This window comes from Alnus glutinosa, chromosome 9 (genome assembly GCF_958979055.1).
Source record: "Alnus glutinosa chromosome 9, dhAlnGlut1.1, whole genome shotgun sequence".
Taxonomy (NCBI): Eukaryota; Viridiplantae; Streptophyta; class Magnoliopsida; order Fagales; family Betulaceae; genus Alnus; species Alnus glutinosa.
In genome coordinates, this window is record NC_084894.1 from 10,068,221 (window position 1) to 10,187,024 (window position 118,804).

Consider the following 118,804-nt stretch of genomic DNA (forward strand, 5'->3'; position numbering starts at 1 on the left):
TGCTTCAATTGCGACGAAAAGTTTACCTCGGGCCATTGTTGTCAAACACTTCAAGCTTTCTTTATAGAAGCCTTTTCCCAAGAAGGGGTTTTGGAGGGTCACAACGGGCTAGACGACAAGAGTAAAGAGGAGCAGAATTTTCAAACAGATGAGGAACTATTAATATCATTCCATGCCATAGCAGGATGCATAGGACCAAGAACAATGCGGGTAAAAGCCAAGGTAGGGAAACGAGACTTGATAATCCTCATCGACAGTGGGTCTACCCACAATTTTGTGGATCAAGATCTTGACCAAACTCTTCACTTGGCAGTGACACCTATTGATGAATTCATGGTTAAAGTGGCTAATGGTGAAAGGTTGATTTGCAGAGATCGAAAGGTATGATAACGTGACTGTTTCAATCCAAGATTTTCAGTTCACTACTACATTATTTGCCTTGCCATTAAATGGATTAGATGTAGTCTTGGGCATTCAATGGCTTGAGAAGCTAGGCCATGTGATGTGTGATTGGAAGAATATGTCCATGGCTTTCCAATGGAACAACTGCAAGTCTGTAATCACAGCAAATTCAGTAGTTCCAACTAGCGAAGTTAGTGTCTAAGGGCTGGAACGTGAGATGCATGGCGGGGCGAATTGTTTGCAGTACTGGCAGTAAGGATCAACTTGACTGAAAAGAGTTTCCAACCTAAAGGAACTTCAAAATCTGTTGCAAGAATTCCATCATGTGTTGGAGGAACCAGAGGAAATTCCACCCACTAAAGAGTTCGACCACCGAATCCCATTGAAGGAGGATACTATGTCGGTGAATGTGAGGCCTTAACGATATGCTCATTTTCAAAAAAATGAAATCGAGAGACAAGTGACTGAGATGCTAGCATCCGGCCTTGTATGACCAAGTACAAGTCCCTTTTCATCCCCAATATTATTAATCAAGAAGAAAGATGGCTCGTGGCGGTTTTGCACATACTACCGAGCCTTGAATGCGGTAACTATTAAGGATCGATTTCCGATACCCACTGTAGATGACATGCTCAATGAATGGCATGGGGCAATGTATTTTACCAAACTCAACCTACGAGCAGGCTACCACCAAATTCGGGTCCACCCCGAAGATATTCACAAGACCGCATTTCGGCTATGCAATGCACCATCTATATTTCAAGCTGCAATGAACGACAATTTTAGGCCATATCTACGGAAGTTTCTCTTTTCTTTTTTATCTTTTTTTAATGATTTCTTGGTCTATAGCAAGTTGTGGGAAGAACGCATGGGTCATCTCAAGTTGGTATTTGAAGTTTTAAGCACCCAAAGGTTTTTTGTGAAACCTTATAAATGTATGTTTGGGGCACGAGAAGTGGACTACTTGGGACATATTATCGCTCATGAAGGAGTATGGGTGGATAATCGGAAAATAGAGGGAATGCAATCGTGGTCCAAACCAAAAACCATCACGGAGTTGAGAGGGTTTTTGGGCCTCACAAGATATTACCCCAAGTTTGTGCGGAACTATGGAATCATATCAATGCCATTAACCGATCTCCTAAAAAAATGCAATTTTGGGTGGAATCCAGAAGTGGAGACAGCATTTGTAAACTTAAAAAGAGCTATGGTGACCACACTAGTGCTAGCCCTACCGGACTTCTCAGAAATTTTCATTGTCGAAACGGATGCCTCGGATTATGGAATTGGCGCGGCGTTAGGCCAAAAAAGGAGACCCATTGCATTTATCAGTAAATCTTTGGGACCTTCCAAGAAGAATTGGTCCATATACGCCAAAGAAATGTTGGCTATCATGGAAGCAATCAAGACGTGGAGACCATATCTCTTGGGTCAAAAATTTCAAATCCAAACAGACCAAAAAAGTTTGAAGTTTTTACTAGAGCAACGGGTGGTTACTCCAGAACAACAAAAGTGGGTGTCAAAATTGGTGGGCTTTGAATATGAAATAGTCTACCGGACAGGGAAGACAAATGCAGCAGCTGACTCCCTTTCACGTCGCATGGACAGCCCGGCCAGTGTTGCATACAATAAGAGAGGCATCTGTAGATGGCATCTCACTACCCCAATTTAGCATATGGGACGACTTAAAAAGGGAAAATTCCAATGAGCCATCTACGGTGGAACGGCATAGGAGGGTGAAAGAGCAGCCCAATAACTACAAGCAATTTTCTACACGTGAAGAGCTACTACTCTTCAAGGGCAGAGTAGTGATAGCACCCAACTCCCCTCTCAAGCAACTATTATTGAAGGAATTTCATGATTCCAAACTAGCTGGGCATTCGGAAGTATTTCTCACCATTAAGAGATTGTCCCAAAATTTCTACTGGGAATCCATGAAGAAGGACGTACATGACTATGTGGCAAAGTGTGACGTATGCCAACGAAACAAATATGATGCAAAATCTCTGGCATTAGCTTGGATTTTATTGATGGATTGCCTATGTCCGCAGGGAAAAAAAATTCTATCTTGGTGGTAGTTGACCGTTTAACAAAGTATGCACATTTTTTTTTGCATTGAGTCATCCATACTCAGCTAAAAAAATTGCAGAAGCCTTTGTCACTGGTATTATGAAGCTCCATGGAGTTCCTCAGTCCACTGTCAGTGATAGGGACCCGATTTTCATAACTTCTTTTTGGCGAGAATTTTTTAAATTACAGGGAACGGATTTGAAAACTAGCTTAGCCTATCACCCTCAAACAGACGGTCAAACAGAAGTAATAAACCGTTGCATGGAACAATACCTTGGGTGTTTCACAAATCAGCATCCTAAACAGTGGGAGTCATTTTTAGCATGGGCAGAGTATTGGTATAACACCACATACCGTCGAACCACAAGAACCACTCCATTTCAGGCACTTTATGGAGGATCGCCGCCGCGTTTGGTACATTATTTGAGTGAGGCATCTCCTAACAGCGAGGTGGATCCGACCTTACATGCCCGTGACAACGTTCTGCACAACCTCAAGCTTCACCTACATCATGCAAATAATCGAATGAAACAATATGCGGATGCTAAGCGTAGGGAGTTGCAATACCAGCAGAGTCAAGAGTCCATCCAGTTTTTCATGTGTCATTGCTAAAGAGAAATATAAAGGTGATTCTGTTACTGCTTCGCCAGTACTACCACCTTTCTTAGAGAATAACAGTCCTCTTATTGAGCCCTTACATCTCTTAGATTTCCGATGGACTAAGCGTGGTACCAAGTTTGCTTCTGAAGCATTGGTGTAGTGGAAATTCCTGCCTCCTGAGGAAGTTACATGGGAAGAGACAGAACAACTTCAACAACAATTTCCATTCATCAACCTTGCGGACAAGGTTCATCTTCAGGGAGGGGTGAATGATGACACACCAATGCCACATAGGTCTACAAGGCCACCACAACCCAATCCTAAATACTTGACCATTGAAGCTATAGATGTGGAGGAAGAATTGAAGAAGGATTCTATATATGATCCAAAGAAGTGGCTAAGAAGTCATCATGGCTGGTAGGGAAGTCCATTTACGTCTTGGAGTCCTAGTCAGAGCCCTAATAATAATTGGGGTCAAGTTGTCTTTCTATTTTAAGTATTCTTAAGTCCTTTTACATGTTATAATTGAGTATTCTTAAGTACTGTAAGTCGGTCCTCTCTAAGTCAGTATTTCTGTTACGTTTGGCAATAATAAACCAAGCATTATAAATAGGTGTTATGTGTAAGGAACAAAATACCCCTCAACATAAAGGACTGGCTCCTCTCCAGTTGAAGTACAACTGGAGTGGATCCTAATTCAACAAGTAAAGCCCAGCACGTGAAACATTCAACGAAATGAAGAGTAAACTGTAAAAGTCAGGGTTGAAACTCCAAACCTCTATTCTGGTACAACATTAAATCATAATTTATCCCAAAAGTGTAAACTGATAAAGAAAAAATTGAATTTAATCGTTTAATTCATACATTTTAACGAGGTAACATGAAGAGTTGAGAGTCATTTATGCATACTGCAAGGCAATTTTTGATTGGGGGTGATCTGAAGAGTTGAGAGCCACTTGGGTATACTGCGGAGTGAATAATTGTTTTCAAAATGATGGCAAAAATGGGGTCTCGATCACTAACCATGACGAGAGGCATTCCACGCAGTTTGAATACCTTTCAATCAAATCTAGACTGAGAATTAAACTATTCATAAAAGTTGAGTACTGTAAATCCAATAATAATGCGGAATTTCTTTCATGGGCATCACCTCAAGAACAGTTGGAATCTTCAATAAGCAAAGGAGTGAGGGGAAGAAATCTGAGAATGACATTAAGAAAGCCAACTTCTCTAAACGTAGTATGTTTGAAAATAAATACCGCATGATTACATGAATTGATAACAATACACCTGAATGATTACAACAACAGTGACAAATATCAAACCCGCTAATCTTATTCCCCCTCTGACAATCCAAAACCCAATCTCCTTTACAATCCACCTCAGACTTTCAATGACAAGAACTGAAGCGTGGCGGTTGCGTGCCCTATCCACGTGGCAACATATATGTACAGCCTGAAACAGCAGCGCGCCTAAACCGAGAGTAGCCTGAGTAGGGTGGATATCTTTCGTGGGATTTTCAAGGCTACAGATCAATGGCCTGCTGCTGCGGGACAGATTTTGTAGAGTTGGAGTCCCCTCTTCCATTAAACTTAGATTTATCCTTGATGGCCTTTTGATTGCTGGGTGCCCCCTTCACAACACTTCTATTAGGATGCCTCGCTGATTGAGAGGGAAAACACAAAACCAAATAAATAAACTGCAGAAAAAGTGCTGGGAGAAAGAAAGCATGGCCCCAATCCAGTCTGGAATATTATCATCTTTATTTCATCATTTGAGTATCAATTTCATGATTAGGATTTAAAGTCGATGTTGACTCGTCTTTTAATTATTTTAAATAATGTGAAATCATATACACCATTAAAGGCACTAACTTTAGATCTGACTATGAAATGAATACTATTCATTTTATTTGAAATTGAGAGAATTTTTGTCATTCCAGTCTAGGCTACAGGTTTTTCAAAGGAGGGAAGCACCGGGATTTAGGAGGAGAATGGCTACATGCACGTGAACGGGAAGAGAGAGAGAGAGAGAGAGAGAGAGACTCACCGTTGTTAGGTAGAGACATTCGCTTCTTTGCCTGTTTATCTGATTGTGTGGATCTCTCTTTTGGATTGCTGTGGGATCTCAAACCAATTCCAGGCCTTAAGCTAGCTTCATCAACTGGATCATCATCCTTGGGTTTGGGTTTGGGTTTGGGTTTGGGAAGCAGCGTATTGGATGCCTCTTGCATCCCTGCTGACTTACTGGGTGAAGAACCACAGCCATCAGAATGAGAGGGCCCCATTTTCTGACTTGAAAGGTTCGGCTGAAGATTTGATGCAATTGTTTTCTTGCCAGCAGATTTTAAGTGAGGTTTGGTTTCATTCTTGCCCTCATCTGATCCATTTTCGTGTACCATCACTCCATCCCTGAGATTAATGTCAAGCAAGCGGTTCTCCCAAGGACGGACAGCCATCCATCTTTCCAACCAGTTCCAACCCCAGCTGCTTTTATCTGGTTCAAACCCAGAGGGAGCAGCCTGTTGCCTTGATCCAGCCTGCCACTGCAGGAATAGAAATAGATCTTATATGTACGCCTCTAAGGTCAACTAACATCTCGAAAAGAAAGGATTATAGTACACAAATTCACTGGAGGGGATGTCTATTTGTATTGTTAAATTATCACTTGTCCCAAAAGTTTAAGTATTAAGAAAGAGATGAATTTAATCATTTATATTCTAACACTCTCCCTCACGTGTGGGCTCAAACTCCCCCTTAATAGGTGAGGCTCAACACGTGGGATATTTTAATTGAAATGAGAAGTGAATGATGGAGACAAGGTTCGAACTCAGAACCTCTACTCTGATACCATATTAAATTATCACTTATCCCAAAAGCTAAAGTTTATAAGAAGAGATGAATTTAATCAATTATATTCTAATATGTATATCAAATTGACAACTACCCCAGTCAAACAAGCATTCCTAATTTAGACATCAGGAAAGAAGGTATAATCTATAACAAATCGATCAATAAATATGTCCTAAACCTTATGTTTTTCCTTAGAATTCTAATTCTTTAAACTAGAAAGGCAAATTCTAATTTCTATCCCTGAGGAGTGTCCACGAAGTATTGGATATGTCCTCTCTAAAATAAAATAAAAAATAAAAATCTATTAAAAATTGGAAATCAAATTTCTAAGGTGTAATGTCCAAGAAGTGCCTATTTCCAAGCACAAAAATGGCTCCCTTCTACTTGGTAGGTACTTAGTAGGACACCTATAACACCAGCTAGCACACAAATCCCTGATGAAGATTGAATACATATAAAAATAAGAAGAAAGGAGGGGGGGAGGGTACCAGCAAGGTTATTGAACAATAGCTGTGCTTTTGCTTTTTCTCTTTTTTAGTTCCTTGTTTTGCTGGGATGAATAAGAGCTTGCTTTAACAGTAGTATACATGTATAACACTCAAGACGATCAATGGCAATGAAAATAGTAATTGAATGTGCAGAGGTATAAGTATGGAAGGGCAGTGAGCCAGTGACACCTCTATTTGCCCTTATTTTGCAAGGACCGCATAGCATTCAACCAAATAAGATTTATCCATACAGCAAGAATGAAATGTTATAAAAGCCTGGAACAACATATACACAGATGTGACAATCAACTTTGGGGGTTTATGGCTAGGAAATCAAGTGTACACCACAGTACAACATATGGCCAAACTTGCAAACCTCAAACAGCTTCAAATTTGGAGAAAGTAACTTGAAATTTTGGTTAAATTTGAACTAATAAAAGCTCAGGGTCATGAAAATGCCACAACTTCAGGTGATATTAAGGACATTTTAACAGTATAAGACTCTAATATCAAGTTCCAGATCAAAATCCTAAGTTGACACCCACAGTCAGTAGAAGACATTATAGGCCAAGTTCAGAAGTGTATGCCCTGACATGCAAGTTTCATCCTGGCTTTTCATTTTGAGTTCCTCTTTCTCACTATGGACCATGCTTCCGATATCTAAGTTCCTTTTATGGAAGTAAATTAAACTTCTAAGTAGAACTTGCGGCTTTGTAATCCAACAAAAGGTTATAATACTTTACCTGATGAGATAACGCATATGCCATGGCTCTCTCACGCTTAGCTGCAGCCTCCTGCCTCTTTAACAATTTGGCTTGAATTTGTTCTACAGATCCCGCACTATCACACCACCCATCCTGCATCACAGTCAGAAGTGTCGTGTAACGCTCTAGATGGGCTAAACAAAATCTGAGCTTCTATTGGAAAATAAGTTCGGAAATTAAGCATATACAATGTTTCAATAACAAGTAGTTAAATGAAAGTGATGTAAAACAATGAATACAATGTCAGTGGTATAATATGTTTCAGATCATTTTTTTTTATAAGTAAATAAGGTTTTATTGAAAGCGTAAGGCGCCCCTAAGTACACTGAAAGTATACACAAGGAAACGCCTAAGAAGGCAAAGAAAAACGAATGTTTCAGATCATTACAGTATATAAAGTTAATTACATGTCAAAACACCATCCCAGTTACTATAGCAGGGGTCCCATAATTGAAAGTGTTATGTGGGAACAATTGGGATTTCTATGCAACTAGGTCCACAACAGAGTAGACTGACATATCAAGTGGGCCCCAAAAACATCACAGAAATGTAGGAATGCTGTATGCAGCAGAAAGAATCGTGTCCATAGCCTCCATCCTTGAAGCTGAATGCCTCATTGTGCCCAACCTAGAAAGACCATCTACTGAAGCCAGGAGAATCTTGAAAAGCCAAACCAGAAGCAAAGAAGAGTATGAAGTGGGAGGGAATGAAGTGACAATGCACGAAAAGCAGTGAATCAACTCCCAACATCGTCAAAATCATGCCAACCTAATTTAGGTTCATCCACAATAAGAACTAAATCCAAAATAGCCACCGTGACATAGTGTCAGTAGATGGAATTTTGAAGAAATGAAAATCTAAGCCTGGGCAAGAACTAAAAATAGAAATTATCTAACGAAAAAAAAAAAAAACATAAAAGAGATGGAAACCATAGATATTGACTGTCACCAAAGCCTCACCACCTGATAGAAAACAGGAGTCCATGGAACAGCTCCAAACATCCAAAAATTCTGAATCACTCTAATTTATCTGAATTATGTTTGGGTAAAACCCATATCTTGAAGAATGCAACATGCTAACGAAATGCTATTATCCAAAACAGCAAACAATTATGAAGAATGCACAGATACAAAATGTGACACATGACACATTCGATACAATACGGATATACTTTTTTTTTTGATAAGTAAGAAGAAAATTTTATTAGAAAAACGAAAAGCGCAATCAAGTTACAGGGGGTATACAAGAGAGACAATTAAGAAGAAGAAGAAGAAAGCAATACAAGGAAATCGTTATAACTAATCTCTAGAGGTGCTAAATACGCAGCCGTCCAGGAGTACAAAGAATGAAGAAAAAAGGAAGTGAGCTCCTCTATGGTTCTTTCTCTGTCCTCAAACTGTCTATCGTTGCGTTCCGTCCACAAGCACCACATAAGACAACAAGGAGCCATCTTCCATACGACCGCACTACAGGACCGTCCCCCCGACCACCAACATGCAAATAAGTCTATCACCCGAGAAGGCATCACCCAATACAGACCGAACCGGCTAAGGATGACATACCAAAGAGCGCGTGCAACCTCGCAATGAAGAAGAAGATGATCCACAGTCTCCCCGGTCGTTTTACACATGCAGCATCTATCAATCACAATGACACGCTTCTTTCTGAGATTGTCCAAGGTGAGGATTTTCCCTAACGCTGCCGTCCAAGCGAAGAAGGCCACTTTCAATGGGGCCTTGGTCCGCCAAATACTTTTCCAGGGGAAAAAAGAAGCTTCTTTGCAGGCAAGAGCCTTATAGAATGATCTAACATCAAAAAACCCTTTGCGAGAGAGGGTCCACCAAAGCCTGTCCCCCCCATCTTGAGTCACCTTGGATGCATACAGTAAGGAGAAAAAGGAAGCCATAACGTCCACCTCCCAATCGTGAACATCACGGAAAAATCTGACATCCCACTGATAGGAGCCACTTACCACTACCAAATGGTCTTCTACCAAAGAATCCTTGACACAAGCTATATCATATAGAACTGGAAAAGCTTCCTTGAGGGACATCTCTCCACACCAAACATCATCCCAAAAACGAATTCTCGACCCATTACCCAAGATAAGTCTGGTATATCTACAAAACAAGCTCCACCCCTTCCTAATGTTCTTCCAACTCCCCACACCGTGAGACCCAAGGGGATCTAAGGAACACCAACCAGCCCTAGTAGAGCCGTACTTCGCATCCACCACGGATCTCCACAGAGCTTCTCTCTCATAAGCATAACGCCACAACCACTTCCCTAACAGCGCCTTGTTGAAAATTCTCAAGTTTCTTATGCCCAAACCACCTTCAGAAATAGGATGACAAACCTTGGACCAACTGACCAAGTGGTATTTGAATTCGTCGCCTATGCCACCCCACAAAAAGTCACGATGCAGCTTCTCAATGCGACTAGCAACACTGGAGGGAATAGGGAATAGAGAGAGAAAATATGTAGGAAGGTTGGAGAGAGTACTCTTTATAAGGGTAACCCTACCCCCCTTCGACAAATACAACCGCTTCCAGCTTGCCAACCGCCTCTCAATCTTCCCTACAACTTCATCCCAACAAGACTTAGCCTTGAAAGGAGCTCCCAACGGAAGACCAAGATACTTTATAGGAAGAGAGGACACTCCACAACCCAATATGTTAGCCAGACCGTCCATATTATCCACCTCACCCACAGGAACCATCACAGATTTGGCCAGATTAATCTTCAATCCTGACACAGCTTCAAAAGAAATAAGTAGCATACGAAGATAATGAAGATGATCAGACTTAGCCCCACAAAAGACTAAAGTATCGTCTGCGAACAATAGGTGAGAAATGTTAATAGCTTCGCTGTTGCCAGAACCCACAGAGAACCCTGAAAGGTAGCCCTTTTGAACAGTAGCGACGAAGAACTTACTAAGAGCCTCCATCACAATGACGAACAATAGTGGTGACAGAGGATCACCCTGTTTAAGTCCACGAGAGCTACTGAAAAAACCGGTTGGGGAGCCATTCACCAGCACAGAGAATCGCACCGTAGATATGCAGTGCGCTATCCAAGAGCACCATCTCTCCCCAAAGCCACATCTTCTCAACATATACAGTAAGAAATCCCAGTTAACGTGGTCGTAGGCCTTCTCAACATCCAACTTACAAAGTAACCCTGGTTCGCCGGATTTGATTCGACTATCCAAGCACTCATTGGCAATAAGAACTGAATCAAGAATTTGCCTGCCTTTCACAAAAGCATTTTGAGGGGATGATATAATCTTCTCCACCACCTTTTTGAGTCTATTTGCAAGGACTTTTGCAATGATCTTGTACACACCACTAACAAGACTGATAGGACGAAAGTCCTTTAGATCCACAGCCCCAGACTTCTTCGGAATTAAGGCAATAAAAGTGGCGTTAACACTTTTAACAAACTTGCTTTGAGAGTGAAAGTCCCAGAAAACCCTCATAAGATCTGTCTTGATCACATCCCAGCAGTCTTGGAAAAACGCAAGAGAAAACCCATCTGGACCAGGTGCCTTGTCTCGATTCATGCTTTTCACCACCTCTAAGACCTCCACCTCCTCGAAAGGAAGTTCTAAAGAAGAGGCCTCAGCTGCATCCAAGGTGTCGAAAGCAATATTATCCATTCTAGGTCTCCATGGGAAGGGTTCTGTAAAGAGAGACTCATAGAATTGAGCCACATGTTCTCTGATAACCTGCTGGTCGGATGAAACAGAGCCATTGATGGAGAGCGACTCTATGGAATTAGACCTCCTGTTCGAGTTAGCAATCCAGTGGAAGAATTTAGTGCATTTATCACCCTCTTTCAGCCACAGAACCCTAGACTTCTGTCTCCAACTAATCTCTTCCTGCAAGGTAGAGTTCTCCAGATCTCTGATGACCGCACATTTCCTCTCCTTTTCTTCAGAAGATAAACCTTGTTGTTCCTCCAACCTATCAAGAGTACATAACTCTTCCATGTGCAATTTTCTGCGAAACTCCACATTGCCAAACTCCTGTTCATTCCATCTCTTGAGATCAACCTTTAAGGCCTTAAGCTTTTGAGTGAAGATGAAGCTAGGAGAACCCTGGAAGCGATAAGATTCCCACCAAAGCCGAATCCTATCCATAAACCCTTCAGCCTTCAACCACATATTCTCAAACTTGAACGGTCTGGAACCCCATTGAATGCCACTACAATCCAGAAGGATAGGGAAATGATCAGAACACAATCTAGGAAGCCTTTTCTGAATAGACCCTGGAAACTTGACCTCCCAATCTGGAGAGACAAGAAATCTGTCAATACGAGACCAGGAGGGGTTCTCCTGATTATTGGACCACGTGAAAGTCCCTCCAGCGAGAGGAAAGTCCATGAGGCCCTGCTCGAAAATAAAGTCTGAGAACTCCATCATAGCAGCGTTAAGGCGACCTTCCCTAGACCTTTCAGCAGGAAAACGAATGACATTGAAATCACCCCCAATGCACCAAGGCATCTCCCACCAAGAAGCAAGGCCAGCCAGCTCGTCCCAGAGCAATCTTCTAACAGAGTCAAGGTTAGGACCGTATACCCCCGCGAAAGCCCAAGCAAAGTCATCGGCAACGCTCCTAAAAGAACAAGCGACAACAAACTCCCCCACATACACATCTAATTTCTCAACAACCCTTCTATCCCACATGATAAGAATACCACCAGAGGCCCCGCATGAGGGTAAGTAACACCAATCAACGAAGTGACATCCCCAAAGGCGCCTCACTAAGCTGTTGGAGATGAACTCCAATTTGGTTTCTTGCAAGCAAATAATGTCTGCCTTCCATTGTCCAATTAGGTTTTTAACTTTCAACCGCTTGCTACCCTCATTTAAGCCCCTGACATTCCACGAGAGAATTTTTGGCTTCATAAAATACCTCCAGTCACCCTCCCTTTACACCTACTCTGAGAGCTGCTTCCGCTTCTCGCATCATAATTAATAGAACAAGATAATCTATTAAGTTCTCTATTGAACTTATTGCCCGCTTTCAGAGAAGAACCCGTCTCCTTCTTGTCATTTTCAGCAAGGATAGCCTCGAACACGGCTGAAAGCTGACCTTCATAGCCATCACACGTGACCCCCACCGACTGGCTATACTCCATAATCGCCTTCAAGAAGTCCATTGAAGATATTTTACCGGATAAACCCCTGAAATTATCACCCGGACAGCAGCACAAAGGAGCCGGCTCTTCCTCCGGGGGCACAATAAGCTTCATTCCCTTCGTGGGCCCCAAACCGGAAGGGGAGAAGAGAGTAATAGAGGCATCTTCAGCTTCTAACTCCGAGGGATAAAAGCCCGAAGGCATCAAAGGATCCAACGAACTCCGACCAGCCCAGACAACCATCACTGAGTCTGAACCCATCCGAACTGTGGCAGGGACTTCCGGAATTTTAGGTACAACCTCCAACCTAGAACCGGGAAGCTTAGACCCAATATTAAGAACCGGCTGGGAGGTTAAACTTTCCAAGGCAGGGACAACAGTCAGCCCTCCAGCGCAGAGCTGAGGTGGGCATATGCCGGTGTCCACCACGTTGAAGAGTTGCCCGGGACCTAACTCCAACAGCTTGGAGTAGCATGCTGGAGTTTGGATATCGAGAGGAGCAGAACCACCACCGTCAGTCTCTGTGCATCCCGCAGACTGCATCGCACTCCTGGCTATACCCTTTTCTTCCTTTTCTTCCCTTGTATCCGCATCTATGATAACAGGACGAGACCCCCGCTCTGGCCTGGAAGCAGACTCGACGCATGTGATCTCCAAAGACGTGATCGTCGTAGGAGGAAGACAGAACCCGCCAGAAGTCGACGCTCCCTCCGGAACACTCCCACCGAAACCCGACACTGCCAGCGGTTCTGTTACTGTAGGCGTTACTATAGGCGTAGCCCGATCAGCTGTAGAAACACTTGGGTTGGGCTTAGATTTCGGAACCCAGCAAGTCCTCTGCTTTTTCTTCTTTCTGTTCTTTTTTCTCTTCCGCCTGTCACCATTGGGCTTGAAGCCCGGCCCAACCAACAGCAGCCCTTCACGCACACAACTCAGTGCTCGGTCCACCTCATTTTTCAACTTCTCCAGCTGGCTCTGCCAGAGCAGCAGGGAAGGTAGCGTGTCTTTCCCTCCAAACTTCTGAAAACCGTCGCTTTTTTCACCAAAGGAGTAGTCTGACTTGCCTCGGAAAACAGCATGGGACTTTGCTTCCGAAATAGGAAAACTCCTGTCCCCCTGCACCGTGTTGAAGGCATAACGGTCATGATGGTCTTTACCCAAGAGTTGCTCCGGCTGAACCTTCTTCAACCCTTCCTCCTCCGGTCGGCGAGGACCTGTGCATAGCACTTCAGCGTAAGATGGTGCTTTGTCTGTGGTTGAACCAGTAGCAGCGTCAGTGCCGGCTCCATTATCTTGAACCCGCTCCATCGCAGGCGGAGGTCCAGTCCGTACCAGAACTTTCCCTGCTGAGTCTGAGAGGAAGTCCCTGGTCTACCCAGCTCAGCCAAGAAACTGCTCCATCCCCACCCATTCCGTCCTTCAGGAATGTAAATAATCCCTTTCAAACCTCCCAAGGCATAGGCTGCTACTTCGATAAAACTTCCAGCTGTGTTGCCTCCTCGCCTAACAATGAAGACCTTGGACCTCTCCCTGAAAGACCTTACAAAATCCTTCCCTGTAAACCTCAGTACACTCTCCAGGGTCGAGAGCAACCATCCACAGCTCTGGGCACCAAGCAGTACGAGCCCTGAAAATCTCCTCCTCCTTTCCTCCACTCTTACCACCGAAGCACCTTCTATCACCGAGAAGACAAACGTCTTGGATTCCACACAGCACCACCTCTCCATTCCTAATCTACTCTAAAGATCCTCAATTAAAATTAAAGATGGATAATTAACTCTAGCTTTCTATCTGTGTCATTCAAGAGAAACTATCATCTTCTTATGCGAAAACCCCAGCAATTCCAAAAACTCCATATTTGAGCACCGGAAGAAACATTGCAAAAATCCCAATCCTAATACGGATATACTGATATGGAAAATTTCGAAAAGCAATAGAATTACACGTCAGGGACACATTAGTGAGTAAATATTATTTACAATCTGCACATTTCTATGGCACAACAAGGTTAACAATATTATCTTTTACAAAACAATAATGAAGTTTTAGCATTCGCATCTTCAAATACTTATGCTACATATTCCCCTTTCACATATTTGCGTGCTTACTACATACTTCTTGCATGTCTAACTCAAAAAAAAAACAAAAACAAAACAAAAAACCAAACCAAAAAAAGAAAGAAAGAAAAATTGACAATTTTTTTTTTTAATTTTCTTTTATAAGTAATTCATTATCGTAAATAAAGAGCAAAGATGCGCAATTCTTGCACACATGGAGTATACAAAGAGAACCCCTAATCTAAAGAAAAAGAACACAAACTCAAAAAACCTGCAAAACTAGAAACAATTAAACTATGATGTGCAGATATTCAAGTATAGAGAGTGTTGAACATTATCTTCCTCAACGCTATCACCAAAGTCTCTGTATCTTCAAAGCTCCAAGCATTCCTCTCTTGCAAAGACACTACATTAAGCATAACGCAACCAACCTCCAAACTTCCATAGTTGTACCACGCCCAACCTGTCCTCCCCAATTGACTACCAAGTCGATCACCCTTCTAGGCATAACCCACTCTACACCAAACATATTAAGAATGGAGTTCCATAATTCCCTTGTTACTTCACAAAGAATCAATAATGATCAATAGACTCTTCACTCTTCTTACACATGCAACACCATCAACCACCACAACATTCCTATTTCTCAAATGAGAAGTGATTGATGCACAACTGTTGTGCAAGAATATTTTCCCTTCTTAAATTATCAAACGTCAAATTTTTCCCCAATGCTGATATCCACAAAAAAAAAAAAAAAAAAAAAAAAAAAAAAAAAAAAAACCCACCCGCGAGGAAGTCTTGACTATCCATATACTCTTCCAAGGAAAAGAGGATCCATTCTGGCTAGTTAACACTTGATAAAACGAATTCACTTCAAACTTGCTCCTTTTGGAAGGACTTCGTCCTATTCTATCCTCCTCTCCTTATCTTAATTTTTTTTGATAAGTAATAAACTGACTTTATTAAAAGCGTCAGGCGCCCCTTAGTACACCGGCAGTATACAAGAGAAAACGCAATGCTTGAAAAAAAAAAAAAAAAGAAAAAAAAAAGAAAGAAAGAAAGAAAGAAAGAAACCCACCAACACCATCCCACGAGAGCCAGAGCTTACAAGAACAAAAACACCCCAACCCAAACCCTCAAAGAACACACAACAAACCCATCCAAGAACCCTCAGAACCCAACACCCTAAAACACGACACCCGTACCCCAAAGCATACAACCTCAAAGTACACCCGTACCCCAAAAACACCTCCTTATCTTAATTTGAAAGCATACAACCTCTCAAAGAAAGATACTACCACCTCCACCTCTCAATCCTGAACTGATCTAATAAAACTTACATTCCAATTAATAATCTCTTCTCGAACCTACATGTTATCCGCCACCCACGCATCTTTTCTCTGAGCAATACTAAACAAATCCGAATAAGAGATCTTCAACAGACTATCCACACACCACACATTATGTCAAAAAATAACCATTGACCAATTCCCCACCTCAAATCTAACAAATTTGGAATACATATCCCACCCCCTTCTTATATGTTTCCAAACTCCCACTCCAAATGTCCCCATAACCTCCTTAGAGCACCAACCTCCTCCTATACTATCATATTTGGTCTCTATCACCAATCTCCATAACAGCATCTCTATAAATAGCATATCGCTACAACCACTTTCCCGAAAGGGCTTGATTGAACTGAATCAGATTTCTAACTCCTAACCCACCTGATTTTATTGGAGTGCAAATTCTTGTCCAATTCACAAAATGGAATTGAAACACCCTCAATACCACCCCATTAAAAAATCCCTCTGCAGTCTCTCAAGCATAGTGGCCACTCCCACTGGGATAGGGAAAAGAGGCAAGTAATACGTGAGTAAGTAATCTTAACTAGAATCAATTTACCACCCTTAGATAAATAAAGTTTTTTTCATCCAGCCAACTGACATTCCATCTTTTTAATAATGCCATTCCAAATAGAAGTGGCCTTAGAAGAAGCACCCAATGGCAAACCCAAATACTTCATTGGCAACGAAGAGACTCTACAACCAAGAATACTCGCCAGTTCTTCTACATCTTCCACTTTGCCTACAGGAACAATTTCTCATTTTGCTAAATTGATTCTCTTTCTCATTTTGCTAAATTGATTCTCAATACCAGAGCTACTTCAAAATATAAGAAAATACACTGCAAATGTCGAATTTGTTCAGAATTAGCATCACAAAAGATCATCGTATCATTAGCAAACAGTAAATGAGGCACTACAAACTCTACATTATTCTTTGACCCCACTGAAAAACTTGTCAAAAGACCTCTATTCATTGTTGAAGTCATCATCCGCTTCAACGCTTCCATAACCACCACAAACAATGGCGGCAATAAAAGATCCCCCTATCTCAACCCACGAGAGTTAGAAAAAAATCCGGATGGTGTTCCATTTACAAGAATGGAAAATCGCATTGTATATCTACAATGCAAGAACTCCCAATTTACATGATCATACTCCTTCTCCAAAACCTTAAAAAAAATTTATACATGCCCAATTGTGTTCCAGCCATGTCCCCAATACATACAACACATGCCAGGTGTGTGTCGAGTATGTGTCAATGTCCCCGTTATCCACAACTCCAACCCCACCTCTAGAGTAGTGCCAATTCTTCATGGATGAGGAGTTCAATCTAAGCTACTAACACCAAAATTAAAATTTGTAACACAGTCCCGTTGCACACGAGAACCACACCATTAAAAGAATGGTGTTAAGGCCGAAAGAAGTACATCCCTTACCCAGGACACACTCACCTGAATCTTAATCTTAGTGAGGTGTTTGAATCCTTCTCACCCCTCCAGCTTCCCGGTTTTTTTTTCTCTCCTTTAAAATGATGCATCTTTTTTAGCCCTTTTTTAGGAACACAAATCATGACAGAGGTAGCTTCCATGAAGAGTCAATAGAATACTTCTGATCAAGGAAACATCAAAGCCCTGCAAGAGAGCATTTTTCAATTTACCACGAAGTTTGACATGGTTTCCATCATTAAACCCCAAACGCATTAAGTACAAGGCTACAAGCCACACCCAGTATGACAGCCTACGTAGATGGAAAAGGTTCATAACTGAACTACTAGAACACAGATGCCAGTTACTTTTCGCTAAACTTAGGGGAAGTTTAAAGGTTGTACTGTTCCCATGACACTACAGCCTGTTTACCTAAAATCTGAAGGAGATAAAGGTTGTATTGTTCCTATGCCAGTCTTGAAAATCTTCAAGGAAATGGAAAGGAAGAATGAATCTCCCTGCATTGAACCTTCAAGGGCTTTCATAGAGCCACTAAAAACTACTCCCAAGGAAACTACATTGTTAGATTTTTTGGTTGGCTCATTCGGTGTCCAAAACTTGTTTTTTATGTTTATTGGGACATCGGTAGTTGTTGTACTCAGGTCTAGTGTAAAGATGGTGAAGATCTCCTCTTTAAGAAGACAAGTAATGCAGCTAGCGTCCGGACATGGAGGACACTTGTCCAGATATGATGGAGATCCTAGAAGCATATGTTTTGTCATGTTCCCCGAGTGTTCGAACATGCTCCAAATACTGGCATTGATGTCCAGACATGGACATTGTTGTTTGGACGTGGCTACTGAATAGGTCAGAGAGTACATGTTCCCTAACATATCTAGACATGCTAGAGAGCATGGATAGGTCAGAGAGCATCACTAGCAATGATGTTCAGAGATAGAGGTCACATGTCCAGACATGTGGAGATCCAACAGTGCATGTTCCCTACCATGTGCGCTGATGTCCAGACATGAAGGCTGATTAGGCATGAAACCCTAATCATGTCCGGACACAAACTTCTCTCAACATTTTGATTCTGTTTTTCCTTTTTTAATAAGTAAATATGCAGGTCAAACATTTCATCAACCCATAAGAAGGGCCCAACTCATAGGTCAAACAGTTTAACCCAGAGGCATAACTGAATTAATTGTCCTGGTGAAGATGTGAACCTCACAACCTCTGTTACTGAGATGTAGATTTCATTATTAATTAAAATTCAAAGTAAGATGACATCTGAATGAAAGTATCTGAAGTTGCTTACTTCTATTTCTCGAACACGAGCCTCATTTGCAAGTTGTTGCTGAAGTTTCTGTTGTTCTGTTTGACTTTCCAATGCTATACGAACACGCCTGGCTCGGACACGAGCTTGAACTCTCACCAAAGCTTGCATACAGCGGAGAGTTATTGCAGCTTGTTTTCTCACAGCATGGCCCCTGACAAGGGCTTGAAGTCTTACCAATCCTTTCAAAGCTCGTAAAGCTCTCCTAGCCTGATACGTATCAGAAAACATTTTCAAATTGATCACAATAGTTAGGCTGAAAGTGCTTCTAAAAGATAATTTAAAAAAAAAAAAAAAAAAATCAATTTAACAGACTAAATGGAGGTCAATAATGTATGTTCTCCATGATAAATACAAACTGCATCATGAAGGTAAACAAGATGTTAGAATATTAATTAAATGATTATATCAACCATTTCCTACCAGTTAAAGTTTTTGGGATAAGTAGTACTTTAACATGGTGTCAGAGCAAATATCCTAAAGCCTCGTTTGGTTTGCGGAATGAGTATTCCATTAGGAAAGGAAATATTTATTACAGAGAATAAAAGAGAGTCGAATGGAATAGGTATTCCTACTCCTTAGTTTGGTGACAATACATATACTTTAGTTGGAATCGAATTAAAATTACTAAAAAAACCCCACATTATTTTTTTTTTAAAAAAAAAAAAAAACTAAAATAATAATAATAATAAACAAATAAATAAATTGAATAAAAACCAGCTGATAATTGCATAACAAATAATCAAACCATATTTCTCTCTTCATTTATTCTGCCTCAAGTCATTACAGCAGTCCTACATTCCAAATATTGTCCTACATAAAATAGAGTGATATCAAGAAGGAAATGCATTGAGCTGCTTCATGGTCAAAACAAGATGAAGCTCTAGGTAGGGAAGTAGTTGTCAAATTACAAAACCAGTTACCACACATTTTAATTTCTTTTCACTATTTCAAATAGAAAATGACGAAGCCATATTAATCTTGAAGGGGAAGTGCCCTATGACAGATTATCCCTGTAATTGTTGCTTTTTTCACAAAAGTGGGCCTTTGTGTATAAAATTAGTGTGAAAAAATCGTGCACATAAGTCAAGGTTCCTATTTCTCCCAGACTAGCCGACCTACCTTGTGTATCTCTATATTTATATATATATATATAAAGAACAAGTAGTAAATTCTACCTCATCAATTCAACTTAGTAAGACAAGATTTATGCGATAGCAGGGGACCCCGTAATTTAAGACAACTACACAAATGAAGTTCAACAAAACAATTGCAACAGAATGATGCTAAGAAACAGGATCCTGGATCTAGAGTATATATATATATATATATATATATATGGAAATACCAGAAATCCACGAAAAGCAGTTTGGATACGTGTTGCAGCCCATTCTTCTCTCACAATTTGCTGATCATAAGCTGCATCCTGTGCTTGAAGTGAATTGGAATTGGAGCCGGCAGTGTCGGGGTTTGATTGAATACTGGAATCTCCAACTGGTGGGGCAGTATCATGATCGAACTCATATTGAATTTTATCATCAATCTCAATGGAATGTTTTCTCTGGTGCCTAAACTTGCTAGCAGCTGTTCTCTGTCATGTGTAAAAAACAAAAAAGAAACATGTCAATAAGATTAACTCTGAACCATTTTACTTCACTCTGTATGCTTTGTAGGTTTCCTAGTTGTTTATGCACCAACTGAAGAAATCCCTAAAGGATTGAAATCACATGATATCAGAACATAAACCATTTTAGAATACAACAGCAAAATTCCAACAATTTTTCTATACTAGCAAGCATGATATAGGCTAGCTATGCAGACAAGGCCCTATTCTGCAATGACCAGCAAGATTGGTAAGTCACACTTGCAACTGGTGGTCTTCAACCCACAACCTCACTCTTTACCTAATTCTTATGCAGGGAAGAGGTGCTATTGAGCAACAGCTTATTGGCAAATCATTGCCAATTATTTCATATATGCCATAAAAATGTCAAGGATATTCATCCCCCTAACCACAAGATTTGGTGATGACCAAGTAATACCAAATCAAATAAAGCTAAAAAATGTCAAATACTTCAAGGTAACCACAGAATAGAAGATTTGCAGCAAAACACTTAAAATGAAATAATCATTACGCAGATGGATTTATATAATCCATGTAATTAAAAAAATACAAAATAAATATAAAAAAATAAATAATAAATAAAGAGTAAAAAAATAAAAAATAAAAGAATACTCAGCTACATGTTTCTCTGACTGCTCTGGTTTGTTAACTTCACATTTGATCTAACATAAATACTATAGGAATATGTAATAAAAAAGGATTGCTTAAGATGGACTATAAAAGTTGTTTCCACAAATTTCCAGGCTTTATATTTGTAGATATTCGAACAATTGTTTTCCGCTCCAGCACTCAATAATTCTTAGTCGTGTAGTTAACTAACAAGAAATGAGCTAAATTTCCAAAAACAAATAAAATAAGCACCAAGCAATTCATCTGGTATTTATGGACAAGATAAGACCACTCTAGCAAATTTTATAAGGGAAAGAAGATAGAGAATAATTGGGGTCAGGTCAGGAGCACTAATCTGCTGCTATGAATTAGCACAGAATTTGCTGCCAGACATAAGATAAAATATTTTATCTGAAGCAAGCAAGATAGCAGAGTAACTTGTAACAACAAATGCAACTTCAACAACAGGCTCACATGTAATTACCAAATTTTCAACCAGAACTAAGCATTGAGAATATAGAAAATTGAATAACAAAAAGCTTTAAAAAATGCACACATTTTCGTCCTTCTCTGAAGACTGTGACTTTTCTGATTTCTTCAAACCAACCAATGCTTTAATCCATTTTCCAGCTACACCCATGGTGTCGGTTACTTTAACTCAACCAAATATGGACCTGCAAGAGGAAATTGTTAGCCACCAGTACGTAGTTAACTTACAGCAAATGAAAAACAAAAAAAACAAAAAGATAGAAAAAATGTTTAGAAAGAGGACAGACAATTTAACTTCTTAATAGCATCACATTCATTTGATGAAACATGCCACTGAGATTAAGATTCTGCACATGCATTCCTTGCCATAAATACTATCAAATAAATATAATGTGAAATACAGCTAAAGTTTATCCATACGAGGTATGAAGCCTTGGTATTTTTATTTAAGACATTTGAGATTTATACTTGGTAATTAACCCAACAGCCTGAGTGATTCACTCACGCATGGTTGTGATTTCATAAATTAAGAATTAAACAGCACAGAAATTGGGATCATAAAATCAAACAGTATCCCGTGCATTGCATCGGCATGACAACCCATATAAAATACTCTCTATATTTGAACAGCAATATGACAAAAGAAGGGTCAACTTAGTATGAGCACAGCAGGTTCAACATCACCATCTTCTGAACAAAAGGAACATCATTCCCAAGAAGAATAACTTCTTGCAATATAGGCAGCATGTCCCATCTTGGATATAGTTGAGCTTTTTCCATTGGAGTATTCAGTAGATCACATGCTTTGAAGCAATTACTTAGCTCAAAGACGGGGAACCATCCCTTCGTATATAAATTTTCAGTAAAGTTCCGAATAAACAAAATGATTATTTAAGATTCAAAAACATTGGTTTAGACAGCATCTCGGGCATCCAAATACCCCACCCCCCAAGAAGACCACGTAAGGTCAAGAAATCAATCTATTATCCATTGAGTTAAGGATTGGCTACAAGTAACCTGGAATAAGACTCGGCAGTACGGCTGAAGTATGGAGGAACATGGATTGGCTTTCCAAAGAAAAAAAAAAAAAAAAAAACCAAAAGAAATGAACATGGAAAATGATAGCCCAACCAACACCATAGTAAGAAATCTTATGGTCGACAATGCGCTGACATAAAACCTTAAACTTGCAAAACTGAAAAGACACGGAATTCATCATTTCCATATCACCAACCTCTCGATGTTAACCTACAAATCAAAGCCCTTTGCAACTTCACTTCAACAAATAAAGTTGTGTCATAACCGCCAACCTCTCGATGTTAACCTACAAATCAAAGCCCTTTGCAACTTCACTTCAACAAATAAGGTTGTGTCGTAACCGCCAACCTCTCCAAGTTCCAAATGACCTCCTCATATCTTAACCCCTGGAAAAAGATTAAAAATAAATAAATAAACAAAAACCTAAAATACGCATTCTTCAAAACACACCAGAATTGATGAGCAACAAAAATTACGTTTCATTAACTTGAATCAATTCTTAAGACAATGCAGATCTTGTAAGCAATTAAAGTTGCAATTGTGAAAGAGGAGAGTAAGGCTCGAAAGTACCAAATTCCGAGAATTTTGAATTTGAGGAGTTAAACAAATCCAAAAATGCAGCAGAGATAGGATAAGATCACGGGAGAAAGAAGGCCATTGGCCAATAATATGTAACAACGTAGATCCGCAGATCACGAGCTCAATTTACACGAAGGACGTGAATGAGAAACAATGGGAGGTACCTTTTAGGCCGTTGATCTATCTCTGAATCAGTCAAACTAGGTCAAACGTCCGCCTCTCCATCTCTTTCGATCTTTCAATCGCTCAGATTTCCGATTTTCGAAGTTTCATCCTCTCTCTGGAGCTCTGATTGAGGTGGCTTCTGATAATTGAAGATAAATGCCGGCAGAGAGAGAGAGAGAGAGAAAGAGTGAGCGAGTGAGTGAGGGGGACCGGTGTCGGCTAAAGTACGCCGGGAGGGGGTTGGGACACTGAGAGGGACGACGTCGTATGGGGAGGATCGACCTCAGGTCGTTGTCAGACACAAGGGGACAAAAGGAGTCAATCACGGGACATGTCAACCCCACCCAATCAATTGGGTGGCGCCACGTAAGCATTGACCGGGTCGGTTTGATAAAAGAAACAAAACAAACAAATAATATCCTGAAGCAGTTGGAGGGAATATAACTTAAACTTCTGCCTCCTTTATATTGAACCGGTTTTTTTTTTTTTCCTATTAATTTATATTGAACCGTTTTTTTATGAACCGTTGTTTGTTCGTGTGGCGTGCTCCCATCTAAGCACTAATTTATGATTTTGATGCCAACTTTTGTAGATCAATTGGCTACACATGCAGATCAGTAGGGTCTCCTAATAGTGTGTAATCTTGATCCTTTTACGAGTCATGATTGCATCTCACATCATGGAGAACACTTTCTAAGTGTTACGTCTGTTTTGGATAAGTAAATTTTTTATACGACTAGCAAACTCAATACGAAATTAATGAGTTAAAGTTGAAGGATTTGATTCGTTTAATTAAATTAATCGAATTAGGATCGATTGACCTGTATAGTCTTGTATTCATACTTCGATACGGCCCGAACACGACACGCGATTTAATGACAGATAATTTTTTACAAAACTCGCAAACCCAATACAAAATTTTTTTTGTAAAACACGACCCCGAACCTTAATACACAAACGCAAGATACACCCCTATATCTACTTTGTCCATTGTATAGAATCTCATTTCTATCGCACTCAATATGATAGCTTCAGAACCGAAAGCTTCGACACTATGTTTAATGAACACAGTTAAAAATAAATTATTTGAGCCGTTTGGGGAATAATCATCCCCAAGGCCCAAATGAATCCAAGAGGAGAGTTGGGCCTTCTTAGGCTCGACTGGTAATGTGGGCCATCTGACTAAATGTTACCCAGGAGGCTTGGCTACGCTCAGTTGGAGGGACGACTCTCTCGGGGGAAGGACGCAGCTAGGCAACTGAATTTGATTTTAACTCTCGGAATCGATGAGGCTATACCAAAGGCATCTCGGTACAAAAAGGAGGTAAGGTGCACTTGCCTCCGATAGGAGCGAGAAGCCCAAGGCAGAGGACTTCCGGCATTTATTGAAGTATTTAGCATTTATTAATATTTTCAGCATTTAATAAAATCGCATACTCAAAACATCAAATCGAATTAAATGCCTGACATGCCATCAAGGCTAGGCAGCTCGCCTAACTTAAGATGCCATCCTAAGTATCTTCGTATCATATCCAGTTACTATGTGCATCATTAGCTATGATGAATGGTCATTAATGTAATGATTTTAGTATATCTTCACAACACAAGTGAATAAGAGAAGAACTATAAATAAGAATAAAGATAGGTATACCTAACAATAATGACATTGACTCACTCTCTTCAATTCTCCAATTGACTTAGGCATTAGAAGAAGTCCTGCCGGCCAACTCCTAGTGTGCCTTAACTGTTTTGCAGGTCCCAATTTTGTGGATCAGTCGAGAGTGAGTCGTTGCTTCTAATTGAGGAGGTCCAACCATGAGCTGACGTGTCACCATACCGGAAACTGAATCAACACTCTTCATACCATGTAAACCCAACTGGCAAGCCCGTATCTAATGGGCAATTATATATATATATATATATAACTCATGGCTTACGTTTCATCTTCCTCAACCTTCACTATTGCCACTCAACCCACCCATCCAACTTCAACCCCACTTACTCTAACACTACTATTTAAATACGCGGCATTTAAATTTAGAATTTGTAGTTTAATGGATAAGGGAAAGAGAATTAAGATAAGTGAGTATAATTAAGCTAATGATTGGCATGAGGGGGATTAAGCAAAGGGTTAGTGAAACAAAGAAGGGCACCTAACACTTAGAAAAATTAATTAAGAATATATAATAAAGGTGTCGCTCGACCGGGAGATGCTGAGAATACCACGTGTTCTCAAGTTTTAAGTAGTGAACTCCGAATGGGGATACAGTTGTTCACACAGAACTGTTTGTATGTGCATGCGAAATAAATACATTCAAACGCAAACATTTTGGGGGGAAGGGCTTAAAATGCCCTAGCCGACCCTTCCACCCCATTTCCACTCATCCCACGTCTCCGATGCGAGAAAATAGAGAGTGAAAGATGAGAGAAATTAGGGAAAAAGAGGGAAGAAAAGGATGAGCTTTGAGTACTTTAGAGTTAATTAGGAGGCGGAGATTCAAGTACAATGGTAAGATGCTAAACTCTCCCTTTATTTTCGTGAAGATCTTGTAGTATATGCATATAGATATGGAATTTTCGAAGTATTATGTGTGTATGTGTGAACCGAGGTGCTTTGTATTGTATTGGATTGGATGGTAAGGGATGGACCAGAGGTAGTCTCTATGGAAATACTTGAGCTTTCTTAAAGAAAGCTCGAGTTTATATGTAGTATGGGTGTGTAATAGACTTGTAGAAGGGTAAAAAACGTGATGGATGAGTTGTATATATATATATATTGTATGAAGGATAGGTTTGAAAGAAATGGAAGAGGAAGAAGGAAAGGTTTGATTTTTAGGTTTGAAGTGTAAAGATCGTGGTTTTAGGTGTTAATGAAGGGTTAGAGAGGAAAAATGAGACATATTTGAGGTTATGGAGTGTTTGGGATGTGAGAAAACTAGGTAAAATTGAAGCTTAGGCGATGTGAATATATGCTCGCAAGCCACCCCCTTTCTTTTCTTTTTCTTTTTCTTTTTCTTTTTTTTTTTTTTTCTTTTTTTTGTTTAATTTTGAAGGTATCATATGTAAATTTTGATTATAGAATTAAGGTATTTGAGTCATTTCCAATTTTTTAACGAGATTAACCAACAAAAGAAGGTTTTTGGTAAAACAATATGTTTTATAGTATAACCTACCCAAGGAGTTGAGTAGAGGACCTTGAGGTAGATGCAATAGCATGAATTTGATATCATTGATATTGTTTCTTTAAGGACTTAGGAAGTTAATATGAACCAATTAAAAAATAATACTAAAAAAAAAAAAAAAAAAAAAAGGGACTTGGTATGAAACTTCATAAACCATGCTCAGCACTTTGTGCCTTCTTTCGGTAGTTGGTAAGGGTGCGGTGCTTCTTCTCCAACCACCAACAATCAAGGTGGCTCACCCAACCTGTATGTCAGGTTTGCAACAAGCCTGAACATACGACTTTATGTGGCTTTATCCTTTATCTTCCAAGTTTGATCCTGTTAATGTGTTTTTGCAATATCAATCTCATGTGGAATGAATTTTTTAAAGAAAAATTAAAGTACTTCAATCAGATTGGGGTGATGAGTTTCTGGCCATAAATCTAATTCTAACTACGTGGCATAGCCCATAGCGTTTCTTTCTCATATAAACATCAACAAAATGGTTTAGTGGAAAGGAAAGACAGACATCTTGTAAAAACCAGTTTATCGCTTCTAGTTCTTAGAAATTCATCCCCTCATCTAACTGTTTTCTTTGACACTGATTAGGTTGGTTGCCCTAATGCTTGACATTCAATATTTTTTTTTTTTTTTTTTTAATGTCCAAATTGATTTCATGGAGTTCTTGCTAGCAACCCACGGTGTTGGTGTCTCGTTCAAGCACCAAAGCGGAATATAGATCATTTGCAAACACCGCAACTAAGTTCACGTGACTTTAATCCCTTCTTTGGAATTTGGTATTTTTCCTTAAGGAGCCTTCTACTTTTGTGGTATGATAATATTGGTACAACCTATCTCACTGCCAATCCCATTTTTCATGCACAAATTCTCTCTCTTAAATTTCTTTCTATCGAAGATCAAATTGCTCTTCGGGACAATTTCAACGTCCATGTATTACCGTTGCAATTAAAAGGGTCTATTGAGACTTATTTGTTGGGAAAAAGTTTGAGCTTACACGTGAGAGAGAGTATCAAAATATTAATTGATAATTAAATTTACAATTTTCTATCAACTTAAGCTTTTAAAATAAACAGTAATTTAACGCCAGAGATGAGCAAAGCCAGAGATGAGCAAAGATTGATTATTTCATCATGTTTATTTGTCTTGGAATGTCTAACCATCTCAAACTAAAAAAGGCTAACACCATAACATGAATGCTTATAATGGGCAAGGACAAGTAGATGATGTTAGGAAAATGAGAACTGAATACCTTAGGTCTGTTTGGTTCAAAACTTTTTCAATATTCTAATCGAATTTTTGAATAAAACCCAGATTTAAATATTCAAATGTCAATATTCAAATGCCATGATTATTTCAATCATTATCAACATTAATTTTCATAACACCAATCATTATACACAACATTTCATACAATCCAATCATTTCCTATCATTAAAAAACATTTTTTTTTTCAATCTCAAAAATTTAACACCAATCATTATATACAACTTTTCATACAATTCAATCATTTCCAATCACTTCCTACCATTGAAAAACATTTTTTTCAATATCAAAAATTCAACACCCAAATACAAATTCAAAAAGAATCTGAATTCTATTCAACATCCAAACACATTTTCATTGCCTCAAAATCTGCAAACAAATTCAGAATATTATTCTTATTAAAAAAATTCAACACCCAAACGGATCATTAAGTTAGCAGCTTTTGCAAGCTAACTGCCCTAAACTCATCTGCCTTTCAAATTTTGTCCACCATGGCATTTTAAAGTAATGGAAGGCAAATTTTCAACACTTGAGCAAAACTCCCTTGAGCAATTTTACATAAATGTAAGCAAAATAGGTATCAGAAGTATTTCCCCATCATTCCACTGAAACTAGGTCTCCAACTATTACTGTAACAGCCAAAAATACAGTTCATATTGTAAAATTGCCCTATCTGAGCTTAATGCCTGATTCTAGATTTGAAAAGGGCACCTCACAAGGGAAAGAAAACCACTTACAATAATATATATGGCTAAAATACAAAAAAAAATGTTACAAATTCCATTTGCAACAATTGATTATGAACCTCCTTCAGAAGTAGTTACCATTGATGTCAGGTCCAATTCTTCATCCGAGTCTAACACATCTTCATAGTTATAATAGGCATTCACCTGCATTAGATTATATCACCACCAATTAAGGCGCGTTTGAAAAATACTGAATCAAAATAAAAAATAATAATAATAAAAGCAATAAATATTACTAGAAATTAGTACTGGAAATAACATAATTATTTTTATTCATTTGTTTGGTAGCAACAGTGGGATATTACTTAAAAAGAGTATATTATATTTTATACTATCCATACATAATTTTTCTATTTAATTAAATTTTTATAAAAAAAATCTTATTGATATTTTCATTTTGTTTTTTGTTTAATTATAAAATTAAATAATAATTAATTTAAATATAACATTATAAAATATTCATGTAATTAGATAATATAGATTATAGGAAAAATTGCACCGTTGGACCCTGTGGTATACCATAATTATTTTTCCCTCCCTGTGGTTTAAAAAGTTCATGGGAGGTCCTCGTGATATGCAATAATTACAAATCGATCCCTAGCGTCAAATTCTGTTAAAATTTTTAACAGATTCCGTCAAATGCCATGTCAGCGCCACGTGTCGCCAATAAGATGGCGACACGTGTCCACCGTAATAAAAAAAATATAAATTTATTAAAAAATAAATAAAAATACTTATTTTTTTATAAAAAAATTCAAAAAAAAAAAACAAAAAAAAAAAAAAGCTGAAGGGGTGGCCGCGCGCCACCCCCAGTGGCTGTAGGGGGTGGTGCGCGGCCACCCCCAATGGCCTTGGGGTGGCCGCGCGCCACCCCGGGCGGCCTCTGGGGGTGGCGCGCGGCCACCCCCTTTCCCCATTTTTGTTTTTTCTTTTTTTCTTTTTTTTTTTCTTTTTTTTGTTTTTTTTTAAAATAAGTATTTTTATTTATTTTTTAATAAATTTATATTATTTTATTAAGATTGGACATGTCAGCGCCGCGTGTCGCCAATAAGATGACGACACGTGGCGCTGACGTGGCATTTGACGGAATCTGTTAAAAATTTTAACAGAATTTGACGCCAGTCACGCCAGGGATCGATTTGTAATTATTGCATATCAGAAGGACCTCCCATGAACTTTTTAAACCATAGGGAGTGAAAAATAATTATGGTATACCACAGGAACCAACGGTGCAATTTTCCCTAGATTATATAATATACAAAAATACAGTAGATAAGAATAAGTGACATATAGAATAATAATCCACTTTTATATTTGCACTTCTATTTTTTTTTAGTCTCATTTATTTTGATTCATAATTCATCCATATTAGTTTACAAGATTTATAAATTTAAAACTTTTTTACTTCGCCTAAATAAGCTAATCCTGAGACCAAGGAATGATAACTATACCCACCTCTCAGATAAGAAATCCTTATTCATTCCACAAATCACATGAATAGCTATTCTTGCCCGACCAAGCATCCAAATGACTGAATAACTACTATGAAGGAGCAGCATTTTACTCAAGATCCTATTTTGCATAATAAAACAAAGAGAAACTATATTTACTCCCTCTACCTACCACCCTATTTGCAATGCCCCTCAATCTACTAGTGGGATTGCAATGTCCTCCCAACCTATCATTCGGATTGCAATGTTCCCTTTCTGCACTCAAAATAACAAAAATACATTTTTTTAGCTTTTTTCAGAATTTTGATTTTTTGTTTTTTCAGAACTTTTCGCTTTTATTTTTCTAAACTTTTTCCTTTTTTTTTTTGGCTTTTTTTTTAATGTCTTTAAAAAAAAAAAATTGCTTTTGCTTTTTCCAGAATTTTTTTTATCTTATGCAGAATTTATGCAGAATACTTTAGTCTTTTTTTTTGTGGCACAAGGAGGAACTACAACCCCAATGGTAGATAAAAAGACAACGCAAAAATTGAAACATTTGGAAGATATTGCAAATAGGGTGGGTGGTAGAGGAGAATAAATGTAGTTTTCCCTAAAACAAACAATTATGTCATAGACTAGCAAAAGCACCCACTTATGATGGAGCCTCCCTACTTCGATTCTCCTCCAATGTTTAGAATAATTTTGCTAAACCCAAAAATTATCTATATTTTTTCCAATCTATAAATGAGTAATACCCAATACCTGTGGTCTTGGAGCAATCCCTTCAAAGCTATGAAATTTTGGATGATCAAAATTAGGGGGTTCCAGAACAATGTACGCCCCCTTATTTTTGTACCTTTCTTCTGTTGCCTGAATTGGAATACAAGACAATCATTGAAACAGATTACCGATGATGTAGAAATTAGTATGAAAATACTTAAATTCAATATGAAAACATTCTATAACAATGTCATAAATCCATGCTTCCTTATTAGGATTCCAATCAACCCAAATGTAAAACTGGTATGAATAGGAATTGGCACCTACAACAAAAGTAATAACTTTAGAGTACGTTCAAGAAAATTAACCAATCTTAACTGATCTAACAGGCATAAGACCCAGAATTGTTCTTACCGACCCTTTTACAAATAAAAAAATTTAGAAAAATTATGTCACGACCCCCCTCGTGCTTTCGCGTTTTTTGATATTAAGACCCTAGTTTTCAATTTGATGAAATCAAAACCCGTGCTTTGAATATTTGTAAATCAAGACCTCCGTTAGTATTATTAGCACCCTGCCATGGCCGTGGCTAGGATGTGCCCAACCATGGCTAGGCTGGGTGACAATACCCAACCCCGATCACCTTTTATTTTTGTTGCTTCTTTTCTTTCTTTCTTTTTTTCTTTTTTTTTTTAAAGAAAAAGAAAAAAGAAGATGAAGAAGAAAGAAAAATTAACTGGGGCATAATTGTATTTTTCATATTTTTATGTTATCTATTTGATGGAAAATACTAATTGAGGTCTTGATTTACAAATATTCAAGATTTCATCAAATTGGAAACTGGTCTCAATGTCAAAAGGCTCGAAAGCACGAGAGAGTCGTGATATAATTTCCCAAAAATTTAATCATTCTTTCACTTATCCATTAATGAAGATAGTATACACTAAGCAGTACCAGAATCTTTCTTTTGCCATTTTGTGTGCTGTCTAGATGACAATTGTGCATACTAAGAGTGGGATATTTCCTGTCTGGCAAAGAGTTTGAGAATGGTATCTATAGCTTAGGCCAACAGTTGTGAACCTGTTATTAGACAAAGAAGTCCTCAATTACAATGATCCACTAACAATACAATACAAATTACTGCTACATACTTGTTCTGCCATTGCCTGTTTAGGGAATATAGCTATCCAAAAGAACAAAAATTCAACAAGCGTTCAGTGTTTAAACTTTTAAGAGGGAATAATAAGAACAAAAATTTAACTCAGGTCAAAATGATCCAGATGAATAGTATCTAAATCAAATATATGTGTGTGCTTGTGTATAAGAGCTCATCAAAATAAGACCATAGAACTTAAGAATGTTCAGAGTTCTGAATTTTCATTAGATTGAGCCAATCAGTGAAACTTTGAAGGTACATTCCATCATTTATGCAATAGCTGGAACAAGGTTGACTGTTCACCAAAAGTAATTATTATCATTTCTAAATAAACATGAAATCATACTATAAAGTAGTTTCCAATGCATTAAGAAAGGAATCATCCTAACTGTGTTTATAATGCATTCAAATGTTTTCATTATGAACGAGATGTTCGAGGATGCCATAACATGTGAGTGGTCAAATGCCCAGTCTAGGAAGGAGAACATCAAGAAATAACAAAAATCTGCCATTTTTTTACCAGTTAGACAACACACACCATAGCATGCAGATATTTTTGTATATATGTTCACAATGATTAATGTCTATCTTCGGTTACATTTCTGATCCTACCAAAAAATGGATATGATTGGGGAACATGAAGATAATGTTTTATTCTCTACACGTAAGCTCAACTAAGGTGTTTACAAATCCTAATCCCCTCAAAACATTTTGATGATTACACAGGAAAGATTCCTACATGGAAAACAGCAGGTATTGTACAACATATAAAATGTGTTAAGCAAATGAACATAAAAGGTTTGCTCTTTCATGAGAAGTTAAAAGATGTTAACCATATTCAAGTTATTAACGCACATGACTTATCATCAAAGGACTCAATCACTCAAGCCACCTCTCATCCTATACATGAGTCTAGTGATAAAGAGATAAGAGATGAGGAAAAACCTGGAAGGATGCCGTTCTTGTATAAAGCTAAGGCAGTCTGAATATGAACAGGGATCTTTAACTCTCTCTCTCTCTCTCTCTACCAAAATTTTCGTGCATTTTCCAGGAAAATTTGGGACCAGAAGAAGATGGAGAGGTGGTGTCATGTGGAAGCAAAGAAGTTTTTGTTCACGGTGGTCGAAGGTGCTTCAGTGGTGAGATTAGAAGAAAGGAGGAGAAATTTCTCCGGTCGGGTTTTGTTGGGTATCCAGAGCCTAGGTTGATTGATATCGACAGTGGAGTGCTTGCTGTGATTTCCAGGGGAGGACTTTGTTAGGTCTTTCAGAGAGGGGTCCAAAGTCCTCATTGTGAGAGGAAGTGGTAATGTGGCTGGTAGGTTTATTGAAGTGGCAGTTTATGCTGCAGGAGATTGCAAAGGGATCATCTGCATTCCTGAAGGTCGAGATGGGTGGGGTTGGAGTAGGTTCGTCATGGAATTGGATAAGGTCAGAGATTTCTTCAAAGCCTCAGCTAGGCAAGGAATGGCACATCCAACGCCATTTACAGAGAAGTCCCGGATTGTTGGTGATGGAGTTAACACTGGTGTTTGTACCGGTTCTCATGGCAAAGAAGATGAACCGTCATATGCGGAAGTTCTGCGCAAAGGCCTCAATTGCTTGGAGAAGGAGAGTCAGCTCCCCCAACCAGTGGTTTCTCTGAGTAAGGACCACTGTGTTCGTCCGAAGAAAGGGAAGAAACGGTTTTGACCGGTCCATTCACTGGGCAAGGACCTTAGTGAACGTTGGGGCTTAGATAAAGTGATGGGTGTCAGTCGGTTGCTTGATATGGCTGCTAAATCCCATCCTGAGACACGAGGTAAACCGGAATGTTCCAAAGTCTATGCCCATGCCTTTGCTCAGTCCAATATCTTTGCAGGATTTCAGCTGACAAGTGAAGAGGACACGTTCTCCCTCCTATCGCTCTGGCGTAGCCAGCTGGAGAAGTTGAAGGCTGACGTGGACCGAGCCCTTTGTCGTGTAAGTGAAGGGCTCCTTCTATTTGGGCCGGGCTCCAAGCCCAACAGTATTAGACGGAAGAGGAAGGATACAAAGAAGAAAATGGGAAGGCTTTGTTGGGTACCGAAAATTTCAAAGCCCAACACTAGTGTTTCGACTTCTGAGTTGGCAGTGTTTCTAGAGACGGGGTCGACGTCGGAGAAGGCTTCCGGCAATTCAGAGAGGTCTCCGGCAACCTCAGAGACAACCGATGGGGTGAGCTCCTTGGGGGGTTTCGGGAAACTAGACGCCGAAGTGATACTGGAGGTTGGAAAGGGTCCGCCTGAGTTGACGGGTTGCATTCCGGCGGTTTCAGAGATCACCGGTGGGTCGCCTTCCTCCCTTGTAGTCCCTGCACCGGTAAGCATGGTCTCCCAACCGGAACAAAGTTCTGGGGCAGACTCTTCCTTCCCTAATCCTGAGGCCAAAATCTTAGCATCAGGCGTTTTGGTCGATTTTCCAACAGACATAGATGGTGCGATGCTCTGGGTCGGGTCCTTCTGGTTCTTTGGTTGAGTCAGATCCTACTGCCTCTATCTCTTCGTTGGTGTCCGGCCCATTTATCCACAACCTTTTTTCTGGTTTGGGGTTAAGGAACGGGCTGGAATTAGTTTCGATCCTTGAGGCAGAGCCAACTCCTCCGTCCTGCTGTCCTAGTGACAAGGTCAGGGGATTTTCTGGCAAGGGGTTTCCGGAATTGCTATTGAAGATGGCTCTAGAGTACTGTCATCCCTTGGGAATTACGTCTGATGGCTCCGAAGGTCAGATTTTGACCTTGTTTGAGAATCTCATCGCCAGTCATGATAAGAAGGTACCGGGTTTCAATCCGAAATCGGGTAACAAAGGTACAAGGGAACTAAACGGATTATTCTGTTCTGTTAACTATGATGCACATAGTGGAAGCTCTTTTAGTGGTAGGTGCAAAGGGAGGGTGCACAACAGTTTATTATGAAGCCCAAAATCCTTTCTTGGAATGCTAGAAGGTCAAATGAGGGTGATAAGCGGTTAAGAGTCAAAAACTTATTGAGGTAATGGAAGACAAATATTATTTGTTTGCAATAAACTAAATTAGAGATTATTTCAACCAACACAGTGAGCAGTCTTTGGGGTTGTCCCTTTGTTGATTGGTGTCACTTAGCCTCTTGTGGTGCCTCTGGTGGTATGTTGATCATGTGGGACAAAAGGATTGTCAAGAAGATAGACGTGTTCGTGGGTGAGTTTGTTCTTGCCTGCTCCTTTAGAAGTGTTGTTGATGACTTTTCTTGGGCCTTTGCTGGGGTCTACAGTCCTAACATTGACGCCCTCAGAAGTTCTCTTTGGGATGAGTTGGTTGGCCTTTCATCTTGGTGGGAGTTGCCTTGGTGTATTGGGGGCGACTTCAATGTCACTCGCTTTCCTGCCGAAAGATCGAGAGATGTTCGCCTGATCGCCGTCATGATGGAGTTTTCAGATTTATTTTTTAGCAGGGTCTTATGGATCTTCCACTTGCAGGAAGGTCGTTTACGTGGTCTAATAATCATGAGAATCCCTCTTGGTTTCACCTTGATAGATTTCTTGTATCTCCTGATTGGGAAGTCAAGTTTCCAGGTACTTTGCATAAAAGGCTTTCTAGATTGTGTTATGATCATTTTCCGATTTTTCTTGATTGTGGAGGCATTCACTAGGGTCCCAGACCGTTCAAGTTTGAGAATATGTGGTTGAAGGCTAAAGGGTTTGTGGAAAGGGTGCGACTTTGGTGGACGTCTTACCATTTTCAAGGCTCTCCTAGTTTTATCTTCTCTCAAAAGCTTAAGGCTTTAAGAATTGATCTTAAGAGATGGAACGAACAAGAGTTTGGCAATGTGGAGGTTCGCCAAAATATGCTTATGGAAGATTTATGTGCTCTTGATAGGTTGGATGAACAACATGGTTTAGCTCCCGAAGAGAAGATTAGGAAATATGAGGCCAGAGATCTGGAGAACTCTATTCTGCAGGAAGAGATTAGTTGGAGACAGAAGTCAAGGGTTTTTTGGCTTAAAGAGGGGGATAAATGCACTAAATTTTTTCATCGAATAGCTAACTCGAACAGGAGGTCCAATGCCATAGAGTCTCTCTCAGTCAATGACTCTATTTCTTCCGATCAGCAACTTATTAGGGATCATGTTACTCATTTTTATGAGTCCCTTTTTACAGAACCTTACACTTGGAGGCCTAGGTTGGACAACCTTGCTTTCGACTCGTTGGATGCGGTTGAGGCCTCTTCCTTGGAACTTCCTTTTGAGGAAAATGAAGTCTTAGAGGTGGTTAAAGGCATGAATTGTGATAAGACCCCAGGTCCTGATGGGTTCACCTTAGCGTTCTTCCAAGATTGTTGAGATGTGATTAAGTCAGACCTCATGGGAGTATTCCAGGACTTCTATACTCCTAGCAAGTTTGTCAAAAGTCTTAACGCCACTTTTCTTGCTCTAATTCCGAAGAAGTCTAGGGCTGTGGATCATAAAGATTTTCGGCCTATTAGTCTTGTGAGTGGGGTTCACAAGATCATTGCAAAAGTTTTTGCTAATAGACTAAGAAAGGTTGTGGAAAAGATATTCTCGAAACCTCAAAATGCCTTTGTGAAAGGTAGGCAAATTCTTGATTATGTTCTTATTGCTAATGAGTGTTTAGATAGTAATATTAAATTAGGTGAACCATGGTTTATTTGCAAGCTGGATATTGAGAAGGCTTATGATCATGTTAACTGGAACTTATTATTGAATATGATGAAAAGATGTGGTTTTGGAGAGAGATGGTGTTCGTGGATAGCGCATTGTATTTTCTCGGCACGTTTCTCTATCTTGATGAATGGCACCCCTTCCAGTTTTTTCAGCAGTTCTCATGGACTTAGATAGGGTGATCCTCTGTCGCCTCTCTTGTTTGTCATTGTGATGGAAGCCCTTAGTAAGATGTTCACTGTTTCTATTCACAGGGGCTTTCTATCAGGTTTCTCAAAGGGTTTTGGTAGCAACGGGGTGTTTAATATTTCTCATCTGTTATTTGCAGACGATACTTTAGTCTTTTGCGGGGCTAATCCTGATCATCTCCGTTTTCTTCGGGTTTTATTTTTGTCTTTTGAAGCTGTTTCAAGTTTAAAGATCAATCTGGCCAAGTTAGTACTAGCCAAGTTTAAAGATAATATGGATGAATTGGCTGGCATCATGGGTTGTGGTGTTTCCTATCTACCTTTAAAGTATCTCGGTCTTCAATTGGAGGCCCCTTTTAAGGTTAAATCCATTTGGGATGATGTAGTTGGTAAGATTGAAAGACGGCTGGCTAATTGGCAGCGGATGTATCTGTCTATGGGTGGTAGAGTTACCCTTACAAAGAATACTTTATCTAATCTACCCACGTAATTCCTTTCTTTGTTACCTATTCCATCCAGTGTTGCTAGTCGTATGGAGAAGCTTCATCAAGATTTCTTGCGGGGAGGTCTAGGTGAAGAATTCAAATATCACCTGATTAGCTGGTCCACAGTTTGTTCCCCTATTTCAGAAGGTGGCTTGAGTATCAAGAATTTGAGGATCTTCAATCAGACTTTGTTAAGTGGTTGTGGCGTTATGCGCATGAGAGAGAGGCTTTGTGGAGATCAGTTATGGATGCAAAGTATGGTTATTCATGGGCTGGTTGGTGTTCCTTAGACCCCCATGGGTCTCACGGAGTAGGGCTATGGAAGAACATTAGGAAGGGGTGAAGTCCGTTTAGTAGCCATACCAGATTTATTTTGGGAAATGGATCCAGAATCAGATTCTGGGATGATGTGTAGTGCAGAGAGATGCCCCTCAAGGAAGCTTTCCCAGGATTTTATGACATAGCTTGCGACAAAAATTTGTTCGTAGCAGCTCATTTGATTCTGGAGAGCGGATCTTTTTAATGGGATGTCAGATTTATTCAAGTGGCACACGATTGGGAGGTGGACGTCTTGGCTTCTTTCTTTACCTTATTGTATTCCATCAGTCTAAATCGTGATGGGAAAGATAAGCTTTGGTGGTTTCCTTCTCGTAAAGGGAAGTTTGATGTTAGATCTTTCTATAAGACTCTTGCCTATAAGGAGACAATTCATTTCCCCTAGAAAAGTATTTGGCGTACCAAGGTTCCTTTGAAAGTGGCTTTTTTCGCTTGGGCGGCAACGATAAGAAAGATCCTACTTTGGACAATCTCAGAAAGAGGCGTGTCATTGTGATTGATAGATGTTGTATGTGCAAAAAGAATGGGGAGTCTGTGGATCTTCTTCTCCATTGTGATGTCGCTTGCGTTCTATGGAATGTCATCTTTAGCCGCTTCAGTCTATCTTGGGTTATGCCTCGTCAGGTGGTTGATCTTTTCACTTGCTGGTGAACGGATGTTCGCTCTCGAAGTGCGGTTGTGTGGAAGATGGTTCCTTGTTGCCTCTTATGGTGCTTATGGAGGGAACACAACGATAGACAGTTTGAGGACAAAAAAAGAACCATTAAGGAGCTCATTTCTTTTTTCTTTTACTCTTTGTACTCTTGGATGGCTGCATTCCTTGCCCCTTTAGTGATTAGCTTTAATGATTTTCTTGTATTGTTTTCTTCTTCTTCTTAGTTGTTGTTCTTGTATACTATCTGTGTACTTGATCGCTTTTTGTGCTTTTAATGAAATTTCTCTTACTTATCAACAAAAAAAAAAAAAAAAAAAAAAAAAAAAAAAAAAGAAAGAGATAAGAGCATGAAGAGATAGAGATAGGAAGACATTGTAATCTAACTCAAACTCAATGTATAGATGAGGAAGAGTTATGTTTCCATATGAAGACATAGAAGAGGTAGAGTTGTAGTTAATCTTATATGTTGTAAATGCTATACATATCAATCAAAGCTCACTGAGATGAGCACTGTGAATATATTATACAGCAAGGATTATTAGGTTCTTTTACAAGTAAAAGCATACAAGAAATTTATCTAGCTATAAGCATGAATTGGCAACAACAAATCCAAGATTAGAAGATCCTATAGAAACCTGAAATTGAGGGTAGTCTGGAGCGCTAAACAGAGTAATCAGCTTCCCAGACTCCACAACATGATCTACGGTGTACCCTTCATCCATTCCTCCAAAACCAGACCTCTTTTCCCTTGCATCAGGGCCTTCATGCGATCTGATGATTAGCTGGGACAGAAACAAAAAAATGATGACCCAAATATCAGTTTTACAATTTAAATGCCTGCAAATTTGAGTAACATATTACTGCACAAACAAATAAATCAACATACAAACATAAATGCGTATAAAGAAATTAAATAAATGGTTTTACTTATAAAGTTACAATACCAGCTATTATATGTTGCCCCACTTTCAAAACACAAGTTTGTTTATCATAAAGCAAGGCAGAACATGATCGACATTTGCATTTATAACCTTCAAATAAAACACCATAACCACAGAAAACCAATAAAAGGAATTGCCAATCGACTTCCAACCAACTTGCATCGACTTCTATCCCACATGGTTGAGAGTTTATTTACCTATCAAAAGAAAACTATTAAAGAGTTGTGTTGTATTGTCAAAAAGGTATATGTCCACATTGATAATTAAGAAGCTACTAAACAAGGGAAAGTATAAGTCGAGTATTACTGATGTTAACTTCTTCAATACATGTATACAAAAGAACAATATTAATGATAATAAGATATTGCAATTTGCCATTAAACAATTATAAATGGGTCAAAATACACCATACCCATGATGAGATATTACAAGACAGCCATATCAGCTTTAAGATTAATAAGAGATTTTTTATATCACCTTTAGATTGAAATTTTTGAGGAATTCTTCAGTGCAATCAGGACCCCACAATAGACCAATGCCTCGCTCTTTATTCGGAGAAAGACCAGGAGTCATTGATGGATCAGACCATAGCACATCACCAGGAATCAGATTCAAACCTTCCCATGGAGGATCAAGAACTGACCTTCGAGCCCTAGACAATTCCTCCAACGAACCAAGAGTTAAAGACTTGGGATCGGAGTTGAAACTAATTCTTCGATTCTTCTTCCCTTTTGATCTCTTTGATGGGGTCACAGTAATGCTGCGGAAAAGCCCTCCGTGAGCAGTATATACACGTCCAGCTATAATAGAGGCCAAGGGAAGCCCTTCGAAGCATCCCAAACATTTCCGATAGACATGCTTACCTTTATCTCCGTACTTCGTCAACACCTCTTTCTCAAAGCCATAAACAGAGGTGCAATACTTGGACTCGTGATTTCCACGGAGAAGATATACTCTATGTGGCATAAAGACCTAGGCAGAACATCATTCCATAGAATATAATTCAATTAAAAACTAGAGTTTTTTTTTTTTTTGATAAGTAATTAAAAACTAGAGATATACACTACCAACCAAAAAAAGCAACTTTTATCCTGCATTAAAAATATATATATATATATATATATATATATATATATATATATATTAAAATTAAAATTAAAATTAAAAATAAATAAAAAATAAAAAATAAAAAAGAACAAGAACAACAAGAAGAAGAAAGAAAGAAAGAGTAATTGCATATATTTTAGGGAAAAATGAAAAATCAGTTCTTGTGGTTACATTAATTTGCAATAAGCTCCTTGTGGTATAAAGCTCTGAGAGCTCCTTGTGACACGTCAAATCCAATTATATAACGACACATGTCACCCATAATAAAAATATATATAAAATATTAAAACTAAAAATATATATAAAATATATAAAAACTAAAAATAATAATTAAAAAAAAAAAAAAAAAGGCTAAAACAAGCCACCCCTTTTGCCCAAATAGTGGGTGGCCAAACCAGCCCCTAGCTATTTGGGGGTGGTTCGGAAACCCCCCTCTGGCTCGACCTATATGATTTTAAAGGATTTGGAGGGTAACTTTTTGTACTGCCTAGATAGGGATATTGATGGAGGAGATATATCCAGCAGTCGCAATGCCATTTAGAGTAGTAACTCCTTTGTGATAACCAAACCATTGCTACCACATAGATATCACTAGACTCAAGCTAATGGCGGACAAGGGGGGTTTACTATATCTGATTCTGTTACTAAGGCTTCCATTGAGACAGTTAAACAGGTGATGATGACAATTTGGCAAATGAAGTTCAGATTTTGGCGGCTGCAATGCCGATAGAGGACAAGGGAGGAGGAGCTCCTATATTCGATATGGTATCTCAAAATGAAAGCAATTGGGTTGATGGGGATGATGTGATAGTAGCCCCGGAAAGCGAGGAAGATGATTCCTTATCATTGGAGCCTTGGAGGGTGATCAGATTCTTGATAGCTCTTGTTCTCTTTCATTGGCAAGTGAGAGCATTAGTTTGGGCGGCGAAAAAAACCTTGGGCCTTGAGGCTTCTCTTGATGTAGGAACACAGAGTTCCATAGAAACTGGTAAGAGTTTATGCAATGTTAATATTGTTGCCAAGGCCGGCAATCTAGAGGAACCAAATGATGAGAGAGAGAGAGATCGTGAGTGATCCTGCTGTTGTAGCTGTGAGTCTTGAGGAAGAAATTGGCAACAGCTTTGGACAGGTGGCCGACCTGGGGTGGCTACCCATTTGGGGATAGTTCGGCCACCCCCCATTTGGCCGGACCTTTTCCAACTTTTTTTTTTTTAAAAAAAAAAAAAAAAAAGATGCTTTTTAGTATTAAGTTTTTTTTTTTTTTTTTTTTACATATTTATAGATTTTATATTTTATATAAATTTATATATTTTTTATTCTGGGTGACAAGTGTTGTTATATAATTGGATCTCACGTGGCACACAAGTGGAATCCGTCAACATTTTGGGCGGAAGTTGATAGTAGGGGACTTTTTTTTTTTTTTGTTGCATACCATACATACCATAGGGAGCTCTCACATTTTTATACCACAGGGAGCTTACCATATAGTCTGATTTTGCATTTTTTTTTTTCCCTATATTTAATATAAAAAAAAAAATGCAATTATTTGAGAAACGAACATAAAGAAGACATGCAAGTTAGACATTTAGCAAACAAAAAAGTAATTGCCAGAAAGCCCTACTACATAATAAGAATTGCAAGGATAGTGAATAATTGAGAACAGGGTTTGAATCAAGTTAATTGCCTTATCAAATACAAAGCCAATCATACCACTACTTAGTCATCAAATTAAGTATAATTCACTTGACAAAGTCCGAAGTATGGAACTACAATCCCTCCTATATTATGTTACCGAGTCTTTTATGCTTAAGTTTCTTTTTTTTAGAAAAAATAAAAAAATAAAAAGGAAAATCATGTACATTTATTTGTTCTACAAACCAATCCATGAGCACAAAGAATAATTCTAGCATTCACTCATTCAGCAACCTAAAGGAAATCATACAAGGAAGAAACACAAAGCAGAAAACTTCAAAAACCGTCTGAAAATAATTCTAGGATTTTTTTTTTATAAGTAAATAAAGTTTTATTAAAAGCATAAGGCGTCTTTTAAGTACACTGAAAGTATACACAAGAAAACGCCTAATAAGGCCGAGAAAAATGAACAAGAAAATCAAAAAAGCTAATCAACAAAGGTGACAAAAAGGCCACCGTCCAAAATACAACATATGAAAGAACGAGGCAACAATATCCTCCAAGGAATTCTTCATGTCTTCAAAACATCTAAGGTTTCTCTCCTTCCAAGCACACCAAAAAATACAAATGGACACCATCTTCCAAACCGCAGCACTCCTCGGCCTTCTGGCCTTCCACCAACAGGCAAATAAGTTGATAACTCTACTAGGCATAACCCAAGACATACCAAACCAAGAAAAAACAAGATTCCACAAAGTTTTGCATTTTCAGCAAGAGCAATCCAAATGTCAAAATTTTGCGAATTTTCCGAATTCGTAACGCAATTAGAATTTAGATATAGATATACCTTCCAGGCCAACAAGAGAAGAAAGGTCTCGAGGCCCCAAGCGCCTCGGTCGACATAATCGCCGTTGAAGACGAAGAAGCGATTTTCGGAGGGAAAGCCAGCGTCTTGGAGAAGAAAGAGGACATCATGATACTGGCCGTGAACGTCCCCGACCACCACCACCTCCACGGCTGCGCTCGAGTCTTCGTCGGGCTCGATTGTGAGGCAATTGGGCTCCTTGTGGAGGATCTTGGACGCGGTCAGAACCAGGCCATCGAAGGCCTGGACCGGAAGGACGGAGGGGAAATCGGACGGTGAGAGATTCTTGGAAGACCAGTCGAAGGCGGACATCAGATGGTTGATCCAGTCCAGATCCACCTTGCCGTCGGGAGGCCATGTCAGCGGTATCTGTATCGGATTTGACGGTGATGATGACGTCGATGGTAAATCTCTGCTCGCAGGAGAAGCTGCTGAGTCTGAATGTGCTGACATTTACTTCCTTTTCTTTTCTTTTTTCTTTTTTTTTATATATATTGCTCAGAATTTTGAGCTATATATATACTAAAGGATCTAAACCCTAACATGCTTTTAGTACAAATTATAAAACAAAAAAAAAAATTGAAAAAGAATTAAATTTAGTTTACGAATTTACTATTACTTTCTTTTCTTTCTTTTTTTCCTTACTTTTTAGCTTCGTGCGTGCGTTCATGACGTCTTCAGTCGGTTGGATTACAGGGGAATTTCCACTACCACGACCGGAGGCCGGAGCTGTGCACCTTCGGTCGTATTCATTCCGGAGGATGTGAAAGAAAATGGTGAAAATAGGAGTGGTAGATCTGTTTTTTAGCAAACGTTTCAAGCTCTAATCATTAAAAAATCTTTTATAATATCAATTATCTAAAGGGATTTTTAGATTTAGTCTATTTCACTAGCAATATTTTCATAACAAATCATAACTTTTTTTTAAACAAATATATATATACATATATTTTTCAAAAAATAAAATACATAACACTTCTCAAAAAATAATTAATAATTTACACTTATTTGTTGGGTGTGAAGATTGTCCATGGACGATTTTGTTATAGGTGTAGAGGAACAATTAAAAAAAAATTAAAAAAAAAAAAAGAAAGACTAATGGCCCCTAAAGGTCACTGTAGTTTTTTTTTTTTAAAAAAAAAGAAAAAAAAAAAAGAAAAGGTCACTGTAGTTAAGAGTATACAAGCGAGACGATTTTTAACCGAAAATAACCGATAACTGTTAATAACCGTTAATAACATTTTAATAAACCGATAAAATCAGAAATAACTGCAACCGGATTACTGGGTACCCGATTTGCAGTTACCAGTTATAACATTTTAATAAACCGATAACCAATTTTTTTAATTATATATATAATTTTTAACTTTATTAACTCGTTTATAATAAAAAAAAAAATAATTATGTTTGGATGTTTCACAAATATAAGAAAATTAAGATGGATGAAACTTTGAACTTTGATAAGATCACTCATTTAATATGAAAATGGACAAGACACTCCCATATGGCCATTTCTGTAGCTCTCTGTATAAAAGTCGATTGCAAAGTCTTGTCTGTTGTGATGGCTAAAATACTTACCCTTAATTATTCGGATTTTTATGTTTTTTGAGAAGCAACAAATTTTTAATTGTAAAATCATTTTATTTATATTGAATGAATGGTGATATTAGAATTTATTATTTACTATTTTGTATTGAATATTGAATAGCCAAATATTGAATTAAAAATAAAATAAAAAAATTTAACAATATATGAAAACCACAACTGGTCTACTGGTTGTGGTTGCAGTTATTGAAATGTGAATAACCGAATACCCCGGTTGCGGTTGCGATTATGACCAAATAATCTCAATTGGTTGTACATCCCTAACTATAGTGGCCGCCAAGGTAACCTTGAGGTGGTTGCCAAGGCCGTATGGTGGCCCTGAGGTGGTCACTAGGCTGTCTGGCAGCCTCACGATGGGCCACCAAGGCCTTTTGGTGGCCCTGCGATAACCGCCAAGGCACCACCACCATGGAGCAGCAAATTCTTTATTTTTTATTATGGACAGAAATTTCCTACAAATTAGTTTGTAAGAAATTTTCTATAACCCACATATAAAAAAGACACGTGTCATTTAAACATATGAGAACCACATTTTTTTTATTAATGCTATTAAAAAAGCATGTAAGAAGCTTATACTATTTAAGTAACACTTATTTCTCATATGCCAAGGGATATATGTCAATATTATATGTGGGTTGTAGGAAAATTCTTACAAACCGGTTTGTAGGAAATTTCTGTCCTTTTATTATCAATTTTTTATTTTATAAAAATATTTCTTGATTTTTTGTTTTTTAGAGACATTATTCAAAACTTTACCAAATGAATTTTCTTTTGTGGATTCGACATGCAATACAGTTTGTTAATGCATTTTAGGGGGCTTTTTTGTATTTGGTTTGAAAAAAGTGTTATGGAAAAAATATAAAAAAGCCCATTGAATTAACAACCAATTTTAGAATAGCCTCATGAATTTTCAAGTGCACTAATGTGACCCATCAAACTACCAAAGTGTGCCAAAAATGCCATATTTGTCAAAATATTCCTATAATACCACTATTCTCTTAAAAACTAAACTAAACTATTTATTTTTTTTAAAAAAAATAAATAAATGCAAAATCAATTCATGCGGTTGGCTTAAGTTTTTAATTTTTTTTTAAACTTTTTAATTTTATATGAATAGTTTTTTAAAATATCTTTGTTTTAAAAAAAATAATTTTTTATTTTAGTTTTTAAGAGAATAAGAGCATTATAAGAATATTTCAACAAAAGTGATATTTTTGACATACTTTGATAGTTTGATAAGTTATATTAGTGTATTTAAAAATTCAATGGGCTGTTCTAAAATCGGATGTTAGTTTATGGGGCTTTTTTTTATATTTTTTTTTCCACATGTTATTATGTGATATTAAGGTGATTTTGTTTGTATGTTTTTAAAAATATTTTGTGCTTGAGTTGTTTCTAATTTTTTTTTTAAAAAAAAGAAAAACAATAAACAAAAATACAGAACAAGCGAAGCCATAAATTTGCAACTCACGTCCGAGTATCTTATGGTCCGTTTGGGTATTGAATATTTCGAATATGAATAATATTCTGAATCTGATTGCGAATTTCAAGGCAATGAAAATGTGTTTGGATATTAAATATAATTCAGATTCTTTTTGAATACGTGTTTGGGTGTTGAATTTCTGAGATTGAAAAAAAGTGTTTTATAATGGTAGAAAGTTATTGGATTGTATGAAAAATTGTGTATAATGATTGGTATGGTAAAAAATAATAAAAATATAACAAAAAAAATTAAAAATTAAAAACTAAAAAAATAAAAATTTTATTTTTATTTAAAAAACAAAAAAGAAAAAAAAAAGAAAAAAAAAAAAAGAAGAGAAAATAGTGTTTTGGGGTGGCTGCCGGTGGGAGGGGGTGGCCTGGGAGCACTTTAGTACTATCCCAGATTTAAGAAAACACTTTAGTTTACTTTATCCTTATTTTATATATATATATATATATATCTTCCCCATATAGCATCAATGGTGGTGGTTCGGTTGCCTCATGAAAATCGCGAAAGTAGTTAGATATGTACTAAGGTAAGAGTTCGACTCTCGAAATGAGAATCATGAATTCTGTTAGTATTAGTTGACTTAAGTCTCACTGATGTTCTGATGGAATTGAGTCAAGCTATGTGTTATGAAATGAATGAGCACGAGTTATCACTAGAGTGGTTGGAGTCTTCTACGTTACTTTGTTGGTTGAGTCATTGTCATCATTAGTCGATTGTTATTTTATCTTTAGTTTGAATTGTTTAAGTGTTTAAGTCTATCACCGTGAGTTGATCGCTATATTTTTATCATGTTAGTAGGAGTCTACTGTTAATTAGTTGGGTAAATGCTTACCATCACTTGATTGAGTCGAAGTAGAAATTGTATCAAGCTGTGATTCAATCCTACAAGGCCATGTCGTTTATTTAAAGAGAAGAAGACGTGAATAATAATTATCAAATAATTAATCAAAACCTTGTCTTTGACAAAGAGTCCTACGTTTCTCTAATTTCTTACTGTTAGTTCTTCCAAATTAGCAAAATATGTAAGAATAAGAAGCAGGATTCTGCTCATATTCTTCTCGAAGGTCGAATTACTAGATTCGTTACGCATTCACGTAACACTATACCTCAGTTAGATTTGAAGGAGCGCCTACGGTTCTCACTGCCTAAGTCCCTCATGTGCCGCTCCCAGAGGGCAATGCTACTATGGTCATAGTAAAATATAATATCTACAGTTGGTCTCCCCTATCTACATTTTCTAAAGGGATAAGTTTACAAAAAGGTATCGAATTATACGCCGTTTTGAGATAAGGATACTAAACTAGCAAATGTCTCAAACTGGGGTATCCAAGTTTCCAAATGTCTCACTTAAGGGTACTCCATTGGGATTTACTGTTAAATCTTGCAAAAATTTCCCAAATACCTATGTGTTTATTTTTTTTAAAAAAAATTATTTATTTTTTTTAAAGATTCAAGCATGAGTATTTTTGCAAATTCTGTATAATTCTGACCAACACCTAAATCTTAGCATTTTTTTTTCTAAAAAAAATAGGGGTATTTTGGGTACTATGTTAGATTTAACAGCAAATCCTAACGGAGTACCCTTAAGTGAGACGTTTGAAAACTTAGATACCGCAGTTTGAAACATTTGCTAGTTCAGTATCCTTATCTCAAAACGGCGTATAATTCGATACCCTTTTGTGAAGTTATCCATTTTTTAAATTAGAAAAAAAAAAAAAAAAAAAAAAAAAAAAAAAAAGGTTAAGGTCTATAATATCATATGATTTTTTTTGCAAAATTGTAAATGAACAACATAATATTTAATGTTGGTAGTTATGGGAATTTTTGAATCAGGAATATTGGCTTGGCAAGTTATCTAATGCTCACAATAGTTTACAGTTGATTGGAGCTCTGATGTATTTATGAATTACATGAGAAAAAAAATTAAATTTATCCGCTCCTACAGTCCTATGGTATATCTATTATTTATATTTATGCTGTAAAGTAATACAATAGCATACTTAAAGGTAATTACATGAATATTAATTTACATGAATTGCTTGGTATGGGAGTTACACCCATGCCTTTTTATATATGCAAAATATACATTTCATTACTTCAAAAGAAAATGGTCTTGCGCTCGAGCCCAATGTGTTGCACTCGAGTGTTTTGTCTTGTAGTTTGCAAGATTTTTCTTTTGCTGAATTTTGCCTTTAAGTCTGGAAGATTACTTGTGTTTTTCCCTTAGTTCATGAGAGTGTTGTTCACACAAAAACAATGCAAAACATTATATCACAATGAAACTAAAAGGCTAATATATGCAAGCCAAGGGGTTTGAATATGCAACATTTAATGCTCATTACTTTCCCAAACTTATATATTGATAGTCTCTTAACAATACAAAACAAAACTTAAACAGATAAAATGCAAACTACACAACTTCATTTTTCGTGGGTACATGATTGCATTTAGCATATGTAACAAGCATTTTAAACCCCTACAACTTGCTAATGGACTACTGAAGTCTCGTGAGGGTTTACCAGGAATACTACCCACAAAATGTTTGTGGGTAGCATTTCTAGCAAACCCTAGTTGACTAGTGAAGTCACAAAAACAATGTTTTTTATTCATTAGTAAGCTTAACAAGATAAACTACATCTTCAAAACTTTTTAAGAATTCCAAAGTCTAAACATTTACCAATGGTTGGCTGAAATCACACAAGTTCAAATTGGTGTAAAGTGAACTAATACACAGTTACGAGGCTTCAAATTAATTCTTATGTGCAAGATTCAATACCAAAAAATACACTCGGATCCCCATTAGATGAAACAACTGAGCATGATGGTATAATTCTTTTTTTTTTTCTTCTTTTTATCAGGCTGTGCAATGTTTAGCTCCATTAAACTTTTCTAATTGACCCATGTATCGAGTGTTAGGCCAATGACTCCAAAACCATATGGCTTTAGGTCAATGACTCGCTTAATCTCTATCTATCTATTTCATTCTCTTTTTGAATCACCCTACGCCCATCATTTCACAGACTTTAGCATCAAAGGCAGTAGTGATGCCACTAACTGTGCGCCACTCTAACTTTTGATTGTCTTGCAGGATTTCTGTGTTGAGGACTAAACATGCGTAGTCAATGTATTAACGCTTATATTTATATAATTAAGGGCGGAACCAGCATCTACAACTTGAGGGGGCCAAATTGAACCAAAAAAAAAAAAAAAAAAATTGGGGGGGGGGGGGGGGGGCAAAATAAAAAAAAAAATTAAAAAAATTAGGGGTAAATTTTTAATTTTTTTTTGGGGAAAGCCTTGGGGCTTGGGGAGCCAAATTGAAGAAATTTTTTTTTTGGGGAGGCCAAATTAAAAAAAAAAAAAAGAAAAGAAAATAGAGGTAAATTTTTTTTTTTTTTTTTGGAAAGCCTTGGGGATTGGGGGGCCTGGCCCCCCAAGCTCCTAAGTGGCTCTGCAGAGAAAAGAAAAAATGAAAGAAAAAAAAAAAAGGAAATTGCATCGGGGGAACTCCACAATTCTACTTCGATGCTTAAGTCAGTATTATCTCAAGTGTATATATTTTTAGAATCACAGAGAGCAATCTCCTTCGTACCTGCGTATTTGTAAGGTATTTATAGGTGGAATGGCTAGAGAAATCTATTTTTTTTCATTGGGCCACGTGTTGGGCTTAGAGTATTTGTCGAAAATCCGAATCGCAGGATAGTGGTACATGGGCCACGATGAAAGTGGAGTCGGTCTTTAACCGATTCTGGATCGTGGGACACCTTCTGTGATAATCAGTGGATCGATTAAATAACCGATTCTAGATCGTGGGGTGCATGCTACAATAATTGGGGAGTTAGTGTTTTACGGACTCTAAATGAGTTGGACTCGATAGAATATCATTATGAACCCATTGGGCCTTGCCATTTATGAGCCCAATAGATCTAATTCCTGTGGTTTGCTGCTGGGCTCGGTTGATATGAAGCTCGGTTCGTTCGGCAAGGTCGGGATAATTTCCCAACAGTTACCCCCAATTCCTTTTGTCCGAGATGGCTTCGGTGAAAGGAATTTTTTGTGTGATTCTGCTAAGGTCAATATCTTCCGAGTCAGACTTCGGTTATGCCGGTTTACTGGAGATACTTTGTAAATTTGAAACATGTCTGTCCATTCTTTTGGAGAATATCAAAAAAATTTAAAGTTCAAATTTTTCAAAAATTTGAAATTCAAACGTCATTGGAAGCGAAAACGTCCGAAATGACGTTATTTTGGTCATGATGAGATTCGGGATGCTGTTGTCAGGTCGGTTCGACTTCTGATATGGCGCGTGTGGTTACGCCCAGCCACTTTTGGTCTTGATACCTGACTCATGCGTGAAGATGCGCGTGTGGCTTATCTTTTCAGGCAAGCTGTCAACTTGATAGTGACTGTCCCTTCGACTCAGCGCATTTAATGCGCCTCTTTTCGGTATCCAAAGGAAGGCCTATATAAACCCCCCCTTTTACATTTCACTTTTTCACTTTCACTTTTCACACACTCGAATTTTTTCAAACTCTCAGAGTTTTTCAGCGATTTCATTCATTTTCCGGTAAATTTTCTTGATTCCGCCGAGCCCCTTCAAGTATTTTACCAACTTCTTTTGAGGATGTTTTCAACTTCCTTCGAAAACTTTGACCGACTTCCTTCAAAATCTTTCAATGGCATCCGGTTCCGATTCTGACGGTGGTCATGTCGGTGGTGGTGTTCCAAATATTGTTCCCCACGAGAACAAATATAAAATGTTAGTCCCGGCATCTAGTGGTGAGCATGGGGCAAAGGGGGGGGGTTCTCCCTTTTTGGCCCTGCCCCACACCCCTACGGGTTCCTTAAAGTGGACTCGTAAACCGCACAGAAAATGAAGAATCTGTGCGGTGCAGGGTGATACGGGGTAAGGGGTGCGGGTTGTATGGGGCGGGGCGAGTTTTCTCAGAAACAAGCAAGGACCAAACAAATCAATGATTTTCTCATGAACCAAACAAAACATAGAGAAATTTAAGCAACAGAGAAACACCAAGCTATGGTCCGGCGAGGAACGGAGGACGCAATCGCAATCGACCAGTCTGAATGGCGATGCCACGCTCGTCACTCTCCATGGTTGCCATTTCGCAAACCCTAGAAGAACTGAAGAACCAGAAGAAGAAGAAGAAGAAGAAGAAGTGGAGGAGCGAGTGAGAAAGACTAAGAGCCAATGTCTGTAGAGAGATGGAAGAAGAAGATGAGGAAAATGAAAGAAGATTCTAAAGAGAGATCGAGAGCCAGCCTAAATGCACCGTATGCATGACCCGTGGGAGTTGTTCTCAATTTGTTCTTTACTTATTTAATTCCACCATTTCCTAAACGCACCGTATCAATATGCAGCCTAATTTAATGATTTATCAAATGACCAAATGCACCATTTGGAGTGGGTGAGTTGTTAACAGTTGTAGCTTGCCTGTAAAACACTTTGAAATGTATCTCATGCTCTTTTCTTTCTTTTTTTTTCTTGAAAAATGTATCTCAGCCTTTAGGTTACCCACATGGGTTAATCTTTTTCTTTTCCTTTCAAAGTTTCAGGTTTCAGTGTGTTTCATCGTTTCAAACTTTCAGGTTTCATGTCTTCTTTTCCTTTCATCTTCTTTTGATCTCTTCGTAAATCTCAGTCGTTGTCCATGCCTGTCCTCCTCAGAGCCAAAGAATCCAAAGCTAGTATTACAAATGAAGATGAAGAAAGGGTGACTCATGAGGGACAGCCGGAGTCGCCGAAGTCGCCGAACAGAGAGGTTAGGGTTTTTTATTTTTAGGTGTTTTAGGTTTATGCGGTGTGGTGCGGTGCGGGGATCCGGTGTTGAAAAAATGCTAAACCCGTACCCCACCCCTCCCCGCACGGTTTGGCAAAAATCCAAACCGCGCCCGCAAATATCAACGTAAAAACCGGTAGGGGCAGTGAGGGGTGGTGCGGTTTTTGCTTAGTCCTACCGGCATCTGATGATGATCATCTTCGCCGAAGCTACAACATTCCAGCCTCGATAAATCTTCATTTTTAAGAGCCTGACAAACTCTCTATCGCAGGCGGCGAGGTGGTTGTTCTCGAACGGATGTTGATGGCTGGCTTCCAGTTCCCATTCCTGGCTTGGGAACTTATGGTGCATTTAGGAGTTGCTCCCTCTCAAATCAAGCCGAATGGATGGAAGTACCTATTCACCTCCTTCGTCATATGGAGGCTCGAGCTCCAGAAGAGGATGTCTATTGCTGAGTTCCTCACAATGTATCGTGTTTCTTTGAAGCATGACAGCACTGTGGAATTCACCGTCCGAAAGAAACTGGCTTTTATTCAACTTGCTGGGACCTACTTGAATAAAGAGAGTGGAAGCAACAAGTCTTCAGAGTCTCCGGCCAGTGGAAAAGGGCCGAATCATCATTCTTCCCCGAAGACCAAAGGGTGCCTCGAGAATGGGCCCATATAAGGGCTGAATTAGCCAAGGCCCCTAAACTTACCGACGAACAAGTTGATAACATCGACGCCATGATTGCCTTCTCCAAGGTTGAGGAGAATCAAGACAAGTTGGATTTCGACTGGCATGTGACCAATGAGAACATGCAGAATGTTCTTAGATATAACATCCCAATTTCGAATGTCCCTTACTTGAAAGTGAGGAAGAACAAGTCTTAGAAGCTGAAGGAAGGCTCTTAGACTACTACCCGAAAGGGTAAAGAAAATGTCCAGGAGGGATAAAAAAAGTCTAAAGAGCCGAATGAGGCTCTTAAGACAGTAAAGAAGCTTTTGGCTGATGCCTAGCGAATTGGGGTTGAGCAGGAGTTGAAGATGAAGAAGGCTATCGAGGAGGAGGCAGCCAAGTTGAAGGTTATCGAGAAAGAGGCAGCCAAGTTGAAGGTTGCCGAGAAGGAGGCTGCAAAGGCTAAAGCCGCCCAGAAGAAGGCTACCGAGGAGGAGGCAGCCAAGGCAAAGGCCGCCAAGTCGAAGCCCATCGAGGAGGAGGCCGCCCAGGCGAAGGCTGCCTAAAAAATCCAAAGTAGTCCATGCCAAGAAAAAAACAAAGGATGGAGGCCGCTCGGTCATATCTTAGATCCATCGTCTCGGGTTCGGCAGTCCGAGATGCTCTAATTCGTGTCGAGCCCCTCTCGGTCGTTATTCCTGAGGTCCAACAAACTTAGAATGCTGCTGAGGAGATTGTGTCTTAGGCCCACGAAATCGACGGAGTTTTGAAGCTCTGTGATGAAGATGAGGCCGAGGTAAATGCTCTGGACAAGGATGGGGAAACCCTGCCAATAGTCGAGGGTGAGGCTACGTTGCTTCAATCCTAGTGATTGAATTAGATCGGCCAGAGTCGCCAACTATTCGTGTTGAAGCCAAGGTTGAGACTCAGGAGGAGCCTGTGTCTGATGTGGCAGCCTGTGTTGGTGGAGCCGCGAGGTCCATAGATGCCCTAGTTAGATCAAGTGGTGAAGCTGCCGAGCCGAACAGTAGGACTTTTGTTAGCCTTGGAGCTGATACAACCGGGCCAAGCAGCAGACCCTTTGTCAGTCTTAGAGCTGATATGGTCGGGCCAAGTAGTAGGTCTCTTCTCAATTCCATCGGCTTCTTCAGGCTAGCTCGGCAGTATGAGGAGGCCTCGGAGGAAGAGCATTTGACCAGGCCTATCATGAGTGCCGTTCGGGCCCTCATTCCTGTCGACTATCTTGGAGAAAGTACAATCGGGCGTATTCCGCCCAAGAAGATGATCAAAGCTTTAGTTTAGCTGCAAACCATAGTGAGTTTTTCATGACCCTTTTTTGTTTGTTTTCGTTTTCATAAAATTTATAAGTCTTTGCTTTGTTCGGCAACAACTGGTGTACACCTTTGCTCTATTTGACCAGCATAGGGGAATTTTTCAGGATCAAGCTCCGGTTTTAGCTGGGCTTAGGCAGCGGGTTTCTGAGCTTGAGTTTAAGCTCGGTCGGCGACAGTCCCTGGAGTCCGAAGTGGCCATGTTGAGCAAGCTCCTTGCCGAGCGGGAGCTGGAGTTGGCTAAATATGATGAGTCGATCGTCCACACCGAGTTGAGGCGAGATACGGCTGAGGAGACCAACCGGGGACTTTCTGCCGAGCTAAATGCGAGAGCTCGAGAATTGTCGGAGTTTAAAACTCTCCTTAACAACGTCGAGGCAAAGTATTTGTCCACCTTGTTCAGCAATACTTTGTTGCAGGTTGAGTTAAGCACAGCCATAGAGCATAAGAGGGCCACCGAAGAAGCTTAGAAGGTTGAAGAGGAGACTCAACAAGTAGCAGAAGAGAAGCTGAAAGAGGCCGAGTCTGGCGGGCAGGCCGCTTAGGCAGATTTGCTGAAGCCTAAGTCCAAGTGTCGGGAGCATCGGAAGAAATCCAAGCACTATAAGTCGAGGGTTACACATTACAAGTCGAAGGTCGATCGGTATCATAGCCAGATTCTAGCCTTTACCAAAGTCTGAGACCAAACCTGGGTTAACGGTTTTATCTGGGGTTTTGGTTCTCTTAAGAACTTTGTACTTAACCTTTTGATGCCTTCTCCGAATTACGCCGACCGGAAGTTTACGGACTTTATGGACATCCCCGAAGAAGCTATTGAAGAGCTCAGGGGGATAGGCCCAGACTTAATTCCAAATGTTCCAGATTGGGTCGAAGATGCTGAGCCAGCGGGTTTGGATGCTCCGACCAAGACTGCTGATGTTGAGGCTTCTGTGGCTAACCAAGACTTAGATGACCTGAGTACCAAGGCACCTTAGGTTTTTTTTTTTTTTTTTAGCTTCGGCAATTTTTTGATATTTCATGTAAATTTTCCATCTTTAATGAAACTTTGGAGTTTTTATCTTCCTTGCCATGTGGTTTAGTTTTTGGCATTTTTTTTTTTATCGAGTATTTGAGAGTATCGAGTACCCCCCACCTTTTATACTTCGCTAAATCTGACTAAGTGTAAAAGTTTAACTAATGTATTTGAAAGTCAATTTTTACCGAAGATCAATTGCATTGTTTGAAATAGTAGAAACTTTCAAAAATTTCACTAAGTAGGATTCAGTCTCGGATTTTGCTTGAATCAGGCCGAGACTTGAGTCATCTCGCTTTTTACCGAGGTGTGACTTCGAGTTTCGTTAGTACTTGATTTATCATGCCGATTGGCTCGAGGCATGAAGGATTTTTTCGACTCGAATAATTTCGGTTTCTACCGAGATATGATTTCGAGTCTCATATGTACTTGTCCATCATGCTGATTTGCTCGAAGCATGAGGGGATTATCTGACTCGAATCAGGTCGGATTTTATCGAGTCATGATTTCGAGGGTTTGTACTCGGTCCACCATGCCAATTTGCTCGAGGCATGAGGGACTTATCTGACTCGAATTAGATCGGATTTTACTGAGTCATGATTTCGAGGGTTTGTACTTGGTCCGTCATGCAGATTTGCTCGAGGCATGAGGGACTTATCTGACTCGAATCAAGTTAGATTTTTGGCTGCCAGTGTTACTCTTCGAAGCACCCAATCGCCGAGATTGAATGATCGAGGCCTGACTGTTCTATTATAGTACATGGTTGTCTTTTCCTTATATGCAGATGTTCTGATCCTCGCCTCTTCTCACCTTTCATTTAATAGGTCTAGGTGGAGATTAAGCCCTTCACTGTTAAGACCAGGATTGTAATGGTGGATGCGAAAGCTTGGGGAACCTACTTCAACTGGGATTACTGCTTCGGTTCTGAATGCTAGGGAGTAAGGAGTTTCTCCTGTTGCCTAGCGGGTGGTGGTTCGGTAAGACCACAAAACTTCTGGTAAGTATTCTACCCATCCTCCTTTTCACTTTTGAAGCTTTTTCTTCAGTATCTTCACCAATGTCTTGTTTGTAGCTTCAACCTGTCCGTTGGATTAAGGATGGGTAGACTACTTCAACTAGGGTTACTGCTTCAGTTCCAAATGCTAGGGAGTAGGGAGTTTCCCTGTTGCCGAGTAGGTGGTGGTTCGGTAAGACCACAAAACTTTCGGTAAGTATTCTACCCATCCTCCTTTTTGCTTCGGAAGCTTTTTCTTCAGCATCTTCACCAATGCCTTGTTTGTAGCTTCAATCTGACCGTTGGATTAAGGATGATATACTAATGAAAAGAAGTGGCAGATTTTTAGCTTGGAACACCACTCTTGGAATGGTCTGCAGTCAAACTACGTTCCATTGTCGGTGATTAAGGCGTAAGGTATCTCAAACCAACATACGACTGCCTTCGAGAGAAAAGTTTTTAACGCCCTGGCTGTGATAGTTGCCAAGGGCTCGGCTTCTGCCCATTTGGTGAAGTAGTCTACTACAACTACTAGAAATTTGCAATTTCCTTTTCCCAGGGGCATTTGCCCTACGATGTCGACCCCCATTGTGCAAATGGCCATGGTGATGAAACTGAGTTGAGTTCTGCTGGAGGGTTTCCTTGAACCCTTGTGAATCTTTGGCACTTGTCGCACTTCCTGACCATTTCCATTGAGTCTCAGTTCATTGTGGGCCAGTAATAGCTGGCTCGTACAGCTTTGTGAGCTAACATCCGACCTCCAGAATGGCTACCACACACTCCTTCGTGAATCTCTTTCAGCACATAATTTGCCTTTGCTGTTGAGAGGCACTTCAGAAGTGGCAACGTGTATCCTCGGTGGTATAGAATTTCACCGATGAGGATATATCGAGCTGACTGCATCCTGATTTTTCGAGCTTCTTTCTTGTCTTCTGGGAGTCTTCTTGCCTTCAGGTATTTGACCACAACACTAGCCCATTTGGGGACGGTGTAGGAATTTTCAATTTGCATTGCTGCCTCAGGGTCGGCTATAGAAGGTTGGTCCTGAACTGCCACTCGCTACTTTGAGGCTACGATCTTTTCATCTGTAGTTGACCCTATCCGGGCTAGTGCATCAGCTCATTCGTTCTCGGCTCTTGAGATTTGGGTGATCACCACTCGCTCTAAACGATCCCAAAAACTTCAAACTTTGGCCAGATATTTTTATCATTTTTTCTCCCTTGGCTTTAGACTTGCCCTGGACGTGTCCGCCAACAACTTGTGAGTCACTCCAGATCTCTAGGTTTTTTGCTCCGAGGTGTTTTGCCAAGCTGAGGCCTGCTATTACCATTTCATACTCTGCCTTATTATTTGTAGTTGGGAAGTTCAGCTTTAATGCCACTGAAATTTCCTTTTTGTCAGGGGTTATCAGCGTAACTCCTGCACCGCTTCGGGATTTCGTGGATGATCCATCAACATAGGCTGTACATGTATTCCCTTTGGGAAGTTCTTCGCTCTCGGGAAGATTGCTGAACTCTGCAATGAAGTCTGCCAGGATCTGAGCCTTGATTGTGGTTCTCAGATGGAATTCTAGATCAAATTCTCCGAGTTCCACCGCCTAATTCACTAACCTGCCCGAGAGGTCGGGTTTCTGTAATACTTTCTTTAGAGGGTACTTGGTGAGTACCCGCACAGCATGCGCCTAAAAGTACGGTTTCAACTTCCAAGCCGAGGTGATGAGGGCAAAGGCCAATTTTTCAATCCGAGGGTACCTTTCTTCAGCTCCATGCAATGCTCTGTTGGTGAAGTACATCGGTTTTTGTACTCCAGATTCTTCTCAGACTAGTGCCGAGTTAACAGCCGAGGGTGACACGGCTAGGTATAAATAGAGGATTTCTCCTTCCTCCGGTGAGTGTGGTGGGTTGGCCAAGTACTCTTTAAGCTGGTTGAAAGCCTCTTCACATTCGTCACTCCAAACGAACGTTTTTCGAAGGATCTTGAGGAAAGGCAAACACTTGTCTGTTGATCGTGAGATGAAACGGTTCAAAGCCGTGATCCTCCCGATCAATTGCTGCAATTGCTTTGTTGTACGAGGAGCCTGCATTTCCAGCACAACTCAGACCTTTTCAGGGTTTGCCTCGATTCCTTTGTGCGAGACCATGAACCCCAAGAATTTACCTCATGATATGCCAAAGGCGCATTTTGCAGGGTTTAACTTCATTTGGTAGTTCCTCAGCGTGCTTAAGGTTTCTTCAAGGTTGGCCAAATGACCGACCGCTTTTTTGCTTTTCACCAACATGTCGTCCACATACACCTCCACATCTCTTCCGATTTGATCTTTGAACATTTTGTTGACTAGCCTTTGATAGGTTGCACCAGTGTTTTTTAACCCGAAATGCATAATCTTTTAGCAATATAATCCTCAGTCAGTGATGAAGGACGTTCTTTCTTCGTCGATTTTTGGATCTGGTTGTAGCCTGAGAAGAAATCCATGAAGCTGAGGAGCTCATGTCCCGAGGTGGAGTCTATTAGTGTATCCATTCGGGGGAAAGGAAAGCTGTCCTTACGGTATGCCTTGTTAAGTAGGTGAAATCTACACACATTCTCCATTTTTCACTCGGGGTAGTCAACCTCTCTGATGAAACCGGCTTGTAGTAGCTTATCCACTTCCTCGTGTATGGCTTGGTTTCTTTCTGGAGCAAAATTTCTCCTCTTTTGCTTGACGGGTCGGTGATTTGGGTCAGCATTCAACTTGTGCGAAATCGATCCCTGTCATGTCTTCATGGCTCCAAGCGAATACATCTGGATTACTTCGGAGGAAAGCCACTAAGAATTCTTTGATTTTCGGAGGTAATAGAGACCCGACCCTGACTTTTTTCTCTATACCTTCGACCTTAAATTCCTCCATTTCCTCGGTTGGCTCCTCCGACTGTAGTTGCTACTGCTCAGTTTTCTTCCCACGACTAACTTGTGTGGGGGTTTCCTTCATTGTGACATTGTAGCATTGACGCGCTACACCCTCTTCTCCCCTTATTTCTCTGACTCCTTTCTCAGTTAGGAACTTGATCTTCAGATGTGGGGTGGAAGTGACTGCCTTTAGGTCATTGAGGGCAGTCCTTCCAAGAATCGTATTGTAGGCGGAAGGTCTATCAACCAGCAGGAACTTGACCATGATGATCTTTGTAGGCGGAAGGAACTTGCTCCCCTACGAATCCGAGCAAGGGGCAAGCGGCTGGAGTCACCTTCTCCGAGCTGATCTCTATGTTCTTGAATGCCGACCAATATAAAATATCGGTCGAACTACCATTATCCACAAAGATTTGGTGGATCCTGTGGTTGGCCACTTGCAGTGTGACTACCAATGCATCGGTACAAGGGAGCAATACTCCCACATAGTCTTCATTTGAAAAACCCCACCACCAAGGACTCCTTCCGGTGAGATTTGCGAGGTCTTTCTATTGCCATGACCTCCCACTGTCTCTACTGCCGAGCGTAAGTCTTCCTGTCTGCGCTTGTCTCTCCTCCTCCGTTGAAACCTCCGAATATGGTTCGGATGCCAGCAATGACCGGCTCGTTTCAGGGATCATGGTGCTGGGCACCTCTGTTCCCGCTTCTTTCTTTCTAAACCTCATTTCGTCAAGGTTATTCTCTTCTTCTATCTCGCCGATCTTCTTGGCGCCTTGGAAGAGAATTGTTGCGGCGCCTAGGCTCTTGAGCTTGGTATTGCCGTGGTGTCTTGGCTTGATATTGTTGAGGCCCTTGATCTTGCCTCAGTTGGCCCTGATTGTCCGCTATAGTTAGTATTTTAATTGGCTACATTCTGTTGACAAAATAACTATTATGTAATGTTGCTGCTTTCACAGGGATGCCGTATATTTTAGAGTCTTTAGATATTCAGAGTTTATTTATCTGATGTGGAAGTAGCTGTTTTATGACAAATTGCAAGTGTCACAAGCTTCATGAAGGCTATTTCAGTGTTTAAGGAAGATTCTGTGTAGATTTCAACTCAGAGAAGTCGGATCCCAAGAAACCGTCCAGACGATGTGGTGTTCCCGTCCGGACGCTCATCAGTTAGCAACATCCATCTGGACGATGAGAACTTTCCGTTCGGTCGCCCCGCAGTGTCCTACATATAAACATTGACGACATCCGGACGTCAGAGCCACACCGTCCGGAAGCTTGGTCAATCAGTATTCTACAAGAAGTCTGTTCTCAGAAATTGACATTGATTGGGAAGTTTCAGTATTCCGTCCGGACGACTCGACATCACGTCCAGACGATGTTCATTATCTGCAAGCCATCCGGACGACTTAGCAACACGTCTGGATGATATACAGTAGTTTAGATAACTCCAGAATTCCGTTTGAACGCGGAAAGGATTTCAGTGAAGATCGTCTGGACGCTCGGTTAAGCCGTCCGGATGCACACCTGATAAGGATAAGATATGCGCTGTTTCTGAAGGATATCGCAGAAACCCGTCCGGATGGGGCAAACTTCCGTTCGGACGGTCGACAGACAGAGTCCGATTTTCAGCAGTTTTCAAGGTCTCTTGAAGCCTATAAATAGGGGGCTATAGGTCTGTGTTTTGTACAGAATTCGGTGGTGAATTCCATATTGCTTTGAGAGGGTGTTTAGAGAGAATCGAAAATCCGCTAGCTCTTAAGCCGTTGCCGGTGTGTGCTCGTTGTTTGTGTGAAGTCTGTCTTAGGGGTCGGCCCTAGGGTAAATAAATCCATCAAAAACCCTTTCAGGTGGAAGATCTGGTTGGGAAGCGTTCGTGTTGGGCTACACGTCAGAGTTAAAGGTATGACTACTGCATAGGGTTATGTGAGTACGAGTGTCTTGTAACTAGCTTTGTTTTTGGATAGTGGATTTCCTGGGTTTGGCTGCCCCGGAGTGGTTTTTTTTCTCTTCATAGATTTTCCACTTCGAAACAAATATCTTGTCTCATTTCAATTCCGCATCTAAGATATTTTTTTGCACACAAACACACACTTGGTTTGTTTAAGAAGTCAATAAATTATTTTCAGCTATGAATCAGAAGATTTTTCCATTCTTGATGAACTTTTTAATCAAGATTCTGAGGTTTTTGCACTCCTCGGTAAGGTGGCCTTGGGTGTTGTGAAACGCGCTGAACTTGTGTCTGTTTTCCTCTCTTACGTGTGTGGAATAGAGTGGACGAGGTTCCTCATATTCCGAATCTCTCTTGATCTCCATTAATACTTCATTAATAGGAGAATTCAAAGGAGTCCATTCTCCAAATTGGTAGTACTTTGGAGATCCTGTTGTAGCCTTTGTCTTGGTCCGCCTTTCTTCCTGTTGGACCCTTTTGTTTTTCCCCCTTTTGTTTTTCCTGGAATTCTTTGATTTCGAGACCTTATTTTTTCGAGACTCCCTAAGAGCCGCAAGCATTTCTTTCTGGTTCACATACTTCTCAATTACATCCGTGAGTTTAGCAAGGTTCTCGAGTGGATTAAGAGTAATCTCATTAATTAAGGGTCCTTCCACTCTCAGCCTTGGAAAAGAGTTGCGTAAACCATCTCCTCGGTTGGATTATCGACTGTGAGTTTGGCTTGATTAAACTGGACTACATAATCCTTCACCTTATGACATACGACCATTAATTGACTGGAAGGCTTCTTCCATTTGCATTTGACTAGGAACTGGGTTAGGAATTTCCGTCCGAAGTCCTCAAAACTATTGATGGAACTTGAGGGAGTTTCCAGAACCACTCTCGGGCAGAGCCGGATAAAGTAAGTGGAAAGGCTCGACATGCCAGCTCCTATGGTGTCCCTTGAAGATCCATATGCGTCTTGTAGTTATCAAGATGCTCGGTTGGATCTTCAATCTCGATATAAGTCTGAATGCTAGGGATTTTGAATTTTTTCAGGGAGTTGAATCGCCATGATACGCTCGGTGAATGGGAATGATCTATTCAAAAGGCTATCCACTTGGGAAATTTTCCCCTTGCCCTTCTGCTGAATCTCCTGTTGTAGTTGGTTGTATTTTTCATCGTACTTCTCTCAAGAGCATGGCGATAGTTTCGTTGAGTCTTCTTTCTCCGAGATTAGGATTCACTACATCTTGACCAAGGGGAGGATTTTTGATACCTCCAGCTCGCCGATATCGATTTTCAAGCTGACTTCTCTCGATGACTCTTATACTTTCCTTATCTTCTTCTTCGTTCGTATTGCTTTCTCCTTCTCCATGTCCTTCGGATGCCTCAAGGATTTGTTCATTTGTTAGTCGCTTTTGTAATCGGAGGTTCTATTGAGTTAGAACCTCCATGTCCCTGGACATTTGGGCTATCTGAGCTTCCGTCTCAGCTGCATTCTGGTGGGATTGGTCCTCCCGCCTTGTGTCGGGGATTGTTTGTTCCTGAGGCTGTGGCTCTTGTTTGCACCATCTCGGGTTTTTATTTTTCTATTTGTAGTAAACGAAGCACAATTGCTAGTCGTTTTCCACAAACAGCGCTAATATGTTAGAACAGGTTCCTGTTTGATGGCTTGTCGATCAACAAGAGCCTTTAACCTGTAAAAAAGGAAATTGCGTCAGGGGAACCCGACAATTCAACTTCGATGCTTAAGTCAGTATTATCTCAAGTGTATATATTTTTGGAATCACAGAGAACAATCTCCTTCATACCTGCGTATTTGTGAGGTATTTATAGGTGGAGTGGCGAGAGTAATCCCTTTTTTTCATTCAGTCACGTGTCGGGCTTGGAGCGTTTGTCGACAATCCGGATCAGGGGATTGTGGTACATGGGCGTGATGATTGTGGAGTGGGTCAGTTAAATAATCGATTCTAGATCGTGGGGTGCATGCTACAATAATCAGGGAGTCGGTGTTTTACCGATTCTAAATGAGGTAGACTCGGTAGAATATCATTATGAACCCATTAGACTTTGCCATTGACAAGCCTAATGGATCTGATTCCTATGGTTTACTGCTGGGCTCGATTGATATGAAGCTCGGCTCATTCAGTAGGGTCAGGATAATTTTCTAACAATATATAATCCATATTTTTAGATTATATATATATAAAATCAAACAAATTTCTACTTTTAATAAAGCGAGTTTCTGCTTTCACATATAAAGTTGGAGTTAATTTCCCCATTAAGGAACTCGATGACACGTGAAAATGGAAACATCTAGAACAAACAAAAGTCCCCCGAACCATCACGGAAAGCATCCATCGGCCCACGCTTCCCAAACAAGAAGGAATTCTAGACCCTTCCCTTGAAGAACGTCTTTATTCCACGACCCAATCCCAACCGTCCATTCGAGTCATTGACCCAAACGCTGACTCTCAAACAACTCACCCCCCACTAATTAAATACCCCACTGCCCTTCGTTTCTTCTCAAATTTATTTTTGAGTCTCTCTGTGTCTCTCTCAAGAGCCTTCCTTCCTTCCGTGCACAAAAAGTTTGGAATCTAGGGTTTGATCGGGAACTCCGTTTCGATCGGAGGGAGTTTGATTGGGCGAGAAGATGTTCGGGAGGGCGCCGAAGAAGAGTGATAACACGAGGTACTATGAGGTACTGGGAGTGTCGAAGAACGCTTCCCAGGACGATCTCAAGAAGGCCTACAAGAAAGCCGCCATAAAGAACCATCCTGACAAGGGTGGCGATCCCGAGAAGGTACCGTTTTTTTCTCGCCCTACTTGTCTATCATTATAATTCTGGTCTTCTTATTTATATCTGGAAATTAATTATTTAAATTAGATAATTGGGGCATGAGATTTTCCTGAGGATTGTTCTTTGGAATTCGATTATGCCTGGTATTTTCTGAGATCTTGGGTACTTAGTAACGTTAGGGAATTTTTTATTTATTTATTTGATGCTGTTCTTGAAATTTAAATCTCAGAAAGATTGTGGTTTTGGAAGATGAGAATCAGGTGATGATCCTCTGTTTAAATGAATTTAGAGACTTGTTGCTTTAGACGTATTGAGTGGTGGATTGTTCCACTGAGTTTTCAGCTATGTACTTGATTGATATACTCGAGAACTTCGTCTTTATTTCCTTTTTAATCAGATAAATTGCATAATTATTGTTGTCATTATGGTGTCTGTGCAAAATTGTCAATTGGGTTGATTTGTTTCTATGTGAGCAGTGTTTGCCAGAGAACGGTGTTTATGCGTTTTATTAGTTTATTCAACAAATGAATGATAGAAGCTTTGAGGACTATGAGAAAACTTTAGCTACCATGATTTATTTTTATTTTTCTATTACTAGCTAGATTCGTTCTCTTGTATACTTCTTGGGGCGCTTTACGAATTTAATAGAATTTCGATTAATTATTAAAATGAAAAAAAATTAGTTTATGCAACTGAGCTATCAGTTTGGGCTTTTCCATTCAATTATTGCAAGTGGGTCCTGTAAATCTGTGTCTTCGTCTTTGATGGTACAAGTTAATGTTGGTTATTGTTCTTGTTTGGATCAAAATAGAAGCCTGATACATGGGATTTTGCTGCAGTTCAAAGAGCTGGCCCAGGCTTATGAGGTACTAAGTGACCCTGAGAAGCGTGAGATCTATGACCAATATGGTGAAGATGCACTCAAAGAGGGAATGGGTGGTGGTGGCGGTGGTCATGACCCATTCGACATCTTCTCATCTTTCTTTGGTGGTAGTCCATTTGGAGGTACGAATTATGACTATTAATGATGAATATATTTGGGGGGCTCTTGTCTGTAGCGCGACTCAAACTACTGGTTTGAATTGTTGGAAAGTCATGGCGACTGAATAATGTCTTTTGCACTGGCAGGTGGTAGCAGCAGGGGAAGAAGGCAGAGACGGGGAGAAGATGTAGTCCATCCTCTGAAGGTTTCTTTGGAGGAGCTTTACCTTGGGATATCTAAGAAGCTCTCACTTTCACGAAATGTGTTATGTTCGAAGTGCAATGGGTGAGTGTTTCAGTATTTCATCATGGTGTTCGCATACTTGTTCCACGCATAATGCTCTATACTTGTATGGGTGGTTAATATTTGATTAATGACAGCAAGGGGTCGAAATCTGGAGCTTCAATGAAGTGTGCTGGTTGTCAAGGAACTGGTATGAAGGTTACAATTAGGCACCTTGGCCCCTCTATGATTCAGCAGATGCAGCATGCTTGCAATGAGTGTAAGGGTACTGGAGAGACTATCAATGACAGAGACCGCTGCCCGCAATGCAAAGGAGAGAAGGTTGTCCAGGAAAAGAAGGTGTTGGAAGTCATTGTGGAGAAGGGCATGCAGAACGGACAGAAGATTACATTCCCTGGTGAAGCAGATGAGGCGGTATGTCTAAAATTTAGCTTATAGCCATTGGTTGAGGTGACCTGCTTTGGATACTATATAGATTGTGATTGGTTTGTTGTTTTCTTGTGTTTGCAGCCTGACACAGTCACTGGGGACATAGTCTTCGTCCTTCAGCAGAAGGAACATCCAAAGTTCAAGAGAAAGGGCGATGACCTTTTTGTGGAGCACACATTATCCCTGACTGAGGCTCTTTGCGGCTTCCAATTTGCATTGACCCACTTGGATGGGAGACAGCTCCTTATAAAATCGAACCCTGGGGAAGTTGTCAAACCTGGTAAGTAATAGGCATAAACTTTGTGGCTCTGTTGATTATTGTTTGGGTCATTAACGTTGACAATTCTCCATTGCTGCAAAACGCGCAGACTCGTTCAAGGGAATCAATGAAGAAGGGATGCCAATGTACCAGAGGTCATTTATGAAGGGGAAATTGTACATTCATTTCACTGTCGACTTCCCTGATTCCCTGACTGCAGAGCAGGTTGCGGCATTGGAGGGTGTTCTGCCACCAAGGCCGTCAACCCAGCTGACAGACATGGAGGTGGATGAGTGTGAGGAGACTACACTGCATGATGTCAACATTGAGGAGGAGATGAGGAGGAAGCAGGCTCAGGAGGTATATGACGAAGATGAAGACATGCCTGGTGGTGCCCAGAGGGTGCAATGTGCCCAGCAGTGATGATCCATTATTTGGCCGGGGGAAGTAGTTATCAATGTGCAAAACCAGAGCTGGAAAATTTATTGTAGGTGGATATTGGGAAGTGGTTTATTATAGCTTTTTGGCGTGATCAGTGATCAGTCAAAAAACAGTTTTATGAGTAGTCTTGTAATCTCCTTCGCTTCATAATATTACTGTTTCTTTTTGAACTCTTGTCACCGCATTCTTCTAATTTTCATTCATTTCTTCGCACCCTCCATCTGGGTAACTGTTTTGAACTTGATGTTGTTAGATAATTTCAGGTCCTTGGGTGGCTGCGTTTTTAGTTAATGGTGTAGGGAATAATTCCAATTTGTAACGTCCTATCCGCCAGTCTTATGTCTTGGGTAAAGTAAGACCCAAGTCATATTTCCCACCGGGAGTAAAGGACTACCAGTTTCCTAATGCTTTTTAGGATTGTTTATTTTATTTTTTATTGTATTTTTAGCAGAAGTACATAAGCATTTAACTAACAATCAAACACATAAAACACTCCCAAAATATTTGGAACTTTCATATTTATATCATATAATAATTAAAAAACAAAATTTCCCTTTTAAAAAGCATAAGCAAATGACCCATTTGCCTCTTCCTTAGAAGAAGTATAGGCTGAAACAGTCGCATTTCTTCTGTGGGATAGAAATTTTTTACAAATTGGGTTGTATAAAATTTTGGAAAAATTCATATTTAGTCTTTAGATTTTTATCTTATTTGAATTTACTCCTCGTGTTTTTAATTTCAAGAATATAGTCCTTAGGTTTTTCATAAATTTTAAATAGGTCTCTTTGTCACTTTTTTCTTAAAGATTAATAGTTTGTCATATTTCATGTGTGTCTCAATTGATACATTAACGTTCATATCAGCACCCAATATCAATGCCACATCATTAAGCGTCAAGCCATACATAGAAAAAGAAAAAAAAAGAAAAGAAAAGAAAAAGGAAGACCCAACTCTAGAAACAAAAATTATCTTTTTCGTCATCTTAATCTTCTAGATTCGTAACATTAGATGAAAAATCATTAAATTTGATGCTGACATGGATATTGACATTATATTGGGTGCTAACATGAACCCTAGAGTGTCAAATGAAACATATGTGACCAATAAAAAATCGTCAATTTTGACATTAAATTAATAGAGGGATCAATTTAAAACTTAGGCAAAACCTAATGACCTTATTTTTTAAAATGAAAACTTAAAGACTAAATCCAAATCAAATGAAAACTTATGGATTAAGTATGATTTTTCTCTAAATTTTTTTACAAATCAGCTTCTAATAGTAATATATGTCCTTTATTGTGTCTCCCCGTCCATTCTTTGAGGCCTTTCTTTACACTCGTGATCATTTAAGGGTGCAAAATGTATTTGGGAGCTTTTAGAGGCTTTTCTCTACACTTGTGGTCATATAAGGGTGCAAAATGAGATGAATGACGATGGATTCATCTGCCATCCAAAAATGTCTTGAAATTTCTCATTATCCGAATGAATCAGGGTATCAAACATATATCTTGACAAAGAAGGCAGGCCATCCATATTGTAGTTGTATTTAAATTCAATTTTCTTGTATAATTTATTTCCCTGGGGCTGGGAGACAAGGTTATACTGCAAAGAAAAGAAACACTCACTCACCCAGTAGGAGCAACATCAGTACATTGAAGCATAGCATCTGATCTAAATTATACAGACAGAGCTTGTCATCTTGTAAACAGAAAAGAACCATTTGCCTAATTATGGGATATTAAGCAATAATCCTCCATGAAAATTAAATCAATTTCGAATAATATATGAAAATTTCCTGTGAAGTAAATGGACAATGAAAATATTAGTCACGTGAAACATCTAACTTCTTCTGGACATAATGAAGTATCTGTGGAATAGAAAACATTGGTTTATCCCCAGATTTAATACACAGTTTTGCTACAGTCAGAAGCCTTTTAAGCTCACTAGAATTATAGTTATTTCCAAGATCTGGATCTATCATCTTATGCATGGAACTAGCAAAGCGAGATCCTTGGACCCATTGGATTAGATCAGCACCTCCCTCTTCTGAACATTGACCAGTAATAAGCTCCAGAATTAGCACACCAAGCTGGAGTATAAGGTTACCACGATCCGGAACGACACATTCTGCAAAAGGATAAAGATAGACAAATACATGTTATAACTGAGAAAGCAATTATGCAAATTTGTTGCAGGTCTGCAGGGGCAAAAGTAGAAGAAATAACCTTCTGGACACGAGGCGTGAGGCACTGTGACATCATTTCCACCAGAACTAAGAAGGCTAACATCAGATAGCTGTGATAAGCAAAGGAAATAAATCTTTCAATCACAATGTTCTGACAACAGTAAGTTTCCTTCAACATAATCTACTTGACGCAAATCTTCTAAAGTTAAAAGTATTTATTAGAACCAAACGGTTAAAGTTTATAAAACATAAGAAACGCGTCCGTACTTTTGCTGTAAAATTTTCATCTAACATAATACTGCTTGAGGTAATGGAGACATGATACATCGGGAGGTCACTGAAGAGTAGCAAATATTCCTGCATCGAAAAAATCAGCGTAACGAATTACTGTATGACACTTGTACTATGCACATACAAGAACAATGCATATAGACCAAATGGTATGGAAAATTCCAATTTTATGTTGCCACTTGGATGGGTATAGTCCAAAGAAAAAGGACTAACCAGAGGATACAACATATTCCAAAGGGGAGACAGAGCATTATACAATTGTCGCAAGTTTATAGGCAGGTAAAGAGCCAATAGTTAGCACAATTGTGAGGTTTGACCAATTTAAAAGGTAGCCATTGTCAGGTTCAACAGAATGTCTTGTTACAAGATATCACATCATATGCTTGTGGTTGAATTCTTAAATTTTTAGTGAAAAGTAAAATCTCCAGCATGTATCTAGATAGCTATCTGATTGCATCTCACTCAAAATATACCAGCTTTAAATTGGTTGGGAATTTTTGCTTACTGAGTTTTTTTGCTCATCCGGTTTGTTTTTCTTTTTCAGGTCCAGAAGAGACGCAATAGGAGGCCAGATACATATTTAGTTGGGAAAATCATGTCATGTCATGATATGTATCTAGTTCATTCTATTTTCAATAAGTGCCTAAGGGCACAAGAGAGATTTTTAGAAACTCTTGTTATGTCATGTTTTTATGACCTTTGTTTCCGCATTTAAGTTCAACAAAGCTTTTAAACTCATGCATTTCTTATAAGTAGTAAGTTCTCTGGTTGTCCCATTTAATGCCTTTGTGCCTCAAAAGTTGTTACGATAACAAACCTAGCTCTAACGGGTTGGGGGTGTTACAAAAGCTCCCACTTATCCAAAGTTCTTTAGAGATCTCACCCACTTCTTGTCCATGTTCACCATTTCACAATATCAATGAGGTCTGGAAATATTAGAATTATTTTTGCAGGTCAAAACTTATTTAGTTTATCAGCAAGAAATTTCAGACAGGGAAAAAGTGCAGGTTAAATCAATCACAGAAGTGTAGAGTTTTTTTATAGGCAGATACATCTCACACATTTGTACAGATTGAACCCATTGCCACAACCTTCACCCCTAGTTTATAGGGGGAGAAGATGCCTGTTTGGTCCAATATTTATAGGGAAAGAAGATGTCATTGGATCCAAAGACCATAAGCCAGAGATGCGTAAATAAACCAAGTGCTATATATTGTTGACAAGAGTAAGATCATATCCATAAAAGATTATGGCTTCTGAATTAGGAGTTACTATTTTTCAATGTAGTAGGCAAACCAAGAGGTGCTCATTGTTGTGGCCTTTTGGAGATTATTAAGGTTTTGACAATATTTCACCTCGGTATATTTTTGTTTTTTTAATATTTTATTTTATATTAAATGGTGTGTAAATAAGCTTGCCCCTCGTCTCATTAGTTGACGTATCCCATCTCCATGCAATCAAACAGATTTCTGGTCTTATTTGGGTTCCTAGAGTGAGGAGTCAGGTGGAAATTTCTATGCCAGATGCCAGATTTTGAGAATGCTCTACCTTGTATGTGATATTTTTTTCTCATGTTCTTGCTTCTTGAGTAAACCTTTAGACCCTTTTGAATTACAAGGTTATTAAAATTTATTTTCCCTTTTCAAAAATTTTCGAGGGGGTTACATTATGTGGTATTTAATTGTGTGCCTTATAAGAAGATAATCTCATGAACTTAGAACTTACCAGTGCAGCTGCTACACCAATGGCTATTTGTAGCCTTGTCCTCCAATTTAAGGGAGTCTTAAGAGGATCTGCCAGGAGCCAATCATTAAAAACAGAATCAGATTTTGCAAAAACAGACAAATTTTGCACCAAAAGTTACCACTAAGATGCTCCTTCAAGCTTCCATTTTCTATGCTGTCAAAAATGAGCACCCTGCAAAAAGTGAATGTGCAAGTTAAAAATCAAATCTGTAAAAAGTAAAAGAAAATTAATAATGCATATTCAAATCTATGCATGCTCTGGATGATAATTAAACGCAACATTTCAAATTTACAAAGTCATACTGTGTTTATGGTTATAATGTGTGTGCATATACATCATGACAGTTTCACAAAAGAACAATAGAGACTAAAATACATTATCAGTAACAAAGCCATTTTGTTGTTAATACATAGAGTAATATCTTGGTGATGCACTGGCATGTATATATGTGACTTACTAAAAGGAAACTTACCATTTTATTGTCTGTGATACAACACCTTATACAAACAAGTAACCCCATTTATGAGGAAAAAAAAGATATAACATCTCCAGATCCAGTTCAGGAGCAAATCAGGAACTGATGAGTCAAGGGTGGGGTATCCAGGCACATGTATTATTAGGATTGGCGAAAAATGTATTTTCACTTGCTTTTGTTTCATTTCTGGAGAGGGTATTACCTTTTCTTTTATTTTTCTATTTTCTTTGGTGCACAGGAGGCTCCATGAGCTAATGGAATGGAGTGAGTAATACCTCAAACCTACTTTAATTGATCTCCCCAAGCTCTAAATTCACCACTGGCCTTTGAATACAAGCAATACTTCTCGCTTTTAATAGGGAAGAAATCCTTATTCAAACTATTGAAAACAAAAGCTAGGCATCAAACCTCTTATTTCCAGTGGAAAACCCTCTGAGTGGAAGAAGGTGGCGGTGATGTAAGCGGCCCAGGAGTTGTACCTCTCTGTAGAAGACGTCTTTTTCTTGACTAGTAACTTCTTTTACCAAAGCAACCCCACCATCTTGGAATCTGGCCATATAAGCAGTTCCATGAGAATTGCAATAAATGATTCTATGAAAACCATCTGTCGCCTTCTTTATATCTTTGTATGACAAGTGCCTCACAAATAATATTGGGCCTGGAATGAGAACTAAAGAGAGTTATACACAAGCAGTCTTGTATATAGTCATCCAAGGAAGAACTTGATCCAACAAAATGCAATAATTGGATCATAACGGTACGCTAATCATTTTTCTGTTTTCAACATATTAAAATAACTTGAAGTAAGACAGCATGGTCTTACATTTTCAAATAACACCAAATGCGCACAAACTATTGTCAAAGAAAAGAAAGAAGAGCAAAAAATGCAACTCTAATATATCGACCAGCAATTGTTTTTCACTTGATGAGGATAGCAACCTGCATCTTATTGGGGTAGCATAATAACTATCTTATTTTTCACCTTCTCAATGGAATCCAATTCTTTATGATCATGAGTACAAATTTATGCAAACATATATTAAAATATAAGTTAAACCTGAATTGCTTCTAAATCCTGTTCTTAATTGTTCTTTTTCACACAACCTTTTAGAATTCCATATCAAATTCGTGCTGTGTCCACCTATAATATCACGTGAAATACCAAAAATTTGATATTACATTTGAATACAGGTTTGTATTCAGATCCAAAAGTGGCGAAGGTCTTCTTCCAGGTTAATAAAATCGAAATCCTCCGCACCACAACAGAGCATGTTCAAGATAATTCAACTGACACCATCAACAATAAAGGAAAACCCACGTACAATTCAATCAATTCAAGTTCACTCGTGGTATCACAGTCAATGAATAAGGCTGAAAGCATAGAATTCTCCCATTAAAGTCACAACAGAGCATTTTCTAGATAGATCAACTAACATCATCAATAACTACTCCACACCCATGTAGAATTCAACCAATCCAAGTCCAATTCCAGCAATTTCACAGACCCAACACCCAATTACACTCACTGAGTGAGCTCGAAAGCACATAACTACCCACATTGTCTGAATCAACAGTAAAAGACTGGCATGATCTAAAAAAGCAGAATTGAAGGTAAAAAGTGAGACGAAATTGAGGTACCGTAAGGAGATTTGTGAAGCCATGGAAGAAGGTGAGGCCCGATCCTGCGGATCAAACGGTCGACGCCCATTTCTGAAAAGTTGGTTTTCTGGGTTTTTGCGATCCAAGTTGAACAGGGTCAACAGTCACACAGTTAAGTCTCATTGCTTTCTTCCTTTTTTATCGTAGCGGAATAGATTCGTTTACTTTTTGGAGAGAGAGAATCATGATTGGGCAAAACGGTCATCCAGTCTGCTAATAATACCCTGCAACCCAGTTAGGCCTAATGAAAACTCCTTAAACTCCATTTTTCGCGTAGTTATCGCCATTGTCTGTGCTTGAAAATACAGGCACTCTTTTACCTCATTCAACAATAAGAAGCCTCTCGGATTCTCTATACAAATATACACATTCGTGCCCTTTCACACATCGTTGATCTCCACATTGTGGGGAGCTTATGGAATGTAATCCATTCCAAAAGCTATACAAGGAGCCTCCTCTACTCAAATAGATTAGTGGTAAAGTTCGTTTGGGATTGAGATTTTGTAAATAATAAGTGTGATTTTAAATCAAATCAAAGAATATAAATTGTTTGAAAACTGTATTTTTTTTTTTCAAAAAAAAAAGAGTGAGTGTAGTTAGGGGTGGCACCGCTTTGTGCCTTGGGGGGCCCAAGGCCCAAGGCGGTCCCCTAAAAAAAACAAAAAAGAAATAAATTTTTACCCATAAATTTTTTTACCTTTTAAGTTTTGCCCCTCTCCCAAAATTTTTTTTTTTTCGATTTGGCCCTCCAAAATCTCAAATCCTAGCTCCGCCCCTAGTATGGTCACATGTATCAACAAGTTATTTATCTATAAATTTGTAGGCCTTGAAAAAGACTTATGTAGGATTCACACTATTTAACTTTGGCTAAGATTCTCCTTACAAGTTGAATGATCAAGAATATGTTTTTAATTAAACCTCAAGATCTTCTCTTTGATGACTGGATATGACCGTGAATGTGGACTCACAAACTATTTATATAGTGAATTGGTGAATTATGCTTCACTATGGTCATTTATTTATAGATTTGGATTTACAATTATGATAGGGTTAGGAGATAAACTAGAGTTATAGTTGAACTAGGGAACCCTAGCCCATTACTACATATTCTTAAGCATAGGCTTGCGTTTTATCCCTTAGGCCCAATTCTTATTTAACTCCACTTAAGCCTTTTAGAATAAATTTCAAGAGTCCAAAGCTTTTTAATTGCTTAAGCCCCTAGAAAATAAATTCCTAAACCTAATTATCTCTAGGTAATAAGTCACATAGGAATCATGTTCCTTTGGCCCATGTTTTATCAAATCAAACAATCCAAATAAATAAATGCATAATCGATGTCGAAAACAAATGGTTTATTTACATTAGCTTAAAGAGTGACTTAAAAGGATAAATACAATTAGCTTCAATATCTGTGACAATATCACACGACACTATTAATCACAATTGATTCCACTAGACGAATATGATTGCATTCTAATATGTATTTTTAAATTAATGAGTTAATCTTCGTGATGTACTTATTTATTACATATTACACCTGAATGGAATAATTTCATAGTTGAACTAAAGCCAATACACTGTTTACTTTGTTCACTACATCTTTTCCTTGATAACCTAATTTAATTACATGATATATCATTTTTGTACCCTGTAAGATTTCATCTCACCTTGCACAAAGTTTCAGTAAATACTACTGAAACGCTCAGGCCTGAACTTTAGGATAATCATTCCCATTAAATCTACGCAAGGAGAATATTCCTTATCACTTTGTTCCATGACAAATGATTTAGATTCCTTATTGAAGAATGTGTTCCCACAATACTACATGCGATCATCCAATGAACAAATATGTTGACCACTGATTTGATTTCAATCTCTTAAATCAAAGTGACATAGACTTTACATTTGAGTTCACAATCTTCTTAGTATTTAAAGTAACTATTATAAGTCATCATGCACATACATAATTCTTTATCACTATATTGAAAGTATGGTGATTCATGTAGTCTGTTCAGTGCATAACATTACATTGATCTTAAACCAACATATCAACCCGAAGCCCTACCTGCTTCTCCTAATCGAGATATATAGTTGAGGTTGACATGTCATAGTCTAGATGGATTTCTTAGTTCCATTTGCGACTATGAACATTTTTTTAAAATATAAATTACAAGGACTTATGATTATAATCTTCTGTGTAATAATCTCATTACTCATACTATAGTCAAATGCAATGTCAATTAGGGACCTTAAACGTATATAATATGAAAATATTCAAACATATATGTACATTTAAAACAATAATGTATATGTTCAATGTTTAATATTATACAATTATAGAAAAGCATTATCAATAAAATTGGAGTTTTGGACACCAATCCCAACACTTGTGACTTTTGTAAGTACTGAACATGGGCTATTCTGTTGGCATTTGAGTTGTGGAACTCCAAGCGAGAGCACTGATAGATTCTTTAGCTGAAATAGTGAAGCTATATATATAACCTAATATTTTTGGTGTTCCGATATCGGTGCTCGAAGCTCATGGCCCATGGCTTGGGTCTTTGGAGATAGCCGCTCGAAACTCTAACGCCAAGTGATGAGGACTCGAGATGGTGCTCAAAGCTTGGAAGCCTAGTGGTCTGTGATTGTGTGATGATTATCAGGGTCCTCCATTCTGGCCAATCTTGGTGACGCCATGGGCGTGTTGGTCACATCTCCTTATGTGAATCGTGGCCTTGCTTGTAGAGGTTCGAAAATAGTTGAGACTTGTCAACGGAACCGGTGCTTGGAGGTTATTTTCAGAGCAACTCAGTGATTAGTTGCATTTTGTGGAAGCTTGTTTGATCAAAAGGTTGTTAGCATATTATCAAACTAAAATGCTAATTTATAATATAAGTAGCGGAATAATTGATCATAAATACCTCCAGCCATTCTTTACTCAAACGTATGAAGAAACCTTTAACAATAATCAGAAATTCTGCAAAAGAAATTTAGAGAGAGTCTTCTGATCTATGCTTATTTGAATTCATATTGATAGAGTACACATGCAGTGTTTTTATAGGCTAGATCAAGGACCTCTTCAACAATGTTTGATGAGTGATGGCTGATTTTTCTCCTCCCAATCAAGGAGAAAAATCAGCACATTATCAGGATAAGTGATTCCCATGATCTACATGATCTCCCATGATCAGATACAGTTTGAAATAAGTCATATTTACTGATATGCCATTAGGGACATTTATGTAATTTCTAACATTCTCCCACTTAGCCTTTATGACACATAATTCTTTATTTTGTTCCGTTCTACAATATGACTATTACTTTATTTATTCTAATAATTTATTTATTAGCATTTTACTTTATTATAAAACTAAAATGCTAATTAATAATATAAGCAGTGGAATAATTGATCATAAATACCTCCAACGATTCTTTGCTCAAATCCTTTTGAGACAGTTTTAATATTCTTTGTTTTCTATCTCTATGAATCTCTATGCCAATGACATAAGATGTTTCACCAAAATCCTTCATTTAAAGGAGACAAATTCAGTAATGATCAATGTCCTCGAAATGCATTGGAACAAGAGCAGATGAAGAACATTCCATATGCATCTGCAGTTGGCAGCCTATTGTATGCACAGGTTTGCACTAGACCTGACAGATCAATGGCAGTTGGAATGTTGGGTTGCTTTGATATTGACCTAGCATTCCAACTGCCATTGCTATGTCAAGTCTAGTGCAAACCTATGCATACAATAGGCTGCCAATTGCAGTTTCCGTCCGGACATTTCAGCAACACGTCTAGATGCTCTTCAGAGTTTCAGAAGAATCCAGCGTTTCAAGTGCATCCGTGTGGACGACGTGGCAATACTGTCCGGATGCCAGTCAGTGTTAGACAAGTAAAAGGATTTCTTTCGCAGACACAGATATAGGAAGACAGCTGCAATCGTCCAGACGACAGGCCTACACCGTTCGAAGGTTATTCTTAATAAGGCAAGACGTGGAGAAGAATTGCAACCGTTCGGATGTTAGAGCAACACTGTCTAAATGCCAGTCCTTGTTATGGAAATTGCATGCTACTGAAGTGCAACCATCCGGATGCTAGGGCAACAACCTCCGAACGCGGCCTTATTCAGGAAAGAAAATCAGCACTTTTTGGAAAGCCGATTGCACAGCTAATCGTCCGGATGGCCTCATCTTGCTTCTGGACGCTGCCTAGAGAAAATTGCATCAGACTCGATTTAGATCCTTTGTAGCCTACAAATAAAGGCATCTAGGCATGTATTGTTTACAGAATTCGGTATTGAATGCTTTAGAGTTTAGAGAGCATATTTTAGGAGTTATTGTGCTGATCTGTTTGCTTTCAAGCCGTTGCCGTTGTGCTGTTGCTGTGGTTGTCAATTGAAGTCTATCTTAGGGAGGAACCTTAAGGTAAAAGAATCTATAGAAGACCCCTTTAAGTAGGAGACTTGGTTGTGAGGCATTCACGTTGGGTTACGTGTTAGAGTGCTAGATACGATCGTTGCCTTAGGTATGTGAGTGTTACTGTCTATGTACTACCTTTGTCTTCTGATAGTAGATTTCCTAGGTTTGGCTGCTCCGGATTGGTTTTTCTTTTAACTGAATTTCCACTTAGTTAACAAAATTATTGTGTTATTTAAATTCCATGTTTACATTATTTTGTTATATGTTGCACACGCATACGGTTAAATTAGAAGTCATCTTTATTTTTCAGAAAGTACTATTCCAATGCTAAATGAGAATAATTTTTCTGAGTGGAAAGAAAAATTACTTTTCTATTTAGGGTGTATGGAACTTGATTTGGCTCTCTGTGTGGACGAACCACCCACCCTCACGGATACAAGTACGCCTTTAGAGATTACGAAGCATGAGAGAGGGAGCAATCTAATCGCCTAAGCCTCATGTTTATGAAGTCTCACATAACTAAGGGCGTTAGGGGTTCTATCCCTGGATGCAATAAGGCAACAAAGTTCATGCAAGCCGTTGAGGAGCAATTTGTAAGTTCCGATAAGGCATTGACAAGCACCCTAATGAAGAAACTCTCAAGTAAAACTTTCGACAATTTCAGAAGTATGCGATGGCACATTATGGAAATGAGGAACATGGCTGCTCAACTGAAGTCCCTAGAGGTTGATATTTCTGAGTCCTTTTTAGTTCATTTCATCTTGAACTCTCTCCCTTCTAAGTACTCTCCTTTTAAGATATCCTACAACACATATAAGGATAAATAATCAGTGAATGAACTTCTAACCATGTGTGTTTAGGAGGAGGAAATGCTAAAGCATGAGAAACCACAAAGTGACTCATGATAAGGGAAAGTACAAAAGAGGCAAAAGTGCCTCATATATCAGGAAAGATAACAAGTTGTCAATCAAGAAATATGACAATAAGGATATTTTTTCTTTTGCAAGAAAAGTGGGCATATGAATAAGGATTACCAAAAATATCAAAGATGGTTTGAAAAGAAAGGAAATATTATATTTCTAGTATGTCATAAATCTTTTTTTTATTGAGGCTCCTTGTAATACATGGTAGATTGATTATGTTCTACAATCCATATTGTTAACACAATGTAGGGTTTTCTCAACACAAGGAAACGAGTAAGCAATGAACAAAGGGTCTACTCAGGCAATAAATTGTTTTCTCATGTGGAAGCAGTTTGGACTTTTAGATTAATTTCTAACAAAGGTTCCTTAAGCTTGCATGGCTTATCTATTAGAATTGCTTGGATTAGGGTGTTTCGATGTGTTCCCAGCTTGGCATCTTAAATGATTGGAACAGGATGGGAGGCTCGAGCTTGGAAGATAGTTCCCGGAACCAAGTACCGGTTTTCAAAACTGTGTAGGCTACTAGGGATGGAGTACGTAGTCGATTCGGCTCAGTGGTTGGAGTTGGCCTCTCAGAAGAAGCATTCTGCCTGTCTGTGGAGAAACTTTGTAACACCAAAGTGGTTCCTTTTTCTAAATCTCCTCGTCGCTTCATTTATTTATTTCTTTTTGTCTTTTTTTTTGGAAAACTTCACTTATAATCTTTGATCTTTCATCACTTTTGAAATAAGGTATCCAAACTTTAAAATGTTAAATGTATTAATTTAGAGTATCCATCTTTCAATTTTTTTCAATTTTAACCATTCGTTATAATTTTTCGTTAAATCCTATCAAAATTTTAAAAATACCATTGTATTTATTTTTTTTAATTTTTTTTTAAAGATTCAAGCAAGTGTATTTTTGCGAATTCCGTTAAATTCTGACTACTACCTAAATCCTAGCAAATTTATTTATTTATTTATTTTTGTATTTTACATAGAACTTGACGTGGTCTTCTATTCCATACCCATTCCTTTCGTTGTGGAAGTTTCTAAAAAGGGATTGAAAGGGAATGCTCTTCCCCTTTGTTTTTATTTCTGTATAAAGAGAATTAACAAAGCACCTGCGTGCACTAAAGCCAAGCAGTAGCGTGCATATATAGTAGATGAAACACAATCCATCGTTGTTATTAAAACAATTCATTTTGGGGTCAAAAAGCAGATCCAAAGAAGATTTATGCCCATCCCACTAACCCTAAGTACAAAAAACTGAAAATGAATTTATTAAATAAAAAAATAAAATCACTTAGGATTGGTGGGATGGAGTGGGATGCTGGTGGGAACACTAGCATTTCCCATATATTAAAGCTACGTTTCTCCGTGCACATGCTTTTGTCAACACAAGTGGCCATAGGAAAATGATTTGTGGGGACATTTTTACTGTCCCCAACAGGCCTTCTGTATTAAAAAAAAAATAAGTTTTAATATAAAAATGTCACATCAAAGAACATTTTTGTGTAGGTGTAGTACAACGATCAAGTCCCGTTCTCTGCTAAACTAGACCTACTCATATGGATCCTCCTCTGCAAAGGCATCAACTGCATAAATCCTTAACATCTTGTTTTTGAGGAGGCAAAAGAAAACAACCAAAATAAATAAATCTTCGAGAAACTCTTTTTATTTATAAAGCCGAAGTCTACATAATATTAATATCTCTCTCTCTCTCTATCTACCTCTCTCTCTCTCTCTCTCTCTCTCTCTGTCATCTTGTTTTCATTTCACAGCTTGCACACTGACGAGATCGGTGTGCCCAACCTTCTTCCTCATAGTATTAACCAGCTTTGTAGCATCAACTCCATCCCCAATCACCTCCACGCTATCTTTCTGCGCTCCCAAGCCCACAAAGTTCACCCCTACATATTGCAAATCAAACGTATATAATTTCGGTCTCCACTACTCAAACACGTACATTTCATCATCTTCACCATTTTTAAACACACAATAAATTCATGATTTTCAGAGTATAATCCAAGAATCAATATATATATATATATATATATACTAACCATTTGCTTCAGCTGCAACCTGCAGTGCCTTTCTCTGACATTTCTGGCAATTCATCTGCACCTTCATCACAATCTTTTGCTGCAATAAAATTAGACCATAGAAAAGGTCATGACATGCATTATATATGCATATTTTATGAACCCAAAAGAACAAACAATTAATCTCTAATTGCAAGTGATATATATATATATATATATATATATATATATATATATATATACACATACCTTCATATTGGCAATTTTATTTTCTGTCTTCTCCAAGAGCCAAGAAAATAGCAGATCCCACGATTTCTTATGGGAAAACAAACAAGAACAAGACCTTATATAGATAGAGCCCCAAACTTCTCCATTAAGGAAACTATTGACCGCGACTTCCTATGGCATTCAAAAAGTCATACCACAAGCTATCAAGTACTACTCCTAGCTTGAAGAACAAGTCGTGCTAATTTTGCATTAACAAATTAAGTGATTTAATTTGTTTGTTTAATTACTAAGGTCGTTGTTCTAGGACTTTCCTGTGGTCTTTGTCACTTCTGGGCCAGATTTACAAGCCGTGTCCCACAACATGTGACTCATTACCATTCAATCAAGTTTCACCATTAATTTCAGAACGACAATTCAAACCCACCTTCTTCTTTTTTTTTTTAATCTTTAATTTGAATCTGTGGACTTATCAAAGCTACAGCCTATGCTTTGAGTTGACTTGGTATTAAATGGAAACTTGCATAACAAGCAAACTTGAATTTCTGATCCCATTTATCTCTCTCTCTCTCTCTCTCTCTCTCTCTCTCTCTCTCTCTCTGTGGAAACATATGTTGGAATCAAGTCATCACAAAAATAGTTTAGTACGTAAGATACTTAATTCCATGTTTTGAAGCAAAATGGATTGTTGTAAATTCTGGATATTGACTGGGTGGCCGGTCAAGATTTTAAAACTTAATTAATGTCTAATGCAGATTTCTACTCATATATATATATATATATATATATATATATATATATATATATATATATATATATATATATATATATATGTATATTGTGTTTTAATAAAAATTTCCAGATTCAGGGAATTCTTCAAGTTGCTTGTGAGTAATTTAGGATAGTCAGCACTTGATTTTAAAATTGAGACATTATTCCTATATAACAGTTGTGCAACAGTTGTGCAGGAATTAAGAGACATGGTTGGGTCCCACATGATGGATTCCACCACATGGGTCCCACGTGAGACCCACCTCTTGTCTCTTGTCTCCTGCACAACACAACTGTTGTGCAGGAGACATTAGCTTCTAAAATTACCATTATATATATATATATAAGAAATTATTATTTTGATTTGACAGTAATTTTAAACAAGAGGAACACAAAAAAATAAAAACATTCGTTTTAGCATTTTTCTTCCGTAACAAATTATACGGATTAGGATCCTTTACAATTATTTGTCGAACTCGGACCCTGGGCTCAGTGCCTCGTCGAAGACTTCGAGGCTGTGCATGTTTTGGTCTCACCTTCCACTGATTTCGACTCCTGTTGGATCTCCCATTGATGAGGGTCTCTTCTTTTTTTTTTTTTTTTTTGTAAAAGCCAAAATTTTGAGGACCTTGTTTTGGGCTTCGGTGGTCAAGTAGACCATCCCAACTGCCGAGACCATGCAAACAATCCGGGCATCCTTTGAATTCTGACTGTCTTTGGTGCCACGGAGGTTCTGAGCCACGGCTTGGTAGACAAGGGAGAATTTGACCGAGTCGGGCCTCGGCATGTGGTTGAACAGCAAGTTGCTGAAGTTCTGGCCCATTAGTGTTCTGGCTCAAGATTTTGGCCAAAACCATTCCTTGCACAGCGCCTTGTGTCCACAGCACTGTGTCTCCCTTCTTCCTCCGAGGTGAACTAGTCACCGGAAGCCCATGCAAAGACCTAGATACCGGAGACGACACCACGCTCTTCGACGTCACACCTACCAGACCCGAACTCGACGTGGTGCTCTGCAGACGAGAGGGCTTCGTGGAGGAGGCTTCTGGAACTTGTTGGAGTGTCCGGATGCGAGCTCGGTATTACACCGATAATCGCATCTCTGTGTTTTCGTTAAAAAATTCTCCACTATCCGATCTCTTCAAGACTCTAGAGGTAAAAGTGCTGGTGGAAGAGTTCAGCATCTCTCCGTAGTGGGTCATTACTCATTTGCTCGTGAACAACCCAAACAGTTTTGCCTCCGCTCACTCTCGTCAGACCGTCTTCGCATATAAAAGAACTCCGATCATCAAATCCGGATATAGCCGAGCCTCTTGCCGATATCACCATGCAAACCCTTTCCAAGAAAGGCCTGGGCTACGATTTGTTCATCCTCGACAACCATGGCTCGGTAGGTAAGAAAGGCACTTCAGCGTGTCGCCGTCAAAGCCCGGTTATCTTCTTGGATCTTCTGGAGACGGGCTTGATCTCCTACCAACGATCACCATCGGCCAGAAACTGAAGATCTGTTGTACATCCGTTTAGCCAGTGAAGGCCATCGTCAATCCTGCGTGGTGGCAGATCCTCTGTCAACTGACTCGGAATCACCGGCAGTCAGGCCAGATTGGGATGTTCTCCAGCGTCAGAAGAGGAAGAGCCGACTAGCCGAGGGGTTCTTCCGAGAAGAAACCGGGAACCGAACTGATTTGGGGCCTACCCATCGGGTTTTTCTTGGGCCGACCCAAACTCTCCTTTCTTCTTCTCTGTATATTTTTTGTTTGTCTGGGCCAACCCATTAGAACGAATTGGACTAGGCTTAATCCCCCAAGCCTAAGCCAATCGACCTGATGCCTTTTTTCTTTTTTGTATAGACTGTATGTGTTGTAGCCTTTCACGTGAACTCAAGACCTAAAAAGTGGATAAATTTTCCAAAGTTTCTATGGTTGACATGAATGGTCAAAGCTGCATCTAAGAAACCTCCAAAATTTTCACACCACTCAAGGCAGAATCATATATGGGCCATACGACAGTCTCTAAAAATGTAGAAAAACACAAGTTAAATCAAACGTATCTGGTATATACGACGAGGTCCAACATTGGTTTGATGTGCGTTAAAGCAAGCTCGAAATAGATGGATGTGGATTAATTCTAGCAAACTTCAAGTGTAGACCACGAAGTCAGAGATCTTTGTCTATTGATGAATAGAGATTTTCAGATTTGATTTGATCACGCAGTCACCGTTGTGGATTTTTTTTTTCGCAAGAACGATCTTTCGTTCCCACAGACGGCGCCAAACTGTTGGTACAGTTTCCGGTACGGTGATGTGTTGTCTTGTGATTCGTTGCCTTCCTTGTAATTAACTCTCCTCGTAATCTGCAAAATAATAAACGGCTCGTCAGCTCGTGGGGGTGCCGACCATACCCCCACTCCGATGCCTAAGTCAGTTCAAACTATTTATTTTTTGGAGAGTATCAATAATCTCAAAGCTTAGAGAATCTGCCTGTTCAAAATACCTGACGTAGTAGTCTTATTTATAGACTCACAGTTCACAGTTATGAAACTACTGGAGTGCTTGGAGCATAATCTAATTAGGAGTCTGAATCCTAGATCACATAGTCTTTTATCTTATCTTTGTAGAATTCAAATTGGGTAGTAGAGTCCAAACTGGATATAACACTCTCTTTAACTAATGTCATTCTATTAGGTACCTTATCCCATATTTGATGGGATAGAAGTCTATCTTGATATATTTGGGATATGCGGCTTTTTGGAGATAATGGATGGTCTTATACTTAAGTCTAATCTGGCCGGGTCAACCCGATGGGCTCAGCCCCCGATACTACCTTAGGCCCACGTGTCTTTGGAGCTGATTATTTCTCCAACAAAACTTCACCTGGATTTGGATCGCAGGGGAACAATCACATCACATATATGGATAACTCTTTCCGATTTCCATCGTCAACATCAAATTTAAAAAAAGTATTGAGAAAGAAAAAAAGGCAACTCAATTTTATACTTGTTATGAATTACATAATTAAAGGTGTTAAAAAAAATTTAGTGGTCACATGTATCGACAAGTTATATAAAAAAATAAATAAATTTGTAGCCTTGAAAAAGGCTTATAGCATTCACACCAGCCTATTCAAAGTTTATCCCAATTTTTACTTATTTTATTTTATTTTATTTACTCACTTTTAAAAATATCATACATCACATTTTCTAAATATTTCTCTATTCTATTTTAATATTCTTTTTTATTCAAAAGAGATTAAGAATAAGTAGTTGGAGAGAATCAGAAAATAATTATAATTATAAAAAAACAACGTTTGGCTAGTCTACACTACAATTGTAGCCAAGCCATAAATTACAAACGATAAATATTAAATAACAACTTCTTTGTGTGAGGAACATGAAAGAGATTAGTCAAGAAAAAAGATTTGTAAGGAAACATACAAAAAAAGAAGTTATTAGTTTCCAACGTTAACACAAGACAAAAAGTATTGAGATTTTTCTCATTCTCTTTTCAACTATATATTCTCATTTTCCTCACTTTTTAATAATATATATATATATATATATATATATATATATATATATATATATATATATATATATATATATTTTAAAAAAAGAGTAGTTAAAATAAAAAACTGATTTTTTTCCGTTAGGATTTGGAAAAGGCAAGTGTGAATGCTCATCGAGCCTGTTTGTTAAAATTTATTTATTTTTCTTTTTATCTTTTGATTTCAAAATAGAAACATTAACATACAATTTAAAAGACAAAATACTTGCAATTATTTTCACTTTTATCTTACATAAAAATATGTTTTTAGAAGGAAAAAAAAAAACACAAAAAATATTTTCAAATCACATTAACAAACAGATGTATAATGAAACATTTGGAGCTTGTTTAGTAAATGGTTGTAATTGTGGAATATTTGTTTGAATAGTAATAAAAGTGATTGATGTGATATAAAGTAAAAAAAAGTTTGGAATTGTTTTATAGAAAAGTAAAAAAGTTTTATTTTGTAGTTGATTTTTTTATTTGGATAATAATAAAAAATTATTGATGTGATATAAAAAGTGAAAAAAAAAAGAAAAAGAAAAAATTCTCTTTATTTGACTTTTTTGAGAGAAGTGAAAAAAATAGAGGGGGAGTGAGAATTGTTTGCCAAACAAGCTCTTGGCTAGTCTACAATTGCTCTCCATTTGACTTAATCGTAAGATAAAGTCAAGTCAAGATGTTGTAAGTAACTGAGCATGTTGACTTGACTTCATCCTCCACCCCTAAAAAGAAATTGAGAGCTACTATTCCATAGACCTGGTTACGACCAGGCTGACGTGGCACTGTTAAGTCAGCCTGCCACGTTAGCTCAATTAAAAGAAAAAGGAAATGATACCCTGAAACCATTTTTGAAAATTCTCAAAACATCCCAAGAATGCAAAAAACTTCCGGCCTAAATTTCTTCCAAAATCTCCCTCTCTCAAGCAATGCTCACTGTACATCGACCACTATACGCTGCTCACCACCCACCGTATGCCGCCGCCAAAGAGCACCACGCAAGGAAAAAACCATTACAAAAAGGTAAGAAAGAAGAAGAAAACCATGTAGAGAATAGAATGAACGGTGGGGTTTTTCTCTCTCCTTTTTTTTTTTCCGCTTTAGATATGGGTTTATTTTTTAAAATATAATGAATTGAACGATGGGTTTGTTTCTTCTTCTTTTTTTCTTTTTTTTTTTTTTTTTTTTTTTTTTTTTCCCCGATATGGGTTTGTTTTTAAAAAATAATGAACTAAATGGTGGATTTTTTTGGGTTGTAGAGGGCGGAGGATGTAGACGCCCTAGCCATCATGGATTGAAGCTGCTTGTTCCTCCGAGTAAACTTTAATTTCTCTCATTTTTATTCCACTTTTGATTTCTTCGACTTTGAAAAATCTGGGTTTTAGGCAGACCTGTGAAATAAGTTTTTTTTTTTTTTTTTTTTTTTTTCACATTTTTTAGGGGTCACTTGGAAAGCTGATTAACAATTTGGAAACTTGTGGCAAAAAAAAATAAATAAATAAATTGAGAATTGAAATGCCTTCTAAATAGGGAAAAGCTCCCTGCACAATAGACCTGTTGGTTGTGCAGGGATCAGTTCCCTATTTAGAAGACATTTCAATTCTCAATTAAAATGTGGTGTAAGGCAAAGGTCAATGTGCGGCGGGCCCTTGATGGAAAGAAGTTTCTGACTACAGCTGTGGTTGAGCATAATCATAATTTAAGCCTAGGCAAAGCAAGATTTTTTAGATACAATAAGAATTTAGATTCTGCTGCGAAAAGAAGTCTTGAGCAAAATGTTAGAGGAAATACAGAAAAGTAGCTGTTGAAGAGAAAGTAGATGTTGACACAACTGTTGTCAACAAGGCTGCACATAATCATCAAGATCACAACGCACTGCTACCACATTCTGGAACTTTCCAAAGCAAGGGATCAAATCATGCAACTCCTCAAATCATGGGATCCAGTCGTGCTGTCCAAGCCATACTCTCTCATCCGTGTGTCACTCCTCAAACTATGGAACCTGTCGAGACAATCAGCCACATTAGGAAAGAATCATTGTGCATAGCATTCTCTATAATAACCAAGCTTTGAAAATATATACAATCAGTATCAATTATTTTCATGGTATCAGAGCCTTGGGCACACGCCAACCAAACATCCTCCATGGCCTCCTCAAACTCCACTGGTCCTTCCTCTTCTTCCACCACAACGCCCTTCATTCCTAACTTCACCCAATTCATATCTTTGAAACTTAACAGCAACAACTATCTCATGTGGCAATCTCAAGTCCTGCTTGTTCTGAGCAGTAATGACCTCTTAGGCATTATTGATGGAACTGAGCTGTGTCCACCACAGTCCCTAACCAATGAGCAAGGCCAATCCACTATCAATCCAGAATATACTCTTTAGAATAAAAAGGACCAGTTCATATTGAGCTGAATCTATGCTACCTTATCCGAGGTTGTCCTGGCCATAGATTATGGCCTGAACACCTCAAGGCAAGTCTGGTCTACCTTGGCAAGTAGATTTGCCTCCCAATCTCAATCAAGGATCTCTCACATCAAAAGACAATTGCAGAATCTGAAACAAGGTTCTTTGACCTGTTCAGAATTTCTTCGAGCTGCAAAGGTCTGGGTTGATCAGCTTGCAGCCGTGGGACGACCTATTGATAATGAAGATTTAATATCTTGCATCATCAATGGCCTCAGTCCCACCTTTAATTCATTTATCACATCTACATTTTTATCACTAGTGAAAATCCCTTGAGCTTTGAAGACTTTAGGGATGAACTCCTAAATCATGAAATGTTGCTTAACCAGCAGCATGCTCTTGCTACTGACTCCTTTGCTATTGCCTTGTTTACTCAAAGAACAGGTACAAAGCCGCCTCATCAACTCAATTTGAAGGGAAAGATGCTTCTGCAGTTCAACACCAAATTTCCCTCTCATGGCCAGAATCCTAGATTCCCCACAAATGGCTTTCCAAGAAACAGTCATCCTCCCTACAGACATAGATCCAGCATGCAAATTAACTTCAACAATGCAAGAAGTCCCAACTTCCACATTGGTGAAAGCTCCAACCATGCTGCTGCCACTTTCAGCAGCCCTGCATAACCCAATTTCAGCAACCATCCTAGAGTTCCATGCCAAATTAGTAGCAAAACCAGCCACCAAGCATTAGATTGCTTCCATAGGATGGACTTATCCTATCAAGGGAGACATCCTCCTCCACAATTGGCAGCAATGACATCACAAACCAATGCTGTCAGTGAAGATCCCGAGTGGTTTGCTGATAGTGGTGCAAAAGCCCACATCACCAACAATCTGAACAACTTGAAAATTCAGCAGCCTCTTGAAGGGAATGATATAGTTGAAGTTGGCAATGGATTGGGCATCAATATAGACAATGCTGGTTTAACCTTATTACACACACCTAAATCTGTTTTTCATCTTAACAAACTCCTTTATTGTCCAAATACATCTGCAAATTTGATTTCCATTCAATGCTTTTGTGTTGATAATCACTGCTATTTTATTTTAACAGCCACTCATTTCTTTGTGAAGGACATGCTCACCAAGGCAACCCTCCTGGAAGGCAATACTGAAAATGGACTTTATCCCATGCGATTCAAGAGCTCACTCAAGGCTAGACATGCTGCAGTAGCCTTATTAGGACTAAAGACCTCCTCTCTCATTTGGCATTTCTGGTTAGGACATCCCTCCAATGATGTTGTCTCTAGAGTTGTCAAATCTTTTAAGCTTCCTGTTTTGCATTCCAATTCAGATTCTAATAAAATGATCCTTTGTGATTCATGTCAACTTGACAAAGGGAAAAAGCAACCATTCTCAGCATCTAATAAATAATCTTTAACTCCTCTGAGCCGAACTCATACAGACATATGGACTTCACCAATCATTTCAGTAAGCAGCTATAAATACTATGTTGTTTTCATAGATGAACACTCTAGGTACACTTGGTTATATCCATTTAAGGCTAAATCTAATGTGTTTGAATGTTTTGTTAAATTCAAATTGCTTGTGGAAAAACAATCTCCTCTTCTATCAAGCAACTCCAATTCGATGGAGGTGGTGAATACACCTCATCCTTCTTTCAATCTTTCCTAACAAAAAATGGGATCATTCATCGAAAGTCTTGTCCCTATACATCACAGCAAAACGGCCTTGCTGAAAGAAAACTGCGCCATATCCTTGAAACTGGTTTAACCCTCTTGGCTCACTCCCATCTATCAAATCAAATCGGTATTGGGTTGATGCATTCCTCACCAGTGTCTACCTCATCAATCGGCTACCAACACCAACTTTGTATAATGACAGTCATTTCTCCAAGTTACATAAAAAAGAACCAAACTACCAACAACTCAAGGTGTTTGGTTGCAAATGTTATTCTCTGCTCCGTCCCCTTGGCCTTCACAAATTCGAATTTCGGTCTAAACCATGCATATTTCTTGGTTACTGTCATGCAGGATACAAATGCCTTGATCCCATCACCAATAAGGTCTACTTGTCACTGCATATGGTTTTTGATGAGCTCACATTCCCTACAAAAGATGAGGTACCATCTCAAGTCAATGCCACTAGTGATCTACCCTTCATACTCCCTGTAAGTGCCTCATCTTCTGATTTGCATCATGATTCACTCACACCTTCTGCAGATGCGCCCACTTGCAACACCCTTGAATCACCAATTTCCTCCATAGCTGATTCTATCCTACCTCCCTCTGATGCAGCTCATTCTCCTATCCCTTCCACTCATATCTCTGCCACACACCCGAGCCTTGCTAATGCTACTACTTCCAATTCTACTTCACCACTCCCAAATGCCACTGCTCCCTTATCTCCCCTCAGTGAATTTGGCCTGCCTCATCAACACCCTGACTTAGTCCTTCTCTCTCCTTCTACCCAAGAGTCCTCTTCCTCTCCTTTCCCTATCCCAGCAGTACATCCAATGACCACCAGAACTAGAACCGAATCTCTTAAGCCTAAGACATTTCTAGATTTTCACTTCTACCACACCATCTGATACCCCTTCAAATCTTTTCACACCATTCTTCAAGAATCCAAACCCTCCTGTTTCAGGAAAGTAGCTGGTGATCCTAAGTTGTAGCGGGCAATGGCTGTAGAATTTTTCAGGCCCTCAGTTCTAATGGAACTTGGACTCTTTATCTTCCCCCACCAAATAAGCAATAAATGGGTGTATTGTATTAAGTGAAAACTGGATGGTCTATGTTATGTGCTTTCTTATATGAAAGGGGGAAATTCAAGGAAGAAGATGATAAACAATGGATTAAGGCTCTTCGAGAGGCCTATCTCTCCTACATAGGGCTGAGAATGGGGCGGGGGGGGGGGGGCGGGGATGGGGTTTTTTTGCCCTCGCCCCGCAGAGGTGCGGGTTCCCCAAAGGGAACCCGCACCCCGCAGATTACCCCCTGCACCCGCACGGGGAGGGGGGGGATGGGGCGGGGTTGCAGGGCGGGGATCCCCGCGGGTTATGATGGGTTATGGAATATAAAACCAAAGTTAGAAATTTTGAGCAATCAGATCTCATAGGCTCACAGCAATGCATAGTAAGTCAAACCCAGAAAATTTCCGATCCAACAGAAATAAATCTAAACAATAACCCATGAAACAACAAAGGATTTAATAAGACATTGCAGAGATATATCACTAGAAAAATACCTGCCGAGTGACGACTACAGGGGCCTTCCTTTCCCTTCCTCTGCTGCGGCCTGCCGGTGTGTGACGTGTGTCTGTGCGTGCGGGGAGGGCCGGTGACTGGCGACTGGTGAGGGCCCATTCTCAAGACTTAAACATAAACCCAAAATACCGATAATCATCCAACAAAACATCACAAATAAGAAATCTAACCCACAACTCAATAACCAATTGAAACCCACAATTTCAAACCCTAAATCAATTTTTTTTTTTTTTGAAATGAAACCCTAAATCAATTGAAAACAAATAATGAAACTCACTTTTGGGAAGGGAAATCCACCAAATACCCAACACTCTCTCGGTGTTTGCGAGTGGAGACAATGGAACCCAGCACTTCGCGACTTTGTGGGTGGTGGCCGGTGAGCGTGGGCAACTGGACGTGGGCGTCGTGGCGTGGGCAGCTCTGCAGCTGGGCGCCATTCACTGAAGACCGAAGGTGAAGAGTTTAAGACACTGAAGTGAAGAGAACTGAGAAGTGAGAAGTGAGATTTTAGGATTAGGTTATACTTCCGTCTTTCTTTTCCCCTTTTCTCTCTTTCTTTTTTTTTCTTTTTTTTTTTTTTTTCAAGACCTGCCGGGCGGGGCGGGGACCCGCGAAAATTCAAGGGTCCCCCCCGCAACCCGCCCCGCACTGCGCGGGGGGGCCAAAAAAAGCCCCGTGGCCCGCACCATGGGTGCGGGTTTTGGGCTCTACGAGGTGGGTTGGGGCGGTTTCTGCGGGGTGGGGCGGGGCAGGTTTCGCGGGGATTTGCTCACCCCTACTCCTACAAACCATGGGCTCTTCGAGAGGCCCGAACTCTCCAAGACTAACTAGATCAATATTCTCTCATTTCATGCCTTCCTTCTCCATTCTATGGGATTTTATAGGAGAGTCCCTTCTGCCACCTCATCCCCTTCTGGAGCCTTCTTGCTAACCGAATATTGTTAGCTCCTAGATACCTCCAGCTCACTACCTTCTAGAATACTCCTTATACCCATTATATCCCTTACATTGTCCTTCCTTTCAAAGCACCTCGCCCTTGAGGTGCGGTACAAAAGAAAGAAAAATATAAACCAAACTTAAACATAACAATCAAGAAGCTACTAATGCAAAGAAAAAAGACCCAATGTTGTTGGCCAACACAGCACCTATGTCTTCATTGGGGTAGTAATTTGGAGCACATGAGGACCAGGCATGAGCAAAGCCCAACTCATGCTGCTGGCGAGTGAACGAAATACCAGACCAGCTCATGCCCCATGGGCCGCCACCTGGCCTAAACCCATTCGCAATCCAAGAAGCCTGGAACTGTGCCAGCACACTGTTGCATCCATGGCACGTAAGCAACCAAAGCTCTTGGCATTGCGGTATGTGAGAACAAGCTACATGGACTCCATAAATGCCTTAGTCGAGTTGGTGACAACTGCTTCAATGAGCTTTCTTTGGAAATGCAAATGCCAAATCCAGGAAACCAAATTGACCATTTGGAACCACCTAGCTCCCTCTCTATTGGTCTTCTTCCAGAAGCCACGTTCAGTATAACCACCCCAAAGTTGAAATTTGCAGGCGTCTCAGAATCTTTTACCACTTGATGAGCTGTATCGATGAAACTGGCATGACCAAGAAGATCCACCAGACATGCATAATGCTCAATTGTAGGAATCAAGGAAAAGACAAGGTTCATGCTATCCAAATATCAACGACCCTTAGTCACTAGAGCAGCATGGGTACACCCACCGAGAAAACCAAAGAAAGTGTTCCAACCAGGTTGAATCCCAATTTTCTCAAGTTGGGTGAGCAGTCTAATTGCAGCTTTACCATGTCCATGCATAGGAAGCCCAATATTCTCAATTTCCGCCATCGCTATGAAGACTTCCCAGCTGTGAACCCAACTCCCTAATTTTGAGTATATATCGAACAATGCGGATCCCACAACAACATTGCCAGCTGGCCCAAATCCACATTTCTCGACTATATCCCGAACCCAATTCGCATACTTTTCTGCACCCAGTGGGGCACAAGCCGAAAGAATGCGCACCAATGTAACGCCAGTGGGCCCCATCCCTGGAATGTGCATGGTCGTGAAGAACTCTAACGCTGCCATTGGTGTATTAAGCTGAGCATAGCCTGTGACCATTGTGGCCCATGCTACCACATCCTTCACAAGCAACTCATGAAACACGTCCCCTGCTGACTCCATATCCCTACTCTTTGCATATGTAACAATCAACTCAGGCCACGAAACCACATTCCGCTAAGACATTTTATCAAATATTTTGCGCCCACAAACCAATAGCTCACATTGCACATACATATCAATCAGAGGATTGCCAACATACAATTCAGTAGCAAACCCACCAAACAAAATCATCCGTGAATGAAACTGCTGGCCGAAATTCACATCAAGCACTGCACCACAAGTCTTAAAAATCGCAGAGAAAATGAACGACACAAGCCCAATACCCGCTCTGCTCAACCCATTATACAAAACAACAGACTCAGAAAATGGTTCGTGAAAAGCGTACCCACAAATGAGAGCAGTCCAGAGGAAGGGGTTTGCCTTGAGAGAAAAAAAAAAAAAGGAAAGTAGAATAGTTGGACGAGAATCCCTTTCTCTGCATCAAACAAGAGGATGCAGTGGATTCGACGCGCTAGAGTGGACCCACGACTCGCTGCTTCGTCATCACCGTCATAGGCCAACGGACTTGCTTCCCTGCCAGTGCAGCTCTAGTGTTGATATGAAACAATGGAGTTGCTGTTCCAAAAGGATATGGAAGCTTAGAAACCAGGTCAAAAACCTGACGAAGTGGAACAAGACTAAAAAGGACAAGGAGGCTAACTAGAAATAAAAACCCAATCATCCACACCAGGCCTGGGTGCTTAAAATCTCCCGCTTGGGTACCCGGATAAACAACCCCGATGAGTTCAGCCTTTTGCTCATCCAATGCAATCAAATATGAATCAAAACCCCTTCCGAAGGCAAGGCCATAGCAAGCAACGACACCGGTCTGAATAACCGCGTTTTCGTGCCTGGGTAAAGGCTTAATTGAAACCCCAAGCATGGACAAGAAGCTAGTCCACGACTTGACGAAAAAGAACCCGAGCATCCCAGCAGAGACAGTGAGGGATTTGATGATTCCGACTGTCAGATTGAACTTGTGCGTGATGATAGAGAAGAGGGTCCCTAACACGGCGCTCACTGCCAACTCTTTGAGCGTATCTGCTCCCTCCAGTCAGGGACGCGATCTCGATCTCGATTCGCTGGGTCTCCTCCATCAATGGCGCAAATACCGCTACGCTCTTGCCCTCCTGACCCATAAATTTTGCCTTTGGTGCTTGGGCCGAAATCATGAAGATTTGAAAGACTATAGGGGAGGTGATAGGGTAGCCGGAAAGATGCCGGAGGCCTCTGCCTCCAGATTTTGGAACCTGTCCCTTCCTCTTCCACGAAAGGTGTCGAAGGTCCCTTCCTCCAGGTATCGGCACCCACAGAGTCCGCCACCAAGGGGACTTCCAATGCCAACAGGGATTGAAAGCCACAATATGTTTTAGAGTATGAGAAATTCGCCAGAAATTCACATGAATGTTCGAAATCCATACCTCCGCCCGTTTGGTCGAGTGTTGAAACACAAAGGAGCTCCAGATTTGACTCAGCTCCAGCCGCTGCGTCTCTAACAACTGAGGCCACTCTTGGAACAAAGATTGGCCAATTTTGAGAAAATGGAATTTAGCATCAGCAAAAATCACGTAGGTATGGCCGTTAAGGTGCCTGAGGTAGTCAACTGCCACGTAGCAGCTAGTTGGACACCCTGGATACGTAGCTTCCAGGCTCGTCACGTCCTCTGCTTCGTTCATGGACACGTTGCTGCAACTTCCACAAGAGAAAAATGCATGAGTCATGTTATGGCTTCCATCAACTTCTCCAGCCGAGTCGTCAGCCGCTGCGTCTTCGTCGTCTTCCACTGGCTTCGATCTCCATCGGTGCTTCCAGACGACCAATTTCAACTCAACCGACCTGTCATCAAACTAGAGCTGCGCCGTATTATCACAACCAACCAGAGTTAGAAGTGGCTTCTCCACACTCTGCTCCATCAACGCCAGCACAAGCTGCTCGTCCAAGGACTCAATCTTTGTGGTAGGGTCTAAACCCTCATCGTGTAGGACGCCAGTTGGAGTGAGATCGCCCAAGCTGTTCATCGGCTGCTCGAGGATGCTCCATAATAAGCATGTATACGAGCCGAGCTGGGGCGAGTAGTGGTTGTCCAAGCTCGGCTCGTTGAGAAAATTTATGAGCTCGAGCTCGTGACGGGTATTAGATATGGAGCTCGGCTCGGCTCGCCAAGAGTAAAATCATGTCCAGGCTCGAGCTCGAGCTTGATTTTTTGACGAGCCGAGTGTCTTATCGGGCACTCGGCTCGCCCGGCTCGTGAGTAAAACGGCCTCTTCTCCTTATTTCACCATCTTCTTCTTATTTTCTTCTTCTCTGCAACACGGCCTCTTAGCCTCGATCTGCATTTTCCGTTCGGTAGCTCCCTCTTGATTCTTCATTCTCGAGTGCGTGTGAGACGAAGAGAGGAAGAAAAGGGAAAGGGGAAGTCGGGCATATGAGAGACAGAGAAGAGAGGAGATCGAGGGAGACAACTTAGAAAAGATAAGGCATTAGGTGTAAGGAGGAAGAAAGAAAGAAAGAAGAGAAGGAAGCTGGACAGGTGAAGACGTGAAGTGTTCAACCCTTGGACAATGTGTTCAATCCTTGGAGAGTGTGTGCGACGTGCGTGAGAAGACTAGTGTAGAAGTAGAAGCTGGACACCTGGTGTGGATAAGCAGCTGGACGTGATATGGAGAACAGCTAAGCAAACTCACTAAAAGTTTGCTGTAAAAGTTTTAAAAGCAATCTCCTGTTAAAATAATGGACGGGTCAGATTTAATTTGGATAACAAAATGCTTGTCAACTCACGCCGTCTCTGTCATTTTCTGCGAGGGAAGTTCCTGCTTCTCCAATAAGTAACGCTTCATACGATCTAAACCCTCTCCCTCGTCCTTGGGTTTTTTATTTTTATTTTTTTTATCATTTTCTACTTTTCTCTCTATGTAATCTGACTCTTCTTTTTTGCAAGCTAGGTTTCTTGTTTTCTTTGTTCTTTGTTCTTTGTTCTTTTTTCTATTCTCCCTCACGTTATGGATGCAGGATATTGGGGGTTCCTTTTACAGGGGAAAGTCTTGATGCCCTCTTCAAAAACAATACCTCCATCTGGAGAGATTTCTTTGGTAGGCTTGAGAGTTTAGAGTTGAGAAATCTCTCTTGTATGAGTTGCAATTTGGTGGGTCTGTTACCAAGTTTTCTGGGCAAGATTTCTTCTTTATCAAGCTTGAAACTTTGTACGAACAATTTGACCAGTGAGATTTGGGCGAGTTTTAGCGGTACGAGCGAGGTTGCAGATATTTTCTGAGAGTCTTTGTAATGTGAGCTCTGTTTGTCTTCCAAGAAAACATAGCAAGATGAAATAAATCCTGGGGTTGTTTTCTTTCTTTGGAAGAAATTAGGAACAAATTCATACCCCCGGCGGTTCCAAATCAAAAAAACATGCCATCCATTTTTAAGTTTTCTTCAATAATGAATTGGCATCTGATTTTTATCCGAAGGTACTAGTTTGTTCAAGATTCAAGAAAATTATACAAAAACAAATTAAACAATCACAAATTAAATCAAATCTCAATTTTTCTGCTTCATGCCCCCTTACTAGTAAATTTACTCCTTGACCAAGGAGGCATTCCTTAAACTAGGATTTTCCTAAACTACTAGCTAATTCTCTAAGCTGGGCCTACATCCTCTTGTGTCTCTGCAGTAATTGCTGCACATTCATCCATAGTAGAATACTAGAATCCATGACATCCATTCTTGAAGATAGTCCCCTCTTGGTGGCTTAAAAAACAAACAATCACCACTATGTAAGAAATTTTTCATGTCTCTATTTCTCATAATAGAAGAAATTAACAAGATATTTCCAATACATGACAGGAAATTAGGTTCATGGAATTTCCTTAAATAAAGTGCAGAGTTTATAATAGCATTAAAAAAACAAGTCATATCATGCTCAGAAACAACTATTGAACCTTTCCTCATAAAAAATGGCCAATGTATCTTAAGAAACCAAGTAGCCTTATTTAGTTGCAGTTGAATAATGTCCTCAATAAAATTTTCTCAAGTTGAAAAATAATGATGTAAAACATCTATAAACCTGCACACACTAAAAAAAAAAATTATTTAAATTTTTATTCCCTTGCATTACTTAGTCAAGTAAAAAAATTATTCACTTGAAAAAAATGTCAAGGGAAATTTTATAAAAATGCAAAATTCAATTTGCCATAATCATTAAATAGGAATTGAGAAAGTCATACATTACCTCAAGTCCTCAAGTCTTCATGTCTTCTCCAAATTTGTATTGTCCAACAAAATTCCCCAAACAAAATATTCAATAATATTAAAACAGATAAACTTACTTAGTTCAAAATCAAATTGCTATTGTAACTTTGGTAAGACAATCTTCACTTCAAATTCCTCCTAAAGTTCACAAAATATAAATAAAAAAATATTTAGAACTTTGTAAATGCAAAAAAAAAAAAAAAAAATCATAGTCACTAAATATTAAATAGGAAGTCTTAATTACCTCAATCTAAAGTCTTCATGTCTTCAACTCTTCATGACTTCAACAAAAGTAGAATCTCACAAGTGTCACAACTAAAATATGCAATTATATTACAACACTTAGTCATTTATATAGCAAAAAACAAAGAAAGTAAACTGCTACAGAATTGCTGGTAAGACAATCTCCACTTTCTCTTCCTCCTCATCCTCCTCCACCTAAGGTTAAAAAATAGAAAATAAGAAATATTTAGAACCTTATAAATGCAAAGGACAATAACAATTATAATTACACCAAAATAAAACTTACATTGTGCTTCCTTTTAATCCCATGTAATGCTCTGACCCAATCAGCCCCACACAATAACATTTGCACAGTTTCTGTAGATAACTTAGATTTGTGAGGATCAATGACCCTCCCACCAGCATTAAATGTAGACTCTGAAGTCACAGTGGTGATTGGTATTGACAATATATCCCTTGCCATTATAGACAAAATCCGATACTTAAGGGTATTTGCCTTCCACCAATCCAAAGCATTAAATTCCACACCCTTTTCAACAATGAGAACATTCTCCTCCAAATAGGATTGTAAATAAGATTTTATCGGCGGTTGCAATGTATCAACATTTCTGACGAATGAGTCATAAAGGTCCCTACCACTTGTTAGAACATTCTTCTTCCCAACCACGTTAATTGAACTGCTTAAAAATGATTCAATAGCATTGATTTGTAAATTTTGCTTAGCAACACTTGAATTATATTCTTGGACATACTCAACATATAACTCATTCAGAACTGAAAGGATACGATCAACATTCGTGATAGCTTCCAACTCTTGATAGATTATAGGGAAACAAAATCGTATCATTCCTTGGGTCCAACACAGCAGCAATAGACATCAATAAGTTGCACTCTCCCCAATATTTCTGAAACTTGGTACTCATTTTATATGCCATTGCTTTAATATACTCATTCTCATCTTTGCACTTTGTAGCCAAGACCTCTTTCATCCTCCACACTTCAGGGAGGAATAAATTAGCAGTAGGGTAGTCACTCCCTGAGACAATATTGGTTACTTGGTTGAAGACCCCTAATAACTGACATACATTTCCAACTTTATCCCAATCCTCATCTGATGGCAACCAAATGAAACCAGAATCAATGTATGAATACATTGGAAAGACCCCCTTGAACTCAAGTGCTGCTGCCAACATCATATATGTACTATTCCATCGTGTAGCTACATCCAAAAGTAATTTCTTAGAGGTCAATTGCAATTGCTTGGCAATTTCACTGAATTTTACCAACCTTCCCTCTGATGCCACCAAGTATTTTATTCCATTCCTAACACAATCAACAATCGAAGAAATCTCACCTAGACCATCTTGAACCAATAAATTGGTTATATGTGCAACACATCGAACATGAAATAATTTTCCACTAGCAAAAAGGGCTTTTCTCATGTTAAAAATATCTTTCAATACTCTAACTGCTACATCATTTGATCTTGCATTATCAACAGTAATTGAACAAATCTTATTCTCAATCTCCCATTCTTGAAAACATTTTTGTAATGCATCAGCAATAAGAAAACCGGTGTGTGGTGGTGGCACATTACAAAAGTTCAACACACGCCTATTTAGATGCCAATCAGAATCAATGAAGTGACATGTGACAACCATATAAGAAATTTGCTGACGCGACGTCCACATATTAGTCGTTATATTAACTGTGCACACGTGTTAATATAGTTTTCAATTTTCTTTTCTAAATCTCATAAGTGGCAAAGCAATCCTTCTTTGCTGTAGCCCGAGATATTTTTACCCAATGTGGAGACAAAGTCTTGGCAAACTTGTTAAAAAATCGATGATCCACAATATTAAAAGGGTATTCATGATATAAAATCATATGAGAACAAACTTCTCTAGCCTTTTTTTCATGATATAAAAGGGTATTGTGGAACTGACACTACCAGCATTGCTAATTTCATTTCTAGAGAATTTTCATTTTCATACCACTCCATTGGATCGGTGTTGTTCAAATCCCCCTCCATGCCTTTTAAGAAATTATAATAGGTAGTTTGTATTATTACAAAAGAGCATAAATCATAAACTATAATACAATGCCTTTTAACTAACACAAATTCAGTAAACAGAAATATTGTGCAGGAAATAGAACTTATGGTGTTTTCTTGAAGGTTAGTTTTCATGGTTATATGTTGGTGATGGGATCCATGAATAGTATCCTTAAATTGAATATTAAAATTGTAAAATTACAGGGTTAGAAGACTCAGCCAACCAAATAAATATATTAGAAAAAGAAAAATACAGCAGAAATACATTCCAATTAAACAAGTACAAACATCATCAATCTTTATAGTAATCTTATTATTTTATCAATCTTTCTAGTTCCATATATGTTTGCTTTTAATGAAAAATACAATAGAAACTCATTCCGATTAAACCATTACAAACAAGACCAATATTTATTGAGTTTGTGTTAACTTATAACGGACAAAATTTTTCTTTTAAATTGAGTAGGAGAATTTTTATTTTTTTTTTAATCTGTTTAGTTAAAAAAAAAAATAGTATGATAAATTATTATATATAAGAAATCTATTTAGTTACTATCATACCTAAAATGTCATCTAAAAAATAAACAAATAAACAATCCAGTAAAAAAAAAAAAAAAAATAGTGCACTCGAATTTTAAGTAGTCGGTACTCACTGCTCAGTGTGCTCTATGCCGATGCGTGTTTGTAGATTGCAGATGGAAATAACTTCTCCTGAAAGATGAAAAGAAAAGTAAGTACTAATTAAAAGAAAAACTATAAGTGATAAGAATCTTAAGTAGTAGAAAGTTAGAAAAATAACTGGCTTGCATGAAGTTGAAGTTGAAGAGGATAAAAAGCTTGAGCTCTTCTTCCGGAATCAAGAGAGGATGAAAAGTTTGACATATAAACTCTGCATTTTTCGTTGCCCTTGCCATCATAACGTGTGAAAAGAATAAAAGATTCACATAAATTTCAGAAAAGAAGGGATTTGGCAGCGATATGAAATGGCTGATGATGGAACGTTTCTTTTGGTTGCAAATCAACGAAAAGTCGAAGACGATTTGGAACTCTAAAGGAATTACAAACTTAGAAGCCTTGGCTGCCCTTAGATGAAACAGATGAAAAAAATATAAGGGCTTGGATTGAATGCAAGCCTAACAGGTAGTTGAAGAATAAATTCAAAGCATTTAAAATTTGAACAATCGGAAGTTCAGAAGAATTAATGAGTTTTCTGCATTAAATGACATTGAATGCAATTGATGGTTTTGAACATTGAAAAATAAAAGAAAATGCGAAAAAAAAAAAAGAAGAAAGAAAGTTAATCTGCTAGTCTGCGATTTTTGTTCTAGTCCAATGAACAAATAATTATCTACACACTAATGTAGCATGAGCCCATACTGAATATTTTTCTGACCATTAAAAATAATTATCAACTCTTGGGTTGTATTTAGACCGTCCGATCATATCTATGATAGTGATCTCATGGCTATTTCACACACCATATAATTTTGAACTCACATATTGCATTACAGCTGTTTTCCACATTTTCTCTTATGAATGGCTACGATTTACGTATATATGATCCTACGATCTAAAAGAGAAACTGAGCTTTATTGCTCATTGTTAACCTCAAAGGCTCAAACAGTCAAACATGCAAGGCTGTAGGCTGACAGTGACGCTTGAGTCCCTGACACACTTATTGGTTGGAAACTTGGAATCCACCTGCTTTGCTATTTTTTTTGAAGAAACCTGAAGAGTGAAGCAGCAAGCAAGCCTGAAGCAAAGCTGTTTTTTTTTTTTATTTTTTTAGGAAACAGTCAAACAGTACACTGCTTTACGTAATGGGAAGAATCACTCCTGTTAGTCCTGTAGCAAACTAAAATTAATAAATTATAGTTGCCCCTGAATTTTGATATAATCAACATGCTTTTTTTCTTTATATATATTTATATTTTTTGAATTGTTAAAGATATATGCTTGAGACAAATCTACTAATTAATTTATTTATTTATTTTAAAACAAAAAAAAAAACTGAAAAATTATTTTTTAAAAAATAAATAAATAAACTAACGAAAAAAAAAACCAATTTTTAATTTTTTTATTATTTTTTGAAATAAATTTTTGTTATTTTATACTTTTTTAATAATCTTTTTAGTTATTATTTTATTTTAATAGTTTTATGAAGGGTATTTTTTTTTTAGGGGAACATTGACATTTTTTTATAGTTTAAGGGGGACATTGACACAATTGGTAGTTTGGGAGGTACATTGACAATAAGGTGGTAGTTTTAGAAGGTTATGTGTACTTTTCCCTTCAAAATTTAAAAATTATTATTTATACTTAAAAATAATTAATTCTAACTTATAAGTTACATATTGATATAATTATACATTTATACTTAATTAAATAATCTGTTAAATGTTAATTATAAATCCATAATTGGTATTTACACAAATTACATTTAATCATTATTCATTAATTCATAGGCTCAAGAGTAAAAGTTTACAAATTATTAATTATATTTAAACTATAATAAGAATAATAATAATAATAATTTAATCATACTTAATTATTATTTTATACTTAAGCTAGAAGTATCAAGTATATATCAAAATTATCTAAGTAACAATATACTTAATCATTATAATTTATATTAGTTACTTGGTGTGAATTGTATACTTATGAGTCATGACTTATGTAGTTATGTGACTATGTTATTATGTGGTTATAATAATTTATTGTTATATCTTAATTTTTAATTATATATAGTTATGAATTATGATTCATATCATATAATATGAGATTATTTATGATATGATATGAAAATTATGAATCATACTTAATTACTTATCCTAACTTTATTAGTAGTTATTAATAACATTTATATGACATGATACAACTAAAATTGATAGAACTTAGATAACACTTAATTATACAATGATACAAAATAAGTATTTTTTATATGATTATTACATTATACATTGTGCCATATGAGATGAGATTTAATATCATATAAATTGTCAGATCATGCTTAAATTAAATCAAATGAATTATTTGATCACATCATTTATTGTTGTTACATCATAGTACACTGTTAGAACTTATATCACACTTAATCATATAATAATATAAAATAAGTATTGTTTATATGATTGTTACATTATATAATAAAGATATAATGTACCATATCACTTAAGATTCAATATCATATAAATTTTAGATCATATACATTTCATATGAATTATAGTGATAATACATATGATCATATAATCTAATGATATGAATTTTAATAATTATATTTAATTTGTGATTATAAGAAACACATTGTTGATTTTAATGCTAATAAATTGATCTGGAGTTATATCAATTACATTGTCATTGTATAAGATATGATTATTTGAATAATAAATTAAGTATCAAGATTTTCATTAAATTATATGATTAACAATTTATTTTTAATTCAACAATCATTAGATATTTAATTATTAGACTTAGAGTCTTAGTCTCTTAGATCATATAAGATATAATCATATTAATTATTTTTTATAATTAAATTATATATTATACAGAAACTTATAAATATAACTAATAATTATATATTGTATAACAATAATTAATTATTGTTAATTAATAAGTGATATACATTTATTAATAAATATGTATATTAATAAATATATACGAGTCGAGCTAATAAGCGAGCTGAGCCTTTTTACGAGTATGTTCGCGAACTTTAAACGAGCGAGCCGGGTTTTATATAGGTATATATCGTTTAATAATCGAGTATAGTTTTGTGTCCACGAATAGCTCATTTAATAACTGAGTTGCGCACGAGCCGAGCCTTATCGAGCTGAGCCCGAGCGAGCTCACGGGTAGCTTTGCTTCGTTTACATCCCTACTCCCTAATGATATAGGCAGGTGCGTACTCGGCGTCTCTTTTTCAAAAAGAGGCTGATATGGTTCTGCCTTTGGGAGTTGCGTGTGTACTGCTTCCTCTTGCTCAAGGGCTTGCACAAGTTCAAGAACCTTGTGCCATTTAGACATCATTAGTTGTGAGTTTTCCACCATTTGGCGTGTATTTTCCTCTGATTGCTTCAGAGTGTTTTTCATTTGGCCCAGTAATTCCAACGCCGTTCGCAGTAGTTGATCTTGGCTCATTCCTGCGTAGCAATTCTGGCCATAAAGAATGGCATCGTGATGTTGCCATTGAGTTGCCATGGTAGAAAATGTGGATTGTAGAACGAGAGGGAAAAGAAAATGTTGGATAACATAAGCTAGGAAAAAATTTTGCTGAGGAAAAACAGAGACAGTGGAAGCTAAGAAAAAATTTTCTGAAGGAAAATGGAAGAATTGGAAGCGATGGTTGAGGAAGGAACGGCTTTGATACCAATTGTTATGTGCTTTCTTATATGAAAGGGGAAAATTCAGGGAAGAAGATGATAAACAATGGATTAAGGCTCTTCGAGAGGCCTATTGGTAGCTCACTCGGTTACGTGGATTTTAAATTTATATGTTTTACCACTCGTAATAGTACGAATCGATTGTACTATAGTAAGGGTTATCGAACCACAGAGATTAAGGGTTGTTTTGTGTAACATGATATCTAAAGAGCGTATTTAACTTAACTTAAAAATAAAAATAAAAGCAAAGGTTGTAGAATTGAAGCTACAACAAGTAAGGTAATAAAGACGGAAAATGAAAGCAAACTTAAAAGAAACTTAGGGTATTGATCTTATCCACTCCTCAACCGATAAAATGCTTAAAGTCTATATGGATCTTCCTAACATGCATGATATAAGCGCGTAATGGGCGTCAACCATTACGGCGACCTCGACACGAAAACACTTTCGTTAAGACGTAATCCTAGAGCACCTAGTTTCACATTAATCAACTCCACGTAAAAATTAAACTATAATTAAAAAAACATTTACTCTACCAAAGGTGTGGAGTGACTAATGCTCCCTAACTTACTACTCTATAACACATCCTAATAAGCATACACAACACATGAATACCCTTTTTAGGCCACAATGATAAGGTATCTTAGTTTCACACCAGTCTATTCCATGTAAAGATTAAACTACAATTGAAAGACATTCTACACTACCAAAGGTATGAAATGACCGGTGCTCCTTAGCATACCCTATAAGGTAACTCTAATAAGTAAACACATACCATGTCAAAAAGAACCATTGCAAAAGACATCGTTCTCTTTCAAGAACGTTGATTTTACTCAAGAAATCTAAGAAAACTCATAGACAAGTTTGACTCTTTTTCATGAATAAATAGATTGGAATCTTGAAAACAAAACCTTTTAGCATGGGTTTTGAGATTCTCTAGCCCTTCACAATCATCAAACACATCTAGAAAATCCTAAGAACTTCAAGAACATTTCATGGTTTTTGGAGAGGATTTTGATCAAACCCTAAAAACTAATTTAACTAGACATGAAATAAACTAAATTACACATGAAATCTAAGGAAAACAGTAAAGGAAACAAGATTAAAATGAACTAAAAACAACTATATTAAAATCATAAAATTTGGATTACACAAAGAGAAATAAAAAGAAAAGCAACTAACTAAGAACTTGGAATTTAACAAAGAAAGTTGTTCTCTGGAACTAAGCCCAGAAAACGTGCATCAAAAGAAAAGAAAAATACTAAAAATTAAGTGATACACCTGAGAAAATCTGAAACCCCCAAAAGATGCATAGTCTAAACCTAAATCCTAATTCTCATATTTATAGAGAATTAGATTTACAAAAGACCATCAAGAGTTAATTCCAGCCGCACAAACAGAGCTGGTCGGCGTCCATTTCTGTCCACAAAATCCAACTTTTGATTTGAATTACATAAAGAATTCAAAAGATCTTGAAATATCTGATCTTCTGGAAGACGGAGAATTCGATCGATCTATTATAAAGTCGATCGATCGCATTTCGCTCGATCACAGTCGGGGCTGTCCTGGTTCGATCGATCTAGTTTCGCTCGATCGATTTTTCTTCGACTGATGAACTTCGATCGATCGACTAAGACCTGAAAATATGACAAAACACAAAACTACAACAAAATATTATATTTACAACACAAACTAGGTGTAACAAATGCAAATTAAAGGGTCTTGAATCGAGTAATTCAAGACTTATCACCTATCTCTCCTACAAACCATGGGCTCTTTGAGAGGCCCAAGCTCTCCAGGACTAACTGGACTCAATATTCTCTCATTTCATGCCTTCCTTCTCCATTCTATGGGATTTTATAGGAGAGTGCCTTCTGCCACCTCATCCCCTTCTAGAGCCTTCTTGCTAACCGAATATTGTTAGCTCCTAAATACCTCCAGCTCACTACCTTCTAGAATACTCCTTATACCCATTATATCCCTTACAGTTTAATGGAAAGATTCAAAGCCAGACTCGTTGCCAAAGGTTATGAATAGCAGAGTGGGATTGATTACACTGAGACCTTTAGTCTAGTGATCAAGTCATCAACCATTTGGGTCCTACTGTCACTTGTAGTCCATTTTGATTGGAACAATAGGCAATTGGATGTCTCCAATGCCTTTATTCATGGTTCACTTACTGAAATGGTTTTTATGCAATAGCCAAAAGGATTTGTTGACAAAAACAACCCTCATTTTGTATGCAAATTGCACAAGGCTATTTATGGATTGAAACAAGCTCCAAGAGCTTGGTTTAATCGCCTCTCATCATTTCTTCAGGAACTCAGTTTTGTGGCCTCATTGGTGGATTCTTCTCTATAAATTCTAAAGTCTGGTTTTACTTACACTTTCATGCTAATATATGTGGATGACATCATTGTCACAAGTTCCAATTCAAACATCATCCACTCCTTAATCTCCAAGCTGCAGCATGAATTCCCTGTCAAGGATCTTGGGCCTCTCCACTATTTCCTTGGCATTCAAGCCTCTCGGTCTATTGGTAGCCTACATCTCTGTCAAGCCAAATACATTCACACTATCCATCGCACCAATATACTTGAAGCCAAACCAGCCAAGTCTCATTCTCCTTCCGGCCTCAAACTCTCCAAGTTTGATGGAGATCCACTACCTAATCTTACAGAATACAGACAACTTGTTGGAGCTCTTCAATATTGCACTCTCACTCGTCTTGACATATCACACTCTCAATCAACTTTGTCAGCATATGCATGCCCCACCTCAGCTCACTGGTCTTCCGCCACAAGGGTCCTTCGCTATCTTAAATCTTCTGTTGATCATGGCCTACAATATACTAAAGGCCTCTTCATCTCACTGCCTACTGTGATAGTGATTGGGAAGGAGACCTTGTTGATTGTCGCTCTACCATAGGCTTTGCCATCTTCTTATGCTGCAATCTGGTCTCATGAAGTGCCAAAAAGCAACCAATTGTTTCTCGAAGCAGCACCAAAGCTGAGTACAGAGCTCTCGCCAACACACTGCTGAAATGTTTTGGCTGCGAATGTTACTTAAGGATATTCAGGTCACCTTATCCAATGCCCCTACAATCTGGTGTTACAATGTTAGTGCCCTTGCATTGGCCACAAATCCAGTCTACCATGCTTGCACCAAGCACATGAGGTTGACTACCACTTTGTGCATGAAAAGGTCCTTAATCAGGACATCCTCCTCAAGTTCATTTCTACTAATGATCAAGTGGCTGATGTCTTCACAAAAGGCTTAGGGTCTACTCGCATTTTGTATCTTCGGCTCAAGCTCATGGTGATTTCATCCCCCATTAGCTTGTGGGGGAGTGTTAGAGGAAATACAAAGAAGGTAGCCATTGAAGAGGAAAGTAGTTGCTGACACAACAGTTGTCAACAAGGCTACACCTAATCATCAAGATCACAATGCATTGCTATCACATTCTGGAATTTTCCAAAGCAAGGGATCAAATCCTGCAGCTCCTCAAATCATGGGATCTAGTCGTGTTGTCCAAGCATACTCTCTCATCCGTGTGTTACTCCTCAAATTGTGGAACCTGTCAAGACAATCAGCCACATTAGGAAAGAATCATTGCCATCGCACAAGTCCTGCTCATCAGCACTACACACAAAGGCATCACTTACCATATCCTGCTACTACCAGCTTTGCATGTACTGCAAGCCTACCCAGTCTCAAGGAATACAATGACAGCAAAGGGAACTCACACCATATTTGCATAGGCTAGAATTAAATGTGCTTATTTCTGTTGTATTCTTTCTATACTTAAACTAGAAAATCCGTGTATAAAATGCACATAGCATCCTCTGTAATAATCAAGCTTTGAAAATACAATCAGTATCAATTATTTTCACTAAATGATAGAGCTGGAATACGTCAGTGTAAGAATTTTAACTCGTTGGTTGTTGAAATGGGGGGAGGAGGGATGTGAGAATCTTGCCTTTGGAGAGAAAGATTGCCAGAATTTTATTGACAAGGTAAGAGATCTTTGGCTTAGCAAAGGAGGTGCTAAAGCACTTCGTGATTATTTTAATAGAATGCAAAAGTAAAATGTTGGCTTCTTTTATGTGATGGACATTGATGATGAATGTAGGTTGCAAAATGTGTTTTAGGTTGATGCACGGAGTAGGCCAGCGTATGAAGATTTTGGGATGTCATTATGTTTGACATGACGTACTTAACTAATAGATACGACATGCCATTCACAACTGATAAGCGTCGAATGTTGCACATTCAAGCCCCTTAACTTACATATGTTTATTCCTTAGCATTGTTATTTGTTTGATTTTGTGTTTTTTATTGTTTTCAGGTTTTAAATAAAGATACAATTAATTCCATTGATTTTGAGCTTAGAGCACACTTTGAGAAGACCTAGAAGATATTGGTAAGCTTAACCAATAATAATAGAAGACTTATATGATGTGGTTAAGTTTAATCAAATCAAGGGAATGATTAAATCGGAATTTCTCCAATAAGAGTCAAAATCGGATTGGATTCAAATTTGAATTCTGCACACGTCTCAGTGTTTTGATCATAAATTTTGGCTCATATATTGGATTGTAATGAAATTAGTGGCGTTGGAAAGCTAATAAAAAAATTCAACAAATATATCAGAAATAGATTTTTCCTAACTATGACGTTTACTATGCCAAAATCTCCCCGCAATAAAAGACAGCAAATCTGGACGAATTTGGAATCATTTTCCTACTTGAATTGAAGTTTCAATCTCTTACTTGGACTAAGAGACTAAGTTTCGATTTTTCATGGATTTCTAGAGCTTTTAGGCCTCTCCTAATCTCTATAAATAAACCCCAAGCTTCAAGAGAAGGTGTGCTTAGATTTAGACAGATAATTTTTCTTGGAGGCTTGACAAGTTGAAGAGGAGAAGAACATGACAGGAGGTAATTCCAATACCACAATGAGCGGCTAAATTCTTACTAGAGTGTTGATGTAGCCCTTTCCAAGTAACAATAGTTTAATGCTATTTTAATTTGGAATTTTCTATATGCATGATGGTTGTATAACTGTGAAAATTAATTTTAATGTTTATATTCAATCATTATGAATTTCTTATCTTATCTTAGAAAGTCTTTTATATTAATTGAACTCAATCCTTCATATTTTTTGTGATTATGTGAATGATCGTTATATAACAGTTTTAATTGATATATGATCAAAAGGGTTAGATAGGTTATGCCTAGGGAAGATGGATTGTACTACAGCCTAGTTTAGTGTAATTTAAGTAAACAGTTCGTACCAACCGAAGATGGGTTATACTTTTCATTGATTGTGTGTATCCTATTAAAGACGTAGCTAATCCATCCTAGGAAAACAGGTCGTACCGCATCTTGGTGGTTAGGTGGACGGTCCATACCAATCGAAGATGGATTATACTTATTCTTTAGAGGTAATTTATTGACTACTCGAGTGAGACGAGCCCTATATCATGCATAGTATGAATTTTTCTTGTTAATTTATGATTGACTATTGTTATGCGGTGAGTGGTGAAATCAATCCCCTATTCTTTCTCTCATCCCTACTCTATTTATATTTATGTCTTTTACTTTTATGTAGTTAACTTAATTATAAATCAAATCAAATCAAATCATTCTTTCAAATTAAGTTATATTTAATCTTGAAAAACTTGATAGCAATTCATACGCAATCCTTGAGGTTCGACACCCTCAATATAGCCCTATCCTACAAGAATTTGTACTATTGCGAGTAGTAATTTTATTGTTGATATTTTTGTACGCAAAACAACCACATCAGCAACTTTTTAAAGAGTGAATCATCATGGTCAGTTAATAGTTTTTGGGGCAGGACTAATATCAACCGAGGATACAAACACATTTGCTTAGTTGTTTGAGACTTGGTTGGGGTGCATGAATAGCTAAGCTCCAAGGGCAATTATAATAGATTAGGATAGGGCTATGAAAAGTGAAATTGCAAAAGTTTTTCCATACACTCAAAATAGATTTTGTTTATGACACATTATGAGAAAACTCCAAGAAAATTTTGGAGCTCATGCTGAATACAATGACATTAAGAGTGCCCTACAAAATTGTTTGTATGATTCTCAAACATGTGATGAATTTGAGGAAAATTGGCAAAGTCTACTTGAGTATTTTCAACTTCAGGATAATGCATGACTGCATGGGTTATATAGTCAACGAACTTTTTGGGTGCCGACATATATTAAAGATATGTTTTGGGCAGAAATGACTACTATACAGCAAAGTGAAAGTATGAACGCATTTTTTTATGGTTCTGTACACTCAAGGACCACATTAAAGGAATTTGCTAACCAATTTGATAATGCTTTGAGAAAAATGGTTGAGAATGAGACATGTGCTGATTTCAAATCTTTTAATAGCACCATAAAATGTGTAAGCAAGTTTTCTTTAGAGAAGAAGTTTCAAGATATCTACACCAATGCAAAGTTCAAAGAAATGCAAGAGGAGTATACGAGAATCATGTTTTGTAATAACTCCCATCTTGAAAAAAGAAGGTGTAATATCTACCTATCAAGTGACTGAATTTGATGTCATTAATGAAAACTACATTAAAGATGTAACATTTTGTGTTTACTTCAATGACGATGAAATTGAAGTGCAATGCAGTTGTGTATTGTTTGAATTAAGAGGCATCTTGTGCAAGCATTCCATTTCTGTCCTACTTACAAGGAAAGTTATAGCGCTGCCATCAAAATATTTTCTTGATAGATGGAAGAATGATATAAAGCAAAAATACACTTTACTTAAGAGTGGTTATGATACTATTGGTGATAACCCTAATGCCCAAAGATATGATACCATGTGAAAGAATTTTCATGAATTAGCATCGTCCACATCAGAAAACGTGGATCATTACATGGATGTGATGAAAAATGTTGATATTTTAAAGGAGAAATACCGTGCATTAAGGCTTGAACCTAGTCAGCTTTCCCAGCCATCTTCTAGCGGTAATGAACTCAGTGAAAGTGATGATGGTTGGGTAGTGCAAAGTGATAAACTACTTAGTCTTTTTAAGGTTCAAAGTAAAGGGAAACCACCGACAAGAAGAGGTGCCCATTGTAGAAAAAGAGGCCAAGAAGTCACAAGCCAAAAAGAAGCCACCGAGTGACAACAATGCGAAATAGAATAAACGAAAAAAAGCAAGTTCACACATTTTTTGTCCCTTCTTCTTAAAATCATAGATATTTCTTGTGTTTTCATGGAAACACACTTACACAACCATTTTTAAATTGTAGACCTCTAAAGCAATGCAGGATCAAGCTAACACAAGTGAAATTCCATTGCCTTCGGTAACTAATGATCAACACGGTCGTATAATTCTTAATCAAGATAGTATAATTACTCAGTTATACAAAAAATTATCAGTGGACATAAATATGACTGATTACTTGATTCCTGATTTTACAATTTTATTTTTTTTTCGTTATGCAGAATTTCATCTCTTCAGCATTAACAGTGGCTCAAGCATTGGGTGGTCTCCGTGAGGTCTCCGTATTATAGTCTCCTTTCATATTCATTGGTTTTTATGTTGGAATACCAATTTTCCTTGGAGCACAAAGTGCCCAAAATTGCTTGAGTAGAAAATGGATTTGTATCCCAATGTTTTGTGGTTGAAATGATTTAAACCATGAAGGTACTTGTTTGTTTATCATTGTAGACTTTGGTTGAATATTTAAAATTTGCTCTTCCAAGTGTATATGTGCCACTTTTTTCAAATCCCATTTAACTTGGTTGTACTAATTATAAGGGATATGTTCATTAGGTTGGGGTGCCAGTCGAACGAACATATGAGTTATCACGATTGCTATTTGAACACAAATATGAAGAGGTTTTCACTGCAGCTCTAGAAAGAAGTGATGTGTCCATTGTGTCTTTGTTATACTCCCAGATGAATTTATAGTTATGTTACTGCTCATTGTTATTGTTCAATGTTTTACACAATATAGGAGCAACTAGATGATCATGTGCAATTTAGAAGATGGATAGATGTGATATGATCATTTAGATGTGCTTTACTCACCCTTACAAATGTTGTGGATGAGAATTTTGGTTGAAACAAGTTCAAGGTTTTGAACTTGTGTGGTATTTTTTGTTATTTTCTGGTTGATTTACGGTGGCTTTTGTCAATGGTTCCTCTCCCTTTGAACCAAGAACTACTACGATATCTTCTGCAGCAATTAACTTGTGATATCAATAATGACCCAGTTTGAAAACTTGCTTGGATGACACATATAGCTAATGTCATAATCCCAACACACCCGATGATTGCATTGCATGTGCAAGTCCATGTGTGGCTCATATTCGATCAAGCGTATAACATACTCAACCATATGCGGTGCTTGCCTACATTTAATAGTGATGAGCTCTTAAGTATCTGTCGTATGATGTATGTCATCAATTCAATGTGATTGGCCTGTAAATGATGTATTGTACTTGTTGTTGACATATTGTAATGTACATGTGTAGATTTTAGGTGCTTTGTCTTTATTGATGGGATCAAAATGTAATTTTGTTAGTATAAAGGAAATGGGATCAAAGTGTAATTGAAGGAAATGGGATCAAAGTGTAATTTTGGTGATCCCACCATTCAGTTGTGGCAAGTTGTTGGAATATGTTTCTTTGATAATTATGATGTTATAATTCATTTGTTTTACTGATTTCCACTTCCCTTTTGATTAGAGTGAACAATTATGTGAGAATAAAGTAGGTGAACAACGCTAATTTGAAGGCAGGAGATTGCGTAAAAGTCCTGTGCTCTAGCGCAAGGGGTAGGAGGTCTCCCACATTGGAGTGTTGCGCTCTAGAGCAGGAGGTCTCCTACGCGTTGAAGAGCAAGAGTCTCCTGCGTAGGATACCACTTGCATTGAGAATTCTGCACTCTAGCACAGCATTTGCACTAGAGCACAGAAGTCTCAATGCAGGAGATAGGAAAAAAAAAATCAAATGGGTGAGAGAAGAATTTTTGAATGCATTTAGAATCAAATTTGAGTCACCCATATGTATCCATGGAAATGATGCAATTTAATAAACCTTTATTTTTTTTCCAAAAAAATACCATCATATTTCAATAGCAAAATACAGACCATCAAAATACCACGAATTCACATCATTGTACCTTACAAAATCTACTACAGCTAAATATAATCATAAACCATTCTATTACAAAATACAACTAGTTAGGATGCCTATTGTGTGGCCCTTGTCATAATTTGTCTTCCTTCACTAAATTGAAAGTATCAAGTGTACATCTTGAATTGAATTGCTGCTGAACAATACTACTGTTCAAATAACAATAAGTAAAAACAAGAACGAAAAAAAAAAATGTAAAGTTCATTCACAAATGGTATAAAGAATAACTTACCAAAAATCATAGAAACCATTTGGAAAAACACTACTTGTAGACATCCATTACGAGTCTAATTAGCGCTTCAAATTGGCAACTACTCTACAATCAAATTCACAAACAAACAAAAAATCATTTCTAATCGTTTTTCCTAACCACAAATTTCTCAAACTCATCCAATAAATATCCAAAAACCTCATAAAACATTACAATTCCAACAAAAGTTTCTAGCAAACAAAACAGATAATAACAAAAAATCACTAACATATTACTTCACAAACATTACTATTCAGCCATAACAAACCCATAAATTTCAACAACAAAAAACAAAATGATCAATAACCATCACCCCCAATTCGGCCCTTCCACAACCAAAATTTCTCAAAAGAAAAAACACCTAACAAAATTGTTCCCCTCCCCTCCATTCAGCCTAGCCAAGCAAAACTTCCATCTATTGACACCATCATCCCAAAACGAATAGATATTAACAACATCATTCCAGGTTTGCTTTGATGAATACCCATGTCAACATCAAACCTAATCCCAATGGGTCTCTAAATTGGCCAAACAGAAACGGAAGAAAGAATTAAAGAAAATCAAAGTTATAAACCAACGTGCTAGGGCTCAAAACAAAAAAAATAAAAAAATAAAAAATAAAAAAAATTATGGTTGCAAGAATAATGAAACACTAACCAAACAAGTTGATGCCTCAGTGCCTTTCGTCGCAGTCGTGGTCGTGGTCCTGGTGGTCTCGATTGCTTGAAGGACAGTGGAGAACGGACGGATGGGGGAAAGAGTTTTGGGGAATGTTTTCCCTTTGTTTCGTTTAAATTTTAGGGAAGAGAAAGGGGGGAATAGTTTTGGTGAAAAATATTTCATTTTTTTTTTTTTCTTCTTTTAAAAACACAAAGCTAACTTGGACAAAGCCACGTCAACAAAGTCGTAATCGGGTCTACTGTTGTGCAAATTTTAATTAACTCGCAAGTGCACAAATCGTTTGCAATATAGTATATGTGCAAGTGCGAGGTCGAAATCACAAAGAATTGTGTTGCGAAAATTAATTTCTATTTAAATTAATTCTATTTTAACCTAGTTCCAATTTTTGGGCTTTTAAAATAATAAACAAAACAAAACAAAACTGAATTAAAATAAAAAATAAAATAAAAAGCACTAAAGTTTTCAGAATCTGCCTTGCCAAATCAAAGCACATATTCTCACGTTTATTCATACATGCGAATTGCAATAAAATCCTATGTATATTCTAATTTTCATAAAATTACCTATTGAAAGATTTAATGAATCCATCATTTCTACAAATCACAATGAATATCCAATTTAATTCAAAATCATCCAATGTATTTGTTTAATTAACAAATCACAATGGATATCCAAATTAAATAAATAAATAAATCAATGTATCCGTTGGATGAAACACATTGAATATCCAACGTTTGTACATATATTAATCGAAACAATCAATTAAAAGAGTACGTTTTAATCCTTTAATTGAATTGAATTGAAATGAATATACATTCGGATTATACGAACAAAACATGAAAATACAAAATCTAATCAATGACGAGGTTTCATCTTCAACCTTAGTTGAAGTTTTAGCCTTTCATAACTAAAAATAACATCCTAAACTTTATTATAAACTAAGAGTTTTACAAAGAACAAAAGAAAACTTATAAAGAAGAAAACTCTCGGTTGGAGGCTGTCCACACGTACTCTCTCCTTTTTACAAAAGAAAAGCTCCCCTTTTATATTGTGCTACTAGGGTTAGAAACAAAAGACCAAAAATGACGCTTCTACCCTCACTTCCCTCTTTTTTTCTTTTCCCACTTTTCTTTTCTTCTTTTCTTTTACTTGGTCTCACGCACGTTGGCTTTCTTCAAATTTTTTTCTTCTTTCATTTCTTTTTGATCTTCTACAAAATAGCTTCTTCCTTTTTATTTTTCTTTTCTTTTGGAATTTGCTCGAGTGTCTTAGGCAAAGATGTGCTCGAGCCAATAGATCAGAATGTACTTGGTTTTCCGTTTCTTTGCAATTCTACATAAAAATCGTTATTTTCTCTAAATGATTTGCAAAACATTAAAATACCAAAACTAACAAAAAAAATCAGAAAATAACAAAGCTAAAGGTTTATCACATGCAAATTAAGGGGTCCAAATATACAATATTTGTCACTCATCAAATACCCTCAAACTTACATTTTGCTAATCCCTTAGCATAACAAAATGAAAAACAAAATCAAAGCAGTTCGTTGTCGTAGAAGAAACGATTGCATTTAGCATATGCAACAAGCCTTTTAAACCCCTAGGACTCCCTAGTAGAAGAGTGAAGTCTCGTGAGAGTTTGCCAGAAATGATACCCACAAATATTGAAGCACTATGTTGCCAACAAGAAAGAATTTTCACACAAACCATGATTCAGACATTATGAGCAAGTTTAACAAAATGACATCACATCATCAGGATATCAAAAATCAATCAACTCATAGCTAGAAAATTGAGATAACACATGCTCAAATAAGTGTAAAGTGAAATTAACACAGACTCATGAGGTTTCAATTTTTCTAAAGACTTGTGTACCCCAAAATTCATAGGAATTTTTGTCAGATGAAAACAACCAAGGCTTAAATCAAAAAAATGCATTTATTTGTTTTGTACATGTTGTGCAATGCTTGACTCTCTTAAGCTTTCTAATTGACCAATGTAACGAGTGTTGGGCCAGTGACTCCCAAACCACATGGTTTTAGGGCACTACATGTAGAAACATCCCTAAGGGCTTAATTATTCAAGTCAAAAAAGCTGTGAAGCCAAACTAGCAATACAATCAACCAAATTGAATTTCTCATCTTTTTACGCGAACACTCAACGCTTAGTGAGGCAAGAGGCCCGGTTACTCAATGAGAACTCAAATTGATGATATTATTCTTCTTTTTTTAAAAAAAAAAATTTTAAAAATGGTTAAGTCAAGGTTTCATCAACAAATCAACCAACAAATATCAAGATACGCATTCCTCAATTCAAATCTCAAACCTTACAGAACCAATGTTAATGTGCTTGTGAAAAACAATTCAAACAAGTGAAGTCTCTCTAATCCAACAGATGAGTCAAAAGATTTTCAGAGTTCTAAAGGTATGCAGTGTTCAAGATGTTAAACAAACCAATGATATGCAAACCACAGTAGCGATGTAATTATGCTCAATCAACAACCTAGTACAATAATTTTTTTTTTTTTTTTTTGAAAATTTTTTAGAACAAAAAGACAAATAAACAAACAAACAAACTGATAGAGTGTTTTTTCCATACCCCCAAACTTGAATTACACACTGACCTCAATGTGTAATATAAAAATACATTACTAGAAGTAAGGAAACATCAAGGTGTGAAAAAGGTCAGGGCGTCCCCCAAACTTAAATACCAAAACACCTGTCAAAAAAGCTAATAGCAATATTTTCTCATAGAAACAAACATCAAAAGGTTAATTGCTATGAAAAATAAAATGACAAGAAATCAAATGAAAAATGAAAGAAATCAAACGTGCAGAAAGTAAAATGGAAAAGAAATTTTACAATGCCTTCTCTGATCATTTGGATGCCCAACTAGTCCCTTCCACCCTTTATTCTTTAAAATTTGATACCCCTCTAGAAGAATGTGTCACCATATGAGATACACTACTTGCTTGCTTTGAAGGATCTTCTTAGAAAGATGGTTCCTAGATTTGTGACCTTGTGTGAATAGATCATTGATAAGTTTATCATAAGATGGCTCTTTGAGGCATTGAAGAATTGAAGCTTGAGGCTCATGAAGTGTCTCAATAGAGATTGTGATGAAGGAATGATCTTCAGTATTCACTTCCTTGTCATTGGACAAATTTGGAGTTGACAGGAGCTTAATTTTCTCTATATGCTCAACAGACTTCAAGTGCTCATCTTTTTCTTCCTCCTCATCGTTATCAACAATTTTCTCACTCTTAAGTGTGGTGGTAGCTTGGACATGCTCATGACAAGAATTATTGGATTTATCCTTATCAATCATGAAGTGTCCTATAACTATCAGCTGACTTTGAAACTCTTCTTCCTCTATTCTGTTGAATTCGGCAACCAGATAATTGAACTGTCCTTCCAGCTTGGCAATCGCCTGGGTGTTGACCATAGTAGCATTTTTCATGTCACTAATAGCTTCGCTTGTGAGCTTCATGAAGGTCTTGAGAGTATCTTCAAGAGTGGATTGTGATACCGGTTGATTGTTGGATGAATGATGGGAAGATTGGCTATCGAACTGTGAATATTCAAAAAGCACAGTTCATGGCATTGGGGAGCATAATTTCCCGTGGCTTGAGCTTGCCACGAGAAATCAGAATGGTTGCTTCAGTTCGGGTTGTAAAAATTGAAATTTGGTTCAAATCTCGGGCTGTAGAAATTTATATACATTTGCTCATATGAAAAATTGAAGCGTTGTCCCCAGGGTGGACAATTACTCAAACTATGATAAGGATTAGAGCAATATGAGCATGGTCCATGTGAGTGAAAATTTTGATGGTAGTTGGTAGGAGTTGGAGCCCTACAACTATGTGAAGCATGTTATACAGAAAAAATTATTGGAATCATCAAATGGAAAATTCATGTTTCACCCTCACTCGTTAGCATACAGATATCCCACAAACTGGACCAATTTTTTTTTTAATGAAGATAAAATAAACAAAAATAACAAAAACTTAAAAATTCACAAAACGGACCAAAAATAAGTTTACCAAAATTTCAAGTACTGATCCGTTTTGATGCAGTATGCGGATGTGCGCTTGAGCACAAGATGGGTGGGATCGAGCGCAGGCGCGCTGTTATGCTGATGAAGTTTCAGCAGAAGTGCAAAACAATGATTAAAAAAAAAAAAAGCAATCTTTTTTTTTATTAAATAGTGAAATAGAAACAAATAAAAATAAAAATAAAACAAAAAATTGCAAGAAGAAAAATAAGCAAAAATCTACCTAAACTAATAGAAAAATAAAATTAATTCAAACAAAAATCAATTTTCACAAACAAGACAATTCATCTGCAACGACGCCAAAAACTTATTGTGTAAATTGTAATTAACTCACAAGTGTACGAATTGTTTGCAATATATTGTATATACAAGTGCGAGGTCGAATCCAAGAGGAATTGTGTTGCGAAAATTAATTTATATTTAAACTAATTCTATTTTAACCTAATTCCAATTTTTGAGATTTTAAAATAATAAACAAAACAAAACTGAATTAAAAAAAAAAAAAAAAAAAAAAAAAAAAAAAAAAATGTACTAAGGTTTTCAAAATTCACCTCACCAAATCAAAGCACATATTCTCATGTTTATTCATACATGCAAATTGCAATAAAATCCTATGCATGTTCTAATTTTCATGAAATTACCTATTCAAAGATTCAATGAATCCATCCTTTCTACAAATCACAATGAATATCTAATTTAATTCAAAACCATCCAATGTATCCATTTGATTAACAAATCACAATGGATATCCAAATTAAATAAATAAAAAATTCAATGTATCCATTGGATGAAACACATTGAAATATATATATACAGAAGAAGAAGAAGAAGAAGAAAGAAAGAAAGAAAGAAGAAGAGCGGTCCAAGCGAACGACATCATGCGCGCGCCACGCGTGAGTCGAGTTCAGTGTGCCATCCCGATAACTGCCTCAAATGGGCTCATTACTTTTGGTGTTTCAAGCCCAAGTCGGCTTTCTTTTCAAGCCCAAGTCAGCTACTTGTAGGATTATATTTTAAATCTGTTAGTTTTATGATTTTTGAGTTGTAAGTTGCGTAACTTTTTGAGATGCAATAACCTAATAGTTACTTTGTTTAGATTATGTTATGCTGTTAGCTTCATGATTTAAGAGTTGTAAGTGGTAACTTTTGGAATTCTTAGATTAGTTGGTACTCTGGTATTTTCAGATTGTAAGATGTTTACAGTTGTACTTTGTAAGTTGTAAAAGTTGTATTTTCATATTGTATCGTGTTTATAGTTAGTATGTATTAATTCAAGTTAGTATCTATATAAAATGTTGAATGTTCAATGAAATTTGCTATCAAGTCTATTTTTTATGAACTTTTGAATGATCAAAAGAGTTTTGAAATTGGGCTATCAGATTGTATGCGTATAAGTTTTGACTTTTGTTCAAGTCCTTCTAATTAAAAAAAAAATGATAAAGTTTGAAAAAATCATTAAATGAGCTTGAGTTCGTTTATTTCATAAATGCTTATCGAGTTTGAGCTGAGCTCGAACATAAGATTTGAATCTCGAACCGAACTCGAGCTCTTATACACATTTAACGAGCTAAGTCCGAACATGTCAAGCTTGGCTTGACTCAGCTCAATTACAGTCCTATATTGAACAACTAGAAGGTCAATTTTTTTGTCTCATCCGGGGAAGAAAATTTTTGTGAAAGTAGTTTTTCAAGAAATATCTATGTACAACATGAGTGTGTTCAAACTTTCTAAGACTATGTCAAAAAATTAACTCTATGATGTGTATATATGATAGGGACATTAGGAGAGAATCAAGGATTTACTGGATGAGTAGGAAAATGATGGATTTTTCAAAGACTAAAGGAAGCATGGGGTTTCGAGATTTACAGAGCTTTAACATGGCTTTGCTTGCAAAACAGTGTTGGAGGCTGTTCACCAACACAAAATATTTAGCGGCAGGAATTTTTCAAGCTAAGTACTAGCCATTTTTTGGAGGCAAGTTTAGGCAGAAGACCCTCATTTGCTTGGAGAAGCATCTGGTTAGCTAGTGAGTTGCTCAAAGTAGGGCTTCAATGGAGGATAGGAGGAGGAAATGGTGCTTTAGTTAAAATCTCGAAAGACAAATTTTTGTCAACCCCTATCTCTTTTGCAATACAAGCACCAAGAAATATTCTAGATGAAGATGAAAAAAATGATTGAACTTATTAACCAGGATGGTGGAATATTCCTTTGATCAAAGAAATCTTTCATGATGAGGAACCAACTATTGTTTTCCAGTTGCCATTGAGCCCATACCAACACAAAGATAAAGGGATTTGGAGGGGTTTCACTAATGGAGAGTTCATGATTATAATTGCTTATCATTTAGGAAAAAAAAAAAATTTAAAA

At 38.1% G+C, this 118,804-nt stretch overlaps 7 protein-coding genes and 1 long non-coding RNA gene across 10 annotated transcripts; 1 reads left to right on the plus strand and 7 right to left on the minus strand.

Moving 5' to 3' along the window:
* Positions 1 to 4,258: 4,258 nt before the first annotated feature.
* Positions 4,259 to 23,221, minus strand: LOC133877774 (protein IQ-DOMAIN 5). 2 transcript variants are annotated; one of them, XM_062316177.1, is made up of 8 exons: positions 22,987 to 23,221; positions 22,440 to 22,629; positions 21,273 to 21,390; positions 19,832 to 20,074; positions 18,466 to 18,693; positions 7,156 to 7,269; positions 5,122 to 5,617; positions 4,259 to 4,734 (listed from the first exon to the last, which is right to left on the minus strand). In XM_062316177.1, the coding sequence occupies exons 3-8, from the start codon at positions 21,354 to 21,356 to the stop codon at positions 4,598 to 4,600; spliced, it is 1,302 nt and encodes a 433-aa protein (XP_062172161.1). In that variant the 5' UTR covers positions 21,357 to 21,390; positions 22,440 to 22,629; positions 22,987 to 23,221; the 3' UTR covers positions 4,259 to 4,597. The 2 variants fall into 2 exon arrangements, with proteins under 2 accessions (XP_062172161.1, XP_062172162.1); XM_062316178.1 differs by lacking the exon at positions 22,440 to 22,629.
* Positions 23,222 to 27,961: 4,740 nt separating this feature from the next.
* On the minus strand, positions 27,962 to 43,098 carry LOC133877312 (serine/threonine-protein phosphatase 7). The gene is made up of 5 exons (XM_062315568.1): positions 42,348 to 43,098; positions 39,239 to 39,733; positions 38,456 to 38,602; positions 30,371 to 30,478; positions 27,962 to 28,322 (listed from the first exon to the last, which is right to left on the minus strand). Exons 1-5 carry the CDS (start codon positions 42,816 to 42,818, stop codon positions 28,230 to 28,232), a joined length of 1,314 nt encoding a protein of 437 aa, XP_062171552.1. The 5' UTR covers positions 42,819 to 43,098; the 3' UTR covers positions 27,962 to 28,229.
* A 19,487-nt stretch (positions 43,099 to 62,585) lies between these two features.
* LOC133877575 (dnaJ protein homolog) lies at positions 62,586 to 65,395 on the plus strand. Its single transcript, XM_062315935.1, has 6 exons — positions 62,586 to 62,870; positions 63,707 to 63,872; positions 63,996 to 64,134; positions 64,230 to 64,506; positions 64,603 to 64,801; positions 64,890 to 65,395. The coding sequence occupies exons 1-6, from the start codon at positions 62,721 to 62,723 to the stop codon at positions 65,201 to 65,203; spliced, it is 1,245 nt and encodes a 414-aa protein (XP_062171919.1). The 5' UTR covers positions 62,586 to 62,720; the 3' UTR covers positions 65,204 to 65,395.
* A 1,564-nt stretch (positions 65,396 to 66,959) lies between these two features.
* Positions 66,960 to 71,987, minus strand: LOC133877947 (probable receptor-like protein kinase At1g49730). Of its 2 annotated transcripts, none has more exons than XM_062316407.1 (7): positions 71,557 to 71,987; positions 70,327 to 70,467; positions 69,562 to 69,614; positions 69,423 to 69,490; positions 67,674 to 67,763; positions 67,447 to 67,516; positions 66,960 to 67,348 (listed from the first exon to the last, which is right to left on the minus strand). In XM_062316407.1, the coding sequence occupies exons 1-7, from the start codon at positions 71,577 to 71,579 to the stop codon at positions 67,044 to 67,046; spliced, it is 750 nt and encodes a 249-aa protein (XP_062172391.1). In that variant the 5' UTR covers positions 71,580 to 71,987; the 3' UTR covers positions 66,960 to 67,043. The 2 variants fall into 2 exon arrangements, with proteins under 2 accessions (XP_062172391.1, XP_062172390.1); XM_062316406.1 differs by having other exon boundaries at positions 70,327 to 70,576; positions 71,557 to 71,984.
* Positions 71,988 to 78,555: 6,568 nt separating this feature from the next.
* On the minus strand, positions 78,556 to 79,353 carry LOC133878529 (heavy metal-associated isoprenylated plant protein 47-like). Its single transcript, XM_062317089.1, has 3 exons — positions 79,198 to 79,353; positions 78,970 to 79,048; positions 78,556 to 78,816 (listed from the first exon to the last, which is right to left on the minus strand). Exons 1-3 carry the CDS (start codon positions 79,201 to 79,203, stop codon positions 78,677 to 78,679), a joined length of 225 nt encoding a protein of 74 aa, XP_062173073.1. The 5' UTR covers positions 79,204 to 79,353; the 3' UTR covers positions 78,556 to 78,676.
* Positions 79,354 to 85,222: 5,869 nt separating this feature from the next.
* Positions 85,223 to 89,702, minus strand: LOC133877133 (uncharacterized). The gene is made up of 3 exons (XR_009901663.1): positions 89,457 to 89,702; positions 89,161 to 89,286; positions 85,223 to 85,484 (listed from the first exon to the last, which is right to left on the minus strand). It is a non-coding gene; the product is annotated as an uncharacterized LOC133877133 (long non-coding RNA).
* Positions 89,703 to 90,869: 1,167 nt separating this feature from the next.
* Positions 90,870 to 92,235, minus strand: LOC133876748 (pentatricopeptide repeat-containing protein At5g44230-like). The gene is made up of 2 exons (XM_062314994.1): positions 91,840 to 92,235; positions 90,870 to 91,427 (listed from the first exon to the last, which is right to left on the minus strand). Exons 1-2 carry the CDS (start codon positions 92,233 to 92,235, stop codon positions 90,870 to 90,872), a joined length of 954 nt encoding a protein of 317 aa, XP_062170978.1.
* Positions 92,236 to 96,628: 4,393 nt separating this feature from the next.
* LOC133876749 (zinc finger BED domain-containing protein RICESLEEPER 2-like) lies at positions 96,629 to 97,501 on the minus strand. Its single transcript, XM_062314995.1, has one exon. The coding sequence runs from the start codon at positions 97,499 to 97,501 to the stop codon at positions 96,629 to 96,631; it is 873 nt and encodes a 290-aa protein (XP_062170979.1).
* Positions 97,502 to 118,804: the final 21,303 nt, after the last annotated feature.

What these genes read in the sequence shown, in the direction of transcription:
- LOC133877774 (XM_062316178.1), bottom strand. Translation starts at nt 21,356, where the DNA reads ATGGGTGTAGCTGGAAAATGGATTAAAGCATTGGTTGGTTTGAAGAAA. An exon ending in CTGCTTTTCGTGGATTTCTG is followed by an intron (nt 18,694 to 19,831) that starts GTATTTCCATAT and finishes GATACGTATCAG; the next exon opens with GCTAGGAGAGCTTTACGAGC. An exon ending in CATATGCGTTATCTCATCAG is followed by an intron (nt 5,618 to 7,155) that starts GTAAAGTATTAT and finishes CTATTCCTGCAG; the next exon opens with TGGCAGGCTGGATCAAGGCA.
- LOC133877312 (XM_062315568.1), bottom strand. Translation starts at nt 42,818, where the DNA reads ATGTCAGCACATTCAGACTCAGCAGCTTCTCCTGCGAGCAGAGATTTA. An exon ending in TTCTCTTGTTGGCCTGGAAG is followed by an intron (nt 39,734 to 42,347) that starts GTATATCTATAT and finishes TGTTCTGCCTAG; the next exon opens with GTCTTTATGCCACATAGAGT. An exon ending in CAGACTACCCTCAATTTCAG is followed by an intron (nt 30,479 to 38,455) that starts GTTTCTATAGGA and finishes ATTCCAATTCAG; the next exon opens with GCAACAGAAGAAAGGTACAA.
- LOC133877575 (XM_062315935.1), top strand. Translation starts at nt 62,721, where the DNA reads ATGTTCGGGAGGGCGCCGAAGAAGAGTGATAACACGAGGTACTATGAG. An exon ending in TGGTGGTAGTCCATTTGGAG is followed by an intron (nt 63,873 to 63,995) that starts GTACGAATTATG and finishes TTGCACTGGCAG; the next exon opens with GTGGTAGCAGCAGGGGAAGA. An exon ending in TTATGTTCGAAGTGCAATGG is followed by an intron (nt 64,135 to 64,229) that starts GTGAGTGTTTCA and finishes GATTAATGACAG; the next exon opens with CAAGGGGTCGAAATCTGGAG.
- LOC133877947 (XM_062316406.1), bottom strand. Translation starts at nt 71,626, where the DNA reads ATGGGCGTCGACCGTTTGATCCGCAGGATCGGGCCTCACCTTCTTCCA. An exon ending in TTTTCCACTGGAAATAAGAG is followed by an intron (nt 69,615 to 70,326) that starts GTTTGATGCCTA and finishes CACTTTTTGCAG; the next exon opens with GGTGCTCATTTTTGACAGCA. An exon ending in CTTGAAGGAGCATCTTAGTG is followed by an intron (nt 69,491 to 69,561) that starts GTAACTTTTGGT and finishes GGCTCCTGGCAG; the next exon opens with ATCCTCTTAAGACTCCCTTA.
- LOC133878529 (XM_062317089.1), bottom strand. An exon ending in GGTTGCAGCTGAAGCAAATG is followed by an intron (nt 78,817 to 78,969) that starts GTTAGTATATAT and finishes TGCAATATGTAG; the next exon opens with GGGTGAACTTTGTGGGCTTG.
- LOC133876748 (XM_062314994.1), bottom strand. Translation starts at nt 92,235, where the DNA reads ATGCTTGGGGTTTCAATTAAGCCTTTACCCAGGCACGAAAACGCGGTT. An exon ending in TGATGACGAAGCAGCGAGTC is followed by an intron (nt 91,428 to 91,839) that starts GTGGGTCCACTC and finishes AAAATGTCTTAG; the next exon opens with CGGAATGTGGTTTCGTGGCC.
- LOC133876749 (XM_062314995.1), bottom strand. Translation starts at nt 97,501, where the DNA reads ATGGTTGTCACATGTCACTTCATTGATTCTGATTGGCATCTAAATAGG.